We start from the raw sequence: 144,179 nt of genomic DNA on the forward strand, positions 1-144,179 counted from the left end.
TCAAGATGTCAAGTGTTAAAGCCTTGGGTTTTAAATCTCTAGGCCCCCGACAGCCGTGTATATACAGTAATGTACAACATCAGAAGAGAGAGAGAGAGGGAGAGGGGGCGAATGGACCCTTGGGTATGTGGAACTCAGGGGAGTGTACAAATGGAACCAAATGGACCCTAATGGACCCTTGGGTATGTGTAACTCAGAGGAGTGTACAAATGGAACCAAATGGAACCATTAGGGTCCATTTGGTTCGATTTAAACTTAAGACAAGAGCCTGATCCATGTCAAACTGGGGGTCCTTGACATTGATTTTTTTTTCTTTTTTTATTAGAACTACTGCAGTAGAGCCATAAGATAACAAGTAGACATGATGTGTGCCAGACTTCAAATGTTGCACTTACTTTATACTGCTGTTGTTACTGTTGTAAAGTGGATCTCTTTGAAATGATCTTATTGACTGAATAACAGCAGGCTCTTTTACTAGTTTTATTTGGTGATCTGATCTGTGGCATTGCTGAGGATTGATCTGATCTGTGGCATTGGTGAGGATGTATTTTAGTTTTTCAGTGTTATTATAGCAGCTTTGCAAAGTACAATTATTGCACTGTACTGAAGCCTGAAGGGCCAGGCCTTTTGTGTGTTTGTTTTATATTTCTCCACCTGACCAACTGTAACTGCTAAAGTGAAGCTCTTAGAAATGGGTGTGTGAGACAGATTTTCAAACCATGTCAGTAGGCTTTGTAGTTTACATTAATTATTTTTTGTATCTACATGTCTGTGTCTATTTAGAATGAACACAACAATGACATGATACTAAAATGATTTGTCATCCATCTTTCTTTCCAATTTTCTGTTATTCCTTGGTCTTTTATGAGATATCCATTATTTGAAGGTCAGCAATGCTACTTTATAGATTATAGCTTCTTAATTGAATGGAAAATTAATGTTTCGTTAAACGTATGTATCAGATCACACCGTATCGCATCGAATCATATCGAATCCAATCAAATCGTATAAAATTCCACAAAATCGAAAATCGTATCGAAATTGCACCGAATCGAATCGTATCGAATCGTTCTGTATGTAAGATGTATCGTCTCTGAATCGAATCGTAGCCCATGTATCGGATACGTATCGAATCGCCTTGTAAGGGATGGATACACACCCCTAATATATATATATATATAGACTATATATATATATATATATATATATATATATATATATATATATATATATATATATATATATGACAAAGAGATGACAGCTTCCTTTCTCAGCTTTCGGAAGGTTATCAGTATTTGGGTATAGCCTGGGTTCATTACCATTTTCGGCTCTCGGGGGAGCGGAAATAACTAAGTTACGTCATGTTGTAGTCATCAGGTGGACTACAGGTGGCCGGAACCACCGGTGCCATGCACCTCCAGAATGTTTAAAATGGTATAATCATTTTGTTTCTTTTGATATAATAATAGTTTGGTATGTACAGTTCATCTTTTATTCGAACTCTAACTATAATTTTGATTCGCATTATTACCGAAATTATGTTATGTCATGTTGTAGTCATCAGGCGGCAAGAACCAACCAACGGAACCACCTGTCTGTTTTCCTTTTTCTTCTTTTCGGTTTAGGCCACGCCTAGACCGGAATCTCCTTGTACCAGTGATTTGTGCTGTCATGAAACTGTACTCTTTTCTATTGCAAACTGCCAAACTCTTCAATCAATCAATCAAACAAACAAACAATAATTTTACTCTTGAGCGTGTAACATGAAACCAAATGGACCGCAAACGGTCCATTTGGTTCCATGTTATACTCTCTACTGCATAGGGGTCCATTTGGTGTCCCCTGACAAAACCATCTGAGCTGATGAGATAAAATGTGGAAAAACACAATTCTTTTGGTTTAATAACAAATATTTATTCCAATCATTTCAGACAATAATGCACAGTTTATTTCCATCTAACCCTGATCAGCGTGCTCTGACTGAATGGTCATGTCTGATAGCTAGATTGAGATGAAAGTGTGTGTGTGTGTGTGTGTGTGTGTGTGTGTGTGTGTGTGTGTGTGTGTGTGTGTGTGCGCGTGTGCGTGTGCGTGTGTATAAATGATATATATTGTCACTGTCAGGCAGAAACCTTGTATCTCCAAGTTTAAAATATGTATGTTTTTACTAAAGTAAAGCCCTGCTTCAGTGTCACACAAAAGTGGTGAAAATAACAGATCTACAAGCACAAGTGTGCTTGTAGATCTGCTATTTTAAATGGTTTCCACCCGACAACGACAATATACACAGTATAGCCTTTATGCATAGAATTCAGTCAGCTGGTCAATGTATTCACAGTATCAAAAACACAGCTTTATTATTGATTTCGGGGGACATCACACAAAGAGGCTACACACATGCTTCAGATAGCATCCGTTCACTCAGATCTACCCATTTGATCTGCTATGTTTTCAGCGATATGGTCGTATACTACTTTCACACGCCTTCAGGAACAGACTCATAGACGTGTCTCACATCTTAAGCCACCTTTTAAACCACGTCACACTCTGTGGTGCATGATGAAGTGTGCACTCAAGTGAATGCTCCAGTATTCAATGGTACAAATTCGCCAAGTGCGTTTTCTTTTTAACGTCAACTGAAATCTAACGATAACTCACCTCAAAAAAAATGTTTGTCGCATTCAAGCCAATAATTTGAGGAGACCTCTTTGTGTCTCCATAGGGAACCACTGCTGGTCATCACAATATTGGCTTATTATAGGAATGTGACACACACACACACACACACACACACACACACACACACACACACACACACACACACACACACACACACACACACACACACACACACACACACACACAGTTTTTAAAATCTAAATTTCGCATCCACTGGGCCAAGCAAAGCGCTCTGATCGGCTACTTCTCCCTTTGCGTTTGTTATCTCTTCTTGGTTGGTGCATCGCTATGATCGGTATGCCCGAAACTGTAGCTTCTGTGGTGCAAAAACTAAGTGCGATTAAAATGCGTACATTTTTTTAATCGCGTTAATTTTCTGTAATTAATTAATCACAATTAATCAGTTAAAGTCCCAGCCTTAATATATATATATATATATATATATATATATATATATATATATAGAATTCAAGTCTCCATGGGGTGAGTAATCGATAGAAGAAGTATTTTGGATAAATAAAAACAAAATCGTGCTTAGTTAGTTACAGTCCACCACTGATAATAACACAGTATAAATATTCATGTCCCCTTATCTCAGATCAGTAGTATACATGGTGTAGTGTGTGTGTTATCTATTTTGGGATTGTAATCCGTTGTGTTGTAGGCCTATTCCTAAAAGGATTATGATGGTTGATCTGTCACAGCTTTGGGACACAGTCATTATTAACTGGGTCCAGGGCTCTTTTTGGCAGTACAGGTCAGTGGTTCGCAAGCTGTTTTCACGTTGTTACGGGGCCCAGTGGTTTTCAACCTTTTTCATATCAAGGTCCATTATATATTGGACCTTGTATTGACGTTGGTACCGTAGGAGAGATAACAGGAAACATTTTGGTCAAAATAACAATTATTCAGCATTCTGTAATTGTGTAGACTTCTTGCAAATGTCTTGTTTAACTCTTGAGAGTGTACAATTAACCCTTAAGTGCTGTTCGGGTCATTTTGACCCGTTTTACATTTTCATTTGGAAAAAAAAGGTAGAAGTTAAAAATGTTTCCACCTGAAACTCACTGGCCTTAAAGATTCTTCTGAGATGAACATGTAAAAAAAATATTTTTGCACTACACCCATGCTACACCCCCCTCATATTTTTTGAACCTTAAGTGCTGTTCGGGTCATTTTGACCCGGAAGCACAGAAATACACAGTATTATGCCAAAACACAGACACACAGTCACCCCCACTTCTAACACCCCCCTTCCGAAGCCCCATTCCGAACCCTCCCCCCCTTCCTATAAGCATGAGCAATATTGCCCAGTATTAAATGAAGTAGTTTTTTTTACATGGATTTCAGCTAAATCAGTAAAAACGCCTAGCTCTTTCAGTGTTTAATGTGATAGAGCAAAGCAGAAATGCAAACATTTACCAAATATATCATATGAATTGTTTGGTATTGAGTCAAAGTCAATGTATCATGATGATCTTTTAAGTTAAAATTTATATTAGTGTTGTTTTTTTTAAACCAAATATCCACCGGGTCAAAATGACCCGAACAGAACGAAGGTGTAGTGAATCTGAACAGAACTTAAGGGTTAAATCAAATAAGGTTCCATTTGGTTACCAACTCTCTATCATTTAGCTGGGGACCACCTGGAACCCCCTCAAGGACCACTGGTTGAAAACCACAGGTTCGGCCCATGCATTGCCAATGACCCACAAAATACTGGGCTACTGTCGACCATTTCCCAAAGCAAATTGTGGTTTTGTGTGATTTTTAAGGAAGCCACTGGAATTTCAACTTGCAAAGACATGAAACTTAATGGTGATACAGTAGCTATTCCAACACACTAAATGTCAGTGCAAAACAGTTATGTTATTGTTGTATTTTAATTCATTATAAAAGATTGATTTGAATAGTCCTGCCAAAGATGTGGTCCCTTTAGTAAAGATGTATAAACAAAATTAAAAAGTGCATGACTTATTATCAACCGTACAATAACGTTTGGCCACCACTGAATTGACGTATTCAAGTTCATTATTGTTTGAAAAATGTGAAAAATATAAACAAAGGCAAAATATAATTACAAAATAAAGCCATTTGAATAGTCTATGTTTATAGTCGATATATAGCTGACTTTGTGAATGGACATTTGGACAGTGCATGTACAGTATAGATGCTGGTATTCAGTTGGTTGAGTTAAAATAGAGTGGATTTTTAAAGATGAACAAAATCAGTTATAGTTTTTCCTTTAGAAGAACTTGGATCATGATGGCACCTGAAAGGGGCTAACAGTACTTAGATAAAAAGGATTGTCAATGAAATTGATTAATATGGTGCATATATAAAAATAAAAATAAAACATTTAAATACTCATGTACTGTAAATGCCATAGAGGCAGGTTTTACATAATATAAATCTGTGACATTCACTAGACAAACGTGTCCATGCAAAAAAGTTTACAGGGGCATAGAATAAAGCCTGGGTTATACTTGGTGGCACATTGTGTCTCACACCAAGAAATAGCTGACCTACAAACGTTGCGTTGTGAGTAGGGTTGGGGCTTGGATCCGTAAACCCGAGAAACAGTGGAACAGAATCCAACTTTGAGGGTATGCACATCACTTTTCCATCAGGACACACCCCCTCATCTAGACTGAGTGGCAAACATTGACCAGTAGTTGAGTCGAATCCGATACTTCCGTGACCGTGGAGTGCAAAGGTCCGTTTCTCAGTGGTTTTGTCAACTATGAAGGTTAAATAACAAAAATGTGGGCAAAATGTTTGACAGCCGCTGAAAGTTTGTGTACTATAAAGGAAAAAAAATACCCCCCAAAGAATCTCTGCTTTAAGTAGCATGTGAGGGGTCAAACCTGGGGTGTTTTATTATTCTGAATCCATTGCAAGCATTTGTTTTGCATGAAAAACATTCCTTGGGCTAATAACGATCCCCAAAAAACTGTGAAAAGTGATGACTCATCACTAAACCATAGTTTTTAGCCCAAGGAATGTTTTTTTGTGCAAAACAAATGCTTGCAATGGATTCAGAATCATTAAAAAACCCCAAGTTTGACCCCTCACATGCTACTTAAAGCAGATTTCTTGGGGGTATTTTTGCCTTTATAGTATAGTGTATAGTAAGTGAACGAGACAAACTTTGGGCTACAAATGGCCCCAGAAAACGCCCACAAAACTGTGAAAAGTGATGACTCATCACTTTTCATCACTAAACCATCGTTTTCTGGGGCCATTTGTAGCCCAAGGAATGTTTTTTGTGCAAAACAAATGCTTGCAATGGATTCAGCGTCATGACAAACCCCTAGTTAGACCCCCCACATCCTACTTAAATACCCAGAAAAAAAGAAAAAAATTCTGGGTATTTTCCTCCTGTTTAGAAAGTCGATGGGAGCCCAACTTGATTTGGCCGCTGTGGCGACCCCGAAGGTCGCCGACTCGGGCGCCCTAGCTACATCATTAGAGCAAGCCCTGGGCTACATCTGTGCAAAATTTGGCGCTTTTAGACTGATTAGCACGAAATTACCTTTCTATCTCCCTAAGGCCCCCGACTAAAAGGGGGCTCAGGAGGTGAGTGGCCACCTGGGAACCCGGAAGTTTCCCAGTTCGATCCCAGGCTTCCCCCGGAGTTAGTGCCGAAGTGTCCTCGAGCAAGGCGCTGATCCCCTAATTGCTCCCGGTGAGCAGGTTGGTGCCTTACATGGTTTCCCCCACCATCGGTATATGAATGTGTACGTGAATGAATGGGTGAATGCAATGCACAATCTCTGTAAAAAGCCTTGGATAAAAGCGCTATAAACCATTTAGGATATACCAACCTTAATTGTGAGCTTGTAGATCAGCTATTTTTGGTGCGAGACACCGGTCCGGCACGCAACAAAGTATAACTCAGCTCTAAATCATGTACAATAGAATGCAGGCTTACTATTACTACTTTCATGAAAATTACACAAGTTGCTATATTTCAGTTTTTCTACGAAAAACCCTAGCTTTGGCAAATATTTTGTGTATTCCTTACTTCTGTCTTAAAATACTTTTCTATTTTGTGCTGATATTTGGATGTTGCTTTTATAGTTATCTTGCATCCAGTGCATGTTAAATTCAAGAAGATTTAAGTATTTGTGATATGTATCTATTCTATGAATCTATTAAAACATCATCGTACAGTACGTCTATCAGAGTTCCATAATCGTTGCTGTCGGGCAGAAACCTCACATTTGCACCCTGGTGTTGAGAGGGCCACCTAGTGGTTGACAATGTCAGCGCACCGTATTTGACACAGGTTGCACCGCCATATACAGTACTGTATATGAGGAGCACCCAGCCGCAGTCTCGCACATAGATATACAAAGCTAGATGCCTCATCCGCCGCTGCAGTTCATTGGAGCAACGTGCAACAACTGGAGGCCGGACGTCCGGGAGTACCGGAGACCACGCTGCCAGTCAAAGTGACTACAGGCCAATCACAGTGTGTCTTTCCCCCGGGACTTATCAATTCAATTCTACAGAGCTTTATTGGCATGTTTCCATCCAGTTACGATGTTGTGCGGCTCAGCTGTTCTTAGAGGCTGTATACGAAAAGACCAGCCCCCACCTGCCTCTGATTGGCCTACCAACTTCCGTTTCTGTAGACGCACTTGGAAGTGGGAAACGACCGGGCGCCGAGTCCCGCGATACATATGCCCCAGAGCTGGTCAAGGAGGTGTCTACTTTTCTATGTCTATGGTCTCGCAGACGAGACTTGATACTTGAGCGAGGCAGAAAAGCAGATCTACCTAGCAACAATTCACACTTGCGGTCCCTCACAGAGCAACGCTCACATATCAGCACTCACACACCAAGTCTCATCTGCGAGACTGCAGCTGGGTGCTGTTGATATTTAAACTGTCTGTCTGGAGAGTGAGAGAACAGCAACAGCATTTACAGATTGTAGCTTTATGCTGTATCCGAGTACTTTGATGTTATCAAACCATTATTAACAACTTGTACTATTGGAAGTTACAGTATGTTTGCATATACTGTATGTATGCATGCATGCATACATGCATTCATGTGTTTACAGTAGTGTATGTATGTATGTATGAATGTATGTAGGCCTATGTATGCATGCATGCATGTATGTATGCATGTATGTATGTATGTGAATATAATTGTAAATTAACAGAGAATAATGGCTCTTCGCTACCATGCTGACTCCTGCTACATTACAAGCATTTTACATGACCTTTGAAATCATAACTCAAAATGAATCAAGCATGTGTACAATTTCTTCATCAGTTTGTCACCACAAATGTAGTTGTGATGTATGGGTTCTTTAAAATGTAGGCTAATTTTTAGACGGTGGCATAAGGTAGTCAGAAAATAAAAAACAGTACATTGTGGAGTTTTGTGCCATAAATATAGGAAAGGGGCTTGATAGGCTATTTGCACCGCAGCCATAATGGAGAACGTTGTCTCACTTCCTTCAAAGGTGTTATCAAATGATACTAATGAAGGCTCTGTTCCATTTCATGTAGCACAGTGGTTCTCAAACCTTTTATTTCAAGTACCCCCACAACTGTGAGTGTACAAATGGAACCAAATGGACTGTACACTCCCAGAGTTACACACCTTTTAAGGGGTCATTTGGAACCCCCAAGGAACCAGGAGGGTCCCTGGACCACACTTTGGGACCCACTGGTGTAGCAGAGCGTTCCAGTGAGCCAACATGCGCAATATCAACACTCTAGAGCACTCTTGTTAGCTCAAGAAAACAGATTCATTAATATCACTGGTAACACCTGTGAAGGAAGTGAGAAGAGACCAAACTTCTCTCCAAAATGGCTGTTGTGCATATAGCCTTATTAGGACCATGGAAAACCTGTTTCAATTATTTTTAATTTTACAATTTACAAGGTACAGTAAACACATGTTTCAGTGCAAGTCACAGCATATTTGACTTCGTTGCTGCTATAGAAGAGATGCTAATAAGCACACTTATGGTTAAAAACTGTTTCTTTTTGTTGAGTTGTGTGGACTCTGTATACAAAACATATCTCTGTCACTAAAATCAACGTTAATATTGTATCTATTAAAATTATACAGTATATCATATTAAATCGTCTTTTTTTACTGGCATAGCACCCATTACACAGTATTTACAGTAGAAGGAAAGTAAACATTGGTTTCACAGCTATGGTACAATAAACTTTGCAATAGTTTCTGCTACAGCTTCGGGTGCTCTGCGTTTTATTTTGTTTATTCTGTTTTGTTTCTTAATTTTTTTGGTGATGAAATCCTACGCTATTAAATTGTCTAAAAAAAAACATTATCGCTGTAGTCCCCAAACAGTTGGCACGGCATAGAACGCTACAATAGGTATCCTTTTTTTTTTAAGAATGATCACAAAAAGGTACACAGTGATTATTTCTACAACACTTAAAAGGTTGTGCTTTAGTTTCAACACATACAAAAAAAACTCATGCTGAATAAAATCTTTCTCTTTTGTGTCTATAACAATTATGTACAGTTACAGTGGTAATACTGGCTCGTATCTCATATATATATTGGGTTGCTGCTGCTACAAGTATAGCCAAATAAAGTTATTTGAATATCCAATAGACTACTGAAGTCCTGACGCCACTGCTGCTAGTGGGCGCTATCCCCCTGGGTCGCGTTTTTATGTTTTGTGTTGAAATCCCCATAGAGGAATCTTCCATCACGTCATGTAAGAACTGTGTTCCAAAAATAAACAAACCATCCGGGCGTTTCTGTCAAGAGGGTGGCTCTGCGTCGTTTCTGATATTCATTCATATTAAATATTTTCTCCGGAAACAGGCTATATCAAATATTAATTGTAGCCTGTTTCTGGCGAAAATGGAATTAATTCCGCCTTTAAAGTCGGACGCTTCCGCGTTCACGGGAAATGCAGTCGTTGGGTTTTGTTTGACTCCTTTCTAGCCAGGGCCGGTTCCTGGCATAAGGGCCACAACAACCAATGAGGGGGCCACATCACAGGAAGAAGATTTTTTTTTTTTACATTACTGTTACATTATGTCATACATCCCCAATCCAAAAACTAGTGCAATATGTCTCCAAAAAGAACATTTCGATTTTGAACATTTCGCGTGTAAGCGCCACCTAAAATAATCTTGCATAGGGCCACCTGAGTCCTAGAACCGGCACTCTTTCTTTCGTTTATTGTGTTACTCTTTGGGTAAATTTGTACATTTCCACCTTCAGTTGATGCTTCATATGAGTAAAGTCGCCTGGGTGGTTTGTTTATTTTTCAAACACAGTTCTTATGAGGCGATCCAACAGGACCCAGGGGGGATAGCGCCCTCTAGCAGCAGTGACGTCAAACTTCGGTGGTCCTATTCTTTTGTCACGTCTCTCTCTCTCTCTAGCAAAAAAAAACGAACAAAAAAGAAATTTCATTTATATTTCCCCCAACGTTATTCCTTGAACGTGTGAGTCATGGACGTTCCCTTGTAGAAAATATTCCGTGTGCTGTCCGGACTGTTGGCTCTCTCCGGTATCAGGATGATGTTGTTGGCCTTCCTCCGTAGCGTCGACTCCCGGCTGGAGGCTGAGGACGACGGCACCTCTGAGCCGCACTCCGCGGCGGCGGCGGTGGGCCCGGACGACGCGCTGCCACCTCCGCCGCCGTCCCCCCCCGGGGTCACGCGGATGGTAGAGAGGCCCTGGGGGGGCGGCCTCAGCTCTCCGTGGCCCGAGCTCTGCGTGTGAACCGTGACGGTCGGTGGTGGCGCAGTGGCGACGGTGCCGACGCGATTGGCACGCTTCCTGTCGACGGAGCCGTCACGTGTCGACTCCGAGCTCTCCGAGTCCCTGTTGAGGTCGTTGATCTCAAACGACTGCTTCACACCTCCTCCTCCTCCTCCGCCACCCCCGCCTGTGCCGTGATCCAGCGAGCGCCACCTCCAGGAGCCGCCGGCGTCCTGCGACGGGGGCTGGATCACGGGCCGGCTGCTGTTGTTTTCGGGGTGGGCCTCCACTCGGACGATGGCTCCGGTGCTCTCCAAGATGCTGCTGTCCCCCGCCGTGCTGCTCCCCAGGGAGTGGGGGGTGGTCGGCTCCTGGTCGAGTTCCAGGCCCCGGTAGCGGGGCGGCAACGCACCGCAGCTCCCCCCGCCCCCGCAGCCCCCCATGCTGCCCTCGTCCAGGCTCTTGGAGTGGGTCTGCAGGAGGCCCTGCTGCTTGGACATGGCGATCACCTGCATGATGCGCGGCGGCTGCTGCTGCTGCTGCTGGCCGCCCTCGTTAGTCCTGTAGGCCGCCGCCTCTGCTGCCCTCTGCCAGTTGGCCTGCGCCTGCGCCAGTGCCACGCCGTTAGCCGCCATCATCATCCCCTCTCCTCCTCCTCCTCCTCCTCCCATCATGGTCCGGGGAGACGCTGTGTGGTGGTGGTGGTGGTGGTGGTTGAAGTTCTCGTGGGCCTCCTCGGGGATGTGGACGAGCTGCGAGGAGCCCGGCCGCGGCTGCATGGCCGCCATCATGCGGGCGCCGCCGGAAATGCCGCTGCAGTTGCTAGGTAGCGTGGTGCTGGCGCCCACTGTGGCCAGCTTGGACATGTAGGACTGCTGCTGGCTGCCACCGGCCTCAAAGCCCCCGTCGAGGCCCAGCGCAGAGGGCTCGGAGTTGGAGCGCAGCTCCATGCTGCCGTGGTGGTGAAGGGGGTGCTGCTGCTGGGAGGACTGGCCCGACGAAGAGTCCACCGACGAGGAGAAGGAGTCTGGCACCTGCAGGACAAAAAAAAGAGGTACTTCCACTGTTTACTTGACCACTTAAACCCCAGTATCTGACTGTATTTAGTCGGTATCCGAAAGGTGGCAAAGGTTACCATGCATTTTTGAAAAGCTCTATATCTGTAGATTATATTTTGGTATGATAACCCTTTCTGAGACACAGCTAAATTGGTGTTATCAGCCGCTAGAGTTGGTGTCTATTAACAATGCTATACAGAAAAAAAAGCAAAAAAATGATCTGCTTTAAGTAGCATATGAGGGGTCAAACTAGGTGTTTTTCATGATTCTGAATCCATTGCAAGCATTTGTTTTGCACGAAAAACATTCCTTGGGCTAAAACGGCCCCCACAAAAGTGTGAAAAGTGATGACTCATCACTTTTCATCACTAAAACATAGTCTTGTGGGGACGTTTTTAGCCCAAGGAATGTTTTTTGTGCAAAACAGATGCTTGCAATGGATTCAGAATCATGAAAAACCCCTAGTTTGACCCCTCATATGCTACTTAAAGCAGATTCATTTTTTCCTTTTTTTCCCTGTATATATGTAAAGTTAATGGCACACCAACTCTAGCGGCTGATAACACCAATTTAGTTGTGTCTCAGAAAGGGTTATCATACCAAACTATAATCTACAGATATAGAGCTTTTCAAAAATGCATAGTAACCTTTGCCACCTTTCGGATACCGACATCTTGTATGGCCCATGGACTAATTGTGGGGAAAGCTTTTGCAGAAAATAGCTGATTGATGATCTCGACCTTGTCGATCGGCTATTCTCCACAAAAGCTTTCCCCACTTCTTCTTTCGTGTATCATTGTCCTTGATGATTGGTTGACGACATTTTAAGGTTTCTTGTTACTTAAGGCCATGGGGTGGCTGTTGTCTTCTTCCCCTTGCTGACGTGGGCTTAGGCAGGGTTTGAACCACTCACCTTCCGCATGAAGGGCATATTATGCACTAACCGCTACACCAACGTCACGCCCCTAGCTTTCCCCACAATAACAGAAAACACAAAATACACTAGAGCCCTGAGGTACTCCGGTCAACAATATAGGGTTAAGGTGGTTAATAAAAGTAGCAATACCACAAATGTGGAGATATTCTGGACCAGTATTCAAAATGTTACTGATATTTTCTGCTATTTTTGCTAGTTTGGGTCCCGGCAAATGTCTAATTTCTCTTCTGGGGAGCTGAAACTTGTTTGGGAACCACTGACTGCACCACCAGCACCGCACCGACCTGCAGGGAACACTTGCGTCCGTCCTGGCTACTGTTCTTGCTCTTCCACTGGGACAGCAGCTGCTTGGAGCGGCTGGAGTCCATGGAGCCGTGGTGCAGCGTGGCCGCGTGCCTCCGCGCCGCCTCTTCGTACGCCGCCATGGCCTGGGGCGTGTGGACCCGCGGCAGGGTGTGGCTGAAGGTCACCATGGGGTCCTTACCTGTCGGTGGACAATAAGGCAAGTTATAGGTGGTTCCGACAAAGCAATCTAATTGGTTGAAATAGCTTTCTACCCATGCGAATACCACAGCATTACCACACGGGTCTAATCAGATAGATGGATACCTTTATTATCCCAAGGGGGAAAATCAGTCGCCCGGGGGCAGCACAGCAGTATAAGGATATTTACAAAGTTACAGAGAAGTAACTCTGAAAAGAAAAAAAAAGTAAAAGAGCAAGGTACATCAAAGAAAGGGAACGAAGAATATATACCTATACATAACGTGTCAGAATCATGCTCAAAGTGAAACGGCCAACGTAAACAAAAAAAGCTAAATAGCAATCCTTAAAGGGGCTATGACACCTAAAGGGGTACTGTCACCTTAAGAAATCATCTTAAAAACAATTAATATTTATTTTATGTCATTGTGAGAATGCGCGATAAGCCAACCAAATTAATTAATTGACTATTACTTACTGTATGTCTGTACAATGTACATTCTCTTCCCATCGCCTGCAGGGCCGCTCTCGCAGCCCTCAGAAAGCAACTTCTCTGCTCCCACAGGGCTACTGGGCTAGCACTAAAGCTATAGACTAGTTACTTCACCATAGTTCATGTGAATATGCATGTTTATGTTTAATTGTTGAGAGGGGATGTTGCCTCTCGCCGGGCAGCGAGGCTCTAAATGCGGGGGGCTTGCCACATTTCCCTCGCTGCCTAATAAGCTCGCCAGCTGGTATTGGTAGGCGGGAAGTGTAGGGGGCTACGCTGCGGGTGATGGGAAATTTGGATTCAGACCGTTTCCAGAGAGACCAGGTGACCTACTGTATCATACTATTATAATTTCGGGGCGTGTTTAAGTAAACATCAGCTGTGCCGGGTCCTGTCCCAGCACTATGCTAAGCGTACTGTCCCAGCACTATGCTAATCGGCTATGCTAGCCGTTTTCATGTGAAGTTCAGGGACAGGGACAATCTGGCACTTATTCGATAACATTTTTTTTATTTTTGTTCTTTTGCCTCGTTCCTGCATCAAGGCTGGCGTGCCAATAACCACGATAATGCACACCCTCCCGTGTAATATTGCTTAATTATTACACGGCTTGGTTGAATGCTTAATTCTGCTTCGGTCAATCGCTGTATTCAGTGCTGTGTTATTTCTGGATACAACACAGCGCAGACAGCCATGTAAACAAACCCGAAACAAACACACAATGTCATTTACAACCAGTGTTGGGCAATATTACTTGGGAGAGTAATCGTTACTTATTACTTATTACACCTTGGGAAAAGTAATAATATTATATTACTTATTACTTGGAATCAAGAGTAATATCTAATATATTAAGTTATATTACTTTTTTTTTTTTTTTACCCCGCAAAAGAAAATAAATGTAGGCCTACAACAGAATCTGTTTAGCCAGCACCTTTTAGAACTGAATCAAATTTATTGGAACAATAAGAGTCTCTGGGATGCAATTAAAAATATATATAATTAATGACAGGCTTTGTAATTAATTAATCGCAAATAATCACATTTTAATCGCACATCAATATTTGACCTGGGAACAGTGATAAACCTTTTTAATGGATTTTGGTATACAAGCGAATCAATTAATAATTAATATATATAAGCTAAGCAACAACACATTGCCTATTTTTATTACATTTAAACACCCCAGTACTTTAGTATTTTGATCCTAGGCTCTGTACTTGGACTGCTCTTTCTCCTCTACACTCTACTCCTCAGAATAAATAAATATTAGGGTTTAGTCAGTGATGTAAATAAAAGAAAGGGGTCCTATCAGCTATTAGACAAGGATATATGGAGACCCCTGTTGTAACTCTGAGGACCCTAGGGGTCCCGGACCACATGTTGAAAACCCCTGCCTATATTATCCTTATAATAAATATTTTCTTTTCTGGCTTAAAAGTGTATTTTATAAGTGATGTGGAGGGCTCTGGGGGGTTCCCACTAAGCAAAGTGCGTAGGCACTCCCTAAAACCGTCTCTTTCGGTGAGTGGTGAAACTATGTCTATGTGTATTTCTTATGTTTACATTTTACAACAGGCGAGAGGCTAGCAGTTAGCTGTTAGCACAAGGGCTAGTCTAGTGGAGGGCTGGAGGCTAAGCTAACGGCTAAACAGCAACATCGCATTGCGTTGCTTGAGGCTTGATGTGCTGCGGTGATATGCAAAGCATAATTTGCGAAGCCGTGCTTTTGTCCACGCTCCCGATTGCTTTTTAAATGTAAATGTCCCAGCCATCCACTTAGCGTTTTCGAGCTGCTTGGGGATCCGCTATAGATGCGGTGGACGGGCCGCTTTGGCCGTTTTGGCCTAGTTTTTTCGGGCTGCGATGGGGTCCGTGGGGGTCCCCAAGGGTGGGGGACCCCTCGGGGACCCCCTGGGAGCCGGCCCCGTCCCTCCAGGTGACTCTGGGGCCGAGCTGTGTCGCGCGCCGTACACTGTGGACGACAGAATGTTGTGCTGTCTAGCCTGTCTTATGACTGTTGGACAGGCAGCAACGCTCCCACCCCTCTAACATAAGCTACGTCATAACTGTGCGCAAGCTGCGGCAGATCTACAAGCTACACAGCATCTCTGTTGATATGTGTTATAGTTTGTAGGTCTGTTCTATTTTTGCATGATGCGGCAACTTCAAGTAACGGGTAACGAGGGCTTTTTTTTGCGGAGTAAAGCGTTACATATTACCAGTTTTGACAGAGTAATACCTTATATTATTCGTTACTGGATAAAGTAATAATATTACAGTAATATATTATTAGTAATTCGTTACTGCCCAACACTGTTTACAACTAAACATTGCTGGGCTGCAAAAAAAAAAAAAAAAAAAAAGATTGTTGAGAGCTTGTAGATCCACTATATACACTATTTGTTTGGCCTTGAAAATGTTGGCCTATAATGACATTCTCAAAATAGGGATGCCACGTTAAAAGTGGTTAATAAACTAATCTAATGGTTGATAAAAAGGCTTATCTAAATTATAACACATGCCACATGTACTGTAGATGGACGGGCATCAGATTAATCTGCTAATGCAATTCAGAGTTGGGGACATTATGCATAGAATAACTGAACTTGAGGTTAAATGTGAACACTAGCGGGTGGCCATTGCCATCCCCTGAGGACCCAAACGACACCCCTGGCGTGTGTGTTTGCGTGTCCAGTGGTTCCCTTCCTCTTACCCAGCGGGCTGCGGGGACCCATCACGTCCACGTCGGCGCTGGAGCGCTTCAAGGTGTCCCCGCCACCGCCCCCGGACCCCTGCTGCTGCTGCTGGAGGGCCCGGTGCAAGAGGCCCTCGGAGTAGGAGCTGGGGAGGCCCTGGTGGTGGTGGTTCCCCCCAGCCAGGGCCTTCATCTGCAGGTGGTGCATCACCGCCTCCTGGCTGATGTGGGGCAGGGGGCAGGGCGGGCAGTGGACCCGGGGGGTTGGAGGCGCGCCGCCGCTGCCCCCCTCCTCACTGGGCTGGAAGTTCCCCACAGCGTACAGGCCCTGGACGGGACGGGGGGAAAGGGGACAGAGGGAAGAGAAGGACACTATAGGGTTGACGTCAAACTACAAGTGTAACATTAATTCTACACCTCATGGCGCTTCTCCACTGCATGTTGCAAAAAGGAGAAGCTCTACTCAACTGTAGGTGCCTTTTTTTCTTTTTCTTTTTTTTAATCTTTGCTTCTGTAGGTCCTGTGGACCTTGTCACAAGATTTGGGTTTCTGATCCGGTCGGGAGCCGAAACAACTTTACATCATGTTGTAGTAATCAGACGGACTACAGGCAGCCGGAACCACCATCAGGCGTCTTTTTTTTTTTTTTTTGCTTTCTTTCTTCCTAAACCGGATCACACGGCTAGTTTTAGAACATATTGTATAAATGTGTGATGCAGATTTTCATCTATTTTATAGATAGATTCATAGACTTGTACTGTCATCAGTCTATGTTGGATTGATGTTAATGTGTATTTTTAGACATTTAACCACTTAATTCGTCGATATTTTGTAAACTTGACCTTCCACTCTGTACTCTTTTTTTTTTTTTTACTCTACACCAAACCTATTTGCAGAGGCGTTGAGAGCTTGTAGATCTGCTATTTTTGGCTAAAGTTCTCCTTGGAATAGGGATGCGAGGGTTCAAGTTGTTAATTTAAAAGAATGATCCTATCACACAAGGATTTGGCGGCCCCCCTGTAGTAACACCAAGGACCCCCTGTTGAAGACCCCTGTTTTAGGACGGATACCAGGCTTTCCTGGCGAGGTCAGAGTAGAACAGAGCGTGTTTACCAGGTAGACGGCGATGGCTCCTCCCAGGATGAAGCCCAGGTAGACGTCCACGGCGTGGTTCTTGTACTGGATGATGCGCGTCAGGCCACAGATGATGGCACAGATGATGAAGGAGAACACCAGCAGAGGCTTCAGCAGCTTGGACGAGTCCGTCAGCGTGCTGTTGAAGTACATCTGTGTACAGATGGAGAGACGGGAGACATTGATTGACATGTTAAATTCACTGCCAATCAGGGACGTGCAGAGAATGTTAGAGAGGCAGTGGCTGACATTTCTAGAAGGGCCTGTTGGTGAAAATATTAAAAATAGCAGACCTCCAAGCTCACAACACGTTGCGCTGCGACGCGTTGTGATCTTGAAGGTCGGCTATTCTCGTTGCTTGATACGTCACTGAACTAAGCATAATCAAGTCAATATAGGAGATGCGGCATAACGGCATGGATTCTACACAGAGAGGGCATTTCTTTCAATATAAGACATAGCATTCAAGTTCAGGAGAGTTTGGAAAATGCAATTCTCTTGAATGCTGCCTTCAGTTATGGCATGGAAAGAGGGCATTTGCATTTCTTTCACCATAGTGAAAACTGCATTCATGGTCTGGAGAGAGGGAACTTTTTACAAACGGATAAAAGGGAAGGGGCTCAAGCCCCCTTTGATGTCTATGTGTGCACGTGCCTGCAGCCAATCACGTCTTTCCATGGATTTTTGTCAGAGAGCCAGCCACACGTTTCTACGCTCTCAACACGTTGCTTGGCTCTTTTAGCTATTTTAGAAATGGTGCCTATCCTGACTAAAGTCAGGATGTCAAATCCAACCGTCCTGACTTAAGTCGGGATATAACGTTTCCTATTGTAAACCTTGCTGTGACACCCGGCACTGAAGCAAAAACTCAAATCCCCATAATCCATCGGGAGAAAACGGAATCAGGAAGTGTAATCCACCATAGAGACACACGGGCGCCTACAAAATCACGCCCACAATTCACTGATTGTCAAATCCCGCCCCATTCTGCCCTGTTACTATGGTGGTACAAATTACCCTGGGCAGATTGTTTTTATAGTGGCAGTGAATGGGGGGAGGGGGTATTTTCATTGCCTCATTATAGCAATTTAAAGTACCAAAGGAAAAACATCTAGGTGATATTAATAAAAAGGGAAGACAAAGGTACAGTAGTTACATTGCAAAACAGGGGGTTTCCCCCGAAAATATATGTTTTAATTTGTTTAATCCCAGTGGGACAGAATCACCATGGCAGATTCTTTTATAGTGGAAGTGGATGGGGGAAAAAGATTTTTCATAGCCTCATTACAGCTATATAAAGTACCAAAAAAACACATCTACGTGATATTAATAAAAAGGGAAGAAAAAAGTACAGTACAAAATATATGTTTTAATTAGTTTAATCCTCTGGATCAGGCAGAGGAGAGAAATAGAAAGAGAAAGCGCAGTGCATCTTGGGTAGGAAGATGACAGCCAGCCTATAGTTCTACTCACATAATAGGCTGGCTTTCGTAATTCTGCCCATTTAAAATATATGTACCCAATCGAAACTCTTAGTTACATTGATAAGGTCCATGTGAACTAGTCTGTTGAAGCTTATTCATTATAATGAGCGAAATCGCTATCACCTCGCGGGGCCGTACTGCACGCTCGCCGTATTCCACAGTGCGCACCGTGGTGGAAGAGCTGAAGCAACATTCTCCCACTGCACAACTCCACCCCCGATAGCAAAAAGTTAATGATTTTTTCTGGTTGGCCAGTCAGGGAGTCTCAGGGACCAATCAGAAGGCTGACAAACGGTGAATTGAAACAGCGGCCCCACTTCGGGTAAGGGAGAACGGTGAACTGCAAGCCAGCCCATAGAAAGTCATTGCAATTCAACTGCGGTTAGCCTAATATTAAAATAATCCTACACAAACTGAAGACTATTTGGATTTAAATAAAAACATGTTTTCAAATGTATGGCCTGACCCTGACAACATATCTTCTTGTTTGCTAAATACATGATGTGTGTCACGTTTTATTTGCCACTTGAATGGGTTACCCATAATGTTAACAGAGAAGAGGGGAAACTGCAGACACAGAACCTGTTGCTTTTCAGTGACATCACTGTCTTTCCTGCTGTGCGTTTATGAGCGCCGACTTTGAAGATCCCGACTTTTTCAACTACAGAGTGAATTCTACAGGTTAGTATTAATCCAAAAATAACCTGCAAGACTTCGTTTGCGATAACTTTCCAGAAATAAACAGCCTAATTATACATGAGAGACAAGCGTATCTGGGTATTGAAAACCTCAAGGGTTGCGTCCATGACGTGTGTACCATGCGACCACCTAAACTTAAGATTTCCAATGCTAGCACTTTTGACTCGCAGATGAAGTATATTAAAGTATATTGTAGGTAGTGTATCAAGATGACAGATATGCCACTTTAAAAAGGCCAAATTAAACTCATGGGACACTTTATTAGAACACAAAAAAAAAGGTTAGTATTAACCAAAAAATAACTAGCTACGGCCTTAGTAGTCAACCACTGAAATTATTTTATTTCACAATGCCTCTCATTGGGATTGCATTGGCAGCTGCAGTTCACCGTTCTCCCTTACCCGAAGTGGGGCCGCTATCACAATATTTGTAGGCGCCCGTGTGTCTCTATAGAGACACACGGGCGCCTACAAATTCACGCCCCCTATTGTGATAGTGGTAGTGGCCCCACTTGGGGTAAGGGAGAACGGTGCACTGCAGCTGCCAATGCAATCCAAATGAGAGGCATTGTGAAATAAAATAATTTCAGTGGTTGACTACTAAGGCCGTAGCTAGTTATTTTTTGGTTAATACTAACCTGGAGAATTCCCTCTGTAGTAGAAAAAGTCAGGATCTTCAAAGTCGGCGTTCGTAAATGCATAGCAATAAAGACAGTGATGTCACTGAAAAGCGACAGGTTCTCTGCCTGCCGTTTCTACTCTGCTCTGTTAACATTATGGGTAACCCATTCAAGTGGCAAATTAAATGTGACACACATAATTTATTTAGAAAACAAGAAGATATGTTGGCAGAGTCATTCCATATATTTGGAAACATATTTTTATTTAAATCAATATAGTCTTCAGTTCGTGTAGGATTATTTGAATATTAGGCTAACCACAGTTGAATTGCAATGACTTTCAATGGGCTGGCTTGCAGTACACCGTTCTCCCTTACCCGAATTGGGGCCGCTATCACAATAGGGGGCGTGAATTTGTAGGCGCCCGTGTGTCTTGGAAGCAATGCAATGATCTGCAGGAAAATGGCTTTATCTCGGAATCCATCTCCAGATCGCGTTCTTGTTTAAAACTAACCCTTCTCTATGGACCATAACAAAAGCATGGATGGCCGCGGTTATACATTTTCTTAACCGGGTGAAAGAAAAGACGAATCGTCCAAATGAAATTGGATTACTTTCGGGACCAGTGGTGCGTTCATGGAGCCTCGAAAATCTGGTAAACACACAGAAAACCCCCGGCAGAAGCTATACTGAATTAATTAATTGCGACCGTCAGGTCACAGTTACTATCAAAACCTCCACCGTCTGTCACACGTCACACGTCACACTCTTACCCTTCTCATATCTCCGCCACCGTTGCCCCGATCCATGCCAAACTTTGCACACACACTCCTTGGCTGCCAAAACCACTACCTCCACCCCATTTCTCACATGGCCCTCTTCTAGCGCCACCATGAGGCTGATTCTTGCAAAACACATTTTTGGTCACAAATTTTGCCCTAAAATCATGCAAATCGGTACACAGTATGTCTACACTCATGTCATCAACATGGATCTGTCACATTTAGCGCCACCATCAGGCAGATTTTTAAACACTTTTTTGGACACTGCACCTACAGATTTTGCCCTAAAATCTCGCGAAGCGGTACACAGTATGTCTAGAGTCATGTCATCAACATGGATCTGGACGATTTTTACATGCGACCTGACTGTTGCTTATCTCCCGATTTAGGGAGACTTACTGGTTAATAAACCTGGCAACCACTGTGTTAAGATTAAGAAGTAACCTGTTCCCTTGAAAGGGAGAAAAGGGAGAGACAAACAGAGAAAGTAAAATGTCCTCTCTCTCTCTCTCTCCATTGGTCGTGCTCCAGTCCAGACATTGTGAGTCAGCAGTATTTTATTAGCATGGAGTGAGGTGATGCCAGCCTGCGCCCGCTGTGTGCCCAGCTCTGTGCCAGTCACTCAACAGGCACCTGATGATCCTTCCTTCCTCCACTCTCAGTCAGCACTTTATTTGCCTGTGTTTTCTGGCAGGAGGCTCTGTTGTTGTTCTAAAGTGGCAGCCATTTTGTGATTAGGCTGACATTATCGTCAATCCAACCTCGAACATTATTATTAAAAGGATAGTCCCCCCCCCCCCCCCAAATGCAGTGGTGGTAAAAGTACTAAAATGTTTTACTTAAAGCCATACTGTGTAAGTTGCCCAACTAGTGGTCATTAGCCCTATAGCAAACCGTGGTCGCGTCCGCGTCTTTCGTCCGTTTTTCGTACCTTCAGACCCCCGCGTCTGCCTCCACCTCGCTGAGATCTATCTTTTAAGGGGTCCCTTGTTCCTGTGCGTTCAGTAATTCCAGAGATACGGACTCCTTCACCCTGCCTGGTAGGCGAAATTACCTAGAGAAGGGATGGTACAAACGGGCGACAACAAATATGGCTGCCATAGCGACCCCACTTCAAGATGCGCTGTGATTGGCCGGCAGTTGTATAACCCTCGCTGTGATTGGCCGGTAGTATGATGACGCAATTTTCGCGCGAGATCCGGTCCACGGCAAGGATCTCAGTTTACATATAGAGAAGGCTTTACAGGCTGAAATTCACGGCGCGGATCTTCTAAAACTTTTGTGATTTAATAGTTAGGAGAATTTTAAGATTTGTTTTATAAAAAAAGTTACATAGTACAACTTTAAGTAAAAGTATCAATACTGCACTGTAGATGTAATCTGTTACAAGTAAATGTCCAGAATTCAAAATGTACTTGAGAAAAGTATGACATTATTGGTATCAAAATGTACTTAAAGTACCAAAAGTGAAAGTACTAAATGTTTGAAAATAGCAGATCTACAAGCTCACGTGTCGACACATTGTGAGCTTGTAGATCAGCTATTTTCAAATAGCCTAGGTGTAAAATAGAGCTAAAGTGGGTTAATGTGTGTTTATAATATTATAATTTACACCTGCAAAGTAACTAATAACTAAAGGTTTCAAATAAATGTAGTGGAGGAAAAGTACAATATTTGAATCCAAGATGTAGAAGAGTAGAAGTAAAAGTATTGGAAATTGGAAATATTCAAGTAAAGTACAAATAACTCCAAATTCTACTTAAGTACAGTACTTAAGTAAATCTACTTAGTTACTTTACACCACTGCCCAAATGACTCGATTACTCACCCCACGGAGACCCCCCAGTTCAAATAGGATTCTTTTGGGGGGATCGTGGCATGAAAAAGTTGAGAACCGCAAAGGTTCCTAAATGGTACCTGCCATGATATGCCAAAGGTTAACTGGTGTGCCCTGATATACTGTATGTCCAGGTGTACCTTGGGTGTCACACTATACAATTATACATTATTATTTATAATGTTATAATGTAACAATAAAACATGTTACTCACCGAGACGTAGACGGCTGCGAAGGATGCTAGTGTGGCGTGTTGAGACGGGAAAGACTTCCTGGAAGACAGAGAGAGAGAGAGAGAGAGAGAGAGGATTTAAAGATTCAAGTTTTGGATTACTTACATCTCATAACAACAATTTTTTGCTTTTGGTTCCTCTACATTGCAGAAACAAGCGAAGACAGCAAAAAAATTAAAATTAAGTAGTAACACACTGTAAGATGCAGAGACAGACAGACAGACAGACAGACAGACAGACAGACAGACAGACAGACAGACAGACAGACAGACAGAGGCATAACCAAACCCATAACGAGGTCTCCCTCTCTCGAATGCAGTCTCTCTCATACAGTAGAGGAAAACATGCACTCATGGTTGTTCTTTCAGGGAGCAGAACAAATCGGGCCTACAGTACATTCTGCAGTGCTTCAAAGTGCACGTGATGCCGCCGCGCATACAGAACACCCAGCGAACCTCCATGAGTGTTGTGTGTGCATGTCTGAGAGTATGTGTAGCCTACAGTATGTGTGTGTACTCTAGTCACATGAATGACAGTTGCTCTCAAGTACAGCCTATATACAGTGGTTCCCAGACTTTTTCAGCTTGAGACCCAGAAGAAGAATACTGAAAATAGTCAATGCTCACTGTGATCATCACTGGCGTGCCAATAACCACGATAACGCACACCCTCTCATGTAATAGGCCTATTGCTTAATTAAGTGCAGGTCCAGTGTTTTAATCCAAGAACCCTTGCGTCAATAACGTGTGCAAGAAAACCAGAGACATATTATCCTTAATGAAAATATTTCACGGCGAGAATCATTTCACCAAGAAAGTACGGTATACGGCCAGGGATCCAAACATTCATGTTTAAACACACTCTGATAATATGACTGCTGCTGAGTTCAGCGGTAATTACATTTTACATTCTGTAAATGAACCTGAACCCGTTTATTCACACTGCAGCTCCATATCCCTGTGACCTACTTTGTGTGTGTGTGTGTGTGTGTGTGTGTGTGTGGGTGTGCGTGCGTGTGTGCGTGCGTGCGTGCGTGCGTGCGTGCGCGTGTGCGCGTGTGCACATGCGTGTGTGGATAATCCTTTCTGCTCTTGGACCAGTCCAGGTGTGTCTTGGGATTTTGGGAAAGCGAGAAAGCCACTGATGTGGCAGCCACTGATGCCACTGATGTATTGTAGGACAGTGGTTCTAATAGTCATGGGTCATTCATTATTATGGCCGGTGGGGATAATGCTGCTTCATTCCTGCTTCTGGTCAGACTAAAGGAAGTACATGCATTTCCTTTTGGGAAATGTATGCTGTCTGATATGGGGAGAGTGTTTTCTGCTGGTGTTTCAGTCCGAGCGTATCAAAGGGTGCATTCGGAAATGTGCACCGGGTGTGGTTAGGGTTAGGGGTTAGGGTTAGGTTTAGGCATAGTTTTACTGAGGTTAAGGTTAGGGTTAGGGTTGAGTTTAGGCATAGTTTTACTGAGGTTAGGGTTAGGATTAGGGTTGGACTTACTACACTGAGCACACACCCGGGCTTGTAGATCAACATTTCTTACCACTATTTTTCATACAAAGAAGTATAAAGGTGTGCATAATGCGTTAAGAAAATGCACTTGTCTTGGGGCTTGTATCTGTGACATTTATACGGTCAAATAATTACCAAAGAGTATCTCCGCAAAGACAAAGTGTCTCTATTCCTATTTTATTTTATTTTATTAAATTAAGGAGGACATTGCTACAGTACATCCATTCAATGTGGACCTGGTAAGAGGATACACTGTTCCTTGTACCGTTTATATTTATATTACCCGTGGTCCTCCACTGCCATTTATGTAAATAACAATAATAAAAATGAAATGTGCCGTTGTAAAAAATTAAGAGCACAGACAAACACAGACAAAGCTGCATAATATGGGAAAGAATGGTTCTGTTTATGCCAAGAGGGCTTTGGTTATAATTAGTTACCCTAGTCTGTTAGCTAACCTAGCCACCACCCTTTGTCCCTACCTTCACACAGGCACACGGCCACACGCACACGCACACACACACGCACACGCACACACACACACACACACACACACACACACACACACACACACACACACGTGACGTGCAGCCAACACACAGCAAATACACACACCCGCAGCCTGGAGGTACACGCAAAGTGTTGTCAACTGACTGTAGAATATATATATACTAGACCTTACCCGTTCGAATATATGTGCTGCAAAATATGTGCAGAGTGTGGGTTTTGGGGAAAGTAACTGTAACTGCATGGTGCGTGCGTGAGAATATGTGGGAGCATCATAATGTAAGGAGCAGCCCATGGAGGAGTGTATATTTATGATGGATACAAATAATTTAACAGCAACATTAGGTGAATAGAAGTATGAGGATGTATTTGCTCCACATAAGTTTTCTATACCCGTTGGAAGATGAGACACACATCACCCGTTGCATGCGTGACCCATGCAGAGAGAGAGAGAGAGAGAGAGAGAGAGAGAGAGAGAGAGAGAGAGAGAGAGAGAGACTGCAACATTCCTAACTGTGAGAGAGGTGTGTGTGGGCCCGGGACTACAGATCCCATGGCCTGGAGGAACGGACCGTAACCCTGACAACGGGCTGTAGAGCTGTAGAGTGAAGAAACGCTAATAAATCGCTAGAATTTGGGAAAAATTAAATTCGGGCTCCGTCACCGTGTGTATAATGCTAATGACCAATGCCATGTTAAATTTGAGATCAGTCGCTGAAGCGAGTGAATAGATAATGCATTTTGTGACCTACTGACTGACTGACTGACTGACTGACCTCTCTCTCTAATTATATGTTAGATATACACACACACACACACACACACACACACACACACACACACACACACACACACACACACACACACACACACACACGCACACACACACACACACACAGCTTTTTAATTTGCTGGAGTATTTCCAACTTTCTGTACTTCTACTGCGTTATACCTCGGATCCAAATATTGTTCTTTTACTCCACTATGTATTTGAAAACGTTAGCTACTAGTTACTTTGTAAGTAAGTAACTAGGTCAGAGAGGCTTTTTGTCGGAATCAGCCAGAGTGGGAGTCTGTCCCCGTTTCACAAGGCCCTAGAGTCTAGAACCTTGGGAGATAGATTGCTGAGGTTGAGCACAACACCTAACGTCATCTCCCAGTACTTACCGCACGACTGTGCTACTCATACGCTGAGTTGGCGGTGCCCGGGTTCCAACCCATGACCTTGTGGTATTATTACAAAACATACATTAACCACTTCAACCCACTTGGACTGAACAACGTTGGAGACCCCTTGTGTAATATGCTCAGGGTCATTGAGTACACGCACATCGGGCATGAGGAGATGCTCTTGAGTTCTTTCCCCAGAAGAACACTCACCATTTGTGGGTTTTCTGTGTGCGCCGTACAAGGCTGTTTGCCAATGCATAAAGCCCAGCGCACCACGCGTGACCTCATTAACAACAACATCAAAATACTGCTACTGTATATGCATTTCTCTCTATCCCTCTCTCTCTCTTTTCTATCTCTTTCATTGTGACCGAAATAGATCTGTCTTGGCTCCTACGCTCGGGTGTGAAAATAGATACAAGCATGCACGCGTGCGCGCGCGCACACACACACACACACACACACACACACACACACACACACACACACACACACACACACACACAGCATGCGCACAGCAATCAGCGAAATCCTCCCACGGCCATGCTGAGAAACTCTTAATTGCAACAAGACTTGAATCCTTGGAACCGCTTTCTTTTTTCTTTTACCATCGCTCTACCTTCTGCTAGAAATGAACAACCCTTGCTAGTTGCTTTACCACGTTCAAATCCCACACATACATTGAGAATTCAGAATAAGAGCAGCAAGCGCAGGTATTATAGCTTAACCAAGATTTCTGGGTCATAACAATTGCAACAGCTTACTTTTATAGTAAAGGGGAATTAAACACAATTTGTGAGTTTGCTGCCATCTAAAGCAGAGGTGGGCAACGTGCAGAGAATGTTAGAGGCAGGAGCTGACATTTCTAAAAGGTCCTTTTGGTGAAAATTTCTAAAATAGCAGACATCCAAGCTCACAACGCGTCGGCTATTTTTGGTGCTTGGTACCACACTGAACTTAGCATAATCAAGTCAATACTGGAGATGTGGCGTAGCGGCATGGATTTTTCTACACAGAGAGGGCAATTCTTTCAACATAAGATGCTGCAGGAGAGTTCAGGAGAGTTTGGACAAGGCAATTCTCTTGAATGGTCACACAGATTCAGGTATGGCATAGAAAGAGGGCATTTATTTCACCATAATAGTAAAAACTGCATTCATGGTCTGGAGAGGGCACTTTTTACAGACGGATAAAGGGGCAGGGGCTCAAGCCCCCTTTGAGGTCTATGTGTGCACGTGCCTGGTGGGCAACATTGATGATGGAGAGGGCCACTATGTTTCCATGCTCACTCCACATTTCATATACCGTATTTTCCGGACTATAAGGCGCACTTAAAAGCCTTTAATTTTCTCAAAAAACTACAGTGCGCCTTATAGTCCAGTGCGCCTTATATATGGATCATTCATTGACATTGACACTCCCTTTAGCACAGCTCCATCTTTTGGATGCATAACGCAACGGTAGCGTCTATTATGTGCGCCTTATAGTCCGGTGCGCCTTATATATGAAAACAGTTCGAAAATAGACCATTCATTGACAGTGCGCCTTATAGTCCGGTGCGCCTTATAGTCCGGAAAATACGGTACAGTACTGTCGGGCAGAAACCTCTCTACCTAAAAACCTCCATATTTTAACTTTTGTTCGTAAATGAGGAGAGTTTGGACCAGGCAATTCTCTTGAATGGTCACACAGATTCAGGTATGGCATAGAAAGAGGGCATTTATTTCACCATAGTAAAAACTGCATTCATGGTCTGGAGAGGGCACTTTTTACAGACGGATAAAAGGGCAGGGGCTCAAGCCCCCTTTGAGGTCTATGTGTGCACGTGCCTGGTGGGCAACATTGATGATGGAGAGGGCCACTATGTTTCCATGCTCACTCCACATTTCATATCGTCGTTGTCGGGTGAAAACCTTGTATCTCCAAAACCGTTCGTTTTGTATTTATCATTTTAAAAATGATTTAAACTAGTGGAAACAGCCGATCTACAAGCACACAACGCCTCGCGGTGCGAGGCGTTGTGTGCTTGTAGATCTGCTGTTTTCACTACTTTTGTGTGACTGCCTTGTATGATGAAGCAGGGCTTTGCTTTGAAACTTGGAGATACAAGGTTTCCACCCGACAACGACGATATACAGTACTGTCGGGCAGAAACCTCTCTACCTAAAAACCTCCATATTTTAACTTTTGTTCGTAAATGAATGACCTGCTTCGCCATTCTATGTCCCACAAAAGTAGCAAAAATAGCCGCTCTCCAAGCACAAAGCACGTCAAAAACAACGCCGCCTCTCACCTGCCCTGGTTTATGGCGGCGGGGTCTTGTCCTTGGCAGATGTCGTCCAGGATGTAGGGGTTCTGCTCGCAGGTGACGTTGAGCGTGGTGTAGTTGGGCTTGCACACGGTCAGGAAGTAGGGGGCGGGGTAGCCCGTCATCAGCTGCAGCACGTCCGTGATGAGGGCCGTGGCACACAGGCCGAACGCGTGGACCCCTAGTGGTGGGGAGGGAGAGACCACTGTGAGTCGGGCTGTCACGATTATGACATTATCTTTTACATAATTGTCACTCAAATAAATGCGATAAACGATTTAATTGTGTTTTTTGTTGTTGACGATTTTGTTTGGCTTTTAGGGCCCTATTTTCGTCGATGCTAAACCCCTAACTTCGAGCTTCTTTTTATTATTTTGAAAAAAAAAAAACATTTTAAATAGTTCAAATAGCTGATCTACAAGCTCACAATGTGTCAATGTAGATCATCTGTCTGAAGTATTTAGAAATGTTTTTCAACACATCAACGCATCGCGACGCGCTGTGAGCTGGTAGATCTGCAATTTTTTTGAAATGTTTGAAAATATATGCACATTTTTCAACATGGAAACGATTGATGATGATTATGACAAAATAACTGCGATTATGTCAAATAACTGCGATTAGACAACTATGTAATAATTGTGACAGGCCTAACTGAGACATGGTCACGATGAAGCATCTGCTGCTGCTTAGCTTCCTCCTCCACCCCAGCCTCCACCTTTTGAGTCTGGCATAGGCTCAAATACTTGTGATTTTACATCTGCTGATTCAAGATAATATGTCAATCTATTGCTATTGTTCCCTTAACGTTCCCTGATTTTGCTTTGCATGCTGCTTGGACAAAATCGCTTGGGCGATCGCGGTCTGAAAAAGGTTGAGAACCTCTGCATAGACCAGTGGTTTTCATCCTGTGGGTTGGTCCCTAAATTATTTTGAGGGGTCCCCTGATGATTACAGTAGCTTAATGTGCAACATTGCTTTCTCACTCAACAGTAAACAATCCAACATCAACAGTATACAATCACAATTTAAGGACTTTTTAATACTTCTAAAATAAAATGTAATAAAACGGCTAAAAGATTTTTTTGAAAATGTGTAGATTGGCTATTTCCACATTGGAACTGAGACTAACTCAATTTAATGCACCAATTCCTACAATTCCAGGTGCTTGTCAGGGTGGGGGTCCCCAGTTCATTTCATTAGACTAGCGGTTCTCAACCTTTTCAGACCCCCAAAATAATCATATTTGGACTGGGGACCCCCCACCCTGACGGGCACTAAACATAGTAACATTTTTAACATAGTTCTATTGTGAGAATAGCCGATCTAAATGCTCACAACGCCTCACGTTGCGAGGCGTTGTGAGTATGTAGATCGCCTATTTTCACAATTTCTACCTCTAATATTTGACAATTTTTCCAAAGTTTAATTTGTCATTTTAGATGTATTAAAAAGTCCTTAAATTGTCACTTTAGAAATGTGCAGATTCCTTTCATACACTTAAACTCTATGTTGGTTTGTTTACTGTTGAGTGAGAAAACAATGTCACTAATTAAGTTAATCATCTGTGGACCCCCCAACATAATTTGTTGATACACCTGGGGGTCCAGACCCACAGGTTGAGAACCCCTGCTCTACAGTATCACCAAGTGCTGCATAGGATCGGAAAGGTATAAAAGCAGCCTGGTTTACCGACGAAGCGGACCGCTCTGCGTATGAAGGAGTTGAAGTTGCAGCCGGCGGCGTTGATGTTGGCCTCGGCTCCCGGTCCTGTCTTCCTCCGAGACAGACAGCAGAACAGGATGGCCTCTCCTATCATTATCTGGAGGATCAGGACAACACAACATCAATCATGAGTATTATTTAGTCCTAGATCTCATTTGGGATAAAAACAAAATGTCACCAACATTTGCACATTATGTGACATTTCAATCTCTGGATGTCAAGAATCAACCCATAGGAAAAGCACAGGACAGTACATTTCAGATACAAGGTCTACTAATAGGATTTAAACCCAAGAAAGCAGAATGGCTTGTTTGCATTGGGGTCCTTTGTACTCATTTCATTGATAAGACAATAGAAGTGCTGTTACAGTCAGATCCCCTGGCTAGGCCAAATCCATTGATATCCCTCAACAAAAGAATGCCCACCTTGCCCCAAGGCTTACAACAAGCACCTTACAGTTTTATAGCATAGAGCTTGAAACCCATCAGGCGCACAAGCATAAGTGTGTGCACGCTGACTCTGTTCCGCTCGGAGAAAGAAACGTTTTTCCGCGTGCATTCTCATTGAAACGCATTGACCAGGTTTGGCGAGAACAGTTACGCAGTTACAAACCTCTGCTCACGATAAAGCTTGGTGGGTTCTCAGCGTATACTGTCAATGAAATATGAAAAATCATAGTAATTTCAGTTTGTGTATTATTTTCTTATTGACGCTGTAAAGTGCCTTTCCAGCATGAATAAATGTACAAATAACTAAAAACAATTACTTTTTATTTTATTACATTTATTCATGCTGGAAAGTCATTTGTTCTCTATTTTAACAAATGACTCCATTTTGGACACTAGAAAAATTCTTTCCATTAAGCATGAAAAAGGTGAAATGAATGAAGGAATGAATTGGTGATGCCATGTTGAGAATCTGGAAATATCTAGCAGGACTTTTACGCTACGATCTTGGAGAGAGGAATCCAACAACTGACTGAATCATTCTGCTGTTTAGGCCTAACTAACGCATCACTTGTGAGAATGTAAATCCCTCAATCAAATCCAAGTATTCCCATAACCTGATTGATTGTTCCCACCCGATTATGGTGTAAATGTGTAGTATGCATGTGCACGTGCGCACATGCACGCGCACACACACACACACACACACACACACACACACACACACACACACACACACACACACACACACACACACACACACACACACACACACACACATCTTTTTTGAATACTTTATGAATCATCTTTACATCTAATCCTCCATAGAGACAAGGATAGGCAGACAGACAGACAGACAGACAGACTTGGGAGTGAGTTGTAGAGATCGACAAGAACAAAGGAGGATGGATGGATGGATGGAGCGGGAGAAAAAAGGGATGGTGGAGACAGAGAGAGAGAGAGAGAGAGAGAGAGAGAGAGAGAGAGAGAGAGAGAGAAGGGGGGCGGATTAGAGAGTTCTTAGAGGCATGCTTCAAGGGATCTCCATAATAGTATTACTGACATGCTGCGGTTCTGATTCCTCTCAGTGCAATGGGACTCGGTGGGAAATGAATGCATGGTCTAACCCCTCTGAAGGGAAAAGAGACATCACTCAGTTCTCCCTCAATTGGATTAAATTCAAATTAGAACTCTGTTATTCCTATCTCTATTCCGCTCTCCCGCTCGATCCGCTCTTTTGAAATCAAACTTTCAAATTCACATTCACGTTTTTTTTTTCTTGAAAACTAAACAGTTGTGGAATTTATCACCACAGGGACCCTAAAATTCTCTATTCTGGGGGTAGATTTTTAGCAAAAATCTATAACAAAAACGGGTCTGTATAGAGCTGCTAAGGAGAGTGCCCAGTGGGGACTGGTCAATGAATTGCATAGTAGTGTTGATTTTGTCAACTAAAACTGACAAACATGTTCATCTAAGCTATGATGACTAAAAATATGACTAAATATATTGAAAATGTCGTTAACAAATAGGGGGACTAGTGGAGAAGAGATCCAATAGAGAGAAAAGACAAAAGTAATTTTATGTTTGGTTGTGCTCGGGTGTTGCCCTCTGAAAATAGCAGATCTACAAGCTCTCAACGCAACATGTTGTTGTTTGCTAGATCTGTTCCTTTCAGCAAGCAACACTATCGTACTACAGAGTATAGATTAGGGCTATGCTCTATCATGAAAACATTGAATATTGTGGTGACGACAGTACTCACGATAAGAAAAACAACAACTGAAGGGTACAGTTTGAATGTACTGTAGGTCCTTAGGTTTTGTGCTGCTAACATAGAACCCAGAAAATGAAAGCCTACTCTGATATGCGGTTTAGGAAGGTCACAATATTTTCAAATAGGTTTAAAGTGCTTGTGGCAGTATTGTTTTCATAGAACATGGTTGCCAGTGATGTAAAGTAACTACCGGTAAGTACATTTACTTGAAGCTGTTATTATGACAAGGAAAAACAAGGTAAATCAGGCTGTAAATCTGTTTGGCTAATGTTGTTGATGATGTCACACCGCGCCCCTACTGTACTAACTGTACTCTCTGTCTGTCTCCCAGAAAGAGCTGACTGCAGTGAGAATGCGAATCGTGATAACAAAAAATAAAACTAGCTACTGTGACTACTGTAGCATAATGTTATTTTTTTTGGCGTGTCATAACAGCTTTAAGTAATGTAATTTAAGTAAAGTGGATTGTAGTCCACTAAGCATTCAGTGAACAACCTTTGATTCCCCAAAGTTGTGCCGAGATTCACTATTTTGCTGTGAGACTGTCATGGTCTAGTCCAGTGGGGGTCGCCACATCATTCATTTTTTGAGGAGGTCCCAGTGACAGTGAAGTGACAATTCAAACCTCTTCAACCCAATACTTGAAATAAGAAATTGAAAAAAATCAGATGGTGTTGTAGGAGTCCTAATAAGAGGAAAATGTAATGTTTTTTTCAAAAAAATGTTTTTGTAAGGTTTTATAGCCATAAATCATAAATCATGCTCTAATTTACATATGGGGGATATTTTTCACAATAATAACATATGTACATGTTCTAGACATTCTAATGATCACAAAAAAAAATACTACAGGCATTTTACTTATGTTTTTGTGAGGAATAGCTTCCATGAAAAAGTGAGATGTTGTTCGTCAAAACTCTGGAATGTCAGCGGGTGTGGCAGGTGTGAATGTCAGCCCCTGTGGGGGGTATTTATATGCAAATATTGTGGCCAATGGCATTGTAATACTAAACAATAGAATCCAATGGTGATGTTTAGGTGGTAGGGGGAGCTAAAATAAAATGATTTAACCTTTTTTTGGATAAAATACAAACGTTGTAATATTACAACAGTGGGCCTTAGATTTCCCCCAGCCATTTAACTATTCATGTATGAAGCGATTGAAAGAGAGATGTGCTCAGCTATCTTTAATGTTAACCCAATTGATAGCAGGCAGGAAAACGGTTGTTTGAGTTTAATGTACGTGCTTTTTTTCTTTTGCACAGAATGTTTCAAAAGAGAGAAAACATAGCAATTACTTTGATTACAAATTGTGTCAATGACAGAATAGAAAGCCATACAAGAATGCACATGCACTTGTCTTTTGGTCACGTCATGTGGAAATAAAACAAATAGAGAGAAGTTATCAAGTATCATCAACTGGCTCCTCGTTGCTGTGGCCAACAGCAGCTACTGCATGCTTGTTGCATGGGCATGTGTCTGTGTGCGTAATGCGAGCGTGCGTGCATGCATGTGTGTCTATGTCAGTGGTTCTCATTCAGTGGTCCTTGAGTCCAGGTGGTCCCCAGCTAAATGATGGAGAGTTGGTAAACCAAATGGACCCTTGATAGATCTTTAACTTGTGAGAGTGTTACATTAAACTGAAACCAAACAGACTTGGTTTCATTTTACGCTCTCAAGAGTAAAATTATTGTTAAACACCTGCATTGCTTAATTTACAAGTCTACACAAGTCAATTAGAGAATGTAGAAGAATTGTGTTATTTTGATCAACATTAGCCTGTAGTGTTCTCTCACTAATTGGTACCGATAGCAATACAGCATGTGCGTAATGCGAGTGTGCATGCATGTGTGTGTCTATGTGGAGTCCAGGGGCCTGGGAGGGTGTGCGTGACCCACCAGGAGAGCTAAAGTAAATCCACACGGACAGGGCAGCCCGTCCAGCCCCAGGGGTGTCTGGACTCAATGATACTCATACTCAGGCACGTGCAGAGGGGGGCTTTGCGTGCTTGGGCACCTGCCCTTTTGCCTTTAAGTGCCCTTTTGCCAGGAAAAATAAAATAAAACATCCACATCCGTGGGCAATATCAAGACGAACATTTGACTAAATAATTATAATTTCACTATAATAATAATGATTTTATAATTTAAATCAGTCAGTTTTAGTTTCACCTGATGCAGAGATGTCAAGTGCCCTCCCACCTCGTTAACCTTGCAGCTGCAAACAACCTTATTTGAGATGACCAGAAAGCATGATTACAGCATGAGTACAGCAACTTGCAATGGGCCTGGTGTACAAGATACACAACACCACTATGATACCCAAGTACCTGTCAAAATACTTTATAAACATTAAGGATGTCCATAATTACAACACCAGAGGCAGCGCCACAGATCACTTCCAACCCAGAGTCAAAACCAACAAAGGGTCAAACTCGTTTTTCTGCTATACCACCAAAATGTGGAAAGCCTTACCGAAGGCCATAAAGGAGTGTGGATCACTAGCATCCTTTAAAATTGCCCTGAAAAACCACTTACAGGCAGCAGCCGTTCGCAACTGGTAAAAAAAAAAAACGAACCTAGCCCAACCCTACCCTCCCCTGCCCCTTCTTTGTATATACTGTTTGTTTAGACTTACTGTTTCTTTTTGAGCGGTGGTTACACCGTCTCCTATACGTGGCCGTGTGTGTATGCGTGCGTGTGTGTGTGCGTGTGTGTGTGCGTGTGTGTCTGTATGTAGCCCGAAGTACCTTTTCTGACCACACATGTTAAGGGAGGGGCGCTGTTGTTCAGGCCAGGCCAGGCCAGACACACACACACACACACACACACACACAGACACACACACACACACACACACACACACACACACACACAGGCACCCCCCCCCCCCCCCCCCCACGACCACCGCTCAGTTCACACAGGTGTGATTTTTTGTTTTTCTTTACATATCTACTGCATAGTACTGTGTTCTATTTGTCTGTCATTCAATGTTATATGAGATACTTTAATGGTTTCCAGTGGAAATAAGCTTAATCTTTTCATGGATCTCCTTTTAGTAGACCTTGTACCAGTGAACTGTACCGTCATGAAACTGTACCTTTTCCTATGCAAACTTCTAATAAAGTCTTCAATCAATCAATCAATCAATCAATCAATGATAAGTTCACTGTACTATATTTCTGGTGTGAAATGGCACGAGGGACCCCCACAAAAAAGTGCCCTTTTGTTAAGTTTGAGCGCCTGCCCACTCAGTGCTCTCTGCACGGCCCTGCGTCATGCTCATACTCCACAGCAGGGGTCTTCAGGCCAAGGAAAATCTTAGCTTAGCTAATCTTAACACACATAATACACAGTGTTGTAAAGCGCTACATAAATTCCAGCTATTATTATTATTATTATTATTATTAGCTCAGTTTACCCAGAAGTTATGCAGGAACGCCCACTGACGCCTGCAGAACAACTTTCTGTTTTTGACCGCCCATACATCCAAACGGAAAGGTCCTGTCTGATTGTATTATACAGCGTTTAAATGTAGGGTAAGTGATTTCATTTAATTCAAATAATAACAAAAAGGTCTAAATGTTCTGATAGCACTAGTGTTTGGTCCATATTAGGACTTCAGCCTTATCCCCTGTGAGTAGGAAAAAAACAGTTTCAGTTGCTCCACCAAAACTGTTGGGTGACAGGTTTTCCTCCTATCAGGATAGAGTGGGGCCTTCCTCCAATCATGGTCGAGTGGAGGCGGGCCTTACACGCAAGAAGTAGGTGACAGGCGTCACCTACATGAAAACTGAAACTGAAACTTAGGTGAAATCACTTACCCTACCTTTAACTCACCGACATTGCAGCTGTACGGAAAGCCTGAAATATCCTCTTTCTATCTGCAAAGTATTTGTTTTATAAAAATCCTACAGAGCTACTTTCTGTCAATAAACTCTGTGCAGGTGATTATTTATCTTAAATGTCAGAGTTTGGAAGTGCTCGTTTTCAATAATGCAATGTCCGAAAAGTGATGCATGTGCATACTAACAAAGTAGGCCTATACAGTAGGGAACAGTTCAAAGCATATAAGAGCATCAAAATTGATGTGACAGCAAAACATAAAGGAACTTATACAGTGCATCATATTATATTCCAGTGGTGTAAAAAGTGCCAGTGCTGTGATCAAAGTTTCCGGAGGAGCTGAATGCTGTGCGTGGGATGCATGAGGTATTAAAGACTCTTTGATGTTATGGTACAACATATGGAAGCGATACAGAATTTCAGTATCTATTATAAACCACTTGAAGCTCTGCAGCAACCGTTCCGGGGGAACATCTTCCAGAAATAGCACATGCTACAAGATCGCAACGCCTCACTCGCTATTTCTGGCAAAGGGTTGGTGTAGAAGGAAACAAGAGCAGACCAACTAGCAAAGCGCACGGCATGCTCTCTATATGCACACTCAATGTCAACTTTCTTTCTGAATGAAAATACAACCTACAGAGGCTGAGATGACGTTCCTGTTTATACAGTACTGTGTTGCTATGCTAAAAACAGCTATCATGATCTGGAAAGCGATCAAGTATTTCTGGTTTAGCCGCTAACACGCTGATCATTTGGAATAAGAAGTAGAAGAATAAGAAGAAGAAGAAGAAGAAGAAGAGAGGAAGATCGTTGTTTTTGCGATAATTATCATTTATTTCGTTTTTAATGACAAAATCCGGGGGATTCCGGCGGCGGCTGACTGATCCTTGCAAGGAATTTCGATAGATTACGGTTGGGCTGGGAAAGTATTAATGTAGGCCTATGGTTTGTAATATTAATGGACTTCCTCACCGTGATGGCGGGCCCTGCGAAGGCCAGGCTGAGCAGCATGAGCAGGGGGATGACCTCGTGGTTGGGGTCCACGTAGGGCAGGCTCAGGCTGCGGTCGTGGCAGGTGAAGCCTGACCGCACCGGCTTGAACACGTCCGTCCACTCCAGGAAGTACAGGCTGACCACCGACGACACCAGGATGGGGAGCTGTTTCCACGACAACATGGGAGACAACACAAGATTGATTGATTTCGATTGATTGATTGATTGATTGATTGATTGATTGATTGATTGCATACTTTATTAGAAGTTTGCATAGGAAAAGCACAGGACAGTACAGTTCAGATACTAATCTACTAACGTGTAGGATTTAAACCCAAGAAAGCACTATGGCTTGTTTACATTGGGGTCCTTTGTACTCAATTCATTGAGACATTAAATGACATTCAATACAACAATACTATATGCAGAACATATATAACAGTCAGTCATATAAAAGAACATATGTAAAGTAAACATGTCGGAGGGGGGAGGGGGGGTAGGCTTTGTCTTTGACTTTTAACAGGGGTCAGTTTCGAGTTGCAGCCACCTGTAAGTAGAATTCTTTCACAGGGGTTTTAAAGGAGAGCAGGGATTTACTCTCCTTTAAGGTCGTCGGTAGGGCGTTCCACATTTTTGCGGCATAGCAGAAGAGCAAATGTAACCCTTTGTTTGTCCACCTGAGTGCCTGGACCTGGATTTTTATGCCTCTGTGGCACATTCTTTCCTCTGGTGCCTCTGGTGCCTCTGGTGTTGTGATTGTGGACGTCTTTGATTTGGAAGTAGTTTGTCAGGTACATGTATATCTTAGTGGTGTAGCGTATCTTGTAGACCAGGCCCAAGAGAAACCTAGAGAGTGAACCACATGAAACCTTTATCGCAGTGGTTTTTAAAGTGTGGGCTGTGGCACGCATGCGGTGCCTGCCAGGTAGCGCCAAGTGGAGTTCTCAAATTCTGTCTGAACCTGGCCCTGCCCGAGCCAACGTTTCGCCAACTATTACATGTTTGTTCTCTGCCTTGGCTATAACTTGAGCCACTGGCACTGCCTACGGGCAATCTTTTCTTTTTCTTTTTTTAGGGGGGGGGGGGGGGGGGCTCTGAATTATGTGCAGAGTTTGGGTTATGTGGTGTGCACAGTATATGATGGATTGAATGTAGGAGTCTCAGAAGTAATGTTGGAGATCAGTGATGTCACTCATCTCCAAATTTGGGCAATGTTTGAGCATGCGGCTGTTAACATGGTGGCGACGCATGCGCAGTACAGGCGGCGGTATCAGTGATGTCAGTTACCTCCAAATTTGGGCACTGTTTAGTATCAGTGATGTCAGGTATATCAGGGGCGCAACGTTGTTGTAGTGGTTAGTGGCATGTGCCCTTCATGCGGAAGGTTGAATGGTTCAAACCCTGCCTAGGCCGACATCAGCAAGCGGGAGAAGACGACAGCCACCCCATGGCCTCCCCTAAGTAACAAGAAATCTTGTGAAATAAAATGTCGCCAACCAATGCAATCATCAAAGACACGAAAGAAGAAGAAGGTATATCAGACAGACAGACATTCGGTTGTTTATTAGTAGGAAGTAAGGCCCGGGCCTCGTTGAGACCTCTACTAAGTATATAAAGCTTTAATTTACCAAAAGACAAAAATAAAAAGAAGAAAATATAGAAACACGACAGCCCTACAAGAGGACGTGGTACTAGAGGTTCCCTGTGTCTCAGTCCAGTAGCACTGTGACAAACACAATGTGAATGAATCAAGAAACAGATAAACAGGCAGGCGATGCGGCACAAATGTTCGCCTATTAAAGACACGGTTCAACGGCCGTGCTAATTTGATTTGATAAAAGGCTTGGGGAAATCATTTTTGTGACCTGAGGTGGGGGGATGGCGGTGATGGCGGTGGGGGGGGGGGTACTACGGATGAAACCTAAGACGATTGATTGCACTTAGGGCCGGCGTTTGCATGCATTCCACGGCTTAAAGTTCAAATCTATAATTTTAGTAAGATCACTTAACGAATGTGGTACTGTAATAGGTTCCATCTGAGCCGAGGAATAAGGCAATAGTGAACGAGTTTGTGTGTGTGTGTGTGTGTGTGTGTGTGTGTGTGTGCGTGCGTGCGTGCGTGCGTGCGTGCGTGCGTGCGTTTCGTTGTGTTGCAGTGCACGTTTCCTCTTTGTGTGTGTGTGTGTGTGTCAGAGAGCCAATTGATTGCCATGGCAACCCCAGCCTATAAGCTTGATTTGCTAAATTCCCCACACCTGTCGAATTCCCCACATATTTGATTACTTAGTCAGTTCACTTTTCAAAGTCAGTTTGCACTCTTCAGACATTCTCTGAAGATGTTTAACCACTGCACAAGGACTCCCATATGGTCTTAAAAGGCCAAGGCAAGGGACACAGACAGACAGTTAGTCTGACAACAGGTATTGTTTAACAGGGTGAGAAATGTCACACAACAACAACATCGCAAAGCACCTGTCAATTGTGTGCCTCATACGTTTGTGCTTCCCAAACATTGTCTGTGTTCCAAAAGGACGTTTTCACATATTCAGCTTGCAATGGGCCTGGTGTACAAGATACGCATGTACCCGACACACTACTTCCTAAAGGTCAAGGATGTCCACGATCACTAAATTTAACACTAAACAAGCCTCTAATTCGTTCTCCAGCTACCAACATGTGGAACGCCCTACCGATCTCCTTTTAGTTGACCTTGTACCAGTGATTTGTGCTGTCATGAAACTGTTCTTTTTTCTATTGCAAACTGCTAATAAACTCTTCAATCAATCAATCCAGCATTCATTTCATGTCCGGTCTCGTCGCCCGGAGAGAATGATGTCCGTGTGCAGCTCGTGGAAAAGGGGAGTTATTTGACTAAACATACGTTTTCGTCCAGAACCTTCAAATGGATATGAAACTAGAGGACAATATCTGACTCCAAGTCACTCACATTTTGTACTTAAGTAAAAGTATCAATACTGCAATGAAGATGTACTCCATTACAAGTAAAAGTCTGGAAATCAAATTGTACTTAAAGCACCAAAAGTAAAAGTACAAAATGTTTGAAAAGAGCAGATCTACAAGCTCACAATGCGTCAAGATGCAACACGTTGTGAGCAGATCGGCTATTTTCAAATAGCCATGGTATAAAATAGTGCCAAAGTCGTTAATGTATGTTTTATAATTTATACCTGCAAAGTAACTAGTAATTAAAGTTTTCAAATCAATGTAGTGGAGTAAAAGTACAATATTTGGATCCGAAATGTAGTGGAGTGGAAGTAAAAGTATTGGAAATTGGAAATACTCAAGTAAAGTACACATACCTCAATAGTGTACTTAAGTACAGTACTTAGGTAAATCTATTTAGTTACTTTACACCACTGCAAATAAGTATTTCTCTGGGTGAACAACAAAGCTTTCTCCTTTGGGAATTGCATTACGGAACGTATATATTGTTACATTTCATGGGAAGAAATCCCAATTCCCTTTCGCTCATTAAGGACGCAGTGCGGAGCACTTTATTGCCGCGGAGGTCAGTCTGCTAACCGTGTGCGGATAGGACCCATCTATGGCTGTGTATTTGGAGTAGGACTACTAGGGATGGGACGATACACGATATTATCGTTTATCGTGATAAAAACACTCACAATAATCGTATTGTGGAGATTTAATTTATCGTGACATCGTCCACCGTCTTGCACTGGGTTCAATTTATTTTTTTATTTGCCGAGCTGCATATCCGGTACCACTTAAACCCTCTATAACTGGTAAAAGGTACTTATAAAGGTACTTATAATATACAGTCTTTTACTCTTTTTTTCACTCTGTATCAAATGTCTTTGCCAAAAAATAGCTGATCTACAAGCTCACAAATCTGCTATTTTCCACCGATAATCAAAATAATGGATTTTGATTATCGCGGTAATATCGTAAATCGCGATTTCTTTTGCCACAATAATCGTGATGTGAAATTTTCATATCGTCCCATCCCTAAGGCCTACATGAAATGTATGCAAGATTTGTCTAGTTTCTTGAAAGGTAAAACAGTATTGGACATGCATGCATGGTTTCTGTCCGACAGCGAGGAAATGAAGCGTGTAAGTCAATGCCACAGGGAGGCATGAACAGACAACAATAACTGGGCTTTGGGTTGAAATGTGAGCACCTGTCAAAACGGCTTAGGATGCTTAATGCCATACCAAAGCAATAAGAAAACCACATATCGACTTGAGTTGGAGAGCTGCTGTACCTTTTACACACAGACCCAGTGGGTCAATGAGATACTGTGCATCTCAAAGTAAAATATAATGAAAGAAATAATGTTGGTGTCCTCGGTGTAGAGGTGAAACAGTTAATCGATGTAAAAAATCATCACGAATCATCACAATCATTTATTTATTTACACAATCAATTTAATCTAATTTAATTTAATAAGATAATTAGTGTGGTTGCCCTTAACTTCATTTTGCTGTGCTACTCCTCCCACAGTTTTGGTGGCACGCCCGTGTGCTTGCATTTTGCTAAGAGATATGTTATATATAGTTTAATTTATTATATAATTTATGAGTAATAAATACATTTTCTTTCCCCAAATATGGAGATGACTGACATCATAGATGTCTGACGTCATAACCACATGAGACTGACATGGAAGCCAAATGTGAAAATGCCGATTCAACCAGTATGTCCATATACAGTATATGGGCATAAACATCAGGGATCTCCATATATGGGCATAAAGGGACAAGGACTGACACTGAGATCTCCATAATACTGTATGGCCATTAATTTAGTGAAACAATTTTCCAGAATTGCGTCTTTCTAGAATCTATTTGATCCCTTTTTTGGGCAATTTTCTAAATAGCGGAAATAGAAAATAGCTCACAACGCGTTGCAAAAGTGACACGTTGTGAGATTTGCTATTTATATTGGCTATTTTCACTATTTACAGTATGCATGACACCACTGTGCGACAAAGGCTTAAATTGTTCATCGATCTGCTATGTTTTATGCTTTCGTGTGACGCAGTAATGCGATCAAGTAGGGCGTTAATTTACAAAAAATAAACAAGAAAAAAACAAGTTATAGAATATTGAAGTTTCAGCCCAACAACGATATATACGATATAGTGCATGGGTCGGTGCCAAAGAAGGAAAGAATAAAATAAATGCGTTTCTCTCTGCATCTTCAACAGTCCACATCACAGGAAGAGTTTGTGCATTGCGGTCATTACAGGTCCATTACAGAGTGTACTGTGTATAACTGCAGTGTTGAGCCAATGAAGCTCCACAGCACGACCACTAAACCTAAACCTTCACACCAGCACTCTTCAAATATTCATATGAGGCAAATCGCTGAGCTGGTTCCAGCATTATGACGAGACACTGAGAAAATGTACACATTCGAAGTGGTGGAGGGAAATGCTTAATAATAACAGAATGTGTGCAGTCAAAGCCGATGGATGGATGGATGGATGGATGGATGGATGGATGGATGGATGGATGGATGGATGGATGGCTCTTGACAAGAGGCCATGGGCCCTATTTTCGTCCATGCCTTACCCCTTATCCCTAAACATCTTTGAAAATATAGCTGCATGTGTACTCTTTCTCTCTCAATCCTTCTCACCCCTTTGCACAAACCTGGACTGGGACATAAATTTGGCCCAGACCGGGACAAATTAGAAGATCTAAGCCCACAACGCCAGATGCCCAGTCCAAGTCCAACCCTGCTTCTATGGTCTCGCTCTCTCCTCTCCCCCTTCTACTGTATCTCTCTCTCTCTCTCTCTCTCTCTCTCTCTCTCTCTCTCTCTAGGTGTGCACCAGAGCGTATATAGCAGTAAAATGAAGATTGTACATATGGCTCTCAGAGTGTGAGTGTGAGTGTGTACCCGTACGGCTCCGGTGTGTTACTTCTCCAGAGTTAAATGAACACACAGAGTTTTCCTGTGTGCGTGTGCGTGTGCGTGTGTGTGCGTGCGTGTGTGTGCGTGCGTGTGTGTGTGTGTGTGTGTGTGTGTGTGTGTGTGTGTGTGTGTGTGTGCAGGCTCTTGGCCCTTCTCCCTCGCATCATCATCCAGCCATGAGGAAATATAGGTCAGTGGTGTCACTGCTCATAATGCTGCACCTCAACGGTGTGTACACACTCACACACTGACAGTAGCCTACATACTACAGCACAACGACGGTATGTAAACACTCATATTGGCCTACTGACAGTAGCCTAAATGCTAGACCCCGACCAATGTAGAGTCTGACGTAATTTTCTACCATCCTATCTGGGTAACGTCTCCCCTCCATTCTGAATTCCCATAGATGTGTTTTAAATACTGATTCCCGCTCACATAAGAACTGTACTCCAGATTGAGCCCGTTTTATTTTTTGTGAGGGTACCTACCCTAGGGGGCACGGGGAGAACATGCAAACTCCACACAGAAAGGCCCTTTTGCCAACCTAAGGCGGTTTTATATTCACGTTATGCTTTCAAAAATGTAAAAAAAAAAGAGGAAGAAAAAATAGAAGCAGTGTGCTCTTCCGAGCACGGGTCTCTGCCAGGTCAGGTAGGTTATTGTGGCCTGTGGTATCACTATGTTTCATGTTCCATTTCACCCATTCCTACCGTATTTACTTGCTCCAGCAGAGCTTGCAAGTACTGCATTCGGTGCCGTCTGTTTCCGGCTGACAGTACAAAGGCAGGGCCTTTAGCCAATGAGGGAGCAGCATTCTTGGTGACCTCACCACCAATAAGTGTGACCCGATATAAATAACCCTCACATGTGAGGTCACGAGGCGTCACCACCAACCAACAAGTGTTGTCACATACCCACATACCCAGCACCGATCGCAGTACTTGCACGCTCTGCTGGCGCACAAGGAGCGAGTTGGCACCTCAACAGAGTGCAGTCTAGTTGAACTTGCACTGATTATCACATAATGTTACACCAGGCCCAAAATTCACTCACTTCATCATAATAAATAACTGATTAGGCTAGCTTTCTTTGCAGCTTCTGCGATGACGTATTGCTGTATATAATGCATAAACAGTTCTGAGAGGCACAGAACTGCTGCATGAGCATTTTAGACAGCTGCAAGATCACCCTCTCCTCTGCTAGTGGACCAGCATCCTTCTGGGATTACCAGCATGAGAGAGAGTGATCTTTGAATAATGGATGCATGAAGCCTGCGGCGTAGGCGGACGTCAAACCGAGTTGAACCTTTTTTAACTGTTTTCGGCAGGTCACTGAGAACAAAATGGTGAGGAGCAAGCGAACAAATGCAGTACTTTCCCCGGCACAGTTTTTTTTTTTGCTGTACTCTTCTTTGGTGTTGCTGTGATCATTCACAGACTGTGCCGTCTATCATAAACCACCCAAATAAGGCTTTGAAGTGTGACTCTTATTTGTCAGTAAAAGAGTTACGTACTCCTGACAACGGGGAATAATGAGTACTCTTGCAAACAGGGTACAACATGTTCTCTGACCAAATCGCTTAGTAATGGTCTGGTGACGTCACTCTGGGTATTGCCCGGTCTATATATACAGTATATGTAACGGATCGCAGAAAGGGCCAGAACAGACCATGGAGGAGGCTATGGCACAGTTGGAGTCGGACCAACAGATACTGGTACAGGACATCGGGAGACTGGTACAAGACCAGGGGAGACTGATACAGGACATGAGGAGAGTGGTACAGGAAATGGGGAGCCTGGTACAGGAATGTGGAAGGCTGGCACCACAGGCCATCGAGGAGAGGCTGGAGAGGCTGGTGCAAGAATACGAGAGACTGGACCCAGTTGTGGAGGTTCCGCCAGCCGATCTAATAGACAGCCTGCCTCGCACTACCATCCATGAGCCTGTGGAGGACGTCTGTCCGATCTGCTGCGGTGAATATGTTCGAGGGGACGTGTGCGCTCGCATGCCTTGTGACCACGGCTTCCACGGGCCCTGCATCGAGCGTTGGCTGCAGAGGTCTGGCACATGCCCGGTGTGCCGGCGGGTCTTGGCTCGCCCCTAGTGCAATAGACCAGAGGTACTCAAATCTTTTGCCACCCCTGTAAACTTTTTCATCCATGGCAACCCCTGAATTACATTGTTATTATATACTTTACGGCACCTTACATTGTGTAAAATGTAAAATATGTAAATATCTCCCCCTAAGATACGGTATGTCACAAGAGAAACTTGTATATGTGTTTCCATTAGGGCAGATCGAAAACTAGAAAGATGCAATTCTGGGAAATTGCGAGTGTTGCAAATGGTTGCCGTGATGCGAGTCACATTTGAATAGATGATGAATTAAGTCTTTGAGTTAGAATTTTCCCCTTTCAAGTCAATGGGGAAAATAAATACACTAATAAATGAATGGCCATACAGTATTATGGAGATCCCTGATGTCATCAATATTAAGCCCATATCCTGGAATGCCCATATTTGGACATACTCGTTGAATCGGCATTTTCCCATTTGGCTTCCATGTCAGTCTCATGTGATCCATGATGCCATATTTGGGAATTTTTTAATGTGGGCTTTTCCCCATTCAAGTCAATGGAAATAATAATAATATAAATTAATATAAATTAAACTATGTATATAACGTTAGCAAAACGGAAGCACACGATTCCTGATGAAGCCGGTCAATTTGACATGGCCCGAAAAACTGTGGGAGGAGTAGTGTGGAAAAATAAAAATGTATCCGGAAAGATGGAAAGATGAATGGAAGAAGAAAGTCGGACAAGTACTATAGTCGGGTTGCCCTGTTAGGACAACCACACTAATAACCGTTTTTAGTAGGTATAATTGGTGGTATTTTATTGCGGCACCTCCCAGAACCAGAAAGGTTTTATATCACCTTTCATTTTAGACAAATTGTTGACCGATGGGCTTTAACTTGGTGTGTGTATCGCTGAAAAGCTCAAGAGATTGATGTGCTGTGTAGGGACGGCCATTTAACAAAAATATATACAGTATATAGAATAAAAACCTTAACTGCTATCCGAAACTCGTTAAAGGTGAATTAACTATTAACATTCTATAGCTGAGTGGATTGTTGGTTGTCCAGAACTGTCCAATCAATCGACTTCAAACATGGCGTGTGTATTACAGAAGAAAATAAAAAGAAAAGAAAAAAATCTAGAATTTGTGAAAATAGCAGATCTACAAGCTCACAAGATCGATTTTGCAGATTGGCTATTTTCACTATTTGGAATTGGGTCCCAGAGAGACATCACATTTCTCGTTTGGATCTCCACTGGTAGTGTTCATTTAGTCGACAAAAACTATGACGAAAATATTCGCAGACTAGGCAACATTTTTTCACTGACAAACTAAATAAAAACTAAGCCATGATGACTAAAACTATGACTAAATATTTTGACAATTTCGTCAACAAATAAAACTAAAATTTTAGAGGGACTAGAGGAGAAGAGATCCAGTAGAACTCAAAGACAAGTCATTTTATGTTTGGTTGCACTCAGGTGTTTCACTCTGAAAATAGCAGATCGACAAGCTCACAAAACGCTTGTCAGCATGCAACCAAGTATAAAATCAGCCATTACCACGCCATCAAGGCCTGCCAAAATACAATATCAACTGTAGATTTAGTCGATTAGAACTAGACTAACAAACATTTCAGATGACTAAAATATTACTAAAACATAATGTAATTTTATCCAAAAGACTATGACTAAAACTAAGTACCTTGAACAATTGTCGCGGCGATCCGCCCGCTTGATGGTCTCAAAAGACGCACGCGGCTCTCCTAGAATCTAGGGATGAAAATGATCCGGTCGCGATAATCCATTGCAGAGTTATAGCCAGTTGACTGTTTTACGAGAGTAATCCATCTTGTTTCTGTTGAGATCACGTGATTTTTTGGCTGTACTCTTCTTCGGTGATGCTGGGATCAGTACAGACTGCGGACAAGCGCCGTCTATCATAAACCACCCAAATAAGGCTTTGAGGAGTGACTTTTCTTTTGCAGTAAAAGAGTTACGTACTCCTGACAACGGGGAATAACTAGTAAGACCGTAAAGGGCGAAAAGCGACCTCGCCGTTTATCTGACTTGGCCATATATGGATTATGTTAGTGTGGTTCTCCTCACAGGGCATCATCTGCGATACAATCCCTTTTATGCCCATATATGAATATCCCTAACAGAATCCCCTTTAGGTCCATATATGGAGATCCCTGCTCTGAGTATCTGACATCACTGTTGTGACATCTGTTCATGCTATTATAATGAGATCTCTGCTCTGAGTATCTGACACCAGTAAGACTCCCTAATCGGGAGATAAGCGACCGTTGGTCGCTTATCTCCACAAATAGGCCAAAAGTTTGTTTTACCAATTATTACACTCTATGTGAACATTTACATCAACAAATCCCAAGTACTATGCAGAACGACCCATTTCAAGTTTTTAATGTACAACAATATTTAGAAAATAGGTCTACAAGCTCACAATGCTACGCATTGTCCTCGTCCCTTATATTCCCATAGGTTATATGGAGATCTCAGTGTTTGTCAGTCCTTGTTCATTTATGCCCATATATGGACATCTCTATATCTACTGTAACAGTCCTTGTCCCTTTATGCCCATATATGGAGATCTCTTAACTGTAAGTCCTTGTCCCTTTTATGCCCATATATGGATATTCCTGATGTCATCAGTATATGAACATATATGGGCTTTCTGATATGCCCATATATGGAGATCTCTTAACTGTAAGCCCTTGTCCCTTTTATGCCCATATATGGATATCCCTGATGTCATCCGTATATGCCCATATATGGGCTTTCTAATATGCCCATATATGGAGATCTCTGTATCTCCATATATGGGTATAAAAGGATACTTCAGGTCTGACATCAGGTTTGTTTATATTGGGTTGCTAGGTTTGACATCACAAACTCCATGGGCCATCTGACCTAGAAATCTATATTTGGGCATAGATGACTCATCGTGACCTCATCATGATTTCAATCGCTATAAAAGGACTCTCAGTGACATACACTCTCCACAGATAAAGCAGATAACCTACGTACTCTTGCAAACGGGGTACAACGTGTTCTCTGACCAGATCGCTTAGGCATGGTCTGGTGACGTCACTCTGGGTATTGCCTGGCGGTCTATATACTGTATATAACGGATCACAGAAAGGGCCGGGACAGACCATGGAGGAGACTCTGACACGGTTGGAGTCGGGCATACGTGCCCTGCAGGAGAGGCTGGACCGGGGGAGGCTGGTACAGGGGAGACTGATACAAGACCAGGGTAGACTGGTACAGGACATGGGGAGACTGGTACAAGACCAAGGGAGACTGGTACAGGAACGGGGCGGACTGGCACCTCAGGCCATCGAGGAGAGGCTGGAGAGGCTGTCACACGAACACGAGAGGCTGGCACACGAACACCAGAGGCTGGCGCAAGAATACGAGCGGCTGGCACGAGAATACAGGAGTCTGGAGCAGGAGCAGGAGATACTGGTACAGGAGAGACTGGCGCTGGAGCTGCGGGTAGAGGACTATGCCGGGCTGGCACACGGCTTCGAGGCCATCGAGGCCATTGAGCCAGAAGCGCTCGCCGCGCTCGTCGGAGCCATGGAGGCCAGCACCGACCCGGACAACTTCGACCCGGTTGTGGAGGTTCCACCAGCCGATCTAATAGACAGCCTGCCACGCATTACCATCCATGAGCCTGTGGAGGATGTCTGTCCGATCTGCTGTGGTGAATATGTTCGAGGGGACGTGTGCGCTCGCATGCCTTGTGACCACGGCTTCCACGGGCCCTGCATCGAGCGTTGGCTGCAGAGGTCTGGCACATGCCCGGTGTGCCGGTGGGTCTTGGCTCGCCCCTAGTGCCATAGACCAGAGGTTCGCAAACTTTTTTTTGCCTCAGGTCACCCCTGTAAACAACTTTTTCATTCACGGCACCCCTGATGCATTGTTATTACTTTACAGCACCTTACACTTTATGTCTAATATGTAAATCTCTTCCCCTGAGATACAGTATGTCATGAGGAAAACTTGTATATCTGTTTCCATTAGGACAGATTTGTCACGGTCCGCTCCTAAGGACCGTGACTTTGTCAGTGTTTATTGTTTTTTGGACTTTATCTTGTGTATTCCTGTTCTATTTCAGTCTTGTATTCTGATATACTGTTGATTGTATGTAATATGATTCTGTTGACTTATGATCTGAGCCAGCTGCCTTTCTGTTGTGTTGCTTTAGTTTATTCCTATACTGTTGAATGTATTGAACAGGATATTGTTGACATACAGTATGTTCTGAGCCAGCTGCCTTTGTGTTCTATTATTCTGAAGTAAGAATGTTGCATTTCTTGTTTCCTTGTTAGGTTCGGCTTTACATGCCTGTATCTTATTTTGTAGTAATAGTCCTAGTATTTCCTGTCTTTACTTAGTATTTGTTTCCTGTCCTGTCTCGCCTCTGCGATTGTTAGTTTCCTCCACCTGTGTCCACTTAGTCCCCCAGCCTATCCCAGTGTTAATTGTCAGTTGTGTTCACCTGTGTCTAGTCTATTTATATGCCCTTGTATGTTCAGTTCCTTGTTCGTTCGTAAAAGTAAGTCACCGTATGTAATCCTGTGTTCTTACCTAGTTGCCGTGATGCCACACTTGCAAATTAATTCCATCTTACCATTTGAATTTGAAAGCAATTCACTAATAAATTAATGGCCATATATGGAGGTCCCTGGTGTCATAAATGTTATGCCCATATCTTGGAATGCCCATATATGGACAAACTGGTTGGATCTGCGGATCGGCTATTTTCACTATTTGGGTTCCGGAGAGACCTCACATTTCTCGTTTGGGTCTCCAGTAGTGTTGATTTAGTCGACCAAAACTATGACGAAAAACGTTCATCGACTAGGCTACCTTTTCTCACTGACAAACTAAATAGAAACTAGGCTATTTTGACAAACTATATATATATATATATATAGGCTATTTTGACTAAAACTATATATATATATATATATATATATATATATATATATATATATATATATATATATTGACAATTTCGTCAACAAATAAAAACTAGACTAAAATGTTAAAGAGGGACTAGTGGAGAAGAGATCCAGTGGAACTAAAATACATGTCACTTTATGTTTGGTTGCGCTCAGGTGTTTCGCTCTGAAAATAGCAGATCAACAAGCTCACAACACGTTTTTCAGCATGCAACCCAGTATAAAATCAGCCATTACGTCAAGGCCTGCCAAAATCAACTGCAGTTTTAGTTGAATAGAACGTAAGTTATATCTATAACTATGGATCTATGAGACCGAAGGATGACCGTCACTACGGTCATTAACATGAATGATGCCCTCATCTTCTACCTATTAACGAGATCAAATACCAACAAAGTCATGCCCCCATGACCCGGGGAGGCGGTCTCACCTTTAACAATGCCGGGTGAGAGCGTCTCCTCCTCCAGCCTCGAACGCCTCAGAACGTTTCGAGCGACAGGAGATAGTGACGGTCATCCTTCGGTCTCATAGATCCATAGTTATAGATATAACTTACGATCTATTTCGACCTCACTCTGACCGTCACTACGGTCATTAACATGGATGACTTATATCAACCGGGTCGCGAGGAACAGGGGAACCAACCCCACTGTCAACCCGCTGGGCAGCCGCAAGCAACACTGTGGAACCCAACGACATCTGGGATGCCACGTTGAGCCTGTAAAACCTTGCAAACGTGCAGGGTGTAGCCCAAGAGGCTGCTGCACAAATCTCTGCCATAGAAACTCCTTTAAGAGCCGCCCAGGAAGTGGCCATGCCCCTTGTTTGGTGAGCTACCACCCTACCAGGGACCGGCTGGCCTAGACTAGCATAGGCCGCAGAGATCGTATCCACCAGCCAATGTGACAGCCGTTGCTTGGACAACGGAAGACCAAAATTCTTCCCACCATAACAGACAAACAGCTGTGTGCCCGTGCCCCGTAAGGCCTGTGTGCGGTCCACATAAGCACGCAACGCTCGAACTGGACACAAAGTGGAAAGGCCCTCCGTACCATCAGGGTGAAATGCCGCTAACTCCAGCACCTGGTTCACTGTCTGTGGAGTTATCACCTTGGGCAGAAATGCCGGGTTAGGCCGCAGCGAAACCCCTGTGCCCTCAGCCTTCCACCTCATACAGTCTGGACTGACTGACAGAGCCTGCAGCTCACCAACGCGCTTAGCAGAGGAGAGAGCCAAGAGAAGCGCAGTCTTACGAGACATGGATCTCAGATCTGACTGATCCATAGGCTCATAAGGGGCCCTAGTCAAGGACTGCAGCACCAGAGGGAGATCCCAAGGGGCAGCCCTCAACTCTCGTCCGGGACGTAACCTGCGGACACCTTTCAAAAATTCTTTGACAGAGTCATGCCTACCAATTGGTAGCCCATCTACTTCATCATGACGGAGGGAAATTGCAGTGGAATACACCCTGATGGTGCTTCCTGCCCTGCCAGCCTCCAAGAGGGACTGGAGGAAACGCAGGACATGGGGAATACTGCAGGTGATGGGACTCACCTGATTAGCCAAACACCAGGAAGAGAAACACTTCCACTTGTGGTTGTAATTGGCACGGGTGGATGGCGCCCTGGCATTACGCATAGTGTCAAGAACAGCCTCATCTAGACCCTGAGAGAGGGGCTCAGGAGAGGCCAGGCCCAGAGCTGCAGAGTCAGCGGCTTGGGGTGCCAAATCTGACCCTCTGCCTGGGACAAGAGGTCTTTCCTGGCTGGTAGAGGCCATGGGGATCCCTGGACCAGCCGAAGAAGATCTGGGAACCAGTGTCTCCCTGGCCACCGGGGTGCAATCAACAGAACCCTGTAGCAACCCAGTCTCACCCGATGCAACACCTGTGGGATCAGGGGCAGTGGAGGAAAAGCGTATAACAAGCCGTCCGGCCACTCTCTTGACAGAGCATCCAGGCCCAGAGGCCCCCCCTGCCCTACCAGGGAGAACCACAGCTCGCAGTGAGCATTCTCCTGACTGGCAAACAGGTCGGCTCGGGCCCTCCCGAAGTGAGCCCACAACTGAGACACCACCTGCGGGTGAAGTCTCCACTCCCCGGGAAGAGGGGCGGCTCTGGACAGCAGGTCCGCTGCCCTGTTCACTACCCCTGGCACATAAACGGCCCTTAGTGAAGCCAGGCGAGGCGCTGCCCACAACCAAAGCTCCTGAGCCACCTGTAGGCAACGAAGTGACTTCGTGCCCCCCTGGTGATTGATATGGTAGACCGCTGAAGTGTTGTCTGTCCTCACCAACACATGCTTGCCGTGGACAAAGGGGAGGAGAGCCCTGAGAGCAAGGTGAACCGCCCTCAGTTCCAAAACATTGATATGGTCGGACGTCCAAGGAGGTGACCACAGACCTCTCGCCGTCCTGCCCTCCCATACAGCTCCCCAGCCTGTCAGGGAGGCATCCGTCGTCACCACGGTCCTCCTGAAGGGGAGGCTCTGTAGTGGGACTCCGTGTGTCAACATATGCCTGTCCTTCCAAGGTCGTAGAGCACGTAGGCAAGACCTGGTGACCATCAGCTTTACGTGCCTGTCCCGCTTGGGATCGAGGCGGAATGAATTCAGCCACCTCTGGAGAGGTCGGGCCTTGAGAAGGCCGAGTGGAATAACGGCTGCAGCTGATGCTATCATCCCCAACAGCCGCTGGACCAGAACCATCTCGACACACATGCCGAGACGGAAATGACGTACAAGCGCCTGGATGCGCGAAACCCTTTCTGGGGACAGAGAGACCACCATGGTCACGGAATCTAGAGACAGCCCGAGAAACCCTGTCTGCTGCCTGGGTTCGAGGTTGCTCTTCTTCCAATTCACTCTGAAGCCCAAAGCCTGAACATGCGACATCAATCTCTCTGTGTCTGCGACAACCTGGCTGCGTGACGGTGCGACAATCAGCCAATCGTCGAGGTATGGGAGGACCTTCAGACCGGACAGTTGAAGACGGTACAGAGCGGCCGCCACCACCCTCGTGAACACCCGCGGTGACAGCGACAGCCCAAATGGAAGCACCCTGAACTGGTACGCTTGCCCTTGAAAAGCAAAGCGGAGGAAATGCCTGTGGCCCTCCCAGATGCGGACGTGAAAATACGCGTCCTTCAGGTCGAGAGTGGCGAACCACTCTCCCTGCCCGATGGACTGAAGTATCTGTTTTGTCTGTAACATCTTGAAAGGCAGAACCTTCATGTATCGATTTAAACCCCTGAGGTCCAGGACGGGACGATACCCGCCGTCCTTTTTTGGCACCAGAAAATATGTTGAGTAAAACCCTGCTCGCTGATCGGTTGAACTCACCTTTGTTATTGCGCCCTTCTGCAGCAGGATGGACACTTCTTCGGCCAGTATCTGTGCTTGGACAGGGTCCTTGACCAACGTCATACGGACCCTTAAAAATGGGGGGGGACGCCGTCGAAACTGGAGTGTGTAGCCCCTGGAAACTGTATCCAGCACCCAGGGGTCTGAAGTGCGCTCTACCCAGCTGTCCAAGCAAAGCCGGGAGAGCCGTTCGACGGCCGGCCCCAGACCTTCACGTTGAGCCCCCTTGGCGCCCTTTGCCCCTGTAGGGGCGACGCCCTCTGGACTCACCTCGGGAGACACCCCGAGACTGCGACCCTTGTTGCTGGCGAGTTTGCTGCCGAGCAGCCGTACTGGAGGCCTGAAACGCCCCCTCCTCGTACCTGCCACGCCCCCAGGCCCCTTGACGAGGCCACGAGACCTGACGTGTATGTTGTGAAACCTCAGGTCCAAGCCTGGTGGACACGTGCCGGCGAAAAGTCCGCTGTGCCTGAAAAGAACGTGTCTGAAAAGAACGTTCAGCTCTATCCAGGGCCTCCTGAGAGCCTGGATTGAACACATGGCCTGCCACAACTGGCATATTAAGCAGTGTCTTCCTAATGTTCTTAGGGATAGATGGCATCTGGGCCAGCCAGACTTGACGACGAGTCGTCACGCATGATGCCATAACAGCCCCAACGTCCCTTGTGAGCTGCGAATGGACCGATAGAGCCGTTTCTATCAGGTTCCTGGTGTCCTGGTCCGCCTCACCGCCGGCCAACTTGCGCAAAGCAGCCAAGAGGATGGCCAAAGCATTCCCAGAGCGAGCTGCACGGGCAGCTGAGTTATAGGTGCGACACACCAGACGATCAGTCTTGTCGCACTCTTGCCTGGGGCAACGTGGGTCGGCAGTGACCTTGTCAGGGCCAAGCGCAGTCTGCGCAGCCATCTCCTGCTCGACCGGTGGCATGTCCCCCATGCCGGAATCCTGAGAATAAGGCATTTTTGCCAGGCCCCTACAACCAGCATTAAACAATGAAGTACTGGTAGGCTTCGCCCAACCCATCATCAGCATCTGTGGGTACTTGTCTGCCTCTGGCACAGCAAGAGATGCGCGAGCCTGGGACACCCCATCCCAGACACCCCCTGGATTAGTGGGGCCTGGGTCTGCAGGACTCATACCGACTATTTTTGCAGCCGTCAAAACATTCGACACCATCGCCTGACTAGCAGACACGTCTGGAGTGGACATTGTCCCGTCCCCGTGCACCGCAGACCTGGTGCTGCCTGAGACTGAAGCTTGATCCGAATGGGGACCGCTACCAGTAAGTGAGCCACCAGCATAAATGGAGAGGATATCAGGATCATCCTCTGGGTAAAGTGCCCTCCTGGAGGGAGATGCCTGCGAGGACGCTGTCCCCTGTGACACCGTAGTTGAGTGCTCAGCCTCAAACCTTCCCATTCGCTCTGAAAGGGACTGAATAGCAGCTAAAATCTGCCTCTGAGTGCAGTCCTCCGAGTCTTCCACCTGTGTGGAGTGAGCAGTACGCTTGGAAGGCACAGGCTCACGAGACTTCCCATGGCGCCGATCAGGTGAGCGCCGTCGATGGCGTTTTCGGGAATGCCTGTCAGAATGCCCATGCACTGGCTCCTGACCAGGAGGCACTGACTCCTCCCCCAGGCCAGCACGCCGAACCCTCTCGGCATAAGGCAAGTCGCATGCTGCATCACACGGATCATCAACATCCTGCAACAAATGAGCCCTGCCCAAACAAGTGGGACACTCTCTGTGGCCATCACGGGGGTCCATAGCGGCCTGACAAAAACGACAGACCGGAGGAGCCATAGTGGTCTAATATCCAGTAACAACCTGCTTACAGTACGCGCACGCACCAGAGGTACAGCCGGACAAAAACCCCACTAGCTGCGAACAGCCTAGTATAGGGCAGTAATATAAAATGTTAAACTGAAAGAAACCTACTCGCTGCACACGAATGTGCGAGAGGAAAAGATAACAGTAAACCCACCCGCTGCGCACAGCGGACTTGGGGCCAACAAAATAACACGTGCACTGCACTAGTAGCACTACTGAATAACCCGCTTCTCAACTACTCACTGTACGCGCACGTACAAGAGGGAAAACGGACAACTCAAAATAAACACTTGATTGCAACAGCAATGTAGAGTAATTAACCAAAGGAAAAACACCACCACCTGGATGGATATCCAACAGTAAACCCAGCGGCTGCGAACAGCGCACAAATGGGTATTATTAATTAACTATAAATAAACAAAGTAAGCCGGATGACGGCTGTTCCGCAATGGAACTCAACAATTGTAGCCTACCTGCAAAGAAAGCCTGTAGGCACAACAAACAACACGACAACGTGTAACACTAGCCTTAGCAATAGCACAACACTATAGGGCTATAGGCTACATAAACACACAAACACTGCGACCCACAGGGACACAAGGCGCCTGCACCGAAGTGAACGGGTCCCCAAGCAGTGTGTGAAAAACACTACGAGCAAATAGCAAAGTAGTCAAAACAATAATGCACTTTCTAGGTAGAAATGTTCGAAACATACTCACCCATCCGTGCAGGTCTCTTCAATGAGGCGAGAGAGGCAAAGAGGAGGAGACGCTCTCACCCGGCATTGTTAAAGGTGAGACCGCCTCCCCGGGTCATGGGGGCATGACTTTGTTGGTATTTGGTCTCGTTAATAGGTAGAAGATGAGGGCATCATTCATGTTAATGACCGTAGTGACGGTCAGAGTGAGGTCGAAATAGATCTAGACTAGCCTGCCGGTAGAGGCCAGAATTTGGTCTAGGGAGGCGGATTCAAAATCTCCGCTCCCCTCCTCCTACCCTACAGTCTACCCCGACGTCACAACATTTGGAGCGACGCCCCCTACACTCTCGTTGGTTAAGGTTGACTCCCACTTCCTAAGCCTGACATGTCAACACCTTAGCACAGGCTTTTCTTTTTGAGCCAAAGGCGAATGAAAAGCCTGGGTTCCCGAGGCTAGAACTAGACTAAAACTTTGCAGATGACTAAGGCCCCATATACACAAAGACGATAAACTGAGTCGTTTCCAAAACGTTTACTCTAGGAATCGTCTCAAGAAATGTGTGTGCCCACATGAAACCATTGAGAACGGCAAGTCCGTCTCCAGAACGCACCAAAAACACTGTAGTATATATGTCAGGCCTGTGAGTGGCGCTGTAAAGCTGCCACAAAGCACCCCAAAAATCTAGAAGAGAGCGATGTTATTTTTTTGCCTTTCTTTTTATCATGTCCACTTGTTGCTGACGGTGGTAGAGTGGGAGGGAGGAGTACACTTTGCTGTAAAAGCCCTATCGTGCTCAGTAGCAACATGCAACATGTTTCATGTTGTTGGAGGGGCGCATGCGGGTTAAGGGAGAGGTTGTACTGCAACGTCATACTGTAGTTTCAGGAATTATGTGTATTTGGCTGTACACACAGAGACGCGAAGCCGGCGTCTTCAGATTTATTTACTTTGAGAGCCGGTTTCAAAGATGTGTGTCTTCGGGCACCCAAGATGCCGGCACCGTGTGGCAGAAAGATCTAAACAATTAAGAACTTAAGTGTGGATTCGCCTAAATTCGTCTTCCTATGGACGGCGTCTAAAATATAACTAAAACTAAATGAAATTTTATCGAAAAGACAATGACAATTTAAATCAAAATGTTCTGTAATGATGAACACTGGTCTCCAGCTTAAAGGTTTTTGGGAACCAGTAGTGGCCTAAAAGCATTATGGAGGGGATGAGAGGACAAGGTGAGAGCAGATTGGAGGAACAGGATGTGGTGTAGAGTTGTAGGCCACAGCACACAGTGATGCTTTAAAAGCCTCTGGTCTCCTGGGACAAACATGCACACAACAAACTGGCACTGGGACAGAGATGTTCCATTGACCTACATTATATCGTTGTCAGGAGGAAACCTTGTATGTCCAAATTTAAAAAAACAAGTTAAAGTAGTGGAAATAGCCGATCTACAAGCGCACAACGCCTCACACAACACTCTAGTATGATGAAGCGGGGCTTTAATTTACGAAAGAACATATCATTTTGAAACTTGGAGATACAAGGTTTCTGCCCGACAGCGACGATATCCAACTGCTCTGCCCAGACTCTCTCTCTCTCTTCTCCCCAGCGGTAGAATAAGTCCTCAGATTCTTTCTAAGACCTGAGGCTAATTCTACACAATGCCTTATTAATCAGTAGTTCTCACACTTTCAAGATTTTTCAAAAAGATGACTTGCAGATGTACGGGCTCGCAGCACATCTTGTATACTGTAGCCATCTGCTATTTGCAAAAATGTATCTAACAACATTTTAACTGCAAAAGTAACTGTATTGAAATTACATGTTTGATTATATATTTTTTTCACAGTTATATCACAATTAGCATTCAGAATAAATGTTTAATCTAAGCACGATTTTGCAGACTAGTGTCTTCCCCTGCCACTCACTGCAAAATGACAGCAGTCAGTCAGGCACTGGAAAATATACTGGAAATGTATTAATTTATGTACACTTTACCTCTAATGGGAATGTGCCATGAATGTTCTGCAAACTAAGAACACAATGATGCATAATAAATACGGTAGAACAAGAACTGCTCCAATGCCCTGGAGGCCAATGGTTCTCAAATAGCTTCATTCTGGGACTGAACCATAAACTCAGTCAACTCAACTATGTGGCAAAATAAGCCCATTGGCCTGTGGTGTATGTTGTCCTTTTTTGAGGACAAAGGGCCAATTGCCAGAGCCGGAAGGCCATCAAATGAAACAAAATGTTAGTCTATTGTAAGAATTTATTGAATTTGAGTTGATAAGAAGATGATATTACATGTAATATAAACTGTCTGCAGTGAAAGACACTGGTGTCTACATGACAAGAAAGAGACACTGGTGTCTAAATGTTGACAAGGAAGAGACACTGGTGTCTACATGTTGACAAGAAGGAGACACTGGTGTCTACATATTGACAAGGAGACACTGATGTTCATGTTGACAAGAAACAGACAGAGGAGTAAGTGATACAGTCAGCTGGGGGCATTAAGGTCACAGTTTTTTGAGGGGTCACAAGGCAAGGCCAAACTGAGGGCCAACGACGGCCATGGCCTTCGTGGCCTCTCTGAAATTCCTGCCCTGGCTGTCGAGCAGAAACCTTGTATTTCCCCTTTTTGTTTTTGAGCGGTGCCTCATCGCTCCAACACTTGGCTGAGTGTGTAGGTGCAATATATGAGTATACTCATACGCGTATGAGTAGCAACAGCTGCAAATACTGCTGGGTGACCAAGTGGCGCTGTTGACATAGTTTACTGTATACTGCTCAAAGGCACTGCTCACTTCGCACTGGGTGTGATTTGTACATACATGTATGCCCGACTTCATCATCATACAAGATTGTCGTACAAAGGTAGTGAAAATAGCAGATCTACAATCCCACAATAAACCACTTAAACTCAATACTTTGTCAAATACTGAAAAATAGCTTGTAGATCAGTTACTTTCACTATTTTAGTGTTGATTTTGACAGCAAATTTTGATAATAGTTTTAGTCATAGTCTTGAATAAAATGCCATTTAGTTTTAGTCATATTAGTCATCTGAAAAGTTTAAATTTTAGTCGACTAAACATAGGATTTTTGTCGACTAAATGTAATGGATGATTTTACACTTGGTTAAATTCCGAAAATAGTCGATCTAAAAGCTCACAACGTGTCTCGATGTGTTGTGAGCTTGTAGATCTGCTATTTTTAGAGCACCCGAGCGCAACCAAACATAAAATATCTTTTGGTTTTACAGGACCTCTTCCTCCACTAGTCCCTCTCTAACATTTAGTCTAGTTTTTATTTGTTGACAAAATTATCAATATATTTGATAGTTTTAGTCATCATTAGTCATCATACTGTAGCTTACCTTTTATTTAGTTTTTATATCGTTTTTATTTTGTTTTCAGACATTTTCAGTCATAGTTCTTGTAGATGAAATCAACACTGCACTATTTCAAAACTTTTTTTTCTTCTTTTTTTTTTAAGGAAATGCGATGTGCGGGCTGACAAACACTGGCTTGAAGCAACTAAAAAGATGACAGAAGTAGAGCTGTGGGCACTGATATTTCCACTTCAATACTCATAGCCTCGCAGCCTAAGCAAAAAAGAAATGTTTTCCCAACAGACAAACAACAATAACAACACATGGTTTAGTGAACTAGTTTTTCTAAAAGCTGTGAGGCTCATATTCTGCTATTTGTAAGAAGAAAAGAAAGAAGGGACATTTTCTTAGCCACTTAACAATTGCGTGCCAAGGCCACAAGAGGCCGCTAGAGTGCCAGACATTTCTCCATAAGGCTTCATAGTAACATCCGGGTATCCAGGCAGAACTGCCTTGCGTTTTCACTGCATGCAGTGTTATGAACGTGGACCGGAGGAAGAGAGCTAAGAGTTAGCTATCGGCTCTTTTTTTTTTAGAAGCCCGATCTGAGGCTATTTAGCCGCAAAAAAAACTTTGTCGCTGCCCTAGGAACACAGTTCAGAGAAAAAGGTCTCTAAAGATGTGAGAATGTATTGGATTAGGCGGCGCGGTGCGGCGGCGTTAACCGATTACGGGCTGGTGGAAAGAGAGTGCGGTAGGCGGCCTGGATCCAAAATTAGACCGGGGCTTCGTTGAGGCCTCCGATTAATTCATCCATTTCATTAAAAAAGCCGGACTAGTTCGGGATCGGCACCCCGGAATACGTCGCGCCGCCGACAATATAGATTGAGTTTTTTTGGGGGGGCTCTAAACTTTATTCTAAACCATTTTCAATGGAATAAATCGTCGGACCATCTAGAATCGGTCGTTGGAAAGCGTAGGACGAGCCAGGACCACCCACATCTCTACAAGCAGCTCAGGGTAAGTAAAATAGCAAAAAAAACATTGTATTGTATTGAAAAAAAGACAAACTTGTTCGGGATGGGCACAAGAAGGGTTAAAATGATAGTTCATCCCAAAAAAGACATTTCTATCGATTACTCACCCCATGGAGACATATATCTAACTTACTTATTAATTTACAGAATGTCTGTCCACCGTCCACTGTCTGTCCACATATCCTGTCAATCACTGATACTAAACAGTGTCGCCGCCATTGTTTCAGCCGCCTGCTGAAACAATGCCCAACATCACTAACTGACATCACGGAACACCATATGGGCATAAACGGGGGAAACAGTCTGCATGCTGACATCACTGATATTAAACAGTGTCACCTAGGGATGGAGATCGTACATTTTTATTGATAATGAGCGCCTTATCGATCCTGCTTATTGAGCCAGGCTTTTATCGAGCACACTATTGAGCATTTTCTAATATTTTGTGGAAAGACGTGAGACAAATTCTGAACAAAACTGATATATTTTATTATTGGCCAGTAGTAATCTATGAAAAGTCATGTTGGGGGAGAACTATCCCGTTTAAACCCCATTATACTTTGTTGTATGCATCAAATAGCAAAAATAGCTTATATCTACAAACTCACAATGTGTTGCATTGTAACATTTTGTGAGCTTGAGCTTGTAAAATTAGAGCTCAATAGGACTTGGTGATAAGTGGTTAAAAAAAGACATTGGTTAAAAAGAAGAATGGATGTCTCAAGGTTTTCTCTTTGCTATATTTGCACATAATGTTAAAGCATGACGTCTTCCACAACGAGAACACAATCACTTACAGATGAAAACATTTGTGGAAGAGGACATGAATCACTACAGTATGTCCATGTCCATAGTCCACAGCTATCATTCTACTGCCACAGGTCTCAGCTCCACACATTGAGCTGTCTCAATATTTTTGATGGGGGTCCGTGGGCAAATACATTTGACACGAATATGTTTGAAAACCACTGGTCTGAACCAGAGCTATTTAAAGAGAGTTGCGTCACCTCCGTTGACGTCATCGAGCCAGGTCTTTGTCATCCTAAGTGTGATCTCTCCTATAGTGTGCCGGGATGACCAGGAATGCCACTGTGTATGCGTAGGAGTCCAACTAGTACTAGTGGTTCTCAAACACTGAGATGGTACAAACCCTCACAGGTCCATTTGGTATCCATTTGTACCTTCTCTGGACACTCTCTGGACCTGTATGGGTCCATTTGGTTCCATACACTCAGAGTTACAGACCTGCAATTGCCATTCAGGGCTATCTCTTTGTGTTTCGGTAAAGATATTATTGTCCACTCAGTTGAATTTTGACAGAAATGTCCACCACGAGCCAGCATGGCTCCGGGTTCGACCCCCGACTCCACCTTTGTTTACTGTCGATGTCAAAGTGTCCTTGAGCAAGGCACTGCTAAACCCCTAGTTGCTCCCTATGATGAGCAGGTTGGTGTCCTCTGCCGTCTTTGTGTGTATGTAATGCACACATCGTAAAGCGCTTTGGACAAATCCACTATATGAATGCACCATTTAACAAATTAACACACTGATGGTTTTGCAGCATAGATTGGGTCCCAGGAGGGGGTCCTTGAAATTAAAAAAGGTTGTGACAATCACTGCCGTATAGCACTTCAACCAATGCCAAAGAGCTGATTGTGTGTGTGTGTGTGTGTGTGTGTGTGTGTGTGTGTGTGTGTGTGTGTGTGTGTGTGTGTGTGTGTGTGTGTGTGTGTGTGTGCGTGTGCGCGCGCGCGTGTGTGTGTTTTGCTACTGTAATAATCCAGCATTGAATTGAATCATCGTTGGGCACTGACCTAGTTTACCAGCCCCCTACTGTTGCTAGAGATGCTCTGAGAGAAACACACATTCTTCCACCATGCCGTAATGACGCCTGATCTGGAATATGTTAGACTGATACTGTACACTGTGATACACTTACACTTATAAGCTGTATTATTTATCGTTGGCTTTACAGCAGCGGTTCTCAAAGTGGGGTCCGGGGGAACCCCAGGGGTCCTTGAGGGGGCTCCAGGGGGTCCTCAAACATTTGTTAACATGGCATCAACATCAGTTACACAAACATATACTGTATACATTGGCTAAATTGAGTGACAGTATACATTTGGGTCCACAGCCAAATGTTCTTGTCATGAGAAAGTTTGAGAACCACTTCTACAGCAGTGCCAGAAACACTAGATCTACAAGCTCTTGCGCATTGAGACGCAGTGTGTGCTTCTAGGTCTGTTATTTTTTGCGAATGTTCCCCCCAGAATGGGGGGCATTGCCTTGGTAAATGGTGCATTTATATAGTGCTTTATTCAAACCACTTTACATACGTAGATTGTGCATTACATTCACACACACATTCACACACTGATGGCAGAGGAAACCTGCATGCAAGGCACCAACAATGCTCGTCGGGAGCAATCAGGGCTTCAGAGTCTTGCTGAAGGACTCTTCGACACTAACTCTGGGGGAGCCTGGGATCGAACCGGGAACCTGAAAATGCACGCAACGGAGCGGAGGTCTGTCCGTGGTCAGTCACCAGGGATTCCTGCTGATCCAAGCGAGAACACAGGCACTATGTCCCTCTCCATCTGAAAGGCCCTTAAGAGTCCATTGGGTTCCTAACTATAAATCATTTAACTGGGGACAACCTGGAACCCCCTCAAGGACCCCCGGGGGTGGGGCACATTTAGAAGCAGTGGTAATAGGAATAGAAATCCTCCATTTCCAATGCAAAGCCATGATGCATGATGACAATTTGATTCAGTTCCCCACAGGCTGGAGGAGTGAACTGGAGCATGGATAACCCGCCTGGCAGTGCAATGTGCAACAGTCTCAAGCCCTGTTTATATTCCATCCTATGACGGTGTCGCACGCAGAAAATAGCCCCTCCACAGCAGGCTCACGGCAGGGATGTGATGCCCTGTGAGCTTGAGGAGCCGCAATTCTTTTGACCACGCAACACTGTGATACGACGGAGCATACGTTAGGCGTTAGTTGCACACTGGTGTCGCTCGCAGGAAAATAGGCAATCTACTGTACAAATTCTCAATGTGTCATGAAGCATTCTATAGCTTAGGCATGTGACACCCCTATTTTTTTTAAAGCTACTTGTAAGCTATTGTTTTTGGTACCTTATCTCGGTATGGTACAACCTGTTTACTCCCTCTTATTTTTATTTTTTGAGCGGTGCTCCTGTAAGTTATATAGCTTCAACATCTGGCTTTGTCTGGTCAAAAGGGGAAAACCTGGGGAAGACCTGTTCAAAAACTTCCGGGGCCTAAAGTAAACTCAAGCGCGGCTATATCTAGGCCATATCAGGCCTAGATATGGCCTACATCCTGGCACAAATGGCTCAAAGTTTGTTGTGTAAATTTTACACAACAGTAATGTAATGTAATTCGGGTATTACACTCTCAGAGTTATGGGGGTCCTTGCAATTTAAAAGTTTGAGGACCATGCTACATTAAATGGAGCAGAGCCTTCATAGCAAGGAGTTCTCTTTAGGAGTTCTGCTCAGAGCTGCGGTAGCCCTGGATGCTCAGCTTAGCCTCTCTGTAGTATAAAATAATAATATAGGCCTACACTTTCACTACTTACCAAAACAAAGATGGTTTTAAGATGTTGAAAGCCTACTTTACATAGTGGGAACGCTCAGAGCCCCCCAGCACCTCATGTCTAAAATAGACTACACTTTTTGGCCAGAAAAGAAAATATTTCATCTGAAGTTTTAGCTACTCCACTATGCTTTCTCTACAGACCTTTGCCAGATTTCGCCTTCCTGTGAAATATTTTCTTTTCTGGCCAAAAAGTGGCCAAAAAGGTCGGGTGCTCAAGACTGTTCCCACTAAGGAAAGTAGGTTTTCAACTCCCTAAAGCAGTCTTTGTTTTGGAGAGTAGCAAAACTGTACTGTTTTGTTATTACTTGCACATGCAGAGCGTGCAAGTAAGTACTGTGTTTGGTGGCGTCCCTTTCGGGGAAAAGCTAAAGTTGGTCACCTCGACAGAGAGCTGTCTAGTACAGACGAGAGGGTGCACAGTCTTTCCTGTGGGCGCAAGGGATCATCGGTATAGCCTTAAGGAGAACTCCTTCTAATGCAATGGACCAGAGCTAACATGTCACCACTGTCTCCAACATGCCAGTGTCACCTCTGTCACCAACATGCCATCACTGTCACCAAAACCAACAAGCCACTACTAGGGCTGTATCTATTGATGATTTCCGTAGCAATTATTCTATCTATCGCATTAACTGGATAATCAATATTATAAATGTTTTATTTATCAACACGATTAGCCACTCTGGCCGTGTTTTATACATTGTCGTGCAATGGTGTGTAGATGTACAGTATATGAGCTCACAACAGGTCACGATCATGTCATCCAACATAAGATCGTAGATCTGTTTTTCTTATTATTTTTTGCCCAAATTGATTATTAATCGATTACATCATTAAGATATCGATTATATGTTTTTTATCATCAATTCAATCGATTAGTTGGATTCACGCCCCTATAGCTACAACATTCCCCAACACACCACCACATCATGCCATGGCCTGACATACAGTATATTGAGACCCTCTATATATAGGCTACAGAAAGCCTATAAACTATCCAGCCTCCACAATTTATATTTAAATTTGATATGAATTTATTTTGTACTAAGCTGCTACATGTTAAGTGAGCCTATTACTGTTATTATTAATTATTATAGCCTACATGTGCTCAGAATTGCACTGTTCTGATTCACCATAGTAGAGATCCATTGTCAACTGTAGCTGTTTTATCCGTGCTGATACTGTGTGTAGGAAAGATCATGTCAGAAACCTCATCTCGTCTCATCTGTACGGTGTACCAATTCATGAACGTTGTTGTCTTGCAAAATGTAAACCTGACAATGACATTGCTGTGATTGCCTTGTAATAATAACCTGTAACTGTTACTGTGTGACCATGCAAACGGAGGGAGAGAGAGGAGAGGAGAGAGAGAGGGGAGAGAGAGCATCATCATCAACGCACCTCAACGAAATAGAAGCAGGGAAGCAGGCTGACGCTGTCTTTGGTCAACACCGCCTTGTCTCTAGAAGCCATGGTGGTCGATCCTTATTATTCCAGTCCTGACGCCTGTATGAAGATCAGCCCTGCTCTGTGGGATGGATGGATGGATGCAGAATGATGTCCGCTCCTCCTGTCGCGTCTCGCTGCGTGCCAAGATCATAAGCGCACGGCGACCGCCGCTCCTTCTCCTCGCTCCATACAAATTAAATCAAGTGTGTGTGTGTGGGTTTATCACGCACACACAACACAACAACACGATATATTCGACGTGACACTCTCCCGATAATCCACGGCGCCAGTCGGTTTTTATAGTGCGTGTTTTTGGATGGAGGCTGGAGGAGCGCACAGATAGATAGAGAGAGAGCAGAGCACCTGCCGGGGAGCGGATAGTAGACCTACTGGAGCTATGATGATGGAGCGCTTCTGTTTTTTTCTATGCCACGGAGCGCCTGACGTGCGCAAGCGCACTGTATGTGCGGATCATAATAATATGAATTGGCTATACATCTTCAGCTTTGGTTCTCAAACATTTGATTTTCAAGTGCCCCCATAAGTCTGATTGCACATACCACATTCTGCACATAGGCCTAGACATTACAACCCTTAACAATAAAAATAAAAATCACTGAGTAGGCTAAAATTGATTGTTCAACTGTGTTATATGGGGTGGCATCTATTATTAATTAGGGAATTTGTTAAGTTCAGTTAACCCCCAATATAAACAAGCCATATAGTGTTTTCTTGGGTTTAAATCCTATTAAGACCTTAATAGCCTATCTGAAATGAAGCCTGTCTTGTGCTTTTCCTATATGCAAACGGCTAATAAAGGCATATTCAGTCAGTCAGTCAATCAATCAATCAATCAATCAATCAATCAATCAATCAATCAATCAATCAACCAACCAACCAATCAATCAATCAATCGATCAAACCAGTTTGACCCTTCATGTACATTATAGCCAATTTTACAAGCTCACAATGTGACCTGTTATGAGATTGTAGATCTGGTATTTTCAAAAGAATCTGGAATGAAAAAGATCTGGAATATTTTGGAAACAGCACACATCTTGTAGGCCTACTTTATGGGGGTCTCTGGCACAACATATTTTCAATTTCAGATGGGGGTCCTTGGTCAAATCATGTGGTTTCCTCAGTGTCTGATAGATCACTGTTTCCCAAGCACTGGGTCGGGACCCATTTGTGGGTCGCAGGAATAATTTTGTTTCCTATTTTGTTTTTCAATTAGGCCTATTATTATTTCAAAACATTTTCAAAAAACTTTCCCAAAAAAGGTAAATTATGTTCTGAATTAAAGACAAAATTCACCACCATTACGCTGAAAGCGCATGTTCTCCCGGGCCAGTATGTTCTCCCGAATCTTTATATACTCAGGTTATTCTCCTAAAAAAAACTGTACGACAGTACAAAGGCAGGGCCTTTAGCCAATGAGGGAGCAGCGAGCCCACACTATAGGAACAGTATTTCTAGTTATTAACTGTTATCTAAATGCAAAAACAGTTACATCTTATGCAATTTTCTGATGTGTGTGTCTGTGTACCATGAATGGACATGAATATAATCACAGTCAGTGTGAAGTGAGTGGTGCCTTTCATGATTTCATTAAACCGCGTCCCGCGAAGCTTCAATGAGCCAAGTGTGGGATTGACACACTTACAGACAGACAAAGCCAGATGTGGAGCTGTCAGCACCGCTCAATAACAACAGATGAATTATCCCTCTGCCCTCTGGTAGACATACAGGGAAATTCCAAGATTGTAGACACCATAAACTTCTGAATTAAACATCATAGAATCATGAGTGTTTCTATATTCATGGGTTAATGACAACGTAGAAACCATTTAGACATTACTTTGAAGTGTTAGGAAGTTAGGAACTTTCAAACTCAAGGTTGTACCCAACTCAGTTGTAGTTGTAACTCAACTCAGGAAAAATATTTAATGAACATGTAAATAAGGTTCACACTTTACTTACAGATACAATACACTTACTGATGTAATGGTTCTCTGTTTAGCATTCTAAAAAATACATCCCTTGCCCTATATATCAAAAGCGTGGTACACAAAACCGCACATGATTTTTGGACATACAGAAGCCTTGCTTTGGGAGAAAGCATCTGACGGACTGTGAGAGTCTGGTTGTGCTACATGCATTTACAGGATGTGACACTGTGAGTGCCTTTGCTGGTTGTGGAAAACTGAATGCACTGAGGTTATTGAAGAAAGGAAAACAATACAACACAGAATTTCAGGAGACAGCTCAAGAGAGCTCTTTGGCCGACTGCAGCAGTTTACTTGTAGCTGGTACCTGTCTGGAACCATCTCCAGTGACACAAACGTGATCCTCTACCAGATATTCTGTTCCAGGAGAGGAGAGGCTGATTCCAGTCAACTCCCACTATGTAGAGAATGTGTATTTCTCCGTATTGAGGGCAAGGACAACAAGTCTAGGCCAAGATATGCCAATTTTGTTAACATGTTGGATCCCAAATTATACTTGACCTTAACATATGACACTGACTTTGAATTGCTTCAGTCACCTCATAAATCAACTCAGCACCCCAGGAAACGCCTACTCTGATATGGCAAAATCATCCTGTCAATCACTATACCTACTTTTTCATCAGATATCAGATATGAGGGACAAAAACAACTATTCAGCTACTATTTAATCAGTTCTATCATATAATTGTGTAAACTTCAGACATGTAATGCAAAAAAATCACATGCAAACGTGTCCCACTCTAATGGTACCGAAATCCAAACAATTGGTTTCTGGCCCATGGACTATACAAGGGCCAAGGACTGACAGATACAGAGATCTCCATATTTGGTCATAAAAGGGACAGAGGCAGACCGATACCCCCGCCGACACTATTGTAATCCTGAAGGATACTTACTCGCTAAACATACAGTTTCCTATGTGGTAGAAATGGAGACACGGAGACAGGAATTTCATACAACTCTCTTTGTTGGTAAAAAACATTGCCTCCATTTCAGTCAACACACTCCACACGTTAGAACAGGTGTCACCTTCTAAAAAGGTCAGACTATATCCCCAAACTGAAACATTTGTTCCCCCTTATCACTACAGTGTGAGGTAATCCCCAAACCATTCCCATTATTACAAAAAACCTCAAACAAAGATAAATCCCCTTACACTAGGATTTTATGACATATTGGTCGGATATAGGTGAGTCAGGGCCGTCCGTCCGTGTGTCTGTGGACAACTAATCTGTATTTTAAGGACACATTTGAGGTATGGTAGCCCAGTGGTTCACAACCTTTTCAGGCCATGATCCCCCAAAATAGGCTAGTCATATTTGAACTGGGGACCCCCCACTTTGACAAGAACTTGGAATTGTAGGAGTTGAGGCATTACATTTAGTTTGACTCGGTTACACAGATAAATATTGTGAAAATAGATGATCTAAAATTAAGGTTGTAGATGTCCATCCATCCATCTTATCTGGAATCAGGTCGCGGGGGTAACAGTTCCAACTGGGATTTCCCTATCCTTCCATGAGTATACAGAGGCGTTCCCAGGCTTTGGTCTTCGGTCTGCCATGGGGTCTCCTCCCAGTGGGACGTGCATCGAGGACCTTCCTAGGAAGGCGCTCGGGAGGCATCCGTACTGGATGTCTGAACCACCTAAGCTGACTCCTTTCCAATAGGAGCAGCGGTTCTACTCCAAGTCTCTCTGGTGATTGAACTTCTCACCCTATCTCTAAGGGAGATACCAGTCACCCATCTGAGGAAACTCATTTTATTTGGTCATGACCCACACTTCATGACCATAAGCGAGAAGATTGCTCGGAAGACAGAGGTTTGCCTTACGGCTCAACTGTTTTTTTCTTCACAACAGTGCGATTTAGCAACAAAACCGCTCCTGCTGCTCTGATTCTCCAGCTGATCTCCTTCAGGGTCCATTTGTACATTCTGAGCTGGGGACTCCCTCAAGGACCCCTGGACCTCACTTTGAGAACCACTGTCCTACACACTCTCTCTCTCTCTCTCTCTGTGTGTGTGTGTGTGTGTGTGTGTGTGTGTGTGTGTGTGTGTGTGTGTGTGTGTGTGTGTGTGTGTGTGTGTGAAACACAACAGTAAAGTTAATTTACTTCTGACCAGTCAAAATTAACTCAAAAATAGCACCGCTCACTTCACACTGGGTGTGATTGTTTGGTATAAAAGGGTCTTAAAAGTCCTTAAATTGTCACTTCAGTGTCATTTGGGGGCCCCCAAAAATCATGTTAGGACCCCCTGGGGGACCCGACCCACAGGTTGAGAACCACTGTGGTAGGCTACTGAGGTATATTTTGATGCAGACTTTTGTACTTCTACTCAAACTTTGAATACAGACCATTTACTTTTAACTTGAGTATTTTATATATTGTGGTTTCTACTTTTACTCAAGTAACACATCATAGTAGGGTTACTAGAGTTCCGGCACTGTGTCCACAGTGGGTTATAGGCTGGTAAAGAGACACCGTACTCTGCATACTAAGTGAGGAGCGTGAATAAGACACCTGTTACTAGGAGCAGTGAGCATGGAATGAGAGTGCATGGGGGAGGGAGGGGGGTACATCTGCATCCCATAGCCCAGAGGGCATAGCTGGTTGTCCAGGCAACGGTTCTGACTGAAACATTTGGCAAATTCTTCAGTAAATATGGTTAGGTATCAGGGCTACATTTGAGGAGACACAAATTGTGCACATTTTAGATAATAATGCAATTACAGAGCATCTTGGTTATTAATATCCTATTATGGATTATCATTTGGATTATATAGACAGCAAGACTATATGCTTTTATTGAAGATAATGTAATTCATTGCCTCTATTATCATGTGGTTCTTCTTCTTCTTTATCTTCTTCTATTTAGAGGTCTGTGTTTTATAGCCTATAAAGCCTGAAGTATGATTTTGAGCTATTTCTTATTTATATCTTCTTTATAGGCTACCCATTCAGCATAACGCAATAATGCAAGCTCTGCTCAAATAATGGGTTGTCTGTGACAACCAACAAGCAGCCAATCACAGCTCGGGCCGTCCCTCCTGGGATATGGGAAGTTGAGATCTTAAAAAAAAAAGAGAGAGAAGAAAACAGAAAACTCTGCTGACAGCTGAGAGGAGGATTCACGCTTCTTGACCCGGGTTGTCGCGCATGCGCCGCCGTGGAAGCTCCCCGGCAGAGGTAGAAAACAAAAACGTTTTACCGATCTGATAATAGATCTACATATCCCCCCCACCCCCACCCCCCCACCCATCGCATCCATCCATTCTACCTGGAGCGGCTCAGCGCATGGTCCCATAGATGCATGGATGATGGAGCCTGTCTGATGGGACGCTGACTGACTGCAGGCTGCACACACAGGTGCATGAGAGCCCGGGTCTGAGCTGCATGTTCCACAAGGTAGGATCTGATCTGTCCCGTGACTGTCTGTGTGTTGTTTAGCAGCAATGCACCAGAGCCCAGCAGCACCGGTGTACTGCAGTGATCTGGTCAATAACACATATCACATGTATAACTTTCAGTGGTGGAGGAACTACTGTTTGTTTAATAATGTTTTTGATAGATTGATTGATTGAATGATTGATTTAATCCTCTATTATTAGTTCGCATAGCCATAGGAAGAGCACAAACCAGTAGCCTTCATAAGGTCCAAATAGGATTTAAACCCAAGAAAGCACTATGGCTTGTTTACATTGAGGTCCTAAGTTGTACTCATTTCACTAAGACATTAAACGACTGACAAATACCATGCAAAACATGTAAAAGTGGTTGAAATTGTTCTGTCTTTCCAGCTACTATAGTAAACAGCCAATGAATTTTCAGGTGGGATACCAATTTGTGGATTTGGAAGTGATGACCAAAAGAAGAGAGCAGAAAAAATGAATCAGGAACATACATTTGAAGATGATAAATGGCATTGGTGTAAAGTAACTAAGTACTTTTATTTTTTAAAGTACTGAGATGAGATGAGATGAGATGAGATTCAATTTATTGTCAGTGTACAGTACAGGTACAGTACAGTACAGCGAAAAGTATTTTCACATCTCACCCAAAGTGCAAACATGTCAGCATTAATGAGTACAGTAAATGCAGAGACGAGCAGTATTAATAAATAAATAAATAGATAAATATGATTATAATTACATCTAACGATGCTTCTCCTCCATTCACGTTTGGTGAATGTAGCCTTGGCCAGGAAAATCCCACAAACCACAACACCCTCCTGATGGCCGGGTCGGCAGTGGTGGCCAAATCACTGCCCACACCAATCACTCTCCTCCTCCTGGCCAAGGCTAAACTCCCCTCTCCTGCTCTATTTGTTTTTTCCCAACAAGAGGCTTCTCTGGGGAGGTATTGGGTGGGTCCCTCCTGAGGTCTTGAGGTGACACAGGTGCGTAGAGTTCTCCAGTACTGTGGGATTATTCCTGCCTGGAGTTCTCCTTCGTCTCACCAACTCACCAACCAAGTTGTGCGCTGCACCTGTGACCCCTCTTCTCCACACTTGGTCCTGGCTTGATGTATTTTTACCTTTTGTGTTCCTGCAGATGTTCTCGCAGTGACGCTTTACTTCCAATTTCTCCCCAGCTGATGTTGTTTAGGTGAGCCATCTCGTTAGCTGTGATTAGTTAAGGGCTGTTACCGTTGTGTTTGTATTGTTGAGTCTCACATACTCCCCCCCTCTCGGGAGACTCTGAGGGTATCTGAATAAATGTCTGTAGCTTGAGTTGGTGCCCTCTCGCGAGTGCTGTGCATGAGGTTGCTAACCTCATACACCCACGCCAGGCTCTTCCTGGTGGTCATCTGTCTCTCCAGCGTCACCAATCTTCCTCGGTTTCCATCCAGACTTTCCTGGAAGTCACTGGTTGCCCAGAGTTCTATGATTATAATTACATCTAACGATGCTTCTCCTCCATTCACGTTTGGTGAATGTAGCCTTGGCCAGGAAAATTTGATGTCTTCAGGTGGTAACCATCAATCATAAGGTGTTTCGACCCACAAACCACAACACCCTCCTGATGGCCGGGTCGGCAGTGGTGGCCAAATCACTGCCCATCTCCTCCTCCTGGCCAAGGCTAAACTCCCCTCTCCTGCTCTATTTGTTTTTTCCCAACAAGAGGCTTCTCTGGGGAGGTATTGGGTGGGTCCCTCCTGAGGTCTTGAGGTGACACAGGTGCGTAGAGTTCTCCAGTACTGTGGGATTATTCCTGCCTGGAGTTCTCCTTCGTCTCACCAACTCACCAACCAAGTTGTGCGCTGCACCTGTGACCCCTCTTCTCCACACTTGGTCCTGGCTTGATGTATTTTTACCTTTTGTGTTCCTGCAGATGTTCTCGCAGTGACACTTTACTTCCAATTTCTCCCCAGCTGATGTTGTTTAGGTGAGCCATCTCGTTAGCTGTGATTAGTTAAGGGCTGTTACCGTTGTGTTTGTATTGTTGAGTCTCACATACTCCCCCCCTCTCGGGAGACTCTGAGGGTATCTGAATAAATGTCTGTAGCTTGAGTTGGTGCCCTCTCGCGAGTGCTGTGCATGAGGTTGCTAACCTCATACACCCACGCCAGGCTCTTCCTGGTGGTCATCTGTCTCTCCAGCGTCACCAATCTTCCTCGGTTTCCATCCAGACTTTCCTGGAAGTCACTGGTTGCCCAGAGTTCTATGATTATAATTACATCTAATGATGCTTCTCCTCCATTCACGTTTGGTGAAATAAAGAAAAATTAAGTAAAGAAAGTAATAATTACATTTTGACCATATTGCACATAGCCCTATTGCACATATCCTAATGCACAAGTGTTCGACTCATGTCCAGAGGGAATATTCCACAAGTCCAGTGACCATAGTGCGCAAGTCACACACAGAAAGCACAAGTACACTAGGTGCTAGCAGCTAGACTAATATGTGTCCAGAGTCCCAGCTACACCAGGGATGGTGGATGGCCTGGGGGAGGGAGGGCTGTAACTGGAGGGAGGAGAGGAGTGGGAGAAGAGTTCAGGTAGATGACAGTGGAGGGGAAGAAGCTGTTCCGAAGTCTACTGGTCTTGGAAGCCAGGTTTCTGTATCGCCTTCCAGAGGGGAGGAGGGCAAAAAGACTGTGATTGGGGTGAGAGGGGTCTTTAATGATGTTATGAGCCTTCCTCATGCACTGCCTGTCGTAGATGGACTTGATGACAGGGAGAGATGTTCCGGTAATCCTTTGGGCAGTTTTCACCACCCTCTGCAGTGCCTTCCGGTCAGAGGCTGTACAGTTTCCGTACCACACCGTTATGCAGTATGTAAGAATACTCTCAATGGCACAACGGTAGAAGTTACCCAGTATCTGAGGAGATAGGTGTACTTTCCTCAGCCTCCTCAAAAAGAAGAGACGCTGGTGGGCCTTCTTGACCAGAGACGAGGTGTTGAGGGTCCAGCTGAAGTCCTCGGAGATGTGGACACCCAGGAATTGGACCCGGTCAACCTCTGCTCCATTGATGTAGACGGGAGCGTGAGTGACAGCCCTAGTCCTCCTGAAGTCCACAATGAGCTCTTTCGTCTTCTTGGTGTTCAGTGCCAGGTTGTTGTCTGCACACCACGACGCCAGGTGCTGGATCTCCTCTCTGTAGGCTGTCTCATCGTTGTCCTTGATGAGGCCCACCACTGTGGTGTCGTCTGCAAACTTAATGACGGTGTTGGTGCCATGCATGGGGTGCAGTCGAAGGTGAAGAGGGAGTAAAGAAGGGGGCTCAGCACACAGCCTTGTGGGACACCAGTGCTCAGGGTTAGGGTGGAGGAGGAAAGGTTGCCTATCCTCACAGACTGGGGCCTGTTCGTAAGGAAGTCAAGGATCCAGTTGCAAATGGTGGGAGTTATGTCCAGGTCCTTGTTTGCCATGAGGACACAAAGCTTGGATATGAGTTTGGAGGGGATGATGGTGTTGAACGCTGAACTGAAATCGATAAACAGCATCCTTACTTGAGTGTTGTTCTTGTCCAGGTGAGTGAGGGCAAAGTGTAGGGCGGAGGAAATAGCGTCGTCCGTACCCCTATTCTCTCGATAGGCAAATTGATGCCTGTCGAGGGATGGAGAGAGGCCAGCTTTGAGGTGAGCCAGGACCAGCCTCTCGAAACACTTCATAAGTGTGGAAGTGAGTGCGACAGGTCGAAAGTCGTTAAAGCACTTCGCAGAGGAGAGTTTCGGCACAAGTATGATGGAGGTGGACTCGAAGCACGCAGGGACAATACCTTGGGCTAGGGACAGGTTCAAGATGCCTTGCGAGGGTTGGTCCTGCTCAGTGCTGCATGCACCTCAGAGGTGAAGAGAGTGAGGGGTTGGAGATCAGCAGGTAGGTCAACCCTGGTGGGCGTCTCCCGGTTGTCTCTGTCAAAGCGGGCATAGAAGTTATTGAGGTCATTAGGGAGAGAAGGGTCGGTTGCAGGGGGGTTGTTGGAGGGTTTGTAGTCCGTTATGGCCTGGATGCCCTGCCACATGCGCCGAGGATCGTTGGTGTTAAAGTGATCCTCAACCTTGAGCTTGTGGCTCCGCTTGGCCTGCTTTATGGCCTTATTCAGGTCGGCCCTGGCTGAACAGTAGGCACGCTTGTCCCCTGATCTGAAGGCGGTGTCTCGTGCTTTCAGCTGCAACCGGACCTCACTGTTCATCCATGGCTTTTGATTTGGAAAGGTAATGATCCGTTTAATGGTGGTGACACTGTCAATGTTGGAGCTGATGTGATCCAGAACAGAGGAGGTGTAGGCGTGAATGTCAATGTGTGAGTCCGTGGTGGCCTGGGTGGCAAACAGGCTCCAGTCTGTAGATTGTAACTGACACTGTATCTCTGAGTCTGCTCCATCAGGCCATATTTTCACTGGTCTAACCAAGGGCTTAATCCGTTTAATGAGTGGAGTGTACTTGGGGAGGAGGAACAAAGAGAGGTGATCAGAACGTCCAAGGTGGGGGAGAGGAACAGCTCTGTACGCCTCCTTGATGTTAGTGTAGACATGGTCTAAGGCAGGGCTACTCAACTTGAGATGGCTCAGGGGCCACTCAGCAAAATACCAAAAGTCCAAAGGGCCGCAAGCTAAAAATGACGGTCCTATTTTGGACGTTTACATTGATTTTGTACAGTACACAGTCTAATAATTAAGGAAACCCACAGAAAACAGCCACATTTCCATAAGCCTCATTGAACCAAAAGATTGTCATGGATGGAATGATGAAATTGATGACATTTGAATTTTTTTATCAAATTAGGCTTTATTCACAAAATGTGAAGTGAAAATGAACAGTTCTGGTTCAACCTTTTTGTAACCTCCCCTGTGTCTGGGTATGCAAAGCTAGTGAACTTTGGCAATGTAAAGGTATGTTTTCTCATGCCACTAACACTCCTTTTCATTAATAGGACCGATTTAAAATAAATAAACGTTTATACTTATTATTCAATCACTCAAACCCCAGCATCCCTATTCTTGGGGGACATAGCCGATCTACAAGCTCACCACAAGATGCATTGTGAGCTTGTAGATCGGCTATTTTTGGTGAAGAGAGTTATTGTATGGAAAAATAACTCAAGTACAGTTCAACTCCCCCTCAGATGCACTGTACTTGTAAAACAGTTTGATGCTTTGAGCTTTGTAAAACACAACAGCTCGTTGGAGGAGATTTGTGTTAATAAGCATAGTTCCTTGGCTGCAGCGCGATCTGTTGGAATGCTTGGACTGTCGGTGCCATAGAGTTATAGTCGGAGCTGACTGGCGGAGTCGCGGAGGGAGAGACAAGCAGCGGAGACAAGGGCTAGGTCTTCATTAGACTGAAACATGACGATCGCGGGATTCGCGGCCGTTCATATCGCACGACCGTCATGCGTCTCCGCTCCAGTGAGCCCGACTGTGGTTGTCTGCTGCAAAATCTCCGCATATTTGTCTGTCTGACTGTCTCGTTGTACTGTAGCTCTAGTGTAGCCGCCTGCATCTCTGCACTGCTACTGCATTCGCTTCCTGACTCTTATCCCTAACTACGGAGTGCACCGAGGGTCAAACATCACCGCGTTTTGCGTTTCGCGTTAACTTTGACAGGCTTAGAAAAATCATATTTTTTTTGGCATGATCATGACGGGCCGCACAGACATGCGGAAAGGGCCGCATGCGGCCCGCGGGCCGCGGGTTGAGTAGCACTGGTCTAAGGTCTTGTCTCCTCTGTAGGCCTGTACTACTGTATTTTGAGGTACTTTTACTTTACTGGAGTATTTCCGATTTTCATTTACTTTTACTTCTATTCCGCTACATCTATTTTAATATTATTGTTAAATATTGTTATTTTACTCCACTACAATTATTTGTAAAATGTAATTACTTGTTACTTTGTGTGTTTTGATTTGATTGGGGTTTGATTTGATTGATTGATATGCATTTAGTAAATTATGGTCCTATTAACTTTAAAATATGTCAATGGAAATTAGGATCTCCGGAAACATCTTTTTCTCAGCTGGTTTTACTCAGTGTTTGTCAAAACAGTGCATTATCAATCGGCCATAACTAGTGAGGCCAAACACCTTGTTTTTCACGTTAGCAATGGGGAGCGTGTCCTTCCTTGTCCGTGAACGATCGGAGGAGCGATCGGAAAACTTGAAAGGGTAAGGAAAAACTAGCTGGCAGTGGTTAGTGATTTGGTTAAATATTCTTCAATGAGTTCATGATAACGTTGGGTGTGTTTCTAGGGTTTCTACTGGTTCGACCAAGTGAAGACCCGCCCTTGCTGCGGTTGCAGCCAATAGCACTTTCCGTTCACATTTCGAACCGGGTATAGAACATAGATACTATGTTTTCACCCCTGTCCGTCCGTGTGTCTGTGTGTCTGTCTGTCTGTGTTTCTGTGAGCAACTCATCTCCGGCACCATTGGACCAATTGGCAATCGGCAAAACATAATCTGAAAACTCACCTCTTCAGACTCCACCATAGCCCGTAACTTGTCCTAGCCTTAGCCTTGATGACCATGCAGTCTTATGCGAAGGTTAAAATGTAATTTAGATGTTATTTAGACAGATGTTAGGTTCATCTATTGACCTGAAATACTTTAGTTTGTATACAGTACTTTCAATGTACATATTATTTATTTTTTACATTATAATGTTTAGACTGATGATAGGTTCTTGGTTTACCTATGATCCTAGATTACTGAGGCACAGCACCGTCTATGCATTTTAAGAATTACCCTGTGTATTCCATTCTGATGGCTAAGATTGTTTGTGAGAGTGGCCCGTGGCCTAGGTTGATTGATTGATTGAATACTTTTTTTAAAGGGGAACTAGGAAAGCCTGTGTGTACACATTCCACATTCCCCCCTCCCCTCTATGACAGGCATCAAACAGGTAGTTGTATTTGATGCTTTCATTGTTTAGAGAGATCACTAACGAGCACTTGACACTTTTTTGGCCCAATCAATTACCCCAGTGCACGACCCCTTTGAAGTTCAAAGGGAGCAATTAGGAGCTCTGGCTGAGCTCCCCCTGACAAAAATGTCCCTCCACTGTTTATGTTGACATTTAATGTAACATAAACAGTGGAACAGAACCAAAATACAGCCAGGGGATGTCTTTCTGCAAGGAAACACCTCAGCACAATAATATAGTGACTGATGAAGGGAAATGACAAATGGCTACAAATTTATATACCTATACATATATTTTTATAGTCTTAAAGTTACCTAGTTTCCCTTTAACAGGTTGCAGAAACATGTACAGGGAAGGACAGTACAATACAAGGTCTGCTTAAAGGATTTTATTCCAAAAGAAAGCCTATGGCTTGTTTCCATTGTGGTCTTGTGTACTCAGTTCATTGCTGTTTGAACTTTAGGGTTTCCATTTCATCCATACATTTATTTATTTAAGAGGGGAACAGGCGCTGATATTGCAGTCACAAGTATGTGGTTTCTAACAAACAGACTCCAACAAACAAGCAAGCAAACATAAACAAACAAACAAACAAGCCAGGCTAAAATAGAGAGATAACAACCTTAAATGACATAAGCTCTAGTATAGCAAATTAGGTCACAATGCTCAAATATCAGAGTGGAGTGGTACTCCAGAGAAGAGGCCAGGTCATTGTGGGTTTTGTAGTTTAGACTCATGTTGTTCGTGTTGGTGGTGGAGATTGTAGTTTGTTTCAGGCTGTCCTCCCTTGAATGTTATAAAGTCATATATAAGCTCTAGTTAAATTTTCCAGTTGTCCATTTTCTTTTGCTCGTCTTCACTTGGTTAATGAAAACACAATACTGTACTGTAAAGAAGAGTCTGGCTGCGTCCGAAATCCACCCTATTCTCTAATGTAGTGTACTAAAAGGGGGCTCCGCCATTTTGAACTAGTGTCCGAATGTATAGTGAGGATTTTTGTACCCTAATATAGTGTACTGAAGTATCCCACAATGCATTTGGATTTGTAGGGTGCATTCGATGGTCACTATTCAAGCCCTACCGCCCCACAATGCACTGCGCTGCGGCCGCTGTCTCGCGCTTTGAGCACGCACATGCGGTGTGCACGTGCACACGCATACTGCAGGCTCGTCTCTGCGTCTCTGGGCAGGAGCCACCTGTTGCTGAGCAAACGCAACAGAGCCGTCCGTAGCAGAACCACCGGCTAAAGAAAACAACTCGTACAAATGTCCACAGCCTTGTCACCAGAGAACAAATGATGAAAAAAGCTCTTAAGTTGTTTATGAAGAGAATATACGAGAATAGACGCTGGAGGCTTTTGTTTTTCGATCTTTTCTTCCCAACCTTCCACAGCTGATAATAATAATCATGATAAATAATGTTATTTAAATTAGCAAGAATAACCTATTAGTATTTTATCACAAACATGGGTGTATGTCTACATGTGAGACAAATGAATGTGGCACAAACTTTATTCATTCATTCACCAATGAATTAATACAATTTTAATATATATATATATATATATATATATATATATATATATATATATTCTTTTTTAACATTATTTTATTGAATTGTGATAAATAAAAACAGAATTATATTTGGCCTATTTCTCATAATAACACCTTAACATGTTGGTATGTTATTTACAATCCACAAGCATTGGGCTTCGCCCACTGTTGAGAGCTTGTAGATCGGCTATTATTTATTGCTCCAAAAGCCAGTGCTCTGAGCGTTTTAACTGTGCGACAGCGATGACGCAACCAGATGGCGACGGAGTAGTGTCCGAAATGCGCTGATTTGTTCACTACTGTAGTACACTACATCTGGATCCCTCATTTAGGGTTAGGGAGTAGGGAACGTGTTCCGCATTTCGGACACAGCCTCTGTATGTGCCTGTGGTATTTATCTCCACCAGGCTGGAAAGCTGGGAGATGGACTGTTTTTGCCCCCGGTCTTTTGTGTGTGTGTGTGTGTGCAGAACACCAACTTCCACTGAGTAATGCTCAAGGTCGCTCTGCTCAGTTCAGTAACGGGTCAGACTGGGGGCCCCCAACGCACAGAGACAGTATGCCATTTAACAAGTGCTTTATGAGGAGTCATTAGGCTACTGGAGGAAGACATGAATTTTGACCAGCAGTAGGGTCGCCTTGTCCACCTGTCTCCCCTCACTTTGCAGCATGCGCCTCATGACACATTGTGAGGCACACTTTTTGAGGCTCATGCCCCCCAAAATTTTGACATTTAACAAATCTACCATAATTGAAGTTGGACACAGATTGAAGACAACGACTAAAACTAAATTGACATTTGCTGTCAAAATCAACACTAATGTTAGGTTAGGGTTAGTTCTTCGGAACAGTGGGTCGTGACTTGTTGGACTAATGGCATGGCACCGCATCCAGCTCCCTCGCCATATAGTCTAAAACAGGGGTCTTCAACGTTTTCAGGCCAAGGACCCCTTAGTTGAGAGAGAGATGAAGCAGGGACCCCCACAACCTGTTCATAGATTCCATATAGTTTAATTGTTTGACAGCAAAATCATCAGTGTATTTTGGATTCATGTCAATTTGTGTTTTCACTCTGTACTTAGTCTGCTCTTTTTCCCCTCTACACCAAAGCTCTTTGCCAAAAATAGTCGATCTACAAGACCACAATTTGGTTGTGGAACCGCCTCATTAATATGTCAGAGAGTAGGTTAACAAAAAAGGTCTTCAACTGGGATAAGGCACACACTGACTGGGCCATGGACTAAGGGAGTTTTTTCTATTCTCAGAGAGGCAGATCTGGCTTATGTTTTTCTTATGCTTTGTTGTAACATTAACCTGTTGAAACAAAAAATATTTTGTAATCACAAAGAGAAATGTTCAAAGTTCGACATATGGTCTAAGCCAAGACTTAGATCATATGTCCAGATCAAGCATTATTTTGGTACTGAGCCCTATGTCAAATCCTTTATAACTCATTTGTAGCCGATCCCGCGAATACTCGTGAAATATTAAAAGGTATCTAGAGTGCCGATCCCGCGATGTCGCAGGCTATTTACTGTATATACAGTAAAGCTGGCAATGGCTACGTACCGTCCGTTGAAAAGTGCTGGCACGGGTGGAATCGCCGATTCATCATCATCGCGCATCCACGTGCACACAATAGTGATCCCATAACATGGAAGCCAACGGTCTTTCTCATCTTTAATGTCCATTATCTCCAAAAAACACCTTTGATGCCAAGGATGGCATTGGATTCTCGCTAAAATAGCAAAAGTATAAAGGGATCCATCTTCCACCCCTGTTTACATTTCGACCACAAGTACTTCCGGGTGAATCCCCGTCAAGTAGGAATTCGTTTAGTTAGCTCGATCTACTTCCGGCCTTCAAAATAAGAGACTGGCCGCGGACGGAGCAGGCGGCCGGCACGCTGGACATTTAACCCTTTCATGTCTGCGCATTAAATGAGTTAACAAGAAACCAACGGTCATTGTGTGCTCAGCTGAGAGCTTGTATCCTACCTCTTGCTATTTAGGTGGGGAGGTTCTCAGCTGTACCAGAAGAGAATTGGATATGCAATGTATGTGACCTGAAAGATGTTGAAAATGAATTTCATTTCATGTTTTATTGTACTCTATATGATGATTTGAGCTTTGAGGGTCCCTTTGTTTGATGTAATGCAAAAACGAAAACCTGAGCTGAATGGTTGTTTAATTATGAAGTCTTTAAAGGTGATACACCATGCATTTAAAAAGTATTTATGTCATATTGTTTATGTCCCAAAAACGTTTTTCAAAAGGTTTAAGGCTAAATTACCACTCTTGAATAGAGAGCCTCTCTCATTTTTGAATGGCTCTCAGAGCATTTTCAGCTGCAGTACCACCTTTGGCCTGAACTGCGTGTCCTGTAAGTCCATATGGGCTGGGCTTCCTTGGAAGCATGACACTTTAATAAAGAAAAATCAATCAATCAATCAATCAATCAATCAATCAATCAATCAATCAATCATATACTGTAAATGCGCATCTTGGTAAAAACTGTGGTAACACAATTAATTGCATGAATAATTTACTTTTCAAATGCTATGGCAAAGATTATCATCTTCAAGGCCAGAATATAACCAGAACAAAAGTGACTAATAGAATAAATAGAATGTATAGGAATAGAAAGGCGGGTTATTCTATATACCACATTTATAAAGAGCTACGAGAATTATGACCAAGTGGAAAATAATCATACAAAGGACATTTGTGTACAATTAAAAATAGTTATCAAAGAGTTGAAAGACTAGACTGTAAGAGTAAGCTAAAATGAAAGTTCTACAATAAAGTTACAGTGCAGGACAAGAAATTAACCAAAAGTAATTTAAAGAAAACTTTTTAGCTTTGATTTAACAGAACTGAGAGTTGTAGCAGACCTATTTTCTTGGAGTTTGTTCCTGATATAGGTGCACTGAATGCTGATTCTCCACATTCAGTTTGGACTCTGGGGACGGAAAGTAGACGCGTCTACGACCTAATTAGTGAACAGGGCAGACTAGGCCAGACAGGGTTGTTTATAACAAACAAACACACACACACACACACACACACACACACACACACACACACACACACACACACACACACACACACACACACACACACACACACACACACACACACACACACACAGGAACAAGTCCCATTGCTATACCAGCAAGGCTTCTGTATTCAGTGTAAAATGCGATCGAATGCAACAGCAAAACAACTTTCTATTCTCTTCCTGCCTTATGTTAATGCATAGTGATGACAATCTGTGCTGACTGCGTAACAATGATCTCTGTCCTCTCATGACCTTAGCTGCTGCATCTCAAATAGGTTATGTGAGTGCTAATAATCTCTCCTCATACCTTAGCTGCTGCATCTTAAATATTTGAACGTTAATAATCTCCCCTCATATGACCTTAGATAGTATCTTAAAGGACCATTTCACCTCTGGGACAACCAGATCTTATCTTAACACAATCCTGAGTTATTTTTTGTGTTCAATCTGTGTTTTTAGATATTTTTGTATTTCAGCACTCTACAAAGCATCATATGATGTCATCATATGGTAGTGAGATATTGTCATCATACTGTATCAGTTATCAGTGGTTCCCAAACCTTTTAGCCTGTGACCCAAAAGAGAAATTAGACATTTGTCCGGGACCCAAACTAGTGAAAACAACAGATCTACAAGCTCACAACATGTTGCTTCTCGCCGGGTTGTGAGCTTGTAGATCTGCTATTTTCACCACTTCTTAAACATTTGTTCTATTTCCTTTATTTATTAATGAAATTACTTAGAAATTCATGAAAATCGTAGCTTTTGGAGGGAATGTTTTTTTTTCTTTTCATTTTAAAATAATAATTAAAAAGAAAAATGTAGGGGTGAAAAAATTAAGGGACCCATAAAAATTGGTTCGCGACCCACAAATAGGTCCTGACCCACTGTTTGGGAACCAGTACTACACAGGTAATCCAAGGTAACTATAGTATTATGTAAAATGTCAGCGGTCTGGGCTTCAAATGCAAAGTGCAAATTTATCTCCCCAAGACCCTTTCCCAAAGCTAGGGAATCTGGCTCCTGGAAGTCAGGCTGGTTGCCGGTGAGGCCCCAGAGGAGAAAGGGCTGGATGTTTAAAACATGAGGTGCTGTTTGACAACAATAGCACAAATCCTCTATCTCCATACTTTGTTTATTTATTTGTTTATTTAGACCAGATGCAGCATATTAATGAACAATACATATCAATGTGATTTGAATACACCAGATTTAGCAAAGATGCTCATTTACATGGCAGTCCCCACAGAACAACAACAACAACAACAGAAAATCCTAAAAAACAAGCAGACAGTAGAGTGAATTAGAGTAGTAGAGTTAATTTCATTACACAGGGAAAACAAAGAATACATTAGTGTTGATTTCATCGACTACCCTTTTCCACTGACGAAAACGAAATAAAAACTAAGCTACTGTATGATTGATGACTAAAGCTAAACTACTGTAAATTAAATATATTGAGAATTGCCAACAAATACAAACTTGACTAATGTTAGGGAAGGACTAGTGGAGAAGATATCCAGTACGTAGAACTAAAACCAGTGATATATATCAATGACATCAGGGATCTTCATATATGGGCATAAAAGGGATACCCATATATGGACCTTTACATAGGTGATGTCACCTGTGATATCACCTGTGATGTCACAGTGACAAGGGAACCAACCCATAGACAGAAATGTGTACTGACTGACTGACTGACTGACAGACACAGTATGGATATCCAGGGTTTGATCTTTGATGAGGTGATGTCACGTGATGTCACATGACATCACTTCCTGTACTGACTGAAGGACGGACAAGCTGTGTCATTTCTCATGGTATTGTAACCTTTGGTCGCAATAAGTCATTTTATGTTTGGTAGCGCTCGGGTGTTGCGCTCTGAAAATAGTAGCTCTACAAGCTCACAAAGTGTCGCTCAGCGATGCATTGTGAGGTTGCAAATCGTCTATTTTCAGCATGCAACAAGTGTAACATTAGCCTAGCGCAGCTAGACTCTTATCTGCCATTGCTAACACAAGGCAGCAGATGGGTCTAGCCTCGCTCAGCTATGTACATTTTTCTCAGCACCCAAGTCGTGAGGGAACCAACCAGGGCCCAGTATGCAAATGTTGGGCGGGCGTATTACCTTTGTGCTACTCTGATTGGTTGGAGTGGCGGGCGTATCACCTTTGCTGTTACGTTCCACTGTGTTTGTATCGTTCCACTTTGGTTGTTGCATTCCACTTTGTTTCTTGGGTTTCTTGGGCTACTCTGATTGGTTGTAGGTCTAACCAATAGAGTCCATATGAATAGTTTTTGTAACGAACCCCCGAATAGTTTTTGAATGGCTGAGAACCAGACTATATTCACGCAGTGTGATATTGTCTGGCTATGCGAGGTTATTGTAAAATCACCATCAAGTTAGGAATGCACTTGAATGGAGGGCCCTGAATGTCATGGCCAGTGTATGGTACTCCAACCTCCCCCGACAAATCAAACTCGGCTTCTTCTATGCGACGGTAGAGTCTGTTCTCCTATATGGCAGTGAATGCTGGACCCTGAAGCCAACTCTGCAGAGGTCTCTAGACGGGTGCTACACCAGAATGTTACGTGTAGTGCTCAACATCAGCAAGAGTACACATACCAACATGAATCTGTATGCTGGAATATTAAGGATGAGTGATAAAATAGCTGCCAGGAGAATGAGACTTGCAGGACACTGCCAAAGACATCAGGAGCGGCCAGCCAGCAAACTGGTGCTGTGGGAACCAACACATGGGCACCAGTCACGAGGACGTCCCACACTAACATAATGTGGATGTACTCAAGAAAGACGCAGGAGCGCAAGGCACCAACAAGCTGGCCGGATGTATGGAGAACCGGGATGACTGGAGGCGACGATGGAGGGCTCGTCTGAGGACGACCTAGAGAGAAGGCTCGCCAAAATACATTGTAGTCGATTAAATCAACTGTTGTTTTAGTCGACCAAAATCTCACAATATTTAGTCGACTAAAACTAGACTAAAACTAAAACATTGCAGATGACTAAAATGTGACTAAAACTAAATCAATATCTACTGTAAAGAAATCAACAGCGGGCATCAGCTTGCTAGCCTGGCTCCTCCCACCCCTGAATCACTATAGCCTCGGGCTAGTGATTCATTCCAGACTGAGTGCCATCACAGTCCTGACTGCTGTGCTCCATGAAGACAACACAGGTCATGCTGAGGATACACGCAGAGGCGTGATTTTAGAAAGAAACAGGAGGAGGCATGACATTAATTTACCCATAGGCCCGTTTCTAAAATAGCTAAAATAGTTGATCTACAAGCTCTAAACGTTAGAGCTTGTTGATCAACCGTTTTCACTATTTGTTTGGAGGGTGAAAACAGAAAGATTTGAGAAAATGTTCGCCTATAATGACGTTCCCAAGATAGGGATGACAGGTTGAACTAGAAAAGAAAATTTCTAAGAAATTTTAAGTGTGCCTGCAGCTCGCTAAGTCTGTGCAACCTTGTGTAGCGGTTGGTGTTAGTGTTTCGTCTTGAGAGGGTCGTTCCCCCTGAAAAACACGTTTTGGCATGAAACGGTTACGTTTTGCGCGTTTGTGGTGCCCCCTATGGGTCGAAGTGGAAATGCTTTTGGGTATATGTTCAGTATAGCGCCCCCCACTTGTGGTTAAAATGTGGTGTTGACTGGATGTTTCGTTTGTGATTTATGGCTACTTCTTACAAAACGGGCTCCTCCCGCTAACTTTGGAACCCTGTTACGGAAGAACGGTATGGACTATCCAAATATCGTTTAAATATGTTTATCGCATGAGTCCATAGATCGTGTGTATCGATTTTTGTGACATTTGGAGAAAATATGTAGGAAAAGGGGCAAAAAGTGTGTTTTGAAGAAAATTCAAAATGGCGGAAAATCTATCCTGACGCAAATGGGCGTGGCCTATATGAGGAGATGCGTCATGACCCAAGGAATCCAGGGAAAAAGGAATTTTAATTTTCCGACCCACGGTTCAACAGGCCGAAAGGTAAAGTGGACTGTTATAGCGCCACCATGAGGCCAACTGACGAAATTATTTTTTATTTAATCCTTGATATCATTATAAATCTCCTCTCCAAGTTTTGAAACTGTAGCCCCTATGGTTTGCGAGAAAAAAAATATTGAATGTGAGTTTTTGCGATTCCCATTATAAGTCAATGGGTAAAATTAATTCACTAATAAATTAATATCAATTAAACGATACAACTTTTCTCTTAGAAAAGTAATAGCACACCATTCCCGGCCGAGCCGCACGTTTTGATGTATATATTGCGGCGGTGGCGTAAATTGTGCGGCAGTTATTACGAGCAGAAATTTGCAAGAACATGACTTACTTACTGACTTAAGTATGGCGGATTACATACTTAAGTGTTTTGCCATTGCATGGCAGGCACACTTAATGAGGTTAATACATTAATGGTTACATTAACAGTTTGCCAGCCGAAATAGAATGGTTGTTGGTAGATTAGCCGTGAAATTTCTATTATTATATTATGATCTGAACCGCATTCATTTTACCAGACATCCAGCGCTATATCACGTGGTCTTCATCCCCCATTACCATACCGCGATCCCCCGTTGTATACTCACCAGAGTTCCCAATGAAATTCTCAATCTGCATTGGCTTAGAGTGGGGGATTCGGCCGACGCATCATGTCCCTGCGCGATCCGTTCACGTAAATGTCGCCTCAAATAATCCACGTGTGACTCAAGAGTAGAAATGAACAGTTTCGCTCGCATAGCCCGCAGCACTGCTGCTGTAGAAGCACTCGTGTATAAACAGTAAACGGACGGCTGCAAGGAGCCTCTGAGAAGGAGTGGACCTGACGTCACTTCTGCTTCATGTCAGACCAGCCATGCGCTATCGATGCGTGGTGACTAGGGAAGGTTAGACGATCGCCGATTTTCGGATAAAAATAATTTATTTCGGTTTTAATGACCCAGTACGGTAAAAGACGGCGCGGCTGCGACACCCTTGCTCAGATGTCTGGTATATTCCGGTTTTAATATTAAGGGGCTCCCCGTGGCTTGGAAAGGGTTAAACAATAAAAGGCTTGGAAAGGGTTAAACAATAAAAGGCTAGTCTAAATTATAACATGTCACATGTAGATGGACGGGCGTCGATTGCGATGAAATCGGATTCATCTGCTAATACAATTCAGAGAATTTAAGGTTAATGTGAACTAATGACCCAAATTGCTCCTGTGTGTGTGTGTGTGTGTGTGTGTGTGTGTGTGTGTGTGTGTGTGTGTGTGTGTGTGTGTGTGTGTGTGTGTGTGTGTGTGTGTGTGTGTGTGTGTGTGTGTGTGCCGTGTGTCTCCCTATTTGCTCAGCATGGAAGTAATGAACTTTAAAAGCCAATCGTTGTTTCTCCAGGATAATTGGTTCTATAGTTGCTATCTCTCTACGTCCATCCCCCTCTCACTTGCCCTCCCCCCCTGTCACTCGCTCCTTTTCCCTCCCCATCCCTCTAGAATTTCTGGCTTTGAAACATATTTCTACATTGTGGTATTGATGCTTTTGCTGACACACCCCGAAATTATAATATTGTGATACAGTAGGTCATGTGGTCTCTCTGAAAACGGTCTGAAACAGTCTGAAACTCATGTCACAGTGCAATTTGCCCCTCGCCCCCCAACAACAGCTGACCAGTACAGTAAGTAGTCTAAGTACAGTCAATTAATTTGATTGGCTTATAATTGCGCATTCTCACAATGACATCATAAAAATATTAACTCATATTTTAAGATGACTTTTTAAAGTGACAGTACCCCTTTAGGTGACAGTACCCCTTTAAGTAAACATTTGAGTACAGTTACCACCTGCTTCTCCCTCTCCTTCCCTCCCTCCCCCAGATATCTGTATAATTTTTACCATCTTTTTTAACTTCCCCGACAGGATAAAGTTTATTGTATTCATTTATATGTAAGGGACACAAAACATTGACAGTTGCAGAAGCAATGTGCACTGCTCCCATGGGACCCTTACAGTACATTTCGCACACTCTCATGGAGAGACCTTGAAATTAAACAGTTATAGCAGGGGTCTTCAACGTTAGTCGAGAGGGAGAGATGAAGCAGGGACCCCCACAACAGATACCATACACTGTAGTTTTGTTTGACAGCACAATCATCAGCGTATTTTGGATTCATGTCAATTGTGATATTTAACCACTTGAACCGTCAAAACATAAAGGAGTAGTTCACCACTTTTCAACCTGTCTTCATATAATAGGTCCTCACTAATGTTCATGATAAAATATCACAATGTTTTTCTACTCAGTCCAAGTCTCCTAGGAGAGCTGTGGGAAGTTCAGAATCCATCGTCTTGTGACATCATCATTTTCCCCAAAAAAATTTAATCAATAGTTTTGAAAAAAATATTTAGATTTTTATTATCGCGAGAACAATGGCTTCCACTTTAAAATTGCAACTTTTCAGGAATAGAAAGCCTGCAGTTCTATAAGCTGGATTGGCAATCGATGATGTCACAAGACGATAGGTTTCTGACCTGCCCACAGCCCCCCTCTAAAAAAAAAAAAGAAGAAAAAAGCTATTTTTGAGTGAGGACCAATTATATGAAGATAGGTTGAAAAGTGGTGGAGTGCCCCTTTAACGCTTCCAGTGCCAGCCCCTAGAGGGCACCAAAGAATGCCAGACTTTCTCCCATAGGGGACTGCATTAGCATCCGGGGGCTCACGTTGCAGTGACGCGCGTGCTCACGTTCGTGCACGTCATGGAAAGGTCCCGGATGATAATACTAACAGAATAGCTATTCCCATTTTGTCATTTTAAAGATCATTTATCGGCGATTTCGCCGTAAATAAACCTCGCGCCACATCCCTAAAAACACAATCCAGAGATATGGGCCTCCAAAGATGTGGTTTTTCATTTGATTCGGCGGCGATTCACGGCGCCGTTCGCGGCTAACGGCCGGCATGGCGGCCCCCGGATTTGGAACACTGGATTTTAAATTTAGGCTCAGGCTTCAGAAGGCCTCGGATCATTTTATTCATTTCATTAAAAAAGCCGAACATGTTCGGGATAGGCACACTGGACGTCGTTCCGGAAGCGGCGCTGAACATTTGGTGAACATTGGGGGGCTCAAAAATGTATTTTAAACCATTTTTAATGGAATATATTGTCGGACCATGTAAAATGGCTAGCTGGCTAGCGTAGGACGAGCCAGGACCACCCACGACTCTACAAGCAGCTCAGGGTAAGTCAATTAATAAAAAAAAAATTGTATTGGATTGAAATAAAGCCGAACATGTTCGGGATAGGCACAGAATGAGTTAATAAACTCGACCTTTAACTCTTACTCTTTTTCCCTTCTACACTAAAACTCTTTGCCGGAAATAGCTGATCTACAAGCTCACAACGCCTCGCAGTGCAAGGCGCTGTGAGCTTGTAGATCAGCTATTTTTGGCTAAAGTTTTTTAAATATGGACACTAGGGTTCAAGTGGTTATTCTGGTTATTATAAAAAAGGAGGGAAAGAAAGTTTCTATCACACAAATATTTGGAGGACCCCCTGTAGTAACTCTGAGGACCCCCTAGGGGTCCCGGACCCCCTGTTGAAGACCCCTGAGTTATAGACTTCAGTAATGTGTGTTCAGACACAGTTAACCTTTCCATGGTTGTAAATCAGACCTGCATAATATTGTGGTCTCTCAGCGACACCCTGTGGTGGCTAAAGGAGATCACAAGATGTTTCAACATATTGTATTACCAGTATGCCAATTCTTAGATCTCTGTAATAGCTTTCAGTGAGTCATTGAATAGCCTAGATATTTTTTACATAACATAGTAACAATTCCTGAAGTCTCAAGTCGCCTGGGACCGGTCTACTGTAGCCCTGAAATATGAACATCACAAAAAAAAAGTGCTTTCTAAAGTCTCACACCTGTCTAAATACTGGCCGGCATTGTATAATTACCCGGATCCTCCGTGTTCTTTAATAAAAAGCCTTTTTATCCGAACGTTTTCTGTTTTCCCATGATAGATGGGGTTGGTGCGCATGGGGAACACCAGGAAATGCATGGGAAATAGAACATGATCGGATAAAAAGGCTTCCTACTAAAGAACACAGAGGATCCGGGTAATTATACAATGCCGGACAGTATTTAGACAGGTGTGAGACTTCATAAAACACTTTGTTTCTATAGATTGTATAGGCTGACCAATTTCTCCTCCGCAAACCCAGGTAAATCCTCATCCATGACGGTCGCACGTCATGTTATCAGCGACCGTCTTGTTTCAGGGCTAGGTCTACTGTATACTGTACAGGCGTTGACACTAAGCCTTAAGTCAGAAAATAAGTGCAGGACATCATAGTCACTCACGGTGGAGTCCTGTACACCGTGACTGACTGGTCTAGATCGACCAATCAGTGAACGGGGTGTAGAGCCTGTCTGTCTGATAGTAAAAACAGAGAGATGTGTTGGGACTTGCGGTGTAAAGCTCTCCACCGCGAGGAATGATGTAACGTTGTAGTTTCATGACTCAAAAAGACTCGAAAAGACTACACCGCGGTGTAAAGCCTTCCACCGCCCAGGCGACTATGATGCCGGCTTTAAGGGTTGCCCACCTGCCCCTGTGCAGTTATATACAACTTTCAGGCAGGTGGAGTTTGCTTTCAGGTTGGTTTTCCGACCGGGCAAGTGCTTGTTGGGGGTGAAAAAGTTTGAGAACCGCTGAATTAGGTCTCTCTCCCTCTCTCTCTCTCTCTCTCTCTCTCTCTCTCTCTCTCTCTCTCTCTCTCTCTCTCAATTCAATTCAATTCAATTCAATTAAGCTTTATTGGCATGACAAGCATTCTTACATTGCCAAAGCATTACAATACAGTATGATACAAAATAATAATATAAATAATACATATTCAAAATCAGAACAATATGAACAAAACAAAGAAAAATATAAGCAAAATGACATTAGTCTATTCATAGTGATCAACACTTATAGTGTTCACCCGTTGTCCCTCATTTTGTGACAGGCTGCTACATATTTTGCTGCCAACCTTGAACATTCGGCTTTCTCACCTAGTAAATAGGGGATTGCCTGGATGGAGTCAAATTGTATCTTTATTTTTGTTATTTGTGTGAATTTAGGGTAGTATTCCTCTCTTATTTGTTTGTATTTGTCACATGCAGTCAAGAAGTGGAGCTCTGTCTCCACCACTCCTTGACCACAGTGAGAACACAGTCTGTCCTCTATGGGCAGCCAGGTCTGTCGATGTCTGCCTTTTTCGATGGCCAGGCTGTGCTCACTGAGTCTGTACATTGTTAAGGTTTTTCTCACTTTATTATCAGTCACCATGCTCAGATATTCTGCCACGGTGTATTGTCTTTTTAGGGCCAGATAGCAATTTAGTTTACTTTGTGTTTTTGTTGTTTCTATCCAATAGTTTTCATATTTTTGTTTCTGTTGATTCATAATTTGGTTGGGTCGGATTTGTTGGGGAATGATGTCACTGTCCTGAGGCGGGTTGTTAGGAGTGTCTCTAGGAGGCTCTGATGTTGGTTTGTTCAGCATCAGGACCAGCTGACTGAGAGGACTTTTCTCTATTGTCATCTCTTGGCTTTTGAGGGCTTTATAATGATAAGATTTGGGGTCACTCATTTTTAGGTGTTTCCAGAATTTTATGGCTCTTTTTTCAATGTTTATAATTAGAGGGTATTGGCCTAATTCTGCTCTGCATGCATTGTTAGGAGTCTTCCTCTGGACCCGGAGGATTCTCTTACAAAACTCTGCATGCAGGATTTCTATTGGATGTTTTTCCCATTTTCCAAAATCATGTTTTGTTAGAGGACCCCAAACTTCACTGCCATATAATGCAATTGGTTCAATCACTGATTGGAATATTTTGAGCCAGGTCCTAATTGGGATGTCAACCTGTGTTGACTTTTTGATGGCATAGAAAGCTCTCCTTGCTTTCTCTTTCAGTTCATTGATAGCCAAGTTAAAATTACCAGTGGAACTGATCTTCAGCCCTAGGTATGTGTAATTGTTTGTTTGTTGGATTTTTGTTGTTCCTAGGGTGAAGTTGTACTTTCTTCCCTGACTTGTGGACCTTTTTTGGAAAATGACCACTTTAGTTTTGTCCTGGTTGATTGTCAGGGCCCAGGTCTGACAGAATGTTTCAAGCAGAGCCAGGTTCTGCTGTAAACCCTCCTCTGTTGGTGACAGCAGAACCAGGTCATCTGCGTAAAGGAGGAATCTGATTTCAGAGTCATGTAGAGTGAATCCAGGAGCAGTAGATTGTTCTAATAACTTGGCCAATTCATTAACATAAATATTGAAGAGGGTTGGAGAGATTGGGTTGCCCTGGGTCACTCCACGCCCTTGAGAGAAGTATGTTGTTTGTTTGTTTCCAATCTTTATTGCACATTTAGCGTTTGTATACATTGATTTAATTATTTCATATGTTTTTCCTCCCACACCACTTTCCAATAATTTATAAAATAATCCCTCGTGCCAAATTGAATCAAAGGCTTTTTTGAAGTCAACAAAGCAGGCATAAATTTTCTTCTTGTTTTGGTGTACATGTTTGTCAATTAGGGTGTGCAGAGTGAAAATATGATCTGATGTCCTGCAATTTGGTAAGAATCCAATTTGTGCTTTACTTAAGACATTGTGCTCCATAAGGAAGTTTATGAGCCTTGTGTTCAAGATACTACAAAATACCTTCCCCAGATTACTGTTCACACAAATGCCTCTGTAGTTGTTTGGGTCGAATTTGTCTCCACTCTTAAAAATGGGCGTGATGAGTCCTTTGTTCCAGATGTCAGGGAAGTGTCCAACACTCAGAATCAAATTGAACAGTTTTACTATGGCCAATCTTAATTTGTTGTCTGTGTTTTTTAGCATTTCATTTAATATTTTATCAGCTCCACAGGCCTTTTTTGGCTGCAGAGTCTGAAGCTTTTCATTCAATTCTTTTTCAGTAATTTGGTAGTCCAATGGGTTTTGATATTGTTTTATAGCTAATTCTAATGTAAGCATGTTTTCATATATGTTACTTTGGTCTGGGTTCATTGTTATTTTATTATATAATTTATTGAAGTGGTCCTTCCATACCTCTCCATCTTGGATGGGTATTTCGTCATGGTGTTTTTTATGCAATGCTTTCCAATTGTCCCAGAAGTGATTTGAATTAAGTGATTCCTCAATTGTTTGTAATTGGTTTTGTGTAAACTCTGCTTTCTTCATTCTGAGTGTTGCTTTGTACTCTTTCAGTGTTTCATAATAACTAAGACGCAAGTCTTGGTTGTTTGGTTGTCTGTGTTTTTCATTAGATAATTCTCTGAGTTTTTTCCTCATGTTTTTGCATTCCAAATCAAACCATTTTTCTGTTTGTATCTTTTTCGATTTGGATCTAGAGGTCTTCAAATTGGACATAGATGCCAGTTGGTCAAATATTTGATTTACATTTTGTACAGCCAGATTAATACCATGATTATTTAGAGGGTAGATTTGAACAAGGTAATTGTCTATAAGTGATTGAATTTTTAGGATATATAGAAGTTTTTTTTTTATTTTTTTTTATTGGCTTCAGGTCTTAATGGGCTGATATAAAACAGAAGATGTTGAGGCAGCCAATATTGTTATGTCAAACATAGTGGGAATAAACTCCCACTGCATCTGAGGCTTGTGCCAAAACTGTCCATTTTTAAATTCAGATGCCTGTCCACGGCCAAATACTTTTCAATTTACAATTTACAATTTAGGCATTTAATTTAGGCAGTCTAATAAATAACCAAAAATAAAATCTAAAACAATACAATGAAAAGTCAATCAGAAAATCAATAATCTGTACATCAAAGCTATACACAATATAGGATGCCAACTAAGTCAACAATGACCTGGCAACAGTCGATATAACATGTTATCTAAATTACATTTTGGTTGCATATTAAGCCTGTATGGTCATCGAGGTTAAGGCAAGTGCTACTGCATGGGTAAGGTGGAGTCTGAAGAGGTGAGCCTTCAGACTGCGGCGGAAGCTAGAGAGTGAGTCTGCAGTTCTAATAGAGGGTATGCGCGTGACATCATCATCATACCCGGATGTTATGCGGGAAAACCTACTGAGTGGCAAAAACTACTTTCTAGCCTTGACCCAGCCCATACATCCAAACAGAAAAGTCCCATCTGATTGCATTAAACGACATTAAACTCACTTCACCACTCACTTGGACACTCAATTTGCCACTCAATTTGCCACTCGAGGGGGCACGGTGGCGCAGTGGTTAGCGCTTCGCCTCACAGCTAGAAGGTCCTGGGTTCGATTCCCGCCAGGGGACGCTGTGGGTGCTGGGGGCGTGTTTCTCCCTCCGCGTCATCAGTGCCCACACCCTAGGTGGGGTCGGCGATAGGGCCTTTCTGTGTGGAGTTTGCATGTTCTCCCCGTGTCTCCTAGGGTTGATACCCTCACAAAAACATGCAGTAATCCTGGTCTCAATAATGCCTTCCCCTGGCCAGCCGGGGCGCCTGATGGAGGGGAAAGGAACTGGTTGGAATAACGTGTTCCTTCCACGCGCTACGTCCATCCCGGGGAAATCCCCCCTGTCAGGTGAAAAGAAACAACTTGGACTACTCATGCATAGAAGGAAGCATGAGGTCAGTCCGTTGTCTCCCCAGGCGCGGCAGAGGGAGTGCAGAGCCCAGGATTACATAGGCAATTGGCACTGGGTGAAAAAATGGGTTGCAAAATCGTGGGATAAAAATTATAAGAGAAAAAAAAAACAATTTGCCACTCGATTTGCCACTAAATTTGCCACTCGATTTGCCATTCACTTTATGCATACCCTCTATTGCAATGGGGAGTTCATTCCACAGTTTGGGGGCCAGGAGGGCGAAGAGACATTTTGTGGTGAAAGTGTTTGAGAAGCGCTGCACTATAGAACACTTTATCACATTCTGATAAAAACATTCAGATAATTTATTGCTAATTGAGATGAGATGAGATGAAATGACTTTACCTCTCTGTCACGGAACCTGCGGTCCACAGACTTGGACCTCCTCTCTATTCCCCAAACAAGTAAGCAAACCTTGGGGGACAGAGTCCTCAGTGGGGCAGCCCCCACCCTGAGGAACTATTCTCTCAGGCTTATGGAAAATAGTTGTTTTGTTTGGTTGTTGCTTTTTTGTTTGTTTGTTGGTTGTTCATTATTTAATGTAAAGTCCTTGGGTTTATGAAAGGGTCTATACATTCAAGCATAAGTATTAGTTATTGTTTTATTTTGTTCTCTTTAGATGCCTTTTTGATGGCTCATTTAAAACACTTGTTACCATTAATTAAACACTATCACAAATATGCTGTATCAATAAACTTGGACTTAGAATTGGCTTCAGGTCTTAATGGGCTGATATAAAACAGAAGATGTTGAGGCAGCCAATATTGTTATGTCAAACATAGTGGGAATAAACTCCCACTGCATCTGAGGCTTGTGCCAAAACTGTCCATTTTTAAATTCAGATGCCTGTCCACGGCCAAATACTTTTCAATTTACAATTTAGGCATTTAGCAGACGCTCTTAATCCAGAGAAATGTATAATAAGCAAGGACAACAACACAAGGTAATAATACATCAAATGCATAGAAATATTAATATAAAAACGTAGGCAGACCAAGAAGAAGAATCGTCAGTCTAATAAATAACCAAAAATAAAATAAAATCTAAAACAATACAATGAAAAGTCAATCAGAACATCACTAATCTGTACATCAAAGCTATACACAGGATGCCAACTAAGTGTCTTATGTACTCCAGGAATGGTCGCCTAGTGCCATCTAGTGGCTTATGTATGCATCATACTCATGAGGTATACAGTACCATACAGTTATTTTATGGTACACACACACACACACACACACACACACACACACACACACACACACACACACACACACACACACACACACACACACACACACACACACACACATGCACGCCAAACAATACATACTTGAACATAATCTTTACCTCTCAAAAGCATTCAAACACAATAAAGCTTGAGTTTTACACCACACTATACAGCCCTATATTTCTTTTTAAGAAGATGGGAGCAACAGTATTCCATCCCTTTTCACATTTGGCAGGTAGTTACACACAATGTTACCTTCAGAAGCAACCTTACAGTCATTTACAAGGATTTACTAGTATTGTGCTCCCTTTGTTTTGCAGTGACTGATACTACTAGTTGGAGTTGAAAGCAACCATGCCGCAAAAACGACTCACGAGCAAAGAGAAGCGGCAGTGGTACATGGCGCTGGCATGGGAGGTAAGCTGTCTTTCACTGAGTGTTGGGGTTGCGGGGTTGGTTCTTAGTTATCCATACAGATTCGGGGCAGTGTTTCATTTGGGACCGACGCAGCTTATCATGATTGGTGCTCATGGCTGTACTATGCGGAGGTTTGTCCACTACGTGGGCAGTGTTTCTCTCATAACATTACCCACATGTGGTGGTTCAGTCAGCGACAATATGGATGGAGCAGTTGGTTTTGTTGTGAATGAAGGCTCGTTTCGGACATGCTTGCTTAGCACAGTCAAAAACAAATGGAGGTGGCCAGACTCTATACTAATGCAGCTAACTAACTGCAGTATCCCCACCTTGTTTTAACATGGGTGGATTGTTTAGCTGTGGTTGGCTGGATGATTGGCAGGTCCATGGCTGTTTCTGTTGGGTGTGCAACAGAAAACTATGTTATGGCATCAACGGTAAAAAGAAACTTTTCAAGCGGGGGGCGGCGGCGACGGGGGGTTGCAAAAATAAATTTCCGTCTTGGGATTTCTTTTTGCTTTAACCCCTGTGCTTTATATAATGCTTATTTCTTTACCATTATTTTTCATTAGACACTAGGGCAGCAGCAGCGCACTTCAGCCGCTGCTCCGAGGACCGAGAGGTGAGAGCTATTGCGGAGCGTAGCGTGCGTCATGCAGAACAGTTAGATTTTCAGCTAAAAAAAAAATGCATTCATGGTCTGAAGAGGGCACTTTTTACAGACGTATAAACGGGCAGGGGCTCAAGCCCCCTTTGATTTCTATGTGTGCACGTGCCTGAGCGGCAGTGCAAAATGCTTGAGATTGGATGCGCTGAACGGGACTCATTCAATAAGCAAGAACAGACGATAATATGGATTTGGGAGCATAATTACAATGCATGTCTCATTAAAAACAATATATATTTTAAAGTTGAAGGGTAAATACACAGTATATTTTTTAATCTGGGGTCCTCTCGGATCCTTGTGGGTAAATGCATTTTGGAATGCCCCGAACGGACCCGAGGCAATGACCCGAGGGACAAGTGAATATTTTAGACCCGAAACGGCTCGGTTCTCGGTTCGGGTCTCGAGTTATCGGGTCCTAGAAGACCCGTGCTACCCTCTACTGGGGACCCCACTCTGCACAAGCACTAAGAGTTGAGGCATTACATACAGTATTGTATAACATGTTTCTATTGTGAAAATAACAGATCTACATGCTCACAATGCCTCGCAACACGAGGCGTTGTGAGCATGCAGATCGTCTATTTTCACAATGTCTGCCTCTAATATTTGACAATTTAGCCAATGTTTAATTTGTCATTTTAGAGGTATTAAAGTCCTTAAATTGTCACTTTAGAAATGTGCATAAAGCCTCTATACACTTAAACCTTATGTTGAATTGTTTACTGTTGAGAAGAGTCCTTAAACACTAGTTTTAATGATAAACAAAACAATATCCTCTGCTGGGACATAAATTAAGGCCCCTTTTAGATGAAAACAGGCTTCACTGTAAACTGCTAAGAGCCGTTTAGTTTTCATTTTTTATGTGGTCTTTATATGAAAACGCAATTTGTCCCTAAACGCGGTAATTTGCATGTCAGGTCGCTAGGTGGCACATGTCGCCATGACCGCTCTGGTTCTACTTCCTAGCAGCCAGCAAAGAAGTCCTCCTCAGTCAGTCAACACAACGCACCGTCACACAGCACAGTGACAGGCAGACTGGCTGGCTGGCTGGCTAACTAAAAATGCTTAAAAAGTTTGTTCCAGACGGTCAGAACAGACACATGTAGCATACACATCCCGGGACTATATTTATTCCTTATGATACGATACAGAAAAAGGCGTTCACTTCACGTTTCGTTTCAACACAGAGGACTGGAGTCAATGCCTTTACTGCAGCTTATGGAGGGGATGATGATGAGATGTTGGATCGTGTCATGATAAACATTATAGGCTACTGTCGCTATTTTCAGCGTCGGCCATTTTTGCAGTTGTCTGCTATTTTCACAACGCACCGCGACGCGTTGTGAGCTTGTAGGTCGGCTATTTTCACAACGCACCGCGACGCGTTGTGAGCTTGTAGATCGGCTATTATCACAACGCACCGCGACGCGCTGTGAGCTTGTAGATCGGCTATTTTCACAACGCACCGCGACACGTTGTTGTGAGCTTGTAGATCGGCTATTTTCAAATAGCTACGGTATAAATTAGGGCTAACGTTAGCAAATAAATGTACTTAATAGTTACTTTACAGTTTACACCACTGAATGTTTAAAAAGCAATTAAATTGCTCTTCATTAAGGTACAGTAGCCTACGAGTATGAGCTCAAAGCTATTTATCATAGTGGCATAAAATGAAGGGGGGAAAAAGACGATATATTCGTCAATCGCCGATTATTTGTATGACAATTATCATCTGGAGAAATTCCTAATCGTGACAGCCCTAGGACGTCCCACATCTTATCATTTTCAGTGGTTTGCTGCGTTTACGGTATTTAGATGAAAGCGGGAGATACAAAGCGTTTTTACCTTTTCCACTTTCAAAGGGGGTTTCACTTTGTTACGGTTTCACCCCCCGAAGACGCCATTTTCGTCTAAATGACCCCCCACAAACGACTATAAATCATTACGTTTACAGTGAAGCCCGTTTTAATGTAAAGCAGGCCTAACAGTGGATTATCATTATCATTAACGAAGAAAGATTACACATCTAAAGAAAATGTGGATTTATTGTTCCTGTCCGAATTATTGACTGGACAATACGTTAATGTCCAGGGGCGAGCAGCAACATGCAACGGTAAGAAATAAATAATATTTACACCTCTTCATAATAACGTTGACATTCGGTCATTTCGGATGAAAGTGACAGGCCTAGTCGGAGAGAGAGCAGCAGTTTGGTCGGCCGGTACGGGTGGGTGGATGCATTTTCCTTCATTATCTCTGTGACTCACACACACACACACACACACACACACACACACACACACACACACACACACACACACACACACACACACACACACACACACACACACACACACACACAGTATGTAAAAAGATTGAACCTGCTTGGAGTCCAGAATCACATCTACTGCTTATATAACACTGTATCATCTCACAGTGAACAATAGCAGTCACCTTGTTTAAATAAAAAATAACCCCTGAAAGAAACATGACTAATGAAGTTGAGTCACTGGCTACATCCGGCTACAGGTTGGCTTACTGGATATTAGGAAAACTTTCGATATTCGATAACGTTGAATACATCGATATTACATACGATATTAGTAAAACAATTGCATTATATAGTTTGTAATACTTTTCTGCTTTAGGTCCACTGCGTGCCTTACCCAGATAATGAGTAGCATATCCATGCATGCACACTGCTCAGTACACATAGAACCACACCTGGTTACAGATGGACTGCTTTTTTGCTAGTGCTACGTGCATGCATACTGTGTCTGTTAATTCATTTGACACATACACCAATACCTCATTTCAAGCAGTCTTCATCGATATGAATACCTTGCATGTTGATACCTCGATATCGATAATTGTTCGTTATATTGCCCAGCCTTGCGTGCGTGGGTGCAGCACACACTGGAAACAAGGTGCACTTTTGAATCCTCAGTGGCAGACAGTGGTGGAAGGTAAACTTAAAGGGGCACTCCACCACTTTTCAACCTATCTTCATATAATAGGTCCTCACTAATGATAAAATATCACATTTTTTTTCTACTCAGTTTGGGTCTCATAGGAGAGCTGAGGGTGGGTCAAATCCTACTACCGGTGACATCATCAATGGGAAATGCAAGCTAATAGAAACGGCAGGCTTTCTATTCCTGAAAAAGTTGCAATGTTAAAGTGGAAGCCATTGTTCTCGTGATAATACAAATCTAAATATTTTTTTTCAAAAATATTATTTAATTTTTTTTTGTCAAATGATGATGTCACCGGTAGTAGGATTTGACAGCTCTCCTATGAGACCCAGACTGAATAGAAAAAAATTGTGCTATTTTATTATGAACATTAGTGAGGACCTATTATATGAAGACAGGTTGAAAAGTGGTGAACTACTCCTTTAAGTACATTTACTGTACAAACGTTGAGGTACTTTTACTTTACTTGAGTATTTTAACTTGTCTATTACTTTTTGGGATTTTATTGTGTAACACTATCGTACAGGAGAGAGAGTGAGAGCGTGTTGAGAACTAATTGGATTTCTGAAAGGTGATACGAGGTAAATAACCTTGGCTGCTCTCTCTCTCTCTCTCTCTCTCTCTCTCTCTCTCTCTCTCTCGTAAACACATTAGTAATTCATAGTGATGCATGAGATGGGAAAGCAATGCTTATTTTCTAGAATTCATTATAGTAGCAGCAACTAGCTACGTATCTGACTTCAACTGCCCTCCACTCCATCAATGAATACAACTTCTGCTACAGTCAGTGTTAGAATTAGAATACATACCTACCTATGCTGCTTGCACGACAATGCAGTACATATTTTTTTGAAAAAGGTTGATGGCAAATGTTTTTAATGATCACTTTAAAAAGCTTTTAAACATGCCTTACTGTACTAGATGCCATTAGAGCTGCCTGGGATGATTAATTTGTCTGTACTGCCTTATTTATTGATTTATCCAAGGTGTTCAACACCGTGGATCACTCTATTTTGATAGTTGATTGTATGGGTCAAAATGTGACAAGCTGGTTCAATGAGAGTTATCTGGTTTGTTAGAACACATTGTGTAAAATTGGGAGACATTGTGTCTGATCCTATAGCTATGGAGAAGGAAGGAAGTCCCTCAGGGTTCCATTTTAGGTCCTTTGTTCTTTTGTATGTTAACAACATCTGTAGTCAATCAAACACTCTAGGTACCATATGTATGCAGACGACACTGTCTTGTACACTTGTGCAACGATGCTGGAACCGGCTGTAGCAAATTTGTCTTTTGATTTCATCTCTCTGCAGCATGAATTACAAAAAAGCAAACTGTTGTTGAACAGAAACAAAACCAAGGCAATGTTGTTCATCCCACATGCTTCTCTAGCCCCTGTAAATATAACCACTCTGGATGGTACACCCATAGAGTGGGTAGAGAGGTATAAATATCTGGGTTTCTGGCTCGATAAGCAGCTACATTTTTAATTTCATGTTGAGCAAGAAATGTAAGTTTACTTTGGGTTTCTTCTACAGATCGAAGGCTTGTTTTGCCCGTGCCTCTCACAAAAAAAATAGTTACTGGTCTATTCTTGTCCCAGCTGGACTATGGGGACACCATATTTAGGTTCTCTTGTACCACTACTTTGACCAAATTGGATCCCTTGTACCATCCTGCACTGAGATTTATAACAAACTCACCTTTCAGGACTCATCATTTTACCTTGTGCGCTGCAGTTGGTTGGTCCTCATTAGGTGCCCATAGGCTAGCAACAGAAAGCTATCCGTGGCGGTATTCTGCCTTCTGAACATAAACGAACGCAGTTATATAGCCTACACGTGACACAAGTATTATATTTGCTAGCCTACATAAAAGCCTGCCACTCTTAGTTCTTGTAGATATTTTCCGCGTGTTTTCACCCATCAAACGCGGGTCCCCATTGGGTATCCGCAGGTACCCGTAACCCGGCCCATTGCAGGACTCTGGTTCAAGCCCCCAGAACCACAGCAATTGAATTGTCTGGTGGTCAAATCGGGTCAAGCAACACATTTAAAATTCTATTGCGCGTACGTGCGGCTACCATTTAAAACCCTAGTGCGCCTGCTCATAACTCTATGGCCTGCTCTATTGGCCTCGATATCGAGCCCAATAGAGGTACTTCCGGCAGACTTTCGGGTGCTTCAAACGCCACTGAGCAACTTTCAGGGGCAATCCATCCTCTGGTTTTTATATAACTCTATACTGTAGTTCACCCCCCCAAAAATAATTTGTGTTGTGTTTTCATTTCTTTTTTCTTTTTTTCGATTCTATCCCATCGTGCATTGCGCAGAAGTTGCACAGAGCTTCCGGCGCCGCAGCCGAGTGTGATCAACAAGCTCACAACGGTTGCATCTGCGACGCGACGTGAGCTTGTATGTCTGCTGTTAACCGGAAGTGTGGTGCAAAAAAATCTCCAGTAAATTCACGCGGAAAGAGGTGGATACAAACAAAAAATAAAAAGTGTCTTTGTATTCAAGAAATCATGGGCTGAGTAAATTATAGAAAACAGAAACAGCCTTTTTTGGGGTGAACCACTCATGTATTACCTGCTTATTGTAAGTCGCTTTGGATTAAAAGCGTCTGCTAAATGCCTAAATTGTAAATTACACAGCTTAGTTGAATGCTCAATTATAGTCACAGTGGATCCTAAACCACCTGGAGTGGACACGATGCCAGTAATGTCGCAGGGACTTATTCCCAGTCCACTCCTTGATGCTGAGTGCCAAGCAAAGATACCATTGTTATAGTCTATTGTCATACTCTATGACTGAGCTGAGGATTGAAACCCCAACCTCCCCCAGTCTCAGGGCAAACACTCTAAGCTCTAAAAACTCTGAGCTGGAAGGGCCTTGGGGCCCCGTACAAACTTCTCCAGTCACGTAAGATAATAGAGACGTAGCCGGGTGTGACGGATGGTACAATTATAAAGTGAAAGTGACTGCTCTCTGCCTCCGAGTCTGTCTAGCACACCATCTCTGCACACAACGCTGATGATTAGAGGAGGGGGGAGAGAAAGAACAAAGAAGGCTCAAAAGTTTACTTGACAACATAACAGCTTATTGGAACTGTACAAGTGCTTTACACAACAATCTGTTGTGGACAGTGTGTTCTCCACTGATCCGCTGCTTTCTTCTTGTTATAATGGCTGCTTAATTTGATTGATTGATTGATTGATTTTTCTTTATTAAAGTGTCATACTTCCAAGGAAGCCCAGCCTATATGGACTTACATGACAGACACTTACATTCATTTGATATAGACAATGAACCGACATGTCAATTCACAAACAATGACCAAACAAATAGCCAACATAAACACTCAAGCTTCATACTGTACATAACAGATTACATAAATACAACTTAAAATACAACATTGGGCCTGTTACCGCACATGTTAACAGGAGAACGGACATTAACCTATTTGAAGCTGACATCGTCTTCTATTCCAGGCACTAGAAGCAAAAATGTGCCATCTTAAATGCTATAATTAAACAAACCACTCAAACTTCTGGCCTCATCTTCCCAGAATAGCTATTATTATTATTATATATACTGTATATATATATATTTTTGCATTACATCATTACTTCAAGGGCCCAAATGGACCCATAAGGGTCTGAAATTTTACTGGTGTGTTTATGATTTTTTGGTTAAACTGATGTTGACGCCATATTAACTCATTTTGTTTGGGGACCCCTGGAACACCATCAGGGAGCCCTGGGGGTCCCTGGCACCACTTTGAGAACCAACAATCTAGATGTTTTCCAGTGACTGTATGAACCTATTTCATGGTCTGTCACTTGATGTGTCCTGTGGTCTCTAGTAAACTGTATGCAGGCACAGTTCCTTCATCCACAGCCTAATTAAGCACACTCTCTCTCTCTCTCTCTCTCTGTGTGTGTGTGTGTGTGTGTGTGTGTGTGTGTGTGTGTGTGTGTGTGTGTGTGTGTGTGTGTGTGTGTGTGTGTGTGTGTGTGTGTGTGTGTGTGTGTGTGTGTGTGTGTGTGTGTGTGTGTGTGTGTGTGTGTGTACTTATTAACTGTCTGTAATGGAACAGACATTAATTCACACCCACACATCCCCTCCTCAGTCTGCCTTTAGGCTTTGTAAACAAACATTGCACACAGGGCAGATGAAGTGGCAAATAACTAAAATAGTCATAGGAATGACATACAGTGAGTGGTAACAATAATTAAAATACAAAATGTACTATGGCCAACACAGGACATATCCTTAATAATTCTATACTGTGAAAATTGTTCAGAACTTTAAAACAAAGTAGCAGTATGTAAATGTCTTTACCCAGTGCCTATTTCCTTAGCTGCAATACTGGACGCTACTCTCCCTCTGCCAACCTGGGGAGAGCCCCGAACTGTGCTCATGCTTCCTTCAGTGCATGAGGAGTGAGCAGGCCGCTTCTTATCACCTGACGGGGGAGTTTCCCCGGTAGGACGTAGCATGTGGAAAGAACACGTTATTCCAACCAGTTCCTTTCCCCTAGATCAGGCCCCCCGGCCAGGGGGGGATATAGAGACCAGGATTACTGCATGTTTTTTTTGTGAAGGCACCTACCCTAGAGGCCACGGGGAGACACAGAAAGGCCCTTTTGCCAACCCCACCTAGGGTATGGGCACTGATGATGCTGAGGAGAGAATTCGCCCACAGTGTCCCCGGTGAGAATCGAACCTGGGACCTTCTAGATGTGAAGTGACAAGCACTACCGACTGTGCCACAGCGGTAATTCTGCCTCTCTTTCTCTCCCTGTCTTTACCTTTATCTCTGCCTGACTGTCTTTTATTGGCAGCTAAGTTCAATGCAACTCCAAGAGATGCTTTATTATATGCACCACGTCTGACATGTTTAACGACTGATGTGTTTTACAAGGCAATACAACAACAAATGGAGGAATTTCTCAGGTAAAAGGCTTAGACCAGGGGATTTCAACGTTTTTCACCCCAAGGACCCCTTAGCTGAGAGAGAGAGAGAGAGCAGGGACCCTCCCACAACATATTCTTCGGAACCTCCTCCTCCGCTAAGTGCAACACGTTGCATCAGTGATCCTTTCTGAACCTTATGTGTTGTTGCATGAAGAATAAGTCTTGTAACTTGTTAAATCCATTTGTAGGGTTCAGGGAGAGAGACACCCAAAAGACAAAACTCCTGGAACGTTATGCTAATTATAATTACTGTAACTATTTTACAGGAAAAATTCCGGAACTGCAGTGAAAACATGCCTTATGTTGATATTAGTCTGGACGCTCTGTGTGGAACCTGCATTTCCAAGGGGCGGATAAATAAAAACATGTTCAACTAATTGGCTTGTAAGCACTCATAAAACCCCATCTGTGAACTCGGCCCCTTACAGTGACTTTCACTGGTGGACAGTAACACAGTTCATTACTTTAACATTACTTGAGTGTTGATGCATTGATTATTATAATTCTACTCTACACATACATCTTGGAGGCAAATATACTGTATATGGTACATACTGTATTATACATACAGTACTTACTGTAAGCCATATTGTATACTACATAGCCAATCTTCAAGCTCAACAATTGTACAGTAGATCAATACTAAAATGTTTTTCACATTTTCCAAAAGTTGAGTACTTTTACTGTAGTACTGAAAGTACAAGTTGTTGATACCAATACTTTTGTACTTTTACCTAAGTACAATTTTGAATATAGACCTTTTTTATATTGTGGTATAGCTGTTGCTATTGGGGTTTTGCTATTGTTTACTTTCACTAAACTGGAACTATATAAATATTGAGTACATCTTCCAACACTGGTGACATTGTTCCCTGTCTTTATGAGCTCTGCACAGTGAGTGCACACTTGGGAAATTACTGTTGACATAACAAAGCCAACTCTGATTTGTCAAGGAATGGTTTGTGATCCATTTTTAATCTCCCTGCGAGCTGCCTATAGGTCCCAGACCACAGTTGGAAAGAGCAGGTTATATTAGATCAGCAGCTCTGAGGTGATGTCACCACAGTGGGACCATAACTGTTGACTATAAAAGTACCGGATCCGACATATTGCATAACACTATGTTCCTAATACATCAGGGGTGATGATGGAGAGGGCCACTATATTTTCACACTCACTCCAGAGGGCCACAATGCATACAGTATATACTGCATAACATTTCTTTCGTAATTAATGCCCTACTACTGCGTCATTCTGTCACCCAAAAGTAGAAAAGAAATAGCCGATTTACAAGCTCCTATGTGTTTTGAGCTCGTAGATCTGCTGCTATTACTATTTATTTTTGCAATCCTGAATAATTATTTTGCAATTTTTTTTATTGGGAATCCTGAAAAGTATGTTTTTTGAAAGCATTTAGTTATACTTACTTAAATACAAATATATTGGACACACAAAAGGCAAATGTAATACTAGTCATTAAGCTAAATATAGACTGAAGTAATTGGAGAGGGTCTGTCGGTTGTAAACCTCATTATGTCCAAAATTGTACACGGTCAGGATTCAAATTCAAAAATTGCAAAACCAGTTTGTAGATCTGCTACTTTTGATGCTTTTGTGTGACGCTGTGATCAAGTAGGGTCATTAATCTACGAACAAACACAAGGTAAATATGGAGATAAGAGGTTTTCTGCCCAACATGACCAACGAAAAAACAAACACCCAGCTAATTTTGATTTAGTTAATTTTATTTTAGTCATCTGAAATGTTTCAGTGTAAAGGCCCATTCCCACTGGGCCAGATAACAGATATCTGGAGATATTTCTCCAGATATTTTTCCATTCAAAGTGGATGGTAGATACAGATAAAAAAATGTTTTGCCACAGATAAAAGTATCTGTGGCAAATATCTGTGGTATGTATTTTTTTTATCTGTATCTACCATCCACTTTGAATGGAAAAATATCTGGAGAAATATCTCCAGATATCTGTTATCTGGCCCAGTGGGAATGGGCCTTTAGTCTAGTTTTAGTGGACTAAATATCGTACAATTATAGTCGACTAACTCATCAGTTAATTTACTCGATTGAAAAGTATCTTATCAGGCCATAATGGTGTCGTAATGCCTGATTAATACTTAGCTGCGTGCCAAAAATTGCAGATCTACAAGCTGTGATGCGTTGTGAGCTTGTAGATCGTCTATTTTCTGAACTTGACACCATTAGTTTTGCTTTTATTTGTTGATGGAATTTTCAACAATATCTAGTCTCTGTGTTTCGTTTTTATTTAGTTTTCGTCAGTTAAAAAAGGCAGTCGACGAACATCGTCATGATTTTATATCTTTAATATTTTTTATCCCACGGTTTTTGCAACCCATTTTTCTCACCCGGTGCCAACTACCTAACCTGTAGTCCTGGTTCCCTCGCTCTCCCCCTGCCGCGCCAGGGAGGTTGGGGAGCACCTGGCTGGCTAGGGGGAGGTAGTATAGAAACCATGACTACTGCATGTTTTTGTGAGGGCATATTCCCAAGGAGACACGGGAAGAACATGCAAACTCCACCCAGAAAGGCCCTATCGCCAACCCCACCAAGGCTCTGGGCGCTGATGACGCTGGTGGAGGAACACGCCCCCAGCGCCCACAGCATCCCCCGGCGGGAATCGAACCCAGGACCTTCTAGCTGTGAGGCGAAGTGCTAACCAAATGCGCCACCGTGCCCCATCGTCATGATTTTAGTCAAGGGAATCGACAATGCCCTGCAGCGATGTAGAACAGTGGTTCTCAACCTTTTCAGGCCACGACCCCCCAAATAATCATTTTAACTGGGGATCCCCCACCCTGACGAACACTAAGAGTTGAGCCATTACATTTTGTATAACACGGTTCTATTCAATTTCTATCTCTAATATTTGACAGGGTTAGGGTTAGATATACCCTCACTTAGGGCTGTCACATAATCGTCTAATTGTGATTATTTGACATTATCGCAATTATTTTGTCATAATCGTCATAATCGTGAATGTTGAAAAGTGACAGAAATAGTGGAAATAGCAGATCTACAAGCTCACAACGCGCCGCATCGCGACGCGGTGTGAGCTTGTAGATCGGCTATTTCCACTATCAATGTTATTTTTTAAGTAGTACGTTGTCAAATATGTCAGTAATTTATTTGTGTATTTAGGTTATGTGTCATATCTACAACTTCAAAGCCTAAAAGCCAAACAGAAATGTAATTATCAACAACAAAAACACAATTAAATCGTTAATCGCCAATTATTTGAGTGACAATTAATCGTCATGTAAAATGTCATATCGTGACAGCTCTACCCTCACTTGAACTTCACAGGGGCGCTGGAACTCCCAAAACCCAAGGGGAGCTGAGCCTGGAGGAGTTCATGCGTGCCGCACGCCGAAAAATTAACGTTTTTTATCCGGTTTTGGGTTATTTTTATTACAGTTTCAGGTGCTTATTCCCCGCACAACGGTGTAACAAGGAGCTATATAGTTACTAGTTATTTTAGCACACAGTGCAACACACAGCACGCATGCACACACACAGTCACTCACGCACACACTACAAAATCGGGTATTAACAGTTTTCTACAGTTTTTTATTCCCCATATACAACTGTGTTAGTTTGCAACAATGAGCCTCCTATAGACAGTTTCTAGTTCTCAAATAAATAGACTTTGGTGTGCCATCAAAGCGGGATTTAAATGTTACTTCCCTTCTGACCGGAAGTGGCAAGGTGACCATGTGATTAGGTCACCATGTAGTAGGGCAGGAGAGAGGGGTCTACCAGCACCCCAATGACATGTTTTCGAAACCTGTTTTTTTTGGACCGTTATGATGTCTAGTTATGATTTCTGCTTGTTGCCGTCGCCAACTAATGCCCCATGGGGTTCATTTTTAACCTTTTCTCACAACTATTCCCAATCTGAACCATACAATGGTCATAACAGAAACTGCCATAACTCTTGATGTAAACAACCTACAGGGACAAATGAACACACTTTTCTATATGGTTTTGACCCAGGGAATTCATTAAAGTGGTTATTTTTAACATTTAAGCACATCTTGACCCTATTTCAGGACAGAAACGGCGAAAAATAACCCAAAAATGGTCAAAACACGTCTATACTTCTCTTTGTACAGATAAATTAAGGTGTATTCTTTTTATACCACAGGTTTTTTAGGACCCTTATGATGTCTAGTTATGATTTCTGCTTGTTGCCGTGGTCAACTAATGTCCCATGGGGTTCATTTTTAACCTTTTCTCACAACTATCCCCAATCTCAACCATACAATGGACATAACAAAATGCCATCACTCTTGATGTAAACAACCTACAGGGACAAATGAACACACTTTTCTATATGATTTTGACACAAGGAATTCATTTCCGGCAACATTTTTAACATTAAAGCACATCTTGACCCTATTTCAGGAAAGAAACAGCGAAAAACGACCAGAAATGTTCAAAACACATCTATATTTCTCTTTGTACAAATACATTGACGTGTATTCTTTTTATACCACATGTTTTTTAGGACCCTTATGGTGTCTAGTTATGAATTCTTCTTGTTGCCGTGGTCAACTAATGTCCCATGGGGTTAATTTTTAACCGTTTCTTACATCTATCCCCAATCTGGACCATACAATGGACATAACAAAATGCCTTAACTCTTGAAGTAAACAACCTACAGGGACAAATGAACACATTTGTCTATATGATTTTGACACAAGGAATTTATTTACGTCATCATTTTTAACATTCAAGCACATCTTGACCCTATTTCAGGACAGAAACAGCAAAAAACGGCCAGAAAATGTTCAAAAACATCTATATTTCTCATTGTACATACTGTATAAATATTAAGGTGTATTCTTTTTATACCACTTGTTTTTTTAACCCTGATGGTGTCTAGACAATATTGCTTCTTGTTGCCGTGGTCAATCAACGTGGCTTGGGGTTCATTTTAACCCTTTCTTACACCTATCCCCAAAACAAAACATAAGATGGAGATAATAGAAAATACCATAACTCTTGAAGTAAACAACACAGAGACAAATCAACACATTTTCCCACATCATTTGCACCCAAGGAACTCATTAACATGGTTATTATTAAGATTCAAGCACATTTTGACACTACTTCATGGCAGAACCTGCAAAAGATTTGCAGAAAATATTCAAATCACATCTATATTTCTCTTTGTACAACATTTCTAAGGTCACACGTCATGTTTCTTAGTACCCTAATGGTGTCTAGTGTCAAGATTTAGTAGTGTTGCCCAACTCATGTCCCATGGGGTTCATGTTTTTTCCCCAGATATGTTTTTGGGCTTTTATGCCTTTATTGACAGGACAGTAGACTGACAGGAAACGGGGAGAGAGAATGACACGCAGCAAATCTGGACGGGCTCTGGGATCGAAACAGCGACCCCCTGCAGGCTACACAAAGCCTACTGTATGTGGGATGCGCCCAGACCATTTTGAATCGATGTCCGTAAGTTATCAAAGAACAATTTCACTGGTCAGTGTCTTCCATCTCATCAAACTCCACCTCATCCTCTTCCTTATCATCATCATTATCATCACTGAGGACAGCCAACAGGTCAATGAGAGATTGGGGAAGAATTGGCCCACAAGACCAGACAGGCTCCAAAGGCCCTCCTTCCGTCTTCTGCCACCCCTGACCTTCGTCATAGGTTTAGGCCCCCACAAGATTGGCTCAGCTGCTCGCTTGTAACAGGCCACTCACTCTATAGTTCACCCGCTGGATGTGGGGGATGAGCATATTGGCAGAGGGGCAGGTGGGCAAAATGCACTCTAGACCTGCTGCAGAGGGTCTTGTCTTCTCCCACCATTTTCTTCAGCATCTTGCTCCTAGCCTGGTCGACTGATGTCTCGCGTGCTTGATTTTTACATCACACACGTGAAAGCTTCCAGCTGTTCCTGCACTTCCGGCTTCAACTTACACTCATTGCCCAGCTGGCTGTAGAATGATTGTTACGATTATTGCTAAATGTGGTCTCTCAAAATGTTGCATTATACATAATGCAACATTTTGAGAGAAATGCTTGAAAATGAGTGTAAGTTGAAGCCGGAAGTGCAGGAGCAGCTGGAAGCCTTCGCGTGTGTGATGTAAAATCAAGCACGTGATACATCAGTGAACCATGGTAGGAGCAAGATGCTGAATAAACTGGTGGGAGAAGACAAGACCCTCTGCAGCAGGTCTAGAGTGCATTTTGCCCACCTGCCCCTCTGCCAATATGCTCATCCCCCACATCCAGCGGGTGAACTATAGAGTGAGTGGCCTGTTACAAGCGAGCAGCTGAGCCAATCTTGTGGGGGCCTAAACCTATGACGAAGGTCAGGGGTGGCAGAAGACGGAAGGAGGGCCTTTGGAGCCTGTCTGGTCTTGTGGGTCAATTCTTCCCCAATCTCTCATTGACCTGTTGGCTGTCCTCAGTGATGATAATGATGATGATAAGGAAGAGGATGAGGTGGAGTTTGATGAGATGGAAGACACTGACCAGTGAAATTGTTCTTTGATAACTTACGGACATCGATTCAAAATGGTCTGGGCGCATCCCACATACAGTAGGCTTTGTGTAGCCTGCAGCGGGTCGCTGTTTCGATCCCAGAGCCCGTCCAGATTTGCTGCGTGTCATTCTCTCTCCCCGTTTCCTGTCAGTCTACTGTCCTGTCAATAAAGGCATAAAAGCCCAAAAACATATCTGGGGAAAAAACATGAACCCCATGGGACACGAGTTGGGCAACACTACTAAATCTTGACACTAGACACCATTAGGGTACTAAGAAACATGACGTGTGACCTTAGAAATGTTGTACAAAGAGAAATATAGATGTGATTTGAATATTTTCTGCAAATCTTTTGCAGGTTCTGCCATGAAGTAGTGTCAAAATGTGCTTGAATCTTAATAATAACCACGTTAATGAGTTCCTTGGGTGCAAATGATGTGGGAAAATGTGTTGATTTGTCTCTGTATGTTGTTTACTTCAAGAGTTATGGTATTTTCTATTATCTCCATCTTATGTTTTGTTTTGGGGATAGGTGTAAGAAAGGGTTAAAATGAACCCCAAGCCACGTTGATTGACCACGGCAACAAGAAGCAATATTGTCTAGACACCATCAGGGTTAAAAAAACAAGTGGTATAAAAAGAATACACCTTAATATTTATACAGTATGTACAATGAGAAATATAGATGTTTTTGAACATTTTCTGGCCGTTTTTCGCTGTTTCTGTCCTGAAATAGGGTCAAGATGTGCTTTAATGTTAAAAATGTTGCCGGAAATGAATTCCTTGTGTCAAAATCATATAGAAAAGTGTGTTCATTTGTCCCTGTAGGTTGTTTACATCAAGAGTGATGGCATTTTGTTATGTCCATTGTATGGTTGAGATTGGGGATAGTTGTGAGAAAAGGTTAAAAATGAACCCCATGGGACATTAGTTGACCACGGCAACAAGCAGAAATCATAACTAGACATCATAAGGGTCCTAAAAAACCTGTGGTATAAAAAGAATACACCTTAATTTATCTGTACAAAGAGAAGTATAGACGTGTTTTGACCATTTTTGGGTTATTTTTCGCCGTTTCTGTCCTGAAATAGGGTCAAGATGTGCTTAAATGTTAAAAATAACCACTTTAATGAATTCCCTGGGTCAAAATCATATAGAAAAGTGTGTTCATTTGTCCCTGTAGGTTGTTTACATCAAGAGTTATGGCATTTTCTGTTATGACCATTGTATGGTTCAGATTGGGAATAGTTGTGAGAAAAGGTTAAAAATGAACCCCATGGGGCATTAGTTGGCGACGGCAACAAGCAGAAATCATAACTAGACATCATAACGGTCCAAAAAAAACAGGTTTCGAAAACATGTCATTGGGGTGCTGGTAGACCCCTCTCTCCTGCCCTACTAATGTGATAATCAAATACCTTTTTTCAACATATTTTATTCCCCAAAGTCAAATACATTATTGTTTTAATATAGCTCTGTGTGTGTGTATATATAGGCTTATTTAAAAAACCAAAAAAAAAAAAAAAAAAAAAAAAAATTTTTTTTTTTCCCCCTCCCCACCACCAGGGGAGCTGCAGCTCCCTCAGCACCCCACTTCCAGCGCCCCTGGAACTTCATGTTGGTTAATGTTGCACATTAAGTTCAGCATCTGGGGACCCCTCCCAAAATAATTTGGGGACCCCACTGGTGGTCCCGACCCACTGGTTGAGAACCACTGATGTAGAGGAGGGATGTTATGTTGATGGTGAGGTAAAGAGCCAGTCAGGGGAGCAGCCTAGTGGAAAGGGAAGGCCTAATTTGTATCTGCTATTAATTGAACCACTAACGACCCCAGGGGATTGTCTGGAGCTGCTGTGTAATTACCTCTTCATCTGTCACTGCAGGACAAATAGCAGCTGTGTGTGAGAGGGAGAGTGAGAACTACAACATATTTTCCAAGGGTTGTGATATACAGTTATTCCACCAGAGGGAGCTCCATAGACTTTGCATTGAAAAATGTGGTGGCAACAGGGTGGCACTGAGCATTAGTGAAGACCAGTTATTATGAAGACAGGTTACCAGTTATTATGAAGACAGGTTGCAAATGAGTCTTTAAGTAAGCATCTGAGATGCCGAAGCAAAACCTCAAAAACAAAACAAAAAACACAGAAAAAGGCCCTTTTTGCAGTTGTCAGTTTCACTTAAACTCTTGTTTTAAAACCAGCCTTTACTGCAGGGCAGAGTGAAACCCTAAGTGGTTTGAGGTTTTAATCTTACTTTGTGCGATTGTGCCGCGCCAGCACATTTAATGTGAACAAAGCAGGACAGATTATAAACAAATGTGTAGTTGTTCTAAAACTTTGTCAAGTTCAAGTTGTAAAAACATGAAACCAGTGCATTGCATATGGGGCTAATTTTCGACCCCAGTCCCTGCATGGTTAGGCCTTTCTATACAAATATCTACCTAGTAAAAAATCTATTACAAAAAGGACATGTATATGAAACTCTTGTCACACTGTTTACACACAAAGGGTTTTTCTCCAGTGTGGACACGCTGGTGTGTCTTCAGGTTGCATAGCTTAGTGAAACCCTTGTCACACTGTTTACACACAAAGGGTTTTTCTCCTGTGTGGACACACTGGTGTGTCTTCAGGTTGCCCATATGATTGAAACCCTTGTCACACTGTTTACACACAAATGGTTTTTCTCCAGTGTGGGTACGCTGGTGTATCTTCAGGTTGCCTAATTCACTGAAACTCTTGTCACACTGTTTACACACAAAAGGTTTTTCCCCACTGTGGACACGCTGGTGTGTCTTCAGGTTGCATAGCTTACTGAAACCCTTGTCACACTGTTTACACACAAAGGGTTTTTCTCCACTGTGGACACGCTGGTGTATTTTCAGGCTACCTAACTCACTGAAACTCTTGTCACATTGTTTACACACAAAGGGTTTTTCTCCTGTGTGGACACGCTGGTGTGTCTTCAGGTTGCCCATATGATTGAAACCCTTGTCACACTGTTTACACACAAAGGGTTTTTCTCCAGTGTGGACACGCTGGTGTGTACTCAGTTTTTCTAACACACGGAAACTCTTATCACACTGTTTACACTGGAAAGGTTCTTCTTTGGTGTGGACATGATGGTGTTTGTTCAGAGTCGATACCTCAATGAGGTTACCTTTCATGTGTAAGTCATCAAACGTGTCTTTACCGCTCCTGGCTGAGTCGAAGTCCTCGCGAGATCTTGGTTGGTCTGTGTCTCCTTGTTTCTGGCTGGTTACACACCTGTTGATTTTCCGAGAGGAAGATGAGGGGCGCTGTCCATTCCTCATCATTTGACAGTAGAGGTTGTTGGAGACAGTAGAGGTCTTCATGTCTTCATGGAGTAGGACCTGAGAATTGAAGGCACGTGGAAACCCGGAACAGGAGAGCTGCGTCCTGGAAGATTGGTTCATGGTCACAGCTTCTGCTACTTTGACTGTGAATTGTAAGGCGTCTCTTTGCCTCTTGCGAGTTGGAAATGCTTGGTTTTGATTATATTCTCTTTCAATCTCTACGTCGGTCGTCTCCTTGCCGTTCTCAGACTAAATGTGGATGTTTAAAAACTGCGTCACATCTTATTCAGGCTGACCAGAGATCTGGTCTGATGTCACAAAACACAAACCGTTGACATCATTCCTAACAACACCGATTCACACAGACACACAGCTGCGATTCATCCATCAGTGACTTTGGCTTTGTTTGTCATTTTATGTCTGCACATATTTCTCACTTAAAGGGGCACTCCACCACTTTTCAACCTATCTTCATAATTAAAATAGGTCCTCACTAATGTTCAAGATAAAATATCACAATTTTTTTCTACTCAGTTTGGGTCTCATAGGAGAGCTGTGGGTGGGTCAAATCCTTCCTACCGGTGACATCATCAATGGGAAATGCAAGCTAATAGAAACTGCAGGCTTTCTATTCCTGAAAAAGTTGCAATGTTAAAGTGGAAGCCATCATTTTTTTTTTCAAAAATATTATTATTTTTTTTTTTGTCAAACGATGATGTCACCGGTAGGAAGGATTTGACAGCTCTCCTATGAGACCCAGACTGAATAGAAAAAAATTGTGCTATTTTATTATGAACATTAGTGAGGACCTATTATATGAAGATAGGTTGAAAAGTGGTGAACTACTCCTTTAAAGATTATGATAACTAGGTCCTTACCCGTTCCTTACCCGTTACCCGTTACTCCCATTTTATAGTACTATATTATAGTGTCACATGAAATTTGACCAACTAGAAGTTACATCGTACTTTGTAGTTGTGTACATGTACTGTAGTGAGTAAGGAAGGTGTTGGTTTGAACAATGAGTATGAATGATGCATGAGGACAATTGGGTAAAAGGCTTATGGGCAGTAGTTGATGGAAATGAGATAGCATTGGTTGTCATGGTTTATTGTTATGTTGTATAGGACAGTGTTTGTTGTAACATACTGTATATATGCATTTGGTTTAAAGTTACGATATAAAAGATATACCTATTATGTATATTTCTTTACTTTACTGGAATTCTTCCAATTTAAGTACTGCAAAAGACCAGGCTGTAACTTGCTCCTCAAAGGGACTTAGATCTCTTGGCATTGCTTGTTACCCGTTGCAATACTTTTACTTTTACCACTATAATTATTTGAATTGTTAAATTACTAGTTATTTTGTAGATTTAGATTATTATTACAAAACATACCATAACCACTTACCAACTATTTTGGCTATTTGAAAACGACCCGTTGTGAGCTTCCAAATCATATATATGTATTTGAATCATTCGAAAACTAGGGACATTCTGTGTAATGAGCAATTTTACTTTTGGTACTTTAGGTATTTTTTGATGCCAATACTTTTGTACTTTTACCCAAGTAAATTTTGAATTACAGACTTTTATTTGTTACGCAATATTGATACGTTGCGGTATTGATACTTTTACTTCTTCCATCCTTTTAAACAGTCACAGTGAGGATGGCACCTGTTCTCAGATGATACTCACTCTGACAGAACACAGCTCATGTTTATTCATCTCTAGACACAGTGTAAACAACTACACTAGTGCCTGTGTGTGGAAATATAGGGCATCTGAAGCCTGTAAATGTAAGCTGGCATGAATCGTGAAGACTGCGCCTGTGTGTGTGTGTGTGTGTGTGTGTGTGTGTGTGTGTGTGTGTGTGTGTGTGTGTGTGTGTGTGTGTGTGTGTGTGTGTGTGTGTGTGTGTGTGCATGTGCATGTGCATGCGTGTGTTTTTAAATATATAACACAGGCTACGTTGTGGTTAAAAATGGCATTGCTAAATGCCACCAAATCTTTGTGGGATAGGATTATTCTATCTATATATTATTTTCTTAAAAAAAGGTCAATCGCTGCTTCATCTCTCTCACAGTTAAGGGGTCCTTGGCCTGCAGTGGTGGAAAAAAGGACTCAAATGTTTTACTTAAGTAAAAGTATTATTACTAAATACTTTGTTACAAGTAAAATCCTGGTATTCAAAGTAAAAGTACAAAAGTGATAGTATCAAAATGTACTTGCAAAAAAACCTTTCAACATTCTGTGGTTTTACTATAATCTGTAGTTTTTTAATAGGCTCAGAATAGTGAGTTATTTGGCCTCTGGACTAAAATATTTTAATACACGTTTTAAGGACCAGGACAAAGACTTTTATGTTTGGTAAAAATAGCAGTCATTAGAGTTTTAAATACTCATTATGCGTAATGTCCCTTTTCACAAGTTTTCAAATGTATAAAACTAGAAGTTTGCGGCCCTTCGGGCCGCAAAAGTCTAGGGTTCAGGCCGCTGCACGGCCCTCACCGCCATGTTGCGGCAGTGTGGTGTGTGTAATGGCCAAATATGGGTAAATGAAAAGTTTTGAAAAAAAAGTTTTTTGAGAAAAAATATTTTTTGAGAAAAAATATTTTTTTGAGAAAAAATATTTTTTTGAGAAAAAAAAGTTTTTTGAGGAAAAAAAAAGTTTTTTGAGAAAAAAAAGTTTTTTGAGAAAAAAAAGTTTTTGAGAAAAAAAGTTTGAGAAAAAAAAGTTTTTTGAGAAAAAAAAAGTTTTTTGAGAAAAAAAAAGTTTTTTGAGAAAAAAAAAGTTTTTTGAGAAAAAAAAAGTTTTTTGAGAAAAAAAAAGTTTTTTGAGAAAAAAAAATTGGAAAAAAAAAGTTTTGGTGATGCGATGACGTGGTATACGGATGTTAATGCGATTGAGGTGAAAGAGAAAAGTGGAAAGTTGTGAGCTATTTGGCTAACTGTTTCCGGGTCGACTTGAGGCTATTTTATACAGAGGCAAAATATGAGGGTAATAACGAAGATATATTTTGAAAATAGCTGATCTACAATCTCACAACGCGTCGCATCGCGACAAATTGTGAGCTTGTAGATCGGCTATTTTCAAATGGCCGAAATGTATATAGGGCTAAAGTGGTTAATGTATGTTTTGCATCGCGACAAATTGTGAGCTTGTAGATCGGCTATTTTCAAATGGCCGAAATGTATATAGGGCTAAAGTGGTTAATGTATGTTTTGTGATAATCAAAACCTACAAAGTAACTCGTAACTAAAGTTTTCAAATAATTGTAGTGGAGTAAAAGTTCAATGTTTGCCTCTGAGATGTAGTGGAGTAGAAGTAAAGAGTAGAAGTAAAATTACTGAAAATTGGCAATACTCAAGTAAAGTACAAATACCTAAAATTGCACTTAAAGGAGCTATAGTCAACTTTTTCTTGAAAAAACAGATGCTAAAATAAAAATAATGTTTCGAAAATATTTTATAAATAAATAAGCTTCATATGTGTTTCTATTCAAAAATGACCACAAAAAGCGTAAAATAATGATAAAATAATCATTTTGGCCATTGTCAGACACTTTGTTTACATTCTAGTCTATAGACTAGGATGTAAACAAAGTGTCGGCCCTACAATGAAAAAGTTGACTATAGCTCCTTTAAATATACTTTCCACCACTGAATAAAAGAAAGAAAAAGGAACGTTGCGGACCCCTGCCTTTATGAAGTGCGACACACGTCAGATAAGCCACAGCTGCTGGCAGGGTGTTTTCTTTGAAGTTTGCCACTCCGCCCTTCTCCCACAACTGCTGCTTTATGATGAAATCAAAGACTTCTCAGCGCACAGTAGCGGAACAACTACTCCCATTTTTTACTTAAGTAACAGTAGCAATACCACAATATGAAAATGTCTGTATTCAAAACATTACTTGAGTACAAAAGTATTGGCACATACACTTATACCGTACCAAAAGTAGAATTACAAAAGTACTTTCAAAAAGGTGTCACTTTTCTTTTTAAGATCTGACATTTTGAGTAGCTGATGTTTTGTGTTAATCAACTGTAAAATCAGTAACTAGTAACTCAAGTTTTATAATAATTGTAGTTGAGTTTAAAAAAAGAGGTATGAGGTATCAAAACATTTTAATATTAGAGTAAAGTCAAATTACCTCTAAACTGTGTAGGCCTAATTAAGTACAGTACTTGAGTAAATATGCTTAGGCTACATTCCATCAATGCTCAACTCGCCGCCAGACTAGGGGAAAGGGAAATCTTCCATTTGGTCCAATGTTATTTGAACGGTCATTTATTTGATTAATCATCGCCCCTCGCAAAGCTATTGGTTGGATTTAATTGCGCCAGGAGATATGGACTTGCGTTTCAAAGTGACAGGCATGGCTGTTAGCTGAGTTTTTTCTTTCTTTTTTTTTTCTTTGATGTATTTACTGTATCTGGGTCACTGTGCTGCCATGGGCAAAAAAATGGTGCAATAAAACATACTCTAAGCATTTCTTATACATACAGTATTGAGCATAGCAGGGCTATTCATAGCTTCTTCATAGCTTCTCCTATATTTTGTTGGCATCTTGGTGGTCACTAGTTTAGTCTATGATGAAAAATGTTCGACTACCTATTCACACTAACGGGAAAAAAAAACTAAGCTATGATGACTAAAACTGAGACTAAATTTACTGACAATTTTGTCAACAAATACAAAACTAGGCTAAAACGTTAGGGAGTGACTAGTGGAGAAGAGATCCTATAAAACTAAAAGGCAAGTGATTTTATGTTTGGTTGCGCTCTGGTGTTGCGCTCTGAAAATAGACGATCTACCAGATCACAATGCGTTGTGAAAATCAACCGATGCCATCACGGCCCACCAAAACCTTTAGTCGACTAAATCAACTATAGATTTAGGAGAGGTTAATTACAGAATATACCGGTAAGTACCTTATTTTAATTTCTGGGAGTTGGCAACCCTATTGTGCCTGACCAGCCTCCAGCCCTGGTTGTTCTCTACAGAAACTCTCATCCATGACCTCATAAACCTCAGACTCCATTACTACAACATCATGCTCTTTGACTCACCTAGCGAAACCCTTCATAAACTGTAACATTACTGCAACATCATGCTCTGTGCATCACCTAGTGAAACCCTTCATAAACTGCAATATGCTCACAATCTGTGAGCATATTACTGAATTTCCCCCTTGGGATAATAAAGGTATCTATCAACAATCCCTGCCCGGTTCACATCACCAGTAGGCATCAGTGGATGGACAGAGAAGATGATGTTTTTCACCCCCAAAATGACATTTTCTCTATCGATTACTCACACCATGGAGACTTGAATTCATGGATTTATTTTTTATTTTTTGTCACATTCCTCAGCCAATATTTTGAGGAGACTCTTTGTGTCTCCATAGGGAACAAAGCGGGCTCTTTGTGTCTCCATAGGGAACTACTGCTGGTCTTCAAATTATTGGCTCAGGAATGTGACAAAAACAAAACAAAATGTCCATGAATTCAAGTCTCCAAAGCATTCGTTTCTAATTTCTTTTCGGGCCCGGAAGTTCAAACATGGCGGATATGAATTCGCCATAAAAGTGGGTTCAAAATGGCTCTGTAGAAACCATGGGGATCCCTCCGTCCATATTTATTTTTTAGTCTCTGATTTCTTTACAGCAGTTTATCTTGCCTTCTACGAACTTTTAACATAGCCCCAGGAACTATGGTTTCAGTATGTTCTATTGACATGACGTTGAAAAAACATTCAGTCAACTCGAGTCTAGTCGTCCAGTCGTGGCCCGCTGTTAGAAACATGTTCATATTATTTTTAATAGCCGTCCGAACTTACAAAATTACAACATTTCCTGTTTGATCTCTCGCTGCTTGGAGTCTGCAAGTTGTTTTTGTTTTCAAGTCTGTCAGTCGCTTACCTGTACTTTTCATGTTGTAATATCTGTGCTTTGAACCGTGACACCTGTGTGTCGGGAGTCTCGGGACGAATGACAGCTCGTTAGCGCACTCCAGAATGCCTGCCCTCTGGGGAGCAACCTGCAGGCTTTATTCCCTCATGGGGAAAGATGATAAAGAAACATCCTTTTATCTCAGCTGTGCTTTCATATACAGTTTATTTCAGCAGCATTTATAGTTATACTCCCTGACAAGTCCCCCTGCTGCTTTCAAGCTGGATACCAAACACATGCCCTAGAATTTGATTATTGTTCTTAATGTGTAATATGATGGAAAATATCCACTCAGGGTGAAGTCTGAAGTGAAGACAATTTATTGAGGAAGATTACGGCAGAAAAACAGCATGAGAAAAGGTTAGGTACTGTAAGATGTACACACGTTGACACTTAGAGTTCTACGTGCTTGGTAATGCTTCCGTCCCCATTCCATCCCCACTGCCTGTGAGTCATTCCTTTTGAGCGTTTTTATTTCAATGCATCCATGGTTGAGGGCTGACTGTACCTTGAGAGGTTTCCTCCTCCCCACTTATTGTTGTACGGTTGTGAGTGGGATTTTAAGTGGGTGCAAGAAACACAAGTCGTTGTATTCTGAATACAATGCAAATAAACGTCTATCTCATCTCGGAGGACATCAGTGTTCTTCTGGCTTTGTTCAAGTCCAGTGTGGGAAGAGAAACCCGCAGAGACTGGAGTGAGGTGTGGGCCGAGCTTTAGTGGATCATACTGATTGGCACTTTCAAAGTCCTCCTTCCACAAAGATGCGGTGATTGGGTGACCTATGGATGGACACGATTAGAGTGGCGCCAGCCGCTTGTTGATGTGCAACGCCTCGCAGCGTGAGTCGTTGTGAGCTTGTAGAACTGCTATTTTTGGCTAAAGTTCTCAGAATATGGATGCTAGGGTTCAAGTGGTTAGTATAAAAAAGGAGAAAAAAAGGTTTCTATCACACAAAGATTTGGAGGACCCCCTGTAGTAACTCTTAGGACCCCCTAAGGGTCCCGGACCCCCTGTTGAAGACCCCTGCTCTAAACTATTTGATTATTGTGTCACTTTGGACAGAATATTATGTGGGCTGCTGTCATTTGAATTCTCAGGCTGATTTTCTGTTCCCACCCAGTCCGCCCCTGCAGTGTTATCCTCATCTTACCAGTGGTGTAAAGCAACTAAGTAGATTTACGTAAAGAGACTACACCATGAATTTCACATTTTTCATTTTTTTCTTGTTTTTTGGTCTTCACAGTGTCTCTTCCAGCCCAAGAAAACTCAATTCATTAACTCTAAGCTTTGCCTTTCATTTCAGTGATTTTCTGAATGGGCGTGTCTGAACGGTACTCTTTTGAAATATGCTCTCAATTGGAACGATACAGAGAAGATTAGCATGGTGCCATGGTATACTATCTTCTCTGTATTGTTCCAAGTTTAGCCCAAAGACAGCGCCCGGTTTTGGTATTGCATCTGAAATGGCTTGGAATTAGAGACAGACAGAACATGACATTTTAATATCTGAGTGGTTGTTTAGGCTAAAACCTGTATAAAACCATATTATGGACCACTATTTATATATATATATATATATATATATATATATATATATATATATACCGTAAATCACCAATTAGTAGCCCGGGCGTTTATTTCGCAAAATGGGGTTGGACCCCGGGCGCTTAAAAGGGACCAGGCGGCTATTGGTAACAGGCTTTTATTTATTTTGGCACTGGCCAGTACTGGGCCATTATTTGGTTAATTTTTCTTTCTCAAACTATATAATAGTAATAATAATCAAAATGTTATAATAAATGTTATAATTATAATTATTATTATTATTTTAATTGTTATGAACACCCAGAAAATAGCACATTCCGATCTATTAGACCAAACCTCATTTAAAAAATATCAAGAGTGTATGAAAGCCTTTTAAAACATATATACTATTATTTATACTAAGGGAATCTTTCTCCAAAATAATCAATTACCGCATAGTAATTGCATAGGTCTGTAGTCAACGAGTCAACGACCCTGGGCTGGGCACCATACATTTGGCTTAGAGTTAGAAGTGTCTGTCCACAGGGCTGTGAGCTTGTAGATTTGCTGTTTTCAGCGCACTACCGTCATGCAACATGACCCGTAGCAACGCACAGCGAGTGCGGTGCGTTGCTATTGGTAACAGGCTTTTATTTATTTTGGCACTGGCCAGTACTGGGCCATTATTTGGTTAATGTTTCTTTCTCAAACTATATAATAGTAATAATAATCAAAATGTTATAATAAATGTTATAATTATAATTATTATTATTATTTTAATTGTTATGAACACCCAGAAAATAGCACATTGCGATCTATTAGACCAAACCTCATTTAAAAAATATCAAGAGTGTATGAAAGCCTTTTAAAACATATATATATTATTTATACTAAGGGAATCTTTCTCCAAAATAATCAATTACCGCATAGTAATAGCATAGGTCTGTAGTCAACGAGTCAACGACCCAATTAGCGCAGAAGCCCTGCAGCTGGTGCTGGACTGGACTCGCTGACGCTGAACACTGAACAGCTCCACTATCCTGACATTAAAATATTATGGTATTGCATTTTGATTAAGCCTTCTGCATTCCCCTTGAACCTCAAAATAATGGATTACTTCTTCAAAATGCGGACTGGATAAAAAGAGGCAGCAACAGTAGGTATAATGAGTTATTCTGATCCAGCTGGTCTTTTTCCAGTCTTTCTCCATCACAACGTTTTGCCATTAAAGTAGGCCTACTCACGCAAACTTTGCATTGTAGCAACGTTTTAGACAGTAATGAATGATGGTCAGTGCGCAGAGAGCAGCAGACTCCTTTTTTCCTCTCTCTTTTTTTGGTGTCCTTTGGCAATCTGTTCCCCCGAGTGCGTCCTGCACGTCATGGTAGCGCAGCACTGGGCTGGGCACCATACATTTGGCTTAGAGTTAGAAGTGTCTGTCCACAGGGCTGTGAGCTTGTAGATTTGCTGTTTTCAGCGCACTACCGTCATGCAACATGACCCGTAGCAACGCACAGCGAGTGCGGTGCGTTGCGACGTGCTGTCACAGCACTGCTGTGAGCTTGTAGATTTGCTGTTTTCAGCGCACCACTGCCATGCAACATAAATGACCAGTTAAGTTACCGTAAATAAATAGCAAATAATACCAAACAACCAAACAAATAATAGCCCGGGCTCTTACATAAAACCTAATAGGGATAATATTAATTGCAAATAACGGCCCAGGCGCTTATACGAACCTTGCGCTTATTTGAAACAGGCGTTTATTGCGCAAAATGGGGTCAGACCCCCGGCGGATATATGGAACCCGGCGGCAGTTTGCCACCGGGCGATTAATTGGTGATTTACGGTATATATATATATATATATATATATATATATATATATATATATATTAAAAGCATGGTTTGGCCCCTTTAAGTACTGTACTTAAGTATGATTAGGAGGTATTTGTACTCTATTTCCAGTGTTCAGTACTTTTACTTGTACTACACTGATCAAAATATTGTACTTTTACTCCACTACAATTATTTGAAAACTTAATTACTTTGCAGATATAAATGATTATATTATAAAACATACATTAATCCACTCTAGCCATATTTTATACATATGCTATTTGAAAATAGCTGATCTACAAGCTCACAACGCGTCGCTTCACACGCACATTCCCCCCCAAAAAAATACCTGACCTGCCGGAGACCTGTTCTCGGAAGAACACTGCTTCTAGTTTTTCTTTGATTTCTTTTAAGTTAAGTTCATGTCATAACACTGCTTTTCTGCATTGTAGTTCGATTACCATTTTACGTCAGTAACGTCAAAGAGAGCACTGCCTGAGATCTTGACATTTTGTGCTTTTATAGCCATTGTTTTTTGGCTTGAAGTGAGCCCACAATTGTTTCGAAGGAACAATATTTTCTAGGATAACTCTTAGCGTGTACAAATGAAACCAAATGAATCTGTGAGGTCCATGGAACCAAACAGGTCCGTTTGGTTCCATTTGTACGCTCTAGTACACTCTCTGAGTAAAAGACCCAGGGTCCATTTGGTTCCATTTGTGGGCTACACTACAGACCCATAAAAGACCATTTGGTTCCTCTCTATCATTTAGCTGGGGACCCCCGGAAACTCCCTCAAGGACCCCACTTAGAGAACCACTGTCGTTAAGTATCAAAAGTAGCAGATCTGACAGCATTTCAAGCTTCGAGCTTGTAGATCTGCTACTCATGCTGTTTTTATGAATCCTGAAAAAAGTAACAGTTTTGGAAATATGAGGTTTATCCACCCGACAGAGATGATACTGTGGCTTTTTAGACCCATAATTCAATGTTTAGTGCTTTTATTTTGTTCTCTCTTTTTTTTCCCCTCATAAACGTTGATGCTGTGCAGCTCTGTTTACATTCCTACTACCGGCAAGAAAACCCTGTCAAAATGTGTCACAAAGTACTGTGTACATACAGCAGAAGTAGGGATGTAAAAAAAAAAAGTATGAGTCGATTTTATTTCTAAAGTTTTTCCCCAAAAAATGTTTTAATCGCTTGTTCAAAAACGGTATAAGCGTTAATGTTTTCCAAATGTGAGAGATCCGGTGTGTGTGTCTCTGTGCCGGGGACGAATGAACGTCTGTGTAGTGCATGCATGCATCGCAGATTCTCATGCATAGGGCGCTAGTCAGGTCCGCGGACTACAGGTTGAGAAACCCTGCTGGTCTGTTCGTGTGCACGCGCCATAGCAGTGCGCGCTGACTGGATGTGTTTTGTTTACATGCCTGTGTGCGCGCATGCATGCTTGACACGAAAGCTCGCTTGTTAATGGCAGCGTTGCCTCGTGTGCAGTGATATTGTCAAGATTGACAATAAAACAACACAAAATACACTACTCGTCGTTAATGCGACACACGGGGAGGGAGAGTGAGCAGACTAAAGCTCCACATTAGATACACTAGCCTGGGGTGCCAGCCAGAGCGCTCCCACTACGTTCCATGGACTTTGTCACTCCGCTTCCAGTCTCTAGAGAACAGACTGTGCTAACGCAAGGAAGAGCAATTATTTATTATAATTATTATGAGGGCTTTGATGCAAGTTCTGATGGGTGCAGCTACATAAGTTGTGTTGCTTATAGTAATGCGCCGTTGTGCTCTCCTCTCAGCTGCTGCTTAGCGGGAAAAAATGTGAAAAAAGTCGATCGACGCGTCGATTTTCGGCTTCGACGCGTCGATTCGTAAATAATGCGTCGATTAACATCCCTGAGCAGAAGTGTTGCACCTAACGACACTTTCAACTGCAGTTCTTTTACCAGGTTTTTCTCTTTGGGAGATGGCACTATCTGTACTGAGTAGACCTCTAGACCTACTGTCACCTATAAACAGAGCTGCTACCCTTAAACACATTTTAAATCTGAGGCTTTTCTTTGTTTACTATTTAAATCTTTTTGAGAAAAAGATAATGCTGCTATTTGTCCCCAAGTGACTGCAAAGGTTTGCTGCTATTTGTATGAAAACGCTTTATACCCTGTGTACACAATGAAGCAATGTGACATAGCTCTGTTTACACAATGCTGTAACCCCTCCAACTATACACGTTCCCCATTCTCTACTGTTTTTTTTTGTGATGTAAACATATAGTATGTTTTCTCATGCCAATAAAGCTCCTTTGAATGGGAGATGAGAAAACGATTGGGAAATAATGAGGTTAATTTCTAGGGCTGTGAATCTATCGCATGATTTGATTTGATTTGATTCCTATTCTTTTATGGGATCACGATTCGATTAAGAATCGTTTTTTCTTTCTTTTTTTACGGATCAAAACAATTCTCGATTAGATCCCGATTCTTGGAGTCACATCTTTTCCCCCCGATTCGAAAAAAAGATTCCTTATCAGTTTTATCAAAATTTATTTTTTAACAGTTATATTGTTTTCATCTGGACTATAACCACCAAATGTAGACTAGTATTTATGGGGGGGGGGAATTGTGAATCAATTTTGAATCGTTAATAAGAATCGAGATTCTTATTAACGACATCCCTATTCATTTGTGTCTGTAATGACATAACATGGCTCCACTTAGCCTTCCCATTTGCATTCAATGTGGAGCGTGTGCCCCGAGCCCCCGGGCCTGGCGTGCTGCCAACGTGCCACGTGGAAACGTAAACATGTCACAGTGCATCTATATCTGCCTGAGTGCTGCAGTGCCCACAACGCAGAGCTGCGTGGGCACTGCGCTGTGTACTGATGGTCCTCAGTGAACTCAGCAGTGGTGGAAAAAGTACTTTATATTTTACCCAAGTAAAAGCATCAGTACTGCAATATAGAAATACTCTGTTACAAGTAGAAGTCCGGAAATTCGGAATTCAAAATGTACTTGAGTAAAAGTATGAAAGTGTTGGCATCAAAATGTACTTAACAATTTTGCTGCCATTTTAAATATAGCTGTACTAAGCAGCTGCCTAAAATAAAATATTTGGTTCCGAGATGTAGTGGAGTAGAAGTAAAATAAAAAAATATTATCACAAGCACTTTTTTATCCACTTTATCCATTTATAAGTTGGCTATTCAAAAATGAAATAGTGCAAAAATGTGTCAGTGCAACCACACTTGTGCCCATAGCCAATCAGAAAGGGGCAGAGAGGGTGACATCATAACATCGAAGCATATAAGGGCCACAAGAGGGGCCGTCTATGCCCATAGCCAATCAGAGAGAGAGGCAAAGGGTGAGGTTATAATATCGAACAAATCATAACAGTCGGGATGAGAAAGAGAAAGGTCAAAAAAAGCTCCAAAGATGTTCCAGGAAACAACATCAACAGTGTCATATTATGTCCCAGAAAAAGAAGAGCGGTGCGCCTGAGAAAAACTCCTGAGGAAAACGCAGAAGTCCTATCCGGTAGCCAATCGCAGAAACCAATCAGAGAGGGGCAAATGATGCTGTCAAAATATCAAGGCATATACTGTATAAGGGCCATGAGAGAGGCCGTCTATGCATGTATCCAATCAGATGGGCATAAAAGGGCATATTTCTCATGACATTTCGCCCAACCAGACAATAAATGGGCCAATCTCATCATAATATCTTACTATAAAACGGTTGAAGTGGGCGCAAATCACTAGTATATATACATGCCTGCATTGTAAAATTTTAACCTTAACCCTAAGCCTAACCTAAAAAAAAAACTATGCCTAAACCCTCATTAAGCCTCATGAAAAGCTCTGGCGTAGCGTTGTTCCGATGTGTCATTACTCCGATGTTGCGTTTGTCCGACTCTACCCATTACTAACTGAGGCAATAAGCCACAAGAGGCCTCTGGTTACCTGGTATTTTATAACGGCTGAGAGGCGTGGTGAGACACGAGGTGAAGCCGAGTGTCTCCAACCCTCTCAGTCGTCCTGCGAAACTTGGCCAATGTGACTCTGGGCGTACAACAAACTTTGAGCGCTTTGTGCCAAGGTGTAGGCCAGTTGTAGGCAAGATGTAGGCCAGATGTAGGCCACGCTTCGGGATGCTTCTTCCCCGACAAAGCCAGAGCTTAGCTCCTTCCATGTGCACCGCTCAAAGGTCTAAAAGCCATGCACATACAAAACAAAAGAGAGAGAGAGGAAAAACAAGCATTAAGCTGCATGCATGTGTAAATAACTATGCTTGTTTTAAATCTCTATTCTAGTGAACAGGCTTTTGGCCAGACCTTGCACTTGATGTTAATAATAAATATTTATTGTGTGATAAATACTAGATGCTTTCAGTCGCTAGTTTAAATTACCATGATGTACCGGTAGTTGCTATAGGCAACCCACTATTGTCTGCGTTTTTTTGGCCAGCAAAGTGAACCTGTGTTTTGTTTTGAGTGACGTTATCCGGGTTGTAAGGCTGCAGAACGGCAAAGCTTTATGTAAAGCTTCACTCACAATATATAATATAAATGGCAAGACTGAATTCATTTCAACCACACTTGCAGTATGTTTCGGTTTGGCATTTACAGTATGTACGGTATGTATGTAGGTGGCTGGGATTTTTGAAGACCACAACCTGGAATGGCTGGGATGTATGTATGTATGTAGGTGTCCCCCTACAGCCAATGCGGGACCAGCATTCCTGGTGATGATGTCAGCAGAGTTTGGTATATAAGAGCGCTATTGGTAATGCCTTCATTAACAGGCACAGACATTAGGGACATGAGGCCAGCAGCGCAGTGAGCGCACACCTCGTGGCGCGCTCTGCCTGCGCACATGTAGGGCATGTGTGGCCTGCTTGAGCGTGAGGCGCAAGTTGGCAACTCGACAACTCGACAGAGTGCATTTCTAGCTATCATTATTATTTTAAATTAATAAAGTAGGGTGTGTTTCCAGGGTTTCTACTGGTTCCACTGAGTAAAGGCCCGCCCCTCGCTACGGTTGTAGCCAATAGCAGTCGTTATCCGGTTTCTTTTCTGGTCCAATATGGCTGATTTCAATTCACAGAAAAAGAAAAACGGTTTCAAACCGTCTGTAGAAACCAATGGGGCTCCTCCCCCATTGCGTTTTTTTTCCTTGCGTTTTGGAAACCGAAATCCGCAAAAAAAAAAAAAGGTTTTTCAGGCCAAGGAGAGAGAGGGAGAGAGAGCAAGGGACCCAGTTGTGACAGTTGCGAAAATCTGAAAAAAATCAAACCTGGTCCGAAAATAAATACAAAACGGGCAGCAGTGTGCAAACATGATTTACATAATGTGAGGTTGATTTTGTTTATTTACGTGCTCCGAAATTCGCTCCTGTATTCGGCCGAGAAAACGCATAAGTGTGCAACAAAAGTCCACATATTTTTGAGTGGTGCGCCTGGAAGGAACATCTGACTTTGTCTGTGCTCTGTAGGCGTGCCTACATCTGGCCTACATGTTGGCACAAAGTTTGCTGTACGCCCAGGGTCACATTGGCCAAGCTTCGTGGGATGCTCAAAGAAATGTACTCATAAAAGCACCGCTTACTTCACACTAGGTTTAAAATTGTGTACATTTAAAAAACCCTTTAAAAGTAAAATTATTTATTTTGATTTGATTGGATTTGTGTTTAATTTTGGAGTGTCTTATCATTTTTGTTTAATTGGTGCAATCTAAAATAAAGACAAAGTTAAAAAGAAAAAGAGAAATTATTCAGGAGTACGGTTTTGAGTGAAAAAAATCGTGTCTTTTTATTTTTTCTTGCAGAATATTATTTCAAGTTTTCTTTTTAAATATTAAAGTGTTTTTTATTTTACGTTTAATTATCTTGCAACATTATCTGAAGGTGTTTTACATATTAAAATGTTTCGTTTTTTTAAGGATTGTGAAGGATAGGCAATCTATAAGCATTGTGCTTCCGCCTATTCCTTTTTGTTGGTCTTGATTTGAATTTTGTATGATTTTTATTACAGTCATGACTTGGACAAATGTAAATCGACTGCAGTTCTGTCATAGTTTGCACATTGATGAGAGTAGCTACTACTACTATACGGTATATATTGGTATGGTTATCTTAATTCACTGTGCATATATATATATATAATTTGTGTGTGTGTGTGTGTGTGTGTGTGTGTGCGCGCGTGCGTGCGTGCGTGCGTGTACTCGCCTTCAGCTACTGTTGCTAAGAGTGTTTTAAAGAGGGTTCAAAGGTCCAAACTGTTTCATAGTTTATTTTATTGTGGGCTCGCCTGAAAGGCGAGAACACTGTTATCTTCATTATTTATGTATATAATAATATATAGTGAGTTCCATCGCAGACAGTACAAAGGCAGCATTAATATAGTGAGTTTCGTCGCAGACATTACAAAGGCAGGGCCCTTAGCCAATGAGGTGCAATTGATGGGTGGAAAATCTGGGAGTGGTGTTAGCTGGAGTATTGGTTGAGCTTCACATGACAGTTAGCACGCTGCAGAATATAGTCACAAGCGAGCCCACACTGTCTCGTAGGAACAATATTTATATTGTTCTATCGTGTTGTTTTATTCTCATTACAATATTATTACTTGCACCAATGTAGCGCGCACATACTACTTTTGGTGCTGTCTGTTCCCGGTCGACAGTACAAAGGCAGGGCCTTTAACCAATGAGGGAGTTGGCAGAGTGCAGTCTAGTCTTGTTACTTGCACAAGCAGAGCGAGCTAGTACTATAATCGGCTGGGTATGTACGTATGTATGTATGTCGCCATCTCCTCTTGTTGAAGACCGTAGCCCAATCAGCGACCAGCATCTCTGGCAACATCATCATTAACAGCCAATGAGGGACCAGCATTCCTGGTGATGCCACTGGTGATGTCAGCAGAATTTGGTATATAAGAGCATTCCTGGTAATATCTTCATTAACAACCAATGAGGCCAGCAGGGCACACCTCATGGCACACTCTGTTGGCACACAAGTAGTTGTGCACAAGGCGCAAGTCGACACCTCGACAGAGTGCAGTTCTAGTTATTATTATTATTATTATTAATTGCATTATTGTGTTGCAATGCTATTACGGACAATATCAAACCAATATGCAACGTGCTTTATGCACGTTTGTTTAACTGAGGTAATTTCATCCCTCCAGTCCTACCTGTTGTTAAACCTGGTGTTGGCTTGAGATGTCCCAGACTTGGGAGCCTTGTTCTTGTTGCCCTTGCCTTTTCTCACCTGTGGCGTTGGCGCTGCGTCACTGTCCTGGTCCTCATCGTCCTCCTCTAAATCATCGTCCTCCTCTAAATCATCGTCCGCCTCTAAATCATCGTCGTCCTCCAGATCATCGTCGTCCTCATCCTCATCCTCGGAATCCTCCTCATACTTGAAATCCTTGTCGCCGTCATCGCCAGGATCCTCTGTGTCATCGTAAGCCTCCTCACCGTCAATGGAATCCCTGTCGTCCCCAAGTACCTTGCCTTCTTCCGGCTTCGGTTCTTGGCCTTCTTGGAGTTCTTGGAGTTCTTGGAGTTCTCTGGCCTCTTTGGCTTTTCTGGCTTTTAGCTCTTTGCGCTCTTCGGCTTCTTTGGCTTTGGCGAGTTCTTTGCCCCTGCCCACGTGTTTTGCGATCGATCCGTCCTGACGCTTCGGTGCCAACCATTTCTTGAGTTTCTTGGGCCTTCGGGCCCTCCTCCGTGCTTTCTCGTTGGCCTTGTTCTGCTCGTACAGAAACTTCAGCTTGAGCTCGACTGTCGAGAACTTCTTCACCACGTCCTCCAATGCCACCGACACCTTCGGGCGCCTGGGTGGCTCTATTATGCGTGTCCTGGTCCCTTCCACAAACACATGCTTTAGTTTCTCTGACAACCGCTCCACGGCAGCGTGCACTTTGTCAAAGCTCTGAATGCGGTTATTGAGGAGCGCTGTGGCTTTCTCGTACTGCTCCTCCGTCTCGCGCAGTTTCCTCAGGGGTCCCTCCTCCTCCTGTTGTTGTCTGGCGCGTCTTTCCTCGACGGCAGCCTTCAGTTCCTGGAAGGCCTTGTCCGCGCGCAGCTTCTCCCCCTCCAGCTCCCGCAGGATCACCTCGTTCTTGTTCTTGGCTTTCTTCAGGAGCGTCAGCGTCTGCCACTGAGTGACGAATCGCTCCGGCACCTGCTGCACGTCCGTCACCCCGGTGGCCACCTGGAAGTAACGGAAGACGTTCCTGAGCTGCAGCCTGCGCTGCACCGCCAGGGCCGTCCGGGTGGTCGCCTCCACCTCGGACTCGCGCTCCGTGGCCTGTTCGCCGCAAAGGGCCAGGGCACACCGCCTCTCCTCGCGCTCCCTGGTGATCGTCTCCTCCAGGAGCCGCAGCTCCCTCTCTGCCGCCTCCGCGGATCGCTGGGAGTCATCGTTCATGACCTGCAGTCTGCAAAGCTCCTCCCTCTTCTCCCGGATACCGGCCTCCAGTGCGTCCAGCTGGTTCTGGAAGCTCATGCTCTCTGACTGCAGGTCGCTTTTGATCTTGAAGAACCCCCTGGCAACGTCCTCCGCCTCCCGGAGCTTGAGCCGCGTCTGCAGCAGGCTGTTGTCCAGCCCACGCCGCCTACTGTCGTCCTCCTGCATCTTGCGGCCGCGCTCTTCGGCCCGGCAGGGCCCCGGCTTCATGGTCAGGTAGCGCAGCTTGAGATCCTCCAGGCGCTGGCGGCTCAGCTGCGTGGCGTGCGCCGTGCCGTTCAGCTGCTTCATCTTGACCAGGGACTCCTTCTTCAGCGTGGCCACCGTCATCTGGCCCGACGTGTTGCGGTAGGAGGCGGCATGGAACTGCACCAGCTGCCGGTGCAGCTCCTTGTTCCGCTGCCGGAGGCGAGAGATGCTCTCGCCGTTCTGCACGATGGTGAGCTTCGCGCTGTCGTCGTAGGCGCTCTTCTGCCCCTCTAGGAGTTTTACGTTCAGCTCCATCTCCTTTATTTTGTCGCCCAGGGACAAATCGGCGGCGCTGGATGCCATTTCAGTGGTGTAAGGTATTTTACTAGAAAAGTGTTTAGTGATTTATTTTTTCAGTTTTACTTTTTGTTTTTATTTTATTTTATTTTTATAAAAGGGACTTCATTTCATGTGTTATTATTTCTATACTATTATATTATTATACGGCGGAAAATACATTATATAACATATGATCCTGACAAAGTTGTTGCTGACGCCAGCCTTGAGCAAATATGGATTCCTGTTTTTGGACAATAACACGTCTGACCCGTCGGAATTATTGGTGGAGCCCTGAACAACCTGTCTACTCGTTCCACCTCTTAATGAATGTGTACTCTGTTGACCGGAGTCCCCCAGGGGTCTATATTTCACCTGCTCCGTTTACCCTTTAATTCAAATCTCTTGGCCCAAAATACCCGGTCAAGCCTGTAGACTTCTTACAAACTCCTGGCTTTGTGTGTTTGTTACGTACATATGTGACTGAGTGTGACACAGGGGCAGTCATTTCGGAAGCCACTACTTAAGACCACAGCTGAAATTACTTTTTTTTTTTTTTTCTTTTTCACTAAAATGTGATAAAGCCACAAAAGCATTTCATAAATATCAGGCTACATTTCACTTAAACGCCAGAGCTTAACTCTGCATGTAAATAAGACTTTTTTAAATTAATGTGAGAGATCATGCAGGTCATTGCAGGTTAGAAATGTATTTAGAACTTGAATATCTCAAAAGTAGTATTTCAGCATGGCACCATTCTATAAGCCATATTTTCAAAACTGTTGGGTCAATCTCCACAACCAATATATCATTTTGTAGCTATGATTCACAGCTTTCAAATGAAATGAAATGAAATGAAAAATTAAAATGAAAAAAAAAAAAAAAAAAAAATTCAATGACTAGCCATCAGCCGTGCTGGGACACATATGTCCGCCCAGCAGAGCTTGGCACTGGTCAAGCTTTGTGGGATGCTTAATTATATAAATAAATTATATATATATATATATATATATATACTGTATATATATATACTGTATGTATATATATATATATATCATTTTACCAGCTTGCAAAGCTTCAGCCGATAACGTCATCCAATATGCCAAAATCTCCTGACTTTTTACCATATAAGGTAAAAAAAATCAAGAGACCAATTGTCAATGTATATATAATTACTACTGTAGCTTGCAAAGCTGGCAATAACCACCCTAGCAAGGCTAGTCCACAAGGTGCAAGCTGGTACAAAAGGACAGGTGTCATTTCTTGTTTTACTGAAATAAAAATAAATAAATAAATGTTTGAACACTGAGGGCTCCAAAGCAAAGTGCTTTTATTGCACCAAACTAGGGATGTTAATCGACGCATTATTTGCGAATCGACGCATCGAGGCCGAAAATCATCGATCAACTTTTTTCACTTTTTTTTCCGCTAAGCAGCAGCTGAGAGAAGAGCACAACGGCGCAATACTTTAAGCAACACAACTTATACAGCTGCACCCATCAGAACTTGCATCAAAGTCCTAATAATAATTATAATAAATAATTGCTCTTCCTTGCGTTAGCATGGAGTCTGTTCTCTAGAGACTAGAAGCGCAGGAACGTAGTGGGAGCTGGCACCCCATGCTAGTGTATCAAATGTGGAGCTTTGGTCTGCCTCGCTCTCCCTCCCCGACCGCGTCCACGGGTGTGTCACATTAACGACGAGTAGTGTATTTTGTGTTGTTTTATTGTAACCTGACTCCGCCAGATGGTGGCAGTATTGCGTATACTGCATATACCGCACTACTTTTACCATCTGGACTTGCTCGGGCAGACCCGATGTAAGGGGCGGGCCATTTTTTCAAGTTCTTTAGCAGGTGATTGGATGGGGCCGTCTGTCTATCACAGTCTGGGAGTGCCAACTCCAACCACTCATATTGGCCTGTCTGCATGACGTTACACCCATAATCCGCCTCCTGGGTTTCCACATGGTCTGCAGTCAGACTCTATTGGCTCAGAGCCGCTCGGAGCCCGCCCGTAGCTGGCGCTGATTGGTCCGGCCCGGGACTTTACGAGTGATATCAACTCTCCCTGAGCAGGTTCAGATGGTAAAGTAGGGCGGTACGCACTTCTGCCACCATCTGGCGGAGTCAGTTTAGTTTTTATTGTCAATCTTGACAAAATCACCGCACAGGAGGCGACGCTGCCATTAACTCATTTACTGCCTATGACTAGTTTGACGAGTTATATAAATGGGTCCACTCTGCCTATGACTAGTATGACGAGTTATCAAATAGCTTTAATAACTATAAAACAAAAAAGTATGATCGCCGATTCGCCGTCCATAGCGCTCTATGGAAGGGCCCTATTCACAAAAACCGGATCCAGATCTTCCAAAACGGAAATGGGGGGGCGGGACAACGACGCCTGTATCCTGTCTGCCGAAATCCCATCCGGTTTAATGTTATGCAACACCCACGCTGGGCTCATTCGGTTTCGCTTTGGGAAATGGCAGGATGTTGGCTTTTGTAGCTTACCGTGACTGGATCGTATTGTGAATGGAATCGGTGAACCATCGCGCAATGGATTCGCGCGCGCGCCCACGTTAAAGGTAGGCAAAATCCTGGCGGTGTGGACCCTCAGAAGGGGTCTTAAAATGGGGGTAAATGAGTTTAACAAGCGAGCTTTCGTGTCAAGCATGCATGCAGAGGTAAACAAAACACATCCAGTCAGCGTGCACTGCTATGACGAGTGCATCAGACCAGTCCAGCAGTGTTTCTCAACCAGTAGTCCGCGGACCTGACTAGCACCGCATGCATGCGAATCTGCGATGCATGCACGCACTACACAAACATGCACTCGTCTCCGACACAGAAACACACACCGGTCCTCTCACATTTGGAAAACTTTAACGCTTATAAGGTTTTTGAACAAGCGATTAAAACATTTTTGGGGGAAAAACTTTAGAAATAATAAAAATAAAGATTTTTCGACTTCCTCAGAGAGTTTGAGGAAGAAAGCATTTTTTAATGTTTTAATGCTTTCTGGTATCGTAACTAGTGTTGTTTCAGCGTGACCTGACGGTTGCTGTTGCTTCTTGCTATTACGGCATATTACTTGGCTTTGAAAATCTAAATCTGTCTTCTCTCTCTGTCACAGAGGAAGGCTGCGGACAGTTCAAGAACCCTGCCTAGGTTGTGAAGTCATCTGTAGGCAATTTTGGTAATTTCCTCTTTCACGATGACATGTCCAAAATGGCAACGCCAGGTTGGAAGGGATTAAACACGGGGTCAGCTGCATGTCGTCAAAACAGTCAAATAATCGCAGACATATGTTTTGTTAATTAATTAATTAATTAATTTATGAATTAATTAATTAAACAGCATTAAACATTATTGTCAATTATTTGTTCTGTTGCTTACATCATTGTTTTTATTTTTTATTTTTTATCCAGGTCAATATACACAACATTCCTTCCATGAATATTTTGTATCTACAGTATTAGGCTTCTTTCACACGTCATCTGTCAGATATTGCAGATAGCATGATAGCCTCGTGCGCGGACAAGCTATAGGTCCAGTGCGCGTCATCACAAGCTCACCAAACGCTGACACACACGTACCACACTCCACAAGCAAGCTGTTGGATTCGGGGATTTGAAAGAAAAAAACGGCACATCGGTGCGATGTGTTGCTTCAGCGAGCAGGTCATCCCCCATCTTGCTTTGTCTCTCCTTCTCTCTCTCTCTCTGTCTGTCTCTGTCTCTCCCTCATTCACACATTATTCTTTCTTTCTCCATTCATCTATCTCGGAATGTATGGAGCCGCCCTTTCATAGTCTCACGCACGCACGCACGCATACACACAGCAAGCGCACGATGTACTGAAATTTTCTGATGCCCTTTATTAAGTGTCACACACAGACACACACACACGCACGCGTACACACACACACACATCGAAAGCGCGATAGAGCCTCCGCGGGCTCACACAGCCATCTCTCACTCTCTCTCCATCTCTATTTTCCTCCCCTCCTCCCTCCCTCTCTCTCTACCCCTCTCTCTCTGTATGTGTGTGCCTGTTCAGTATAATCCAGTACGAGTGAGTGAGTAGAGCAGAGCAGAGGAAGGGGGAGCGGTGCGTTCGCACCATCCATCGTGCCAGAAACGCGGCTCTGCTCGCACCGCACGAAAGCCATGACGCGTCCGCTAACGAGAACCCAGGGAGTGGTGATGATGATGATGAGGCTCTGAACGATAAAGAACGAGCTCTCTATACCATCGTGGCTTTGCGCGTATTCGTGAGCCGCTAAAGCAGGGCGAAGGCAGGAGAGACAGAGCGATTGCGAGAGAGAGAAAGAGGGGAGACTCTCTCCTCCGCCTCCGTGCGCTCCTCTGCTGTGGAGTGGTGTTGGGGTTCTGGGGGTAACCTGTTAACCGATGCTCGACGCTCCTCTCCGAGCCTCCTCTCCTCACGAACACGAACATGCTTTACTTTCAGCTGGTGATCATGGCGGGCACTGTCATGCTGGCGTACTACTTCGAGTGCACGGACACCTTCAACGTGCACGTGCAGGGCTTCTTCTGCTACGACCTGGCCTACACCAAGCCCTACCTGGGACCCGAGGAGAACAGCGCCATCCCGCCCGTGCTGCTGTACGCGCTGGTGGCCGGCGTGCCCACGCTGGTGGTGAGTTGAGCCCCACATTAAGTTCCTGTCTGATAATATATGCAGGGCTTGGTTTCCATGAGTCACTGACTGGCAGTCGGTGGGTTTATTAGTTTGTTTCTTTGGGTTTGTTTTAATTGGATCCTGCAACTTACATAGGGGAGATTGTGAGAGTGAACTTGCAAAAATTGCAATCGATCAGGGGGTTGGTGGTGGTGGTGATTCATTGCCTTTAGAACTGTCAATTCGAGGCATGCATGTCGACCACAGCCACCCCATGGCTCTTATAAATTCCCACAGTCAAGTCAAATAGTTCTTTGAGCACAACGGTCATTGTTACAGTTTCCCATTTCGGATGTTTTTTAGCCTATTTCTGAACCAGTGTAGGGAAAACACTTTCTTTGCATCCCTTCTGTGTTTGTATGTATCCTAGTATAGCTCTCGTTGCTTGTTCACTATTATCCTTCCCGTTACATCCATTCCTCTTTCGTTCTCCCCTTTATTTCTTGCATCCATTGCATCATTTCCACTTTTCATCCATTTGTACCAATTCTTATCCGTCTCCCTTAGTCTCTCTCTGTCTGTCTCTCTGTCTGTTTCTCTCTCTCTCTCTCTCTCTCTCTCTCTCTCTCTCTCTCTCTGCCCCCTGCCATCTCCAGTTCCGCCCACTCTGGGGTAGCCAGCCAACAGGCTGTCTCAACATGCATGAATGTGTGCATAGCATGCATGCAAGTGCATCCATCTCCTTTGCTATCTCAACACCTCAAACCCTGTGCTTGCTGCACACGCGAGGCATGCCTTCGCAAACCGCTGCGAATCATAACGTACGAAGAGAGCCCCGAGCGTTTTGGCGTGGCAGGCGAAGGAGAAGCCTGGAAGCAGCAAATTACATGCACTCTAACTGATTTAACGGCGCTAAGTTTTGCTCTATGGCCTCGTACTGCCGCGGGCGGCGCTCTTCAACGCCAGCCCTGCGTACGTTTTGATGTAATTAAGTCTGGGACGTCTTCACTCGACCTGCCAGCGCCTTCACGCCTGTTGTAGGCTAGCGGATGAACTTTGGTGCAAAAATAACACTTCGGCGGGACTGAGAGAGGGTGAGAGATGTGATCGAAATAGAGCAGAACTGAAAACAATTGCCGCCGGTGCGTTTGCTTTCAGACAGCCTAGTTAACTGAACAGGCTAAAGGACGGATGAGGTCATTTGATTCACGTTTTCTTTTTTTTGCTCACGAAAGGGACCTGTTCAATTCATCCCCTGCTACCTACAGTAGAACCCTAGCATCCCCATTCTGGGCATGTCAGAATAGGTAATCATTCAGTTAAAATAGCCAACCTAAAAGTTCACATTGCAGTCACATGGTGTAGAGTTACTAAACAAATCATAGCCCAGGGGAATCATTTGGGAGGAGCAACGGCATTCTTGGTTTCCCGCCGTGGGTTATATCCAAGCCCCCAGAACCCAGGGCTAGATTTGAAGCAACCCCGATGGTGGCCAAAGTTGGAACTGCAGCCTAAACGCGCATTTTGGCCCCGCCCGAGCGGAGAGCAGCGTGACGTCATTTGTGGTCTCTAGTAGAGACCAATTTCCCCCAGAATGCACCTGGATTAGCTACATGCTAGCACGTAGCCGTTGCTTCAAAACGCCACTGAGCACTTGCATTGAAATGATAGTGGGGGCGGGGCCGGTCCGCTCTCTATTGTTTATATACTCTATGGTTATATCTGCTCTAGACCGGATCAGTAAACCGTGAAAGGAGTTAATCACAGTCTAGATGCGGAGGGAGGGAAAAAAAGGAAGGGATCAAGTATAGACTCCTGGGTTGACCCCGGTCAAATGAAGTATGTAGGGTTTAAATAATAATTGCGACCGAAGGTCGCAGTTTACCATGAGAAATGTCACAGCTTGTCCGCGTGTAGACATGTAGACGTGTTCACATTTTTACAGTCTATGGGCAAACCCATAGACCGTAAAAATGTGTCATTGTGATGTCACTGATGTCACTGTTTTGTCAGGGGAATCAGAATGGGTTTGCTGCTCTGACATCACGCTCTGGCTTCACTGTGATGTCACACTAACAGAATCCCTTTTATGCCCATATTTGGAGTTCCCTGATGTCATCAATATTAATGATGCCCTGTTAGAGAGATCCCTTTGATGCCAGGGGAAACAAATCCCTTTTATGCCCATATATGGAGATATGGAGATCCCTGTGATGCCAGGGGAACAAATCCTTTTTTATGCACATATATGGAGATCCCTGATGTCCACAGCCCTGATGTCCACATCACTGATGTCCACATCACTGTGGCATGGCTTCTCGCACTGAGGCGTCTTACTAGTAAACTTTATTTTTTATAGAACCTTTTATGAACAAAAACTCCCGCACTCCGCTCTTGCTCAGCTGCTCATCTTTATTTCAATTGACAGACGTTTCGGTCCCCCTGGACCTTCTTCAAGAGTGTCTTCTTCTTCAAGACACTCTTGAAGAAGGTCCAGGGGGACCGAAACGTCTGTCAATTGAAATAAAGATGAGCAGCTGAGCAAGAGCAGAGTGCAGGAGTTTTTGTTCATGAAATATCTTTTCATGATTTCTTCAGTGTTCACAGTCCTACGCACCTAATCTAGTGGATGTGTGAATACTTCCCCTACATCTGGGGTGGGCAACTTTGATGATGGTGAGGGCCACTATATTTCCACCTTCACTCCAGAGGGCCACATATTGCTATGTCCTCATAGCAAGCTCAAAACGCATCGCAGCGCGATGCGTTTTGAGCTTGTAGATCAGCTATTTTTTGCTTCTTTTGAATTGGAATGCTGAAATGTAACATTTTGATTTAATTTCAAACACATTTTAATGATATACTCATGTTAACTTTATGAACTTAAATACAAATACATTGGACATAAAAAAATACATTTTAATACTACTATACTACTTGCCCATGTATGCCCTACATAGAACCTTTCATGACATGAAATGCAGCTCAAAGTGCTTTACAGAGCAACAATGAAGCACAAGTGCTTAAAGTGCTGGAGCTTCTACTCCTCTGTTCTCTGGTGGTCAGAGGATTCATCTGGTCTTATGAGGGTTGTCAAGGCCGTGCTCTCTCTCCACCACCGTGTCTCTGCCAATAGCTGGTTGTTATGTGACCAGCCCACCATTTAACCACATGAACCCTAACCCTCCAATTTGTAATTATGTGAAGACCTCTGACAGAGCTTGATTGCCAAATGGTGCTTTTATATAACGCCTGTATCCACGGCACATCACATAGATTGTGCATTACATTCACACAGACATTTGTACACCGATGGCAGAGGATATCTGCTCCAACCTGCTCATCGGGAGCAATTAGGGGGTTCAGTGTCTTGCTCAAGGATACTTCGACACTAACTCTGGGGAAGCCCGGGGTCGTACTGGTAACCGTCCAGTTGCCAAGCGACCGCTTTACCTCCTGAACTATATTTCTACATGAGGGAGAAACTGATCAGGTCATACCAAAGACTGAAAAATGGGACCCAGTGCCTCCATGCTTGGCACTCAGCATCAAGGGTTGGACTGGGGTAAGTCCCTGCGACATACTGGCATCATGTCCAGGGGGTGTACTTGTACATCAAGCTGCCCCACGCTACAGAAACAGGAGATGGGCTCCTGCCCTATGGGACTCGTGGCTCAGCCGAGCCATATGGGCCGCATATATGGCTCGGCAAGGCTTACTTACTTACCTCTGGAAACCGGACTGGCTGGCTGGCCACCACCCTGTCTTGATCCTTACTTAGAAGTTAGAACAGAAAGTGGACTGGCTGGCCATCACCCTGTCTTTATCCTTACATAGAAGGGTTGTTTTGCCATCACCCTGTCTTTATTCTTACATAGAGGGTTTTTTGCCCAGCATGCAAGCTCGGGTATAATACTCTGGTTTCCTGGGAATCCCACGGCAGCAGTGCGGTGCCACTGCTGTGTCGTTAGACACAGAGGAGCTCTAGTGGAGCGGTCAGGCTTGAGGGGGTTTTGTTTAACGTCATGGCGGTACCATCATCACAGCCGCGACTACAATAGAGCGGCCATTTATGTCAAGTGCCACTTCAGGCACGATTTCTGGTGACCCAATCGTGGGCCCCAGCCCAACTTGTTGAGAAACACTGGCCTATATCCTCCTGCAGACTGCACCTCTCATTTAGACAAATTAACATGCACTAGACCTTACCCGTTCGAAGATATGTGCTCCAAAATATGTCAAACGCACCCGGTGAAAGTGTGTGTGAGAGAGAGAGAGAGAGAGAGAGAGAGAGAGAGAGAGAGAGAGAGAGAGAGAGAAACATTCCTAACTGTGAGAGAAAGGGGTGGGTGTGTGTGTGTGGGGCTACAGATCCCATGGCCTGGAGGAACGGACCGTAACCCTGGCAACAGACAGCAGAGTTAAACAGAAGTGGTTAAGAAAACGCTAATAAACAGCTTTAATTTGGGAGAAATGAAATTCGGGCTCCGTCACCGTTGGTATAATGCTAATTGCCAATACCATGTGAACTTTGGGATCAGTTGCTGAAGCGAGTGAATAGATAAACGTAGATAAGCGTGAGCGTTAGAGCGTTAGAGCGTGAGTTTGCTCCTTTATTAGTAGGATGGTTTACAATACACTTTCACACAAGCACGAACACACACACACACACACACACACACACACACACACACACACACACACACACACACACATACACACACCAACTCTCATTCATGCGAAGCCTGGAGCCTAAATAGCAACATCTCACTGATGTTAACCGATTTTCAACTGAAAAATGTGACGCAATGCATTTGTACTACGATACATTGCATGAGTTATCCCTTAGGCTAGCAATTGGCACCACGTCTCTTAATTCAGTTCTTTTGCATACTGAGCCATGTCTTAAGCTGGAGTGCAGTGAATCTGTCATTCTGACATTATTTATTTATTTCACATCCCCTTCTGTGGAATGTTGATTTAACAACATCCTAGCAAAGCAGAGGTTATCCTTGGGTTGGGCCCACAGTTTTAGTTTTTTGTTAATGTGTTTATTTAACCACATGAATCGACAATTTGTGAGCTTGTAGCTGTCCTTTCCTTTCCTTTTCCTTTGTCCTTTCGGTAAAGAAAAAAGTGAACCAAAGGATGGCTTGAAATATAAACCCTGGTCAACAAAGCCTATGGCTTGTTTCCATTGGGGTCCTTTGTAATGTGTACTCAATTCGTGGAAATTGAGTACATGAATCAGGGTGCTGAGCTGTGTCCTCGGTGGTTAACTCAGTGTACAAATCAATTCTGTGCCAATGATTATGCACTGCAAAACACTATTCAAAGGTTAATTGAACACGTCTTGTTATAGCCCTGCTAGCTTGAATAATGAGATCAGATAAATCCTTTATTGATCCCTGTGGGGAAATTCAGGGCTCGTGGCAGCAACGGCAGTCAGAGTGAAGCACAGGGTGGGTCTACAATAAGAGTAGAGAGATAAGAATATACCATATAAAGGGGGCATGGTGGCGCAGTCAGTAGCGCTGACGCCTCACTGCTAGAAGGTACCGGGTTCAATTCCCGCCGAGGATGCTGTGGGCGCTGGGGGCGTGTTCCCTCCTCTGCGTCATCAGCACCCAAACCCTAGGTGGGGTTGGCAAAAGGGCCTTTCTGTGTTTCTGTGCTAGAACTGAGTTCTCATGTTCTCCCTGTGTCCCCTAAGGTACTGTAGGTACCCTCACAAAAAACATGCAATAATCCTGGTCTCTATGCTGCCTTCTCCTGGTCAGCTGGGGCGCCTGATGGAGGGGAAAGGAACTGGTTGGAATAATGTGTTCCTTCCAAGCGCTGTGTCCTACCGTGGAAACTCCCCCCTGTCAGGTGATAAGAAGTGGCCTGCTCACTCCTCATGCATTGAAGGAAGCATGAGATCAGTTCGGGGATCTCCTCAGGTTGGCAGAGAGAGAGAGAGTAGC

General features: G+C 43.1%; 2 protein-coding genes across 2 annotated transcripts in view; one reads left to right on the forward strand and one right to left on the reverse strand.

The window, feature by feature from the left end:
• Positions 1-10,121: 10,121 nt before the first annotated feature.
• Positions 10,122-65,487, reverse strand: plppr4b (phospholipid phosphatase related 4b; the record flags this gene model as incomplete). Its single annotated transcript, XM_080751584.1, has 9 exons — positions 10,122-11,429; positions 12,675-12,874; positions 16,083-16,392; positions 17,178-17,351; positions 22,834-22,891; positions 28,338-28,533; positions 30,045-30,174; positions 37,121-37,306; positions 65,416-65,487. The coding sequence occupies 9 exons, from the start codon at positions 65,485-65,487 to the stop codon at positions 10,122-10,124; spliced, it is 2,634 nt and encodes an 877-aa protein (XP_080607710.1).
• Positions 65,488-138,027: 72,540 nt separating this feature from the next.
• Positions 138,028-144,179, forward strand: part of plppr5b (phospholipid phosphatase related 5b) — a gene marked incomplete at both ends in the record, with an annotated part of 157,411 nt that continues 151,259 nt past the window's right edge. Inside the window, one exon of the mRNA XM_080751612.1 lies at positions 138,028-138,231. Coding sequence (XP_080607738.1) covers positions 138,028-138,231 — 204 coding nt within the window. The remainder of the gene's footprint in view (positions 138,232-144,179) is intronic.

This window comes from Nannobrachium achirus, assembly GCF_963921795.1.
Source record: "Nannobrachium achirus genome assembly, chromosome: 21".
NCBI lineage: Eukaryota > Metazoa > Chordata > Actinopteri > Myctophiformes > Myctophidae > Nannobrachium > Nannobrachium achirus.